The sequence below is a fragment of the Budorcas taxicolor genome, chromosome 10, assembly GCF_023091745.1.
Source record: "Budorcas taxicolor isolate Tak-1 chromosome 10, Takin1.1, whole genome shotgun sequence".
NCBI classification, from domain to species: Eukaryota; Metazoa; Chordata; class Mammalia; order Artiodactyla; family Bovidae; genus Budorcas; species Budorcas taxicolor.
In genome coordinates, this window is record NC_068919.1 from 11,629,433 (window position 1) to 11,773,611 (window position 144,179).

Here is a 144,179-nt window from a genome sequence, read left to right on the forward strand (position 1 = left end):
AACGGTGTACTTTTAACAATACTTGGGAATATGACAATTGGAAAATATCAAGAAAAAATCTTAAATAAAAAAATTGATAGCTGATTTGTACATAATACTGAAGGTCTCTTCAATTTTAAGCTTATTACACTTCAACGTATTAGTAAACTATAAACTATATGGCTTTCAATATCTTTTTAAAAGGAGTTTGAATCAGTTAATACGATATTGTTAATAAAGTTCAGGTATATAACACTTTCTCTGGGCCTAGGGAGATAATGGTATCTTTTCTGTTTTTAAACAGATGAAGAAAATTAAGATTAGTGGAGGAACCCACACTTAAACATTCAAGATTTGTACACCAAACTTACTCTTAAAAACGACCCCCCGCCCCCCAACAACTGCAAATTACAATGGAAAGAATAAAAAAGATCACATTGATATTCGACCTAAACCTGACATCCTATTACTTTTTATAGTCATATTTATGAAACACACTAAATATACAGAGAAATAGAACTGTTTAATAATTTTAAGTATTAAATTGGCTAGTTTGAGGGCTCCATTTTCTTTACCACTATCTGTAAACGGTTCTTTTAGTCATAAAAAGGCACATATTACTCTGCTAGCAAGTTTTTTATTAGAAGAATGATTTTATAATTACCTGAGTCATATTCATTTCTTCAGTGTTTACTAAACTGAAGACAGTTTCTTTTTTTTAACTGCACCTTTAATAACAATCTTAATTGATGCCCAATGATGATTTCCTGTTGTAATTTGTTAAAGCTTTAATTCCCACATAATATGAGAAAGAATTGTGCATAGGTAACAGAACTTTTGTTTTGAACACTTCTGACATCAACATCCCCTACATCAGACACTCTGAGCCTGGTATCCATAGATACCTATGGAGTCCATGGGTGAGCTTGGGAAATAATACATCTCGCAAGTTTTAATATATGCAAAATTGTGTGTACATATGTGTAAGTTTTTCTGAGAAGAGTGTACAAACCTCAAAAGGAAATTATCATCTTACAAAAATCAAGAAAACCAAGTCACATTTAATAGCAAACATTACTTTTAATCATAATCTTAAAAAAAAGGTATGGATGTGCATGTACTGTATCAATCAACTATCACACAGCCTAATCATAGAAGGCAAAAAATAAAGACTTTCTGGAAGGAGGGATATACAGATATAGACTCTCTCTCTCGCTCTCACACACACACACACACACACACACATCTATGTTACATATAGTAAAATGGTCTTGAACACTGAGTGTAGGTACTGTTTTCAAGTTCAAAAATCTACGATCTAAATACAACTTCATCTTGGCTATTAGTTTATTATACTTACTAAAGAACCTAATAGACCATTGTAAATGTAGTCTTATAAAAGACAAGAATATTTGTAGGAGAACTAAATTAAACAGATTTTATTAAACTTTTTAGGATGAGGAAAACAAGTGATATAAAATAAGTCATAAGAAATGCTCCCTGGTACTACTATCTCAAACCATTTTCAAGGTTTTACAAAATACTCACACAGCAAATACAAAAAGCTTCAACATACTCTTCTGACTTCTGCTGCAATAAATGCAACATTAACAAACATACAAATTTCCTCTGTACTTCTTAAAAGCAGAATTACTGAATTACTAATTTTTACAATGTTATTCATACACATTTTTATTCATATGCTATTAATGAGATCATTGCCAATACATACATTATTTTAACTTTTTAAAAATTAAGCCAATAGATGTCATGCAGCGATCAAAAACCTTACAGTAAATTACACAGGTTTGTAGTCCAATTTAGACTCTAGCTTCTTAGAATCAGCCACTTTTCTGACTGCTTTCATGAAGTCTTCCTGTACTACAAAATCATGATCGGCACGAATTGCAAACATACCTGTGGAGAAGAAAACAACACGACTGCTATATTTAATATGTGATTATTTATTATAAAATAATGAAGAAGGGTAAGTGAAATGGGTGAAGGTGGTCAAAAGGTACAAACTTCCACTTAAAAAAGTAAGTCCTGGGGATGTAATGTACAGCATGGTGACTGTACTTATTAACACTGCATTTTATATTTGAAAGTTGCTAAGAGTAGATCACAAGAAAAATATTTTTCTATGTGTGATGATGGAATGTTAACTAGACTTTCTGTGGTAGTCATTTCATAATATATACAAATACTTAATCATTATGTTGCACACATGAGACTAAATGTCAATTTAGTTTATATATCAATTAAAACTATATCTCAATTAAAAAAACTTTAAAGTAAATAATGTAATATTATTCTATGGAATAAATGTGAAGGAACCCAGATGTACTACTTCTCAGCAAGCAGTTCCAATTTGTTAAAAACCACTATCATTGTTCAACTAATTTCCATAGCTATAGGGAGCATTATTTTCCAAACCAAAAATTAGGAAACAATGAAACAATTATCTGGATACTTAACTCCAGCTCACACAGTCCCTGTATCCAAAGGCATCTTGAAAAAACAAAAGTGAAAGTAAAAGAGAAGTCACTCAGTCCTGTCCTACTCTTTGCAACCCCATGGACTGTAGCCTACCAGGCTCCTCCATCCATGGGATCTTCCAGGCAAGAGTATGGAGTGGGATGCCATTTCCTTCTCCAGGGGATCTTCCCAACCCAGGGATCGAACCCAGGTCTCCTGCATTGCAGACAGATGCTTTACTGTCTGAGCCACCAGGGAAACCAACGAACAAAACCCAACTATCAACAATACATAAACATTTTAGGCAGCTCTTTCCTAACTCTACATGCAGCAATCCCCTGAAAGGAGGGAGCGCACGTATGGTTTGCTGCTGCTGCTGCTAGGTCGAGTCAGTCGTGTCTGACTGTGTGACCCCATGGACTGCAGCCTACCAGGCTCCTCCGTCCATGGGATTTTCCAGGTAAGAGTACTGGAGTGGGTTGCCATTTGCCTTCTCCAATCTATGGTTTGGGAAAACACAAAACAACTCCAGTAATTTTGATACCTTTTCCTTGTTAATAATCAAAAACTTAGAGAATAAGAATTAAATAAAGTCAACAGTGGGCTTTAACAAAAACCAATGGCATTATTCATGTAAGAAAATTTACCTTTTTCATGTACAAATTGATAATATGACTTTCATATTCAAATAACACAATTCAATTTTTGCTTTCAATTTTTGATAAGTTACTTGTCCAATACTACTTGACAAGGAGGTAAAGGTTTGTAGGTGTTTTTAAAAAACATTGTGTCATAGATGTAGGTCCCAGAGTTTTAGACAAACCTAACTTCCTGATAAGTTAAAACTGGTAAAATAAAGTAATCTACTAAATAAATGAATCCTACCACTATTTTCACTGAGGATCTGCTTATACTGAATTTTCACTAAGATTAAATGACTGGATTGCAATAGAAAATTTCAAGGGTTGCTTCCTGTCTTCAAGATTTCTATATAAGAAATCTTGGCAATAGTTATTCTGTGCTATCCTCAGAAATTAGGTGAATGGAAATGACTAGTTTTTTTAATAGTGAAGTTTTAAAACCTGTTTAGAAGGCTGTAATTTAATTAGGCAAGCTATTTTTCCAAACCTTGTGCATATTAGTTTCCAAATAATTTTTAGTGAATGAGTGAATCTGAGATACATTCTAATCAAAAAAAAAAGATAATCTCAGGATTTGAATGAGAAAAGACAACTATAATTGAATTAAATATATTTTAACTCACAGAAAGCTATGTTAACAAAAAAAAAATTGAAGCTGAATAAAAAGAAAACCAAATTCAGTCTCCAGATGAGAAGCATAAAAAGCTTAAATTTTAATCCACACCAAGTTACAATTCTTTATTGGGAAATAGCTAAAAATAAACTTTAAAAAATGTGGGAAAAAGAATATAACTTAATGGTATCAGCTTTTAAGATTATGATACTGCTTTCGTTTGGAATTCAGTTTCACCAAAAAATCTTCTAATAAGTTGGTCCAATGTAGATTTTGAAAGGAGAATGTCATAATTTAAGTTGTGGGCTTCCCTGGTGGCTCAGTCGGTAAAGCATCTGCCTGCAATGTGGGAGACCCAGGTTCAATCCCTGGGTTGGGAAGATACCCTGGAGAAGGAAATGGCAACCCACTCCAGTACTCTTACCTGGAAAATTCCATGGACAGAGAAGCCTGGTAGGCTAGAGTCCATGGGGTTCCAAAGAGTCCAACACGACTGAGCAACTTCACTTTGCTTTGCTTTTAGTGTATGTTACTGAGTTTACCTCAATATTTTTGCTTATTAGTAAGTCTTTGTGAGCATGATTTACTGTGACTTCTACTGAGAGTTTCTGGACCTGCAGATTTTGATCCAGATACTGACTCACAGTATACCCATGAAGATACTCCTATGGAGAAGCATGTCTGAGCAGCCTCTTTAAACACTGGTGAATTTACGAGAAACGGTAAAAATAAGGCTAAAGGTAAAATGAAAATGAGGAAATCACATATTGTAATACTTAAAAACTGTTCATATGCAACCTACGAAAGTCTAAAATCTACTATAGATATTAATTTTTTTAATTTAAAAATTTTGTGTGGAGGACAAATCTAAGTGACTCTATAGGGTTTTAAAGCCACTTGTTAACCAGAAATAAAAATCATACAATTCACAGAGAAAATCATACTAAAAAACTACTACATTTCCACAAATTGCATGAACACAAAATTCATAAATCCATCTTTCAAATTGAACTACTGGCTGACTAGTGTCAGAAGGCCTGTCAACCATTTTGCAGCAGACGGAGTGACCCCCAGTGCTAGCTTGGCTGGGTTTCTAGCACAGGCGTGGCAGTTCTGTACGGTCTCAGACTTACTCCAGGGGGACAGCATGCTATCACATGCATGTTTTTCCAAACCCTACCCAGAGGCATCTGTAAATGCCAAGAAGTTAACTTTCCCAAGAAGATCTCGTCCCATGGAGGAATAGAGGATAAGAGCTGGTAAATAAATGCTCTGGTCTCCCATATTTCAGCCAGACAATCCTGGAAAGAATTCTGTATGTTTCTGTGAAGCTTCATCAGAATCAAACACCTTCTGCCTACAACAGTTACTTTAGCTATATATCCTTGTAACAGCCTTCCCTCTTTGCATCTCACTTGCCCTGTTCTCTCCTACTTCTTGGACTCAATTTCCCAGAAAATAACAAGCACTCAAAACCTTGCAAAGTCCAGGCTCTGCATTTGGACAAACCCAAGCACATTTTTAGCAAATTAAACAACTCAAAATCAAGAGTAGAAACTGTACTTTAAAGCCTTACCTGCTTCAGTACAAACATTCCTTAGGTCTGCTCCATTAAAGCCATCTGAAAGCTTCACAATTGCTTCATAATCTGTTTTAGAAAAATACTAGAAATTAGTTGTAAAAAAAAGTAGTTACAGAAGACCTTTACTTGATTTATGACCATATAGAAAATTTAAGAGCTTGCTTTGAAATAAGTCAGCTAGGCATCATCTGTGTCAATATTCCACAATATCAACAACTAAAAGCAATATTTCTGTTAAGTAAACCAGCACCAAGCAGAAATAAACGTACTTCTAAAACTCTAAAACCAAGAAACAATCGAGATCTGAAAGCATCTTAACCTGTTTCTACACAGAGACACAATTAAACACATGTGAACCTCATGTATCTGTCATGTTATGACTCTAAAACTGTAACCAAGTTTATAAACTATAACCAAGTTTATAAATTACAAACCAAGTTTGTAATTTGAACAAATCTAGAACATTCAAAACCAACTGTAACCACAATGGAATTTAATCATTAAAACAAATAAAACTACATCAAAAATAAGTCATCAGACATCATTTTACCACACACAATTTTAAATGCTAGCGTAACTATTGGCTAGGTTTTCAGATTTCTGTGAAAGCTCCAAGTGGTGAGATCCATGATAACAGTAATAGCTACATGACCTTTCTGTCCACATGACAGACTTGAAGATCTGCTGTCAATTATAGACTTGATGAAGGATAGGAAAAAGAGAGGCAACAAAGGCTACTACAATGTGAAAGTCTGTGATAAGATACCCTTGTCAGGCAATCTAGAATATGTGAATATCTATTTGAAATCACAGACAATTCATCAATTAGTCTTCACTTATCTCTCTCTCCTAGATCATTATCATCAGCAAAAAAAAAAAAAAGTAAATCCCTCCATCTTAAAGAAAACTCCCCCAATTCCTAATCTCCATTTCTGCTGCACCTCCACATCTTCTCCCCTTTGCCAAAGAACTCCTAAAAGTGCCTAAACTCAATGCCTCATGTCCTCATCTCTCTGACATGCATCTGCATAAGGCTCTCACTCCTACCACTCCAAAGAAATTTCTTTTCATGAGATCACCAATGATCCTCACCTAGTAAATCCAATCTCAGAACTCTTCTTATCAGGCCCACTGTCAGCATTTGACAGGAAATTAGTCCCTCCTTAAAATAATTTCTTCATTTATTTCCAGGATACCACCAGCTCCTGGTTAATTCCTACCTCTGTGACTACCCTTTCTCAGTCTCCTTTGATGGTTTTTCCTCTCAACTTCTTAATGCTGGAATTAGCTCAGTTTTTAAAACCCTTTTCTAACCATGGTCACTTCCTTAGAACCATTTTTATGCTGATATTACCCATATTTCTGGCTCCAGCACAGACCTCTCTAATGAACTATTGATGCACCAAGAATCACTAATCAACATCTTCATTTGGCTATCTAACTGGCATCTCAAATTAAATACTGCCAGAATCAAATTCTTCATTCTCCCTCTAACACTTAATCTTTCCCGTCTTACCTCAAATTTAATTGATGGCAATTCCATTTGTCCAGTTGCATGAGTCAAAAACCTATGTCATTCCTGGTTCTTTAGCTCACACCCTACATCTGATTCATTAGCAAGTCCTATGACCTCTATCTTAAAAACACGTCCAGAATCACATTAGTACAAAAGATGCTGCTACCTCCTTAGACCAAGCCACCACCATCTGCCTGCATTACTGAAATAACCTCCTCATCGATCCTCTTGTTTATATCCTTGTCCCTCTAGTTGCAGCCAGAATGATCTTAAGGTGAGTAAATTTTGAAAAATTTACAAATGATATAATGCCTGCAATTTAAAAAGCCAGAGGGAAGAGGTAGAAGAAATTACAGATGAAACAAGATTGGCCAAGAGTTAATTACTGAAGCTGGGGAATTAATACTTGATAAGATTATACTCATCTCTACTTTTATGTATTTCCAATTTTCTGCAATAGAAGGTTAAATAATAAAAAGGTCATATCATTCCTCTGCTCACAGTCCTCCAATGGCATGCATACCACTAAAAACAAAAGCCAAAGTTTCTACTCAGTGGCCTCAATAAGGTTTTACAAAACCTGATTCCCATTACTTCTAAGATTTATTTCACTTGCTGCTGCTGCAAAGTCACTTCAGTTGTGTCCAACTCTTTGCAACCCTAAGGACTGTAGCCTCCCAGGCTCCTCTGTCCATGGGATTTCCCAGGCAAGAACACTAGAGTGCATTGCCATGTCCTCCTCCAGGGGAATCTCCCCAACCCAGGGATCAGACCCACCTCTACTGCATAGTAGGCAGATTCTTTACTGCTGAGCCACCAGGGAAGCCCACTTCACTTGCTACTGTCCCACTGACTCTGCCACAGACACTTTGATCTCAATGCTGGCCCTAGAATGTTCCAGGAATGCTTCTACTTCAAGGTCTTCTTACTTGCTGATCCTTCTGCATGATCTTTCCCCAAATATTCTTCTAGGTCACTACTTAAAAATCACTTTGGTAAGGCCTTCCCTGTGCTTCCCCCTCCCTACCTCCATTCAAAACTGTATACATGTTCATACCTGCTCCTGGCATACCTATTCCCCTTTTCTTGTTTTATTTTTCTCCATAGTACTTATCATCATCCAGTAACTATGTATTAGGCAAGTCAAGATAGCAGAGTAGAAGGACATGCGCTCATCTTCTGCAAGAACTCCAAAATTACAACTCACTGCTGAACAACTGTTGACAGGAGAATGCTGGTTCCCACCAAAAAGACACCCCACACCCAAGGACAAAGGAGAAGCCCCAGCAAGATGGTAGGAGAGGCAAAATCGCGTTTACAATCAAATTGCATACAACCAGAGACGCCTGGAGGGCTCAAACACACCTTGTGTGCACCAGGACCCAGAGATCCCACAGAGACTGAGCCAGAACAGTGTCTGTGTCTCTTGTGGAGGTACAGGTCAGCAGTGGCCTGCCAGAGACAGGGGCTCTGAGTGCAGCAGATCTGAGTATGGCATAAGCATTCTTGGAGGAGGTCGCCATTAAACCCACCATAAAGCCACCAGAACTTAACACACTAGGGAAACAGACTCTTGGAGGGCACAAACAAAACCTTGTGTGCACCAGGACCCAAGAGAAAGGAGCAGTGACCCAACAAGAAACTGCCCCAGACCTGCCCATGAGTATGCAGAAGTCTCTCGCGGAAGCGTGGGTCAGTGGTGGCCGCTGTGGGGTCAGGGACACTGGGTGCAGCAGTATGCGCAGGGGACCTTTTAAAGGAAGTCGCCACTACCATCATCACCTCCACCATATTTTGGTCTCAGGTCAAACAACAGGGAGGGTACACAGCCCATCAACCGAAAATTGGATTAAAGATTTACTGAGCATTGTCCCAGGGCTTGTCCCACCCATCAGAACAAGAACCAGTTTCCCCCTCAGTCAGTCTCTGCCATCAGGAAGTTTCCATAAGCCTTTTGCCCTTATCCAGCAGAGGGAAACAGAATGAAAACCACAATCACAGAAAACTAATCAAACTGATCTGGACCACAGCCTTGTCTAAATAAAAGAACTATGACCCATGAGTGTAGGGCCACCTAAGATGGACGGGTCATGGGGGAGAGTTCTGACAAAAAGTGGTCCACTGGAGAAGGGAACCCTATGAACAGTATGAAAAGGCAAAAAGATAGGACACTGAAAGATGAACTCCCCAGGTCGGTAGGTGCTCAATATGCTACCGGAGATCACTAGAGAAATAACTCCAAAAAGAATGAAGAGATAGAGCCAAAGCAAAAACAACACACCCAGTTGTGGATGTGACTGGTGATGGAAGCCAAGTCCAAAGCTGTAAAGAGCAATACTGCATAGGAACCTGGAATGTTAGGTCTACGAATCAAGGCAAATTGGAAGTGGTCAAACAGGAGATGGCAAAAGTGAACATCAACGTTTTAGGAATCACTGATCTAAAATGGACTGGAATGGGTGAATTTAACTCAGATGACCATTGTATCTACTACTATGGGCAGGAATCCCTGAGAAGAAATGGAGTAGCCATCACGGTCAACAAAAGAGTGCAAAACGCAGTACTTGGGTACAATCCCAAAGACGACAGAATGATCTCTGTTCGTTTCCAAGGCAAACCATTCAATATCACAGTAATCCAAGTCTCTGCCCTGACCAATAAAGCTGAAGAAGTTGAAGCTGAATGGTTCCATGAAGACATACAAGACCTTCTAGAACTAACATCAAAAAAGATATCCTTTTCATTATAGGGGACTGGAAAGCAAAAGTAGGAAGTCAAAAGATACCCAGAATAATAGGCAAATTTGGCCTTGGAGTACAAAATGAAGCAGGGCAAAGGCTAACAGAGTTTTGCCAAGAGAAAACCCTCTAAGAGAGGGTCTTGGAAAACCCTCTTCCAACAACACAAGAGACTTAACACAGGGACATCACCAGATGGTCAACATCAAAATCAAACTGATTATATTCTTTGCAGCGAAAGATGGAGAAGCTCTATACAGTTGGCAAAAACAAGACCGGGAGCTGACTGTGGCCCAGGTCATGAACTGCTTATTGCCAAATTCAGACTTAAACTGAAGAAAGTAGAGAAAGACACCAGGCCATTCAGGTATGACCTAAATAAAATCCCTTACAAATATACAGTGGAAGTGACAAATAGATTTAAAGGATTATATCTAATAAACAGAGTGCCTGAAGAACTACGGACGGAGTTCAAGACATTGTACAGGAGGCAGTGATCATGACCATCCCCAAGAAAAAGAAATGCAAAAAGGCAAAATGGTTGTCTGAGGAGGCCTTACAAATAGCCGAGAAAAGAAGAAAAGCTAAAGGCAAAGGAGAAAAGGAAAGATACACCCATTTGAATGCAGAGTTCCAAAGAAAAGGAAGGAGAGATAAGAAAGCCTTCCTCAGCGATCAATGCAAAGAAACAGGGGAAAACAACAGAATCAGAAATACTAGAGATCTCTTCAAGAAAATCAGAGAAAATCAGGGAACATTTTCACGCAAAGATGAGCACAATAAAGGACAGAAATAGTATGGACCTAACAGAAGCAGAAGATACTATGAGGAGGAGGCAAGAATACACAGAAGAACCATACAAAAAAGATCTTCATGACCCAGATAACCACGATGGTGTGATCACGCACCTAAAGCCAGACACCCTAGAATGCAAAGTCAAGTGGGCCTTAGGAAGCATCACTACGAACAAAGCTAGTGGAGGTGATGGAATTCCAGTTGAGCTATTTCAAATCCTAAAAGATGATGCTGTGAAAGTGCTGCACTCAATATGCCAGCAAATCTGGAAAACGATATGCCAGCAAGTCTGGAAAATGCAGCAGTGGCCACAAGACTGGAAAAAGTCAGTTTTCATTCCAATCACAAAGAAAGGCAATGCCAAAGAATGTTCAAACTACCACACAATTGCACTCATCTCACATTCTAGTAAAGTAATGCTCAAAATCCTCCAAGCCAGGCTTCAACAGTACGTGACCCAAGAACTTCCAGATATTCAAGCTGGATTTAGAAAAGACAAAGGAATCAGAGATCAAATTCCTAACATCTATTGGATCGAGAAAGCAAGAGAGTTCCAGAAAGACATCTACTTCTGCTTTATTGGCTATGCCAAAGTCTTTGACTCTGTGGATCACAACAAACTGTAGCAAATTCTGAAAGAGATGGGAATACCAGACCACCGGACCTGCCTCTGGAGAATCTGTATGCAGGTCAACAAGCAAAAGTTAAAACTGGACACAGAACAACAGACTGCTTCCAAATCAGGAAAGGAGTACGTCAAGGCTGTATACTGTCACCCTGCTTATTTAACTTTTATGCAGAGTGCATCATGTAAACGCCGGGCCAGATAAAGCACAAGCTGGAATCAAGATTGCTAGGAGAAATGTCAATAACCTCAGATATGCAGATGGCACCACCCTTACAGCAGAAAGCGAAGAAAAACTAAACAGCCTCTTGATGAAAGTGAAAGAAACTGGCTTAAAACTCAACATTCAGAAAACTAAAATTATGGCATCCAGTCCCATCACTTCATGGCAAATGGATGTGGGAACAATGGAAACCTTGAAAGACTTTATTTTTTTGGGCTCCAGAATCACTGCAGATGGTGACTGCAGCCATCAAATTAAGACACTTGCTCCTTGGAAGAAAAGCTGTGAACAACCTAAACAGCCTGTTAAAAAGCAGAGACATTACTTTACCAACAAAGGTCCGTCTGTTCAAAGCTATGATTTTTCTAGTAGTCATGTATGGATGGATGTGAGAGTTGGACTATAAAGAAAGCTGAGTGCAAAAGAATTGATGTTTTTGAACTGTGGTGTTGGAGAAGACTCTTGAGAGTCCCTTGGACTGCAAGGAGATCCAACCAGTCCATCCTAAAAGAAATCAGTCCTGAATATTCATTGGAAGGACTGATGCTGAAGCTGAGACTCCAATACTTTGGCCACCTGATGAAGAACTGACTCACTGGAAAAGATCCTGATGCTGGCAAAGACTGAAGGAGGGAGGAGAAGGGGACAACAGAGGATGAGATGGTTAGATGGCTTCACTGACTTGATGGACATGAGTTTGAGTAAGCTCCAGGATAGACAGGGATAGACAGGGAAGCCTGGTGTGCTACAGTCCATTGGCTCACAAAGAGTCAGACATGACTGATCGACTGAACTGAACTGAATATACTAGACTGTTGACTCTGAAAAACATAAAGGGTATAGGCATCAGCTCTCTCCATAATCGAAAATCTGTGCATAACTTATAGTCAGCCTTCCATATCCATGATTCTGCATCTGTTTATTCAACCAAAGCCAGTCAGGTAGTACTACAGCATTTGCTAGAGAAAAAGGTCCACATATAAGCCAATCCACACAGTTCAATCCCACGTTGCTCAAGAGTCAACTGAATATTTTACTCACTTCACCTGTCTCTCCTGACAAGTTATATGAAGGCACGAACTTGTCTGTTTTGTTCATTGCTATATCCTAGGCACTTAGAACAACTCAGCACAGAGCAGATGCTCAACAACTATTAGCTGAATTCAAGACCACCATGTTTCCTGAATCTAAAACTCAATTTGGTAGACTATCGGTAATATCCAGTAGTATTTTGCTTACACAGTTACCAAATGTGAATATATAAAAAATAAGCTATTTCCTTACCTATTTCACCATGCTTTGTAATGGGACCTGCATGGATTTTCAATATATCTAACCTTGCTTGTTCGTTCGGTAAATCAATATCTGAAAATAAGAAAATTATAAAAAATTCTATTACAGTCAGGTTTTTTCTTTGTTAACTAGAGTAGGGGGTGAGGAGGAGGTTTGGGATACAGAAATAGACATAGACAAAGAGAAATGGACAGCAGGCAAAGAAATTTAACTCACGTATTTTTCTATCTAATCTGCCTGGACGAAGCAAAGCAGGATCCAGTGTATCTGGTCTGTTGGTAGCCATGATCATTTTAACTCTATGCAGAGTATCAAATCCATCCATTTGATTCAGTAGCTAAGAATGTATTTGTGAATATAAATCAAAGGTACATTTTATAAAATATCCCAACCATTAAAAAACTTCAGACACAACTTTTATATGCCTACAGCCATGAAATATATTGCTTACAGATAAGATATGAGGTACAGAATGATCATCTGATGGAATATTTTTTTCTTACATAAAGGGATATATTTTTCACGCTAAAAGTTCCAAGGTAGATTATTTAACTATATGACTTTCTACAGCTTTCAGACTAGGTCTAATAAATCTGAAGGCATCCATCTAATCAAAAATTATGAAACTAAACTATGTGGATCTGATTTCCAATGTTCAAATTTTTTGATAGAATTAGTTTTAAAACAAAAATAATAACTAATGTTTCAAGTGCTTATGGTATGCCAGATATAAAATTTACATTAGCATAACTGGACACAATGATTTTCTACAAACCTGATAATAAATCCATTAAACATCTTTTCAAATAATTCTATTATACACAGAAATACTGAGACATATTTCCTTTAATTTCTAAAGTTTTCTTGAGTAAATGCTGGAAAATCTAACTGCATTCAATCACATCTTTAAAACAAAGCTAATCTAACAATATGTCTATTTCTTTATGTCAATATGTCTAACATTCCCAAAATGTTAGCTAATAACATATCAGCTACATGAATAAAACTAGCATGTGTTGCTTTAAAAGTAATTCAATTTAAGGCTTCTAAAAGACTCTTCAACTAATTTTGAAATACTGTGTATATTCTGAGCAGACCAGAAACATTTATAAAAAACAATTTTCCAATACCCCTACTGAGACAGAAACTGACAATGTATTACCAATGCTACCTATCTATTTATAGAAGTTGGAAAATGTGTTTAAAATCTTGCCATCACTTTCACAGAACTTAAGAGTGGGAAATAGCTTTAATATACATTTCAATACCCCAGCATCCATCTTCAATAATCAAAACAATTTTATCTTTCTTTCATTGTCAACAATAGAGGAAAGTATTAGTAATTTTCAGAATAGCCTAATACATAATGACAACTCATTTACTGTTACCAGTTTTAATATATTTGTCACTTGTAAAATATCTATAAAACTAATACAAGATCACATTCACAATGTAAGTACAATATACAATTTAAATATTTAAATAGCTAGTCTGCTCAAACAACAGAAGAGTACAGCAGTAAATCAAATGAAAATTTTTGGATATCCCTATTGTTTTCTAGGACTCATTTTCTTACTAGAGACTGTGCCAGAGAAAAGTGCTCATTCCTGGCAATATTTTCAAATTTCATATGTAAGTGCATTCTTCATTTAAACCATTGTACATATTTTGACTTTCAAATACCCAACGTATACTTATTCATTTTATAAATACTGATTTTCTTCTAAACCACTTCCACCAAATATTACCTCCATTAAAGTTCTCTGAATCTCTCTATCGGCTGAAGTACCCTCAGAAAACCGACGACCACCTAGAATAACGATATGGAAACTTATGTGTTACTCCTCCTCTTTAAGCATCATTTAAGAAAACAATACAAAAATGATAGTTCTAGGGTTTAAAGTATTAAGATGAAAATTAATTAACAAAAATTATACTGATAAAATTAGAATTGATTTTGGTATGTTTCTCATTTTCTCAATGTTGAAGTTTATTTATTAAGATTGGTTAAACTTTAAGAATTAAAAAATAATTCATCTTGCTACTTCACAGAAATTGCAATTAGAGGTGAAAAGAGATGGAAAAGTTTCTTTTAGATTAAAAAGTTTTCCTAACTTTCAAGAAAAGTTTAAAATAAATTTTAAAAACTGTTGTTCTTACCAATAGCATCTATTTCATCCATAAAAATGATGCATGGCTGATGGTCCCTGGCATAGTTAAACATTTCTCTGATCAAACGAGCACTTTCACCAATGTATTTGTCTACTATAGAACTAGATACAACCTGATTAAAGGAAAAACATTAAGGTAAACATAAGACAATTCAAATTTAATTTCAACAACTACACAAAGAATCTTCCCTTTACCTTTAAGAAATTGCAATCCAGCTGGCTAGCCACAGCTCGTGCCAAGAGTGTTTTTCCTGTACCTGGGAATGAAAAAAGAAGTAATTTTTGAAAAGTAATATAAATTTGAGGGAAAATAAGATAAAATTTCAAAAGCTTTTAAGAATGTAATCCTTTGAATAGTAAATTTTGCAAAAGGAGGCCAAGTCCTGAACAGAATTTCCATTTTATTCAAAATATCCTTTCTCATTTTATTTTAAGCCAACCAAATACATAACTCTAGAAATATACCAAACCCTACTTAGTAACAAACTATGATGGAAACTTGCATATTAAAATCCATTGGTCTATACTGCACACTGAGTGGATCTTTACTTAGGTATGATATTATAATATTAAGTATTGGCTATTTGAAAACTACTGATTCAGTGGATTATTAAAATCTTCCCAATACTGGCATTTTCCATTATACAATATTTAAAAAAATCATATTTGCTAATACCATCACCAATCTCATCCTGTCCTGTATTAACACAGTGGAAAAGCTGTCAAGCTCATAGTACCAGATATAAAGTTTTCAAAAACAAATTTTCATGTGCAAAGTTCCAATTTTATCAACAGTTACAGATGGGGTCAGTTGTTTAATAGGATTGGCTAACTTCATTTTAAAAAAAAAATATGTGCAAGGTTACCAGTAACCAGTCTGATAACTAACTGTAAATTTTTCTTTCAAGTAAAATGGCACTATGTGAAAAGCAGCGAATTCAGCAGGCAACTGAATAACAGCACAAATGGTTTTCTTGGAGATATCTACCCTATTAAGAATGCAACAGAAATACTTTAAAGTATTTTCCATTTCCTCACAAAATACATTATTCAAGGATCAAAAGTTCATATTTTTACCAGTTTATCAAGGACATTTTAAAGTGAAACTGGCCTCTTTTCATACTGCACATGTTGAGTGGCCACAAAGACAATGACTATTGTAACATTTTGTGCCATTGACTTAATTAATTCATGCTACATCATGAGCACCCTTGCACCATCAACACAGATGTTAGCTGCCTTTTTCACGGTGTTGACATCTTAGTATTACAAGAGTAAGTTCTGACCTTGCAGATACCCTGAAAGTATCTCTGGGATACCCATGGGTCTGTGAACCACACGGGACAACTGGCTAGAATCACAACATGTTAAGATATATGCTTATGAAACATAAGACTAAGCAAGGCTAAGAAAATTATAGACACACATCTCCAGTTGCTTCCTTACTCTGAACAGAATGAAGGCTGAAATGGCGACATTAAATATTTATATCTTATTGTTTTATTCATTGATTCATACTGAGACAGACGTAGCTTAACACCAACCTGGTGGTCCATATAACAAACACCCTTTGGGAGGTATTATTCCCACACGCTGGAATAATTCAGGGTTTGTAAGAGGTAATTCTATTACCTAGAAAAGAAGTTGCAGGTTTCTTAAACAGTTAGTTAACATTTTAACGTACTTTCAAATATTTTAAGTACAATATGAGCTGTTAACGTACACACATAATTCATAATAGATCTAGAAGTCGTGCTATGTAAAACCATTTATACTAGAGGTCTTTATCCGGCAAATGTAAGATATCTCTTAAATCTAAAGAGCTTAAAATATTTTAAAAATTAAAAAAGCATGTGGCAGAACTTCCCTGGTGGTCCAGTACCTAAGACTCCACACTCCCAATGCAGAAGGCTGGGCTGGGGAACTAGATCTTGCATGCTACAATTTTAAGATGAGGACAGTCAAATAAATACATAAAAATACTCATTTTTTTAAACAAGCATGTGGTAATTTGTACTACTTATTTAACACACTTGTTAAAATAACCACACACTTGGCATAAGTGATGGTTACACAGGCATATAACCTGTCAAAACATACTTCAACTGTACATTTAAAAACTCGTACGTTTAAAATTTCACTGAATATAACCTATGCATCAACAAAAAAACTATACTAAAAGAAATCAGTTAGGCTAAAAAACCCAAAAAGATCCACACTATTTTGCGTTTGAATACAACAAAAATAATTATAAAACTGTCACTGAAAGAAATGTTATTTAAAATTTTCGTAGGTTGGCATTTTGTCATAGTAGTCTTAATAAAACCATAAATTCTGCTCTTAATGTTCTAGTTCAGTTCAGTTGCTCAGTTGTGACCGACTTTTTGTGACCCCATGGACTGCTGCATGCTGGGCTTCCCTGTCCATCACCAACTCCTGGAGCTTGCTCAAACTCATATCCATCGCATTGTTGATGCCATCCAACCATCTCATGCTCTGTCGTCCCCTTCTCCTCCTGCCTTCAATCTTTCCCAGCATCAGGGTCTTTTCCAATAAGTCAGTTCTCCACATCAGGCGGCTGAAGTACTGGAGTTTCACCTTCAGCTTCAGTCCTTCCCATGAACACCCAGGACTGACTTCCTTTAGGATGGACTGGTTGGATCTCCTTGCAGTCCAAGGGACTCTCAAGAGTCTTCTCCACCACAGTTCAAAAACATCAATTCTTCGGCACTCAGCTTTCTTTACAGTCCACTTCTCACATCCATACATAACTACTGGAAAAACCATAGCTTTGAACAGACGGACCTTTGTTGGTAACGTCTCTGCTTTTTAACAGGCTGTTTAAGTAGGTCATACATAGCTTTTCTTTCAAGGAGCAAACATCTTTTAATTTCATGGCTGCGGTCACCATCTGCAGTGATTTTGGAGCCCCCCAAAATAAACTCTCTCACTGTTCCCACATCCATTTGCCATGAAGTGATGGGACCGGATGCCATAATCTTAGTTTTCTGAATGTTGAGTTTTAAGCCAACTTTTTCACTCTCCTCTTTCTCTTTCATCAAGAGGCTCTTTAGTTTTTCTTTGCTTTCTGCCATAAGGGTGGTGCCATCTGCATATCTAAGGTTATTGATATTTCTCCTAGCAATCTTGATTCCAGCTTGTGCTTCATCCAGCCCAGCATTTACATGATGTACCCTGCATATAAATTACATAAGCAGGGTCACAATATTCAACCTTGACGTCCTTCTTTCCTGATTTGGAAGCAGTCTGTCGTTCCATGTCCAGTTCTAACTGTTGCTTCTTGACCTGCATACAGATTTCTTAGGAGGCAGGTCAGGTGGTCTGGTATTCCCATCTCTTTCAGAATTTTCCACAGTTTGTTGCGATCCACAGAGTCAAAGGCTTTGGCATAGTCAATAAAGCAGAAGTAGATGTCTTTCTGGAACTCTCTTGCTTTCTCGATGATCCAATGGATGTTAACAATTTGAACTCTGGTTCCTCTGCCTTTTCTAAATCCAGCTTGAACATCTGGAAGTTCTTGGGTCATGTACTGTTGAAGCCTGGCATGGAAAATTTTTAGCATTATTTTGCTAGTGTGTGAGATGACTGCAATTGTGCAGTAGTTTGAACATTCTCTGGCATTCCCTTTCTTTGGGATTGGAATGAAAACTGACCTTTTCCAGTCCTGTGGCCACTGCTGAGTTTTCCAGATTTGCTGGCATACTGAGTCCAGCACTTTCACAGCATCATCTTTTAGGATTTGAAATAGCTCAACTGGAATTCCATCACCTCCACTAGCTTTGTTCATAGTGATGCTTCCTAAGGCCCACTTGACTTCGCATTCTAGGATGTCTGGCTCGAAGTGAGTGATCATCACACCATCGTGGTTATCTGGGTCATGAAGGTCTTTTTTGTACAGATCTTCTGTGTATTTTTGCCACCTCTTCCTAGTATCTTCTACTTCTGTTAGGTCCATACCATTTCTGTCCTTTATTGTGCTCATCTTTGCATGAAATGTTCCTTGGCATCTCTAATTTTCTTGAAGAGATCTCTAGTCTTTCCCATTCTATTGTTTTCCTCTATTTCTTTGCATTGATAAGGCTTTCCCTTATCCCTCCTTGCTATTGAGCCACAGTCAGCTCAATGCCCTAAGACTGATTCAAAGAAAGCAAAGTGAGGGACCAAAAAGGTGAGCATTTGACTGTCCAATTTAAACTCTTCAGTCCCAGTAACTTGTTCAGTTCAGTTCAGTCGCTCAGTCATGTCCAGCTCTTTGCGACCCCACGGACTGCAGCATGCCAGGCCTCCCGGTCCATAACCAACTCATGGAGTTTACTCAAACTCATGCCCGTTGAGTCGGTGATGCCATTCGACCATCTCATCCTCTGTCATCCCCTTCTCCTCCCGCCTTCAATCTTTCCCAGCATCAGGGTCTTTTCCAACGAGTTAGCTCGTCACATCAGGTAGCCGAAGTATTGGGAGTTTCAGCTTCAATATCAGTCCTTCCAATGAACATTCAGGACTGATTTCCTTTAGGATGGACTGGTTGGATCTCCTTGAAGTCCAAGGGACTCTCAACAGTCTTCTCCAACACCACAGTTCAAAAGCATCAATTCTTCGGCTTTCAGCTTTCTTTATAGTCCAACTCTCACATCCATACATGACTACTGGAAAAACCATAGCCTTGACTAGACGGACCTTTGCTGGCAAAGTAATGTCTCTGTTTTTTAATAGGCTGTCTAGGTTGGTCATAACTTTTCTTCCAAAGAGCAAGCGTCTCTCCATTTCATGGCTGCAATCACCATTTGCAGTGATTTTGGAGCCCCAAAATATGAAGTCTGCCACTGTTTACCAGTAACTTGAGAGAGAAACTTTTATTGAATAGTTTTGCACATAAGGTATGATTAAGACATACCAAAATTGTGGGCAATTAATATTCTCAACTGTCTCCAGATGGAAAAGGGGACTGCATATTCATGGTGTGCGTGTGTGTTTTAATATTCTCAACTGTTTGCAGATGTCCTTGGTGTGTGTGTGTAATTAATATTCTCAACTGTCTGCAGATGGAAAAGGGATTGCATGTCTGTAGTGTATGTGTGTGAGAGGGAGAAAAAGAGAGAGAGATTCTGCTCCTATGGCTGATGCAGCAAACCACTGTAAAAGATTTCACTGTTTCATGAAGCCCCAGTTCTCTCTCTGCCCTTTCATTAACTACTAAGTGAAAATAACATGCTTTTATCTATGCTTAAGCCAGTGCTTCCTCAAGATGGTTTTAAAAAAATTAAAAAGCTTGGTTTCATAATCATCTGGAATGCGTGCTTATTTTTGCTTTTTAGGCCACACCATGAGGCATACAGGATTTTAGTTTCCCAACCAGGGCTGGAACCCAGGGTCCCAGCACTGGGAGTACAGAGTCTTAACCATTGGACATTAACGCAACTCCCCCAGAATGCTTGTTTAAATGTTAATTCCTGTTGATTCTACCCCTAATCCATTACATCAAAACCATGCAGAGAGCTTAAGAATCTGTACCTTTAATAAGAGTTCCAGAAAATTTAAAGTGCTGAAATCAGATAATGCAAGCCCTTTTCTAATTAACCAAATTCATTCCTGAGTATCTCCATCCTAAATTAGGATGAAATCAATAGGACAATGTAATCTGCTTAAAAGAGAATTGTTAAGAAGCTATCTGTGCTGTGAAGCAAGGCAATCCTGATTTGATTGTTCACCTAAGAACTTAATTGTTTCTGTTGTCCAGTCGCTAAGCTGTGCCCCACTCTTTGCGACCCCATGGAATGCAGCACACCATTTAAGCCACCCAAAGCCAGTATTTCTCTTAAATGACAGTAAACAGCTTTAACAAAATAAAATATGTAAGACACAGATAACTTACTCTATTATAAGGGTAATACCATAACGAGGTTATGGGAAAAAACTACATCACACACACTATCCAAATGTGCTCCAACCCAAGTAAATTACAAGATAATCAAACTAACAGATGGCACGAGCATTGGATTATATCCATTATTCAATATATCAGTATATGTCAATTATTCTTAGTTGTTTTCCCCTTCTTTGTCATAAAAAAAGAGTAAGATTTTTCTAACACCAAATTTGGCCACCTCATGCGAAGAGTTGACTCGTTGGAAAAGACTCTGATGCTGGGAGGGATTGGGGGCAGGAGGAGAAGGGGACGACAGAGGATGAGATGGCTGGATGGCATCACTGAGTCAATAGACGTGAGTGAGTGAACTCCATGAGTTGGTGATGGACAAGGGAGCCTGGCGTGCTGCGATTCATGGGGTTGCAAAGAGTCGGACACGACTGAGTGACTGAACTGAACTGAACACCAGATTATCTCCAAATTACAAAAACCTGTCATTTTGATAGCTAGAGCTTCAGAGCTATTTTTCTCTCAGCAAAAATACTATTTATATAATATTCAGTCAACATTATTTGGACAAAGTAATTTTACATCCTCTCTCTTCCTTCAGGCATTTCTTTTTCATGGTTACTTATTTTTGATACAAATGTACATGACACATCTTAACAGACAGCCCACCTACCACCACACAGATAGAGCGTGGCCCCTAGGACAGAGGTGGGGCAGGGAGAAGAGCTGGTAGCGCTGCCATCTGCCTCTCAGCCTCCCCAGACTGCAGCCCAGGCTCCAGAGACCCCGACACCACAGGCGCTGGCCTTTAGGCACTTTAAAACCAGTACCATTTCTTGGTAAGTTCAGAGAACAAAGCATACACTACCAACCTCTCTTAATTCACGAATCTGTTCTGATAGCCCTCCAATCTCAGAATAAGAAACATTCCCAGGGTCCTCATGAGACATGTTGTAAACCAATGGATCCACTTCTCTTGGCAAATACCTGTAATGATAAAGTGTACTTTTCTTTTAAAAGATGTATTTTGTCTCAGCCTACAAAGAGTATAAATGACTGCTTATACAAGAACCTGTAGGAGATCTTATAAAATCATGTTTAAGTTAATCTGAAATTAGTAAAAGCAGAAAAGTGGCAAAATATTCAGTGATCTCAGGAAGCACTGACTTTGGATAAAATACTCCCTTCATGACAATAAAAGGTTAACTAAATAGTATAAGACACCTACCTCATGATAGTTAGTGTAGTCATATCCAAAGCAACTCTTGTTCCTGGCTTCAGCTTACTTTTGTCAAGCTAATTTTATAAAACAGGAAGTGTTACATAAACACTTGAAAGGGGGTATAACAGTATAACAAGAGCATAGTTAGAAGCCAAATAATCATTTTTATCCTTTAGAGAGAACACCAATATTAGATTATAAACAACATGCAGAGCTGCCTCTTAAAAAAGTGCCCTTTCGCGCAATCTCACTGTGAAACGTGAAACCCCTAATACACAAAATTTGAGGAGGCAATGACTGTTTTTGAAGCAGGAACTGACTGCAGTATTTTACTTTCAAAGGCTCACTATTTAATAGTTTTGCTCATCATTCTGATTTAGGCACTGTAGTACAGTGACTTTGGAAACTGGTAGCAAAGTATACATACAGAAATCCCTTAGTGAACATTTGTGAAGAAAGGAAAGCATCTTACAAGTATGCCCATTAAATTTATTTTAAAAACTATGGTTTTGAGAAGAATATACTCCATGATCACAGCAGATAGGGGAGAAATGCACTGTTTCCCTCTAGAGATTTTTTTTTAAATTCTAAAGAATTAAAAAAATCCCAGCAACCTTCATTCATTCCTTTGCTACCTGTCAGACACTATGGTAAACATATTTCATGTTAAGTTGAATCATACTAAACAATTTATTGGCATATTTAGGCAGTGTAACTTATTTGGGTAGAACTGGATAGAATCTATCCAAAGAGATTCAATCACGCTCAGGCTGTTTCTCAAAAAAAAGTTACTTTTCAATAGTTTAGAAAACTGCTTGTTAATACAACTTCAGAATCACACAAATTACTGAACACTTTTCACAGAATTTTGCAAAGAGTGCTTGGTTTAGGATTTAGTGCCAGTTAAAATGAAGTGGGAAGCTTCCCTGGTGGCTCAGTGGTAAAGAATCTGCCTGCCAATGCAGGAGACAAATGCAGGAGACATGGACTCAATGCCTGGGTCAGAAGATCCCCTGGAGGAGGAAATGGCACCTCACTCCAGTGTTCTCGCCTAGAAATTTTCATGGGCAGAGGAGCCTGGAGGGCAACAGTCCACGAAGTAGCGAAGAGTTGGACAGGATAGAGCAACCTGAAGTGGAAGCAAGCTAAAAACTAGGTTTAATATAATGGATTAAACTAAAAATATTTCCCAGATACAGTAGTTCCCCCTCCCTTATTTATAAATGGAAACTTTATCATAATAAGTATGTATGTATAGGAAAAAACACAGCACATATAGGTTTGGTATATGCCTAGGTTTCAGGCATCCACTGGGAGTCTCGGAACATATCCCCCACGGATGAAGGACTACTGTACTTGAAACAAGAGCTTAAACAGAGATCAATAAGAAGTTATTTCATTTATATCTATAGGCGATATATACTCCGGCCTAATATTTTTCAGCTTTCAAATGCTCTATTGCCCTCATACAGTCATATCTTTAAATGCCAACTTTTGGCATCCAAAGGGTCCTAAAAGGGACATAAATATCCTTTATAGGATTAGGCATCTAAAATTTTGATTTAGAAAATATCATCCCACTTATATGTAAGTAAAATCTTAAGACTGAACTTAGTCCCTGGGTAAAATTCCATTCTATAGCCATGTCGGATCAATGTTTTAAAACCTGAACCTGATATAACAAATACTCAGAGAGAACTCTTCCAATGAGTTTTTTAAAATCTGCTAAAGGCATTTCCTAAAGAACAGAGCAGTACATAAATTGGCATCAGTGGTTACTAAATAATTCAAATCTGTTTGTCAGTTTTTGACTGCAAAATAAAACTTGGAGTTATCTCAGTTTGCTTATTCTAATCTAAACCAATTCATACAAAATCAATTTAACCTATAGGAAAGTTGTTAAGTAATATTTCTGAATGTTTAAAGTGCAATTTATAAGGTTTAATCTTTTAAGTCTTCTTCAAAAAGAGACATTAAAATAAAATAACCTGAGTTATTTTTCAGTTCTAAGATTCTCTGATTTCTCTGTGTGTAGAGTTGACTGAGCTAATGCAATCAAACAGAAAAATAGACTACCAGGAGGGCTCAGCTGGTAAGAATCCGCTTGCAATGTGGAAGACCTGGGTTCAATCCCTGGGTTGGGAAGATCCCCTGGAGAAAGGAAAGGCTACCCACTCGAGTATTCTGACCTGGAGAATTCCATAGCCAGTATAGTCCATGGGGTTGCAAACAGTCGGACACGACTGAGCTTTCATCAGGAGTCAAATCCATGGTTTGAGTTTAGGCTTTATTAATAATTAGCTGTATCTGAACAAGTCACCTTTGGGACCTGGAAAAGTAAATAACTTACTTGAAAGCACTTTTGTCAATTATAAAGCACTATACAAATATAAAATGTTACCTGTCGACGACAACCCACAACATATCTCGGTCCATTTGTAGCTTTAACAATGACTAAAGGGGAAAAAAGAAATGAAAAAACAAATTGAAACATAGAAAGTAAAAACTAAATATATCCACAATGATGGCAGGTTGCATTTTATTTCTGTTCTCCAAAAGACAAGAGTTGAAAGAAAACTCAGTCTATGCAAGAATATCATCTATCTTCATTATACTCATTTAAGCAATAAGCATTCAAAGCTGGTGACAGAAAGGAGGTAACCCTGCTCTTTTTCTCTCTACTAACAATCTAATACACTTACATTTTTCTTCAGTTAACTGCTTAAGTACTTCACCCACAATCTAATAAAGAAAAAAGAGAGCATTATTTTTTTGCCAAGAGCTTAAAAAAATAAATCACCATCACCCTCTACATCCCAAACTCCATTACCTACCTGCCCAACACTTTGTAGAGCCTTCAGATCATTTTCAGATTTTTCATACTGCTTGGTAAGTTCTTTTAATTGTTCCCTTACTGAAATAATATAATTTGAACATTTTGAATTAAGTAATCTTCGCGAGTTTAAGGCACCAAATCTTAACTTCTGTCTGTTTCACTTTACATATATTTTATATCCACTGTATCAGACCACACAAAAGTAACAATGCTGTTTGTAGATGACATGTTTCAAAACGAAATATTACAGAGAAAGCACGTATTTTTATTTTCTTGATGGGCGATACTTACTTCTTTGAGCACATTTTAGGTAACATTCTTAACAGATATTGACCTTCTGACATTTCCAGATCTGAGATTACAAATCCAAATAATAAGAGTTAGACCCTCCTCACTTCATCTATCTACATGCACTGTTACCCTCTGGCTTTTTAACCTAAATAAAGCTCCACAGAATTATGGTTAAGGTTTTCATTCATTACGTCGGTGACGGTGCATTAAGAAAAAAATACAAAACTCTTTTATTTAGTTCAGGAGGTAAGGGAAACTTGTGTAATTAATGCAGTACAATTCAAACCACGAGTAAAGATGAAAAGGGCTATTACTGACCGATACGCCTTATCCCTTAAACCCCATGTTCGGCTTTCTTCTCCACTAACAAGCCAACCCCCCTAGAATCTCATCTCGTGCTTGAGCTTCTTTGACTCAAGTCTTTTACCCGCTCCGGGTCCCCGGGCTCCACCAACACTGCACTCCTTGCACCTCAATCTGGGAAACATCTCTGACCAACTTCTTCCTCACTCTTTGTCGGGTCATTTCCCACTTTCATCTCAGAACTGGGGATGTTCTGTCTGTCACCTGGACCAGACTAGATCACTTCCACGCCCGAAAAGGCTCGGCTTCCCAAATACTGGGCGGAATGACAAAGCGCCTTGTCCCTGGACTGAGGCCTTCTCATCCCCGGGACTCGGTTGCCGAACTCGGCAAAAGGCCTCCACTTCGGCAGAGACAGAAGCGGGTCCAGGTACGAGATTACGTGGAAAGAAAGGTGCACTCACACTCCTTGAGACGGCCGTCAATCTCTTTGTGCTCCAGCAGTTTCTTGCGGTAGTCCTGAAGCGCCTTATCTCTAGGGTCCGCCATGATGAGAAGCCGTCGCTCATAGGGGATGCCGGGAATGGCCATGGCCGCCGGGGCGGGGGACGGGGCGGGGCGAGGGAGAAGAGCCTCCCTGGAAGGGCAGGTTCGCAGGTGACCCCGCCCCTTCCGGTTGGCTCCGCCTCTGCGCTGCCCTTCTCCAACTTCTGCGTCTAGGGCGCCGGAGCCCGTGGAAGGAGACCTCCACCTACACCGTCCCCTGCTGGTCTGCCTGGGTAAAGCAGGGCGCTGTCCCCTGAGAAGCATTGGTGTTTTTAAGTCATGCTGTCCTGGAACCACTAAAGACTGTAATAAACTAATATGAGAGTAAAATAGAGAATATACATATTTCTTTAAGTAGCGCTGATGGCTTATCCATGTATACCTGTTGGTATAACACAATACTATCTAGGATCTCCAGGTACAGAAGGAGTACGCTATTGATTCATTTCTTCACTCAGTGAATGAGGTACTAAAGATTTGATCTGGCGGTAAAAAAAAAAAAAAACGATTTCAAATTGTAATAAATGCTGTTCAGTTCAGTTCAGTCGCTCAGTCATGTCTGACTCTTTGCGACCCCAGGAACCGCAGCACACCAGGCCACCCTGTCCATCACCAATTCCTGGAGTCCACCCAAACCCATGTCCATTGAGTTGGTGATGCCATCCAACCATCTCATCCTCTGTCGTCCCCTTCTCTTCCTGCCCTCAATCTTTCCCAGCATAAGGGTCTTTTCCAATAAGTAAGCTCTTCACATCAGGTGGCCAAAGAATTGGAGTTTCAGCTTCAACATCAGTCCTTCCAATGAACATTCAGGACTGATTTCCTTTAGGATGGACTGGTTGGGTCTCCTTGAAGTCCAAGGGACTCTCAAGAGTCTTCTCCAACACCACAGTTCAAAAGCATCAATTCTTCGGGGCTCAGCTTTCTTCACAGTCCAACTCTCACATCCATACATGACTACTGGAAAAACCATAGCCTTGACTAGACGGACCTTTGTTGGCAAAGTAATGTCTCTGCTTTTCAATATGCTATCTAGGTTGGTCATAACTTTCCTTCCAAGGAGTAAGCGTCTTTTAATTTCGTGGCTGCAATCACCATCTGCAGCAATTTTGGAGCCCAGAAAAATAAAGTCAGCCATTGTTTCCACTGTTTCCCCATCTATTTGCCATGAAGTGATGGGACCAGATGCCATGATCTTCGTTTTCTGAATGTTGAGCTTTAGGCCAACTTTTTCACTCTTCTCTTTCACTTTCATCAAGAAGCCCTTTAGTTCTTCTTCACTTTCTGCCATAAGGGTGGTGTTATCTGCATATCTGAGATTATTGATATTTTTCCTGGCAATCTTGATTCCAGCTTGTGCTTCCTCCAGCCCAGTATTTCTCATGATGTACTCTGCATAGAAGTTAAATAAGCAGGGTGACAATATACAGCCTTGACGTACTCCTTTTCCCATTTGGAACCAGTCTGTTGTTCCATGTCAAGCTCTAACTGTTGCTTCCTGACCTGCATACAGATTTCTCAAGAGGCAGGTCAGGTGGTCTGATACTCCCATCTCTTTCAGAATTTTCCACAGTTTATTATGATCCACCCAGTCAAAGGCTTTGGCATAGTCCATAAATGCTCTGAAAGTGAAATGAAAGTGAAGTCACTCAGTCGTGTCCAACTCTTTGTGACCCCATGGACTGTAGCCTATCAGGCTCCTCCGTCCATGGGATTTTCCAGGCAAGAGTGCTGGAGTGGATTGCCATTTCCTTCTCCAAGGGATCTTCCCGACGCAGGAATCGAACCCAGGTCACCGTCTGAGCCACCAGGGAAGCCCAATAAATGCTGTACTCTAATGTAAATAAAACAGGATAATGTTACAGAGTAAGGTGAAGAGAAGTATCTGAGACAAGGAACCAACCATGCAAGAAACTGATGAAAAACCTTCCAAACAGAGGAAACAGCTAATGCAAAGATCTGAAGGTGAAAGGAAAGTGAAAGTAAAAGTCGCTCAGGCATGTCCGACTCTTTGCGACCCCGTGGACTATACTGTCCGTGGAATTCTCCAGCCCAGAATACTGTAGTGGGTAGCCTTTGCCTTCTCCAGGGGATCTTCGCAACCCAGGGATGGAACCCAGGTCTCCGGCATTGCAGGTGGATTCTTCACCAACTGAGCTGTCAGGGAAGCCCTAATGGTGAAAGGGGCTTAGCTCATTTCTTGGAACAGAGAGAAGGCCAATGAGACCGGAAGGGATGGGTTGTGGAGATGAGGGGCACAAGATAAAGATGCTGAAGTAGACTGAGTAAGGAACGTGAAACCTGATAGACCTGTCTTTAAGATTTCTGTGCTTTTGGACAAATTAATCTTTCAAAAATCTCTGTAAGATGAGTAGAATGTTTTACCTATCTCATAGGGATGTCATGAGTATTAAACAGCACAGTGTGCCTCTAAGCTATTAATACATGTGTGCATGCTCAATCGTATCTCACTCTGGCAAGAATACTGGACTGGGTTTCCATTTCCTCCTCCAGGGGCCTTTCCAAACTCTGGGTTCAAACCCATGTCTCTTGCATCTCCTGCACTAGCAGGCAGAATCTTTACCACTGAGCCACCAGGGAAGCCCCAAGTATTCAATAGTGCTATTTTAAGTTATTTATTTTAAGAGTGGTAATGACCTCAAATTTTGTGGTACAGGTCCACATTGCTGTACCTCTTCTCAGCATTACTCCTGGGGAGAATTTAGAGTTGTTTCAACAGAATCAGTCACATTCCCCACTCCATTTGCTGTCATCTCATCCAGCGGCTCTGATGTTTGAATTTAAATAGGTATAGCTTATGTATGCATATAAAGTTCAAATTTAAGTAAATTTAACTACCAAAAATTTTGTTAGGAAATTAAGCTATTAGAAAATATAAAAGATGTCTTTGAATATACTGGGAAAAAATCTTATGGACATTGTGTGAATATTCTATTCTGTTTTTTCCGAATATAACTGGAAATTTCAATCAGGCAATAAACAAGGGAGGTGGATTGAGCAGGGTTAGTCCCTTCTCCCACTCAGGTACAATTATTCTGGTCAAACTAGTCTATCCATACCAGAGTATTTCACCTCTGACATCAAGAAGTAACGAAGAGAAGAAGAGGCAAAGAAGAAAAAAAGCACCTCAGTTTGATTCCATTCAATAAATATTTATAGGTACTGGTCTGTTAGTTCAACACACACCAACATTTTAAACTCTTTTGACTCTTGTTCATCCATCTGGCAAAATTCCACTTCAGCCGAACTTCCTATCTATTTTCTCTATGCCTACAACAGAACAGTCCTGTTCCTTTTTTATACACACCTCTAAGACTGTATCCCTGTCCATCAGAAAACGCAACTTAGTTGGTAAGTGTACATTCATAAGTGTGCTCAAATGTTTAAATGCAATTAAATGTGTCTTTTCCCCCAGTAGACTATAAACTCGAAGAGAACAAGAACTATGACTATTTCTTCTTCATTATTGTATCCTCAGAAGATGGTTTTACACACACACACACACACACACACACACGTGTATATGGACTGTATATCCTTTGTCTTCCACTATCTCCCAGAGTTTGCTCAGATTGATATCTATTGAGTTGATGATGCTATCTAACCATCTCATCCTCTGCCACACCCTTCTCCTTTTGCCTTCAATCTTTCCCAACATCAGGGTCTTTTCCAATGAGTCAGGTCTTCACATCTGGCGGCCAAAGAATTGGAGCCTCAACTTTAGCTTAAGTCCTTTCAATGGATATTCAGGGTTGATTTCCTTTAGGACTGGCTGGTTTGATCTCCTTGCAGTCTCAAGAGTCTTTTCTAGCACCACAATTTGAAAGCATCTATACACACGCACACACATATATATACTATTGAATAAATTTGTGAATATTTTAAACACTGTGATAGATATACAGGGATACAAAAAGACTAAGAAATGTCATCAGTTCTCAAGGCACTTAAAATATTGCAGAGCAGAGAAGAAGTGAGGTGAGAAGTTAGGTCATATCTTAGTTATTGAGGAAAGGATCATTACAAGTGATTCCATAATGAACAGTGATGAGATGTATTTAGATCCTCAATAAATCATTTACAGATAGTCTCCTAACCTAATGTAGCATTGATAGGTGTTGTGGTTTTAAAATATGTACGCAAATGCTTTGATACTTCCCACTTCAAGAAGTGGAGCCTAATCTCCTTCCCCTGGGTCTAGGATGAAGCGAAAGTGACAGTCCGCAGCCATTGAGACGAGGCCATAAAAGGCACTCGGGCTTCCTCCTTACTCTGACTTGAATCACTCCCTCTGGGGGAAGCCATCTGTCACACTAAGAAGACACATCAGCAGATCTGTGGAGAGACTCACATGGAAAGGAGCAGCCATCGGGGAACTGACACCTTCTGCCAATAGCCATGTGAGTGAGCCGTCTTGGAAGCAGAGCCTCCAGGCCTAGGCAAGCCTTCAGATGACTGAAGCTCTAGGCTTAATTGAAACATGAGAGATTAAGTCATGCACCCCAGTTCAGCTGTTCCTGAGCTGCTGACCCAAAAAACTGAAGATAATGTGTTTGTTGTTTAAGCCACTAAGTTTTGTGATCATTTGTTACATGGTGATGGACCACTAACACGATAGAAACTAGTATTTTTCTAGACAGAAATTGGGAAACAGTACCAGATGGGCAAGTAACAGTGCCTACAAAAACTGAAGATAATAAATGCTTGTTGTTTTAAGCCACTAAGTTTTGTGATCATTTGTTACACAGTGAAGGATAACTAATACAATAAGAACTAATATTTTCTAGAGAGAAACCGGGGAACAGTACCAGATAGGCAGGTGCAACTACTTTTTCTTGTTTACACATCAGCTGCAACACTAGAATTTTCAGAAATTTGCCATCTCAAGTATCTACCCTGAAATACTTATCAGAATGCACTTAATTGAATGCCTCTATGGTTGAGCAGTAATATGTTGAGGTAGAACAAGAAGTTGGAATTCCTAGACTTGTGGGAAATACCTTTTTTTGATCAAGGTAATACATAAACATTTTTTAAGTACTATGAGGCTTAGATTGAAAAAGAGTTCATTGCCCCATTCTATTCTACCCCTGAGATCCATTCTTTAATTCCTTAACATTTTTGGGGGGGGGGGAATTTACCACCACATTTTTAAGTAATATGCTTATGCTGTTATTTCTTGTTAGATCAATTTTAGGATTTATCTTTGACTTCCTAATAAGATGAAGACTCAGCACCTTTTTATTATTCCAGATTCCCACTTTCCCTACCTCCACTTCCCCTATACAATATATACAAATTTTGGTTAAATTGCTGTCCAGTATTTATCTTATTGTGAGGCCACCCAAGTCAAGCAATATGCTATAGTTACATTAGGTTTATTGTAAAACTGTTTTGAACTTCCTGTGATTAAAAGCTGCCTCATTTTAAAAAGTGTTTAGTTAGGATTTTTTTTTTAATCACTTTTTCTCTAAATAGTGTTTTTTAGAAAGTCACATTGGGTATCCCTCCTGTCCTGATTTTCTTAGAGGAACCCCCACCCCACCCCCCGCTGGAGGCCACTGTCCTCTTGCTCTAATCTGGGCTCTGTAGGGATGCTGTGTAACTCTCTTCTAGAACTTCCCTAACCCCTCTCTTGTGTACTATCTTCTCTTTCCCGATACCCAGGTCTCCTCATTTTGGGCTTATTCTCTTTTTCGGTTGGATCATATCTTCTCAGTGATTTTATGAGAAAGGAGTAAAAATGTACATTATCCTTCGTCTCTAACAATATCTTAATTCTGCTCTGCTACTTAATTAGCAGTTTAACTGGCTATAAAATTCTTAGAATATTGAAGGCCTTGCTCCGTTGTCCTGTAGCTTCCAGGCTTCTGCAGTGCCTTGCTGAGTCTCAATCTTTTGTCAGAAACTAGGGTTTCTTTTTTCTTTCTGAACTTTTTGTCTCTGTTAGGAGAATTTTCTATCTACTGACTGGGTATTCAGTGTGCCCCGTGAATCTAGATAACCGTTCTTCCATTTTGGTTATTTCATTGAATTACTTCTATGATTATCCCCTCTGTTTGTATGTTCTCCCTTCGTGGTACTCTTATTAGTCACACTGTCTCCTTGAATTAATTCTCTATTTTTTCCCCATCTCTTATTTATTTCTACATCTTTGTCTTTTTATTTCACTATCTAGAAGATTTCATCAATATTTCTTCTAGTGTTTCTGTTGAAACTTCTTATTTTAGCTGCCATATATTTAGTTTCCAAGAACTCTTCCTTGTTCCCTGCTTGTTCTTTGTAATGTAATCCTGTTCTTATGACTTTGATGATTCTGGTATAACTTTTTGATTGTCTTCCTTTCTTCCCTCTCTGTTTCTTCAGAGTTCCTTTTTTCCTATTTATTTTGGTCTATTTTACTTTGGAGGCTTTCCTTAATCTGGTGAGCTTTAATTTTCTGATCATAGAATGAATGAGATACTAAAGGAAAAAAAAAAAAACAGTAGTGTGAGTGGGGGGGACCAGCTGTTTTGTTGTTTTTGATGCCATTGTTTATTCCTAGAAAATTCTCCAATCCCCTTTCATTTTTCTCATTTTAGGCTGTTCTGGGTCTTCACTGGGGTACACAAGCTGTTTGTCTCAGCCTGCTAGTTACCCTACTAGGGATCAAACCCGCATCCCATGCTTTGGAAGACAGATTCTTAATCACTGGACCAGCAGGGACTCCAATCACCTTTCAGAATGGAAGAGAAAAGGATTAGGAGCGATGAGGTGAGTGGAAAGAAGTGTATAAAGTCTGCAGTTTTGAAACTGAGCATTACAGGTGTTCTGCTGAAGGTGGGGGAGGAGTTTTAACATTCAGCATGGAGGGATTTCACTTAATCTACACTTTTTCATTTTAGAATTTCCTCTCTCTTTGGAATCATGCTGAGTCTAGAGTCCCTGGGTTTGTAGCCACCCTTGTTTCTTGACTGGAGAGTCCTGATCTTGAAATGTTTTCTAAATGAATTTTAAATAACTTTCTTTTCTTTTTTCTAATGAATCAATTAGTAGTTGAGACTCTCTTGTCATCAGTTTTCCCACATCCATACCTTTTGTTAATTTTCTACTGTCAATTCCAATTCTGCTCTGTCCTCTCCCTGATCCAAAATTACTTCTGCCCAAATTGATCGCTTTGTTTCTAAGTTTATAGTGGTTGTTTGAATTGTAATCATACACTGCCCTGTGACATCTCATGCTGTTAGTATCTTTCTACGTTCGTTAGTTAATTTGTTTGTAAGTTGACTAACTCACTCAGAGGTCATCTTGTGAAGCACAAACATAATGCTGAGTGCTGGGAAAACTGAGACTACCAAAGGCAAATTCCCTACTTGCCTGTTGAACATGGAAAACCTATACATAAGTTATATTTAATTCCATGTGGTAAGCACAATTATATGCTCTTATAAGACCAAAGAAGAGGAATCTATACAACCACAGAGGAAGGGATGGGGGGATTTCCTGGAGGTAGCAGTTGCCTGAGCTGAATCTTAAAGCAGCTGAAAGTGAAAGTGAAAGTTGCTCAGTCGTGCCCGACTGTATAGTCCATGGATTTCTCCAGGCCAGAATACTGGAGTGGGTAGCCTTTCCCTTCTCCAGGGAATCTTCCCAACCCAGGGATCAAACCCAGATCTCCCACATTCCAGGCAGATTCTTTACCAGCTGAGCCACAAGGGAAGCCCCTTAAAGGAGTTAGCCAGGTGTATTAAGTTGATGGGTGTGGGACAGGGGAGAAAACATTTCAGGGGTGGAAATAGGGGGAGCAAAGATGTGGCATCTGGAAACATGGTCTCTGTGCATGCGTGCTAAGTCTCTTCAGTTATGTCTGACTCTTTGCAACCCTGTGGACTGTAGCCTGCCAGTCTCCTCTGTCTATTCTCCAGGCAGGAATATTGGAGTGGGTAGCCACTTCCTCCTCTAGGAGATCTTCCCAACCCAGGGCTCGAACCCAACGCCTCTTAAGTCTCCTGCCTTGGCAGGCAGATTCTTTACCACCAGCACCACCTGGGAAGCCCAGCAAGGTCTCTATAGGGATAATAGCAGTTCACTAGCTATAAGGCAGAGAGGTGTTGGAGATGAAGCTGGAGAAATAGTGGGGACCTTAAATGTTGTGCTGCAAATCTTGAATTTAATTCTTCAGAAGCACCAGCTCAAGAGCTTGCAGATTTTAGAGATGTAATTTACATTTTTGAGAAATCAGGTTAGCTGGGAAGACTGTTTTTTGAGGAGTACAAGCCTAGAAGCTGGGTGATCAGTTAAGGAAATATTGTAATAAATCAGGTGAGCAACAATCAGGGCTGAAACTAGTCCTAGGTCATGAGGATGGTGAGGAGGAAATAAACTGATGACAAAACTGGTGGGATTTGATTCATCAGTAGATCACGGGAGATGAAAGAGAGGGGGAAACTGAGACTGACTTTCTGATTTCTTGCTGTCTACATATGTATGTGGTAATGTAATCAAACGTGAGAAATCCAGATGGCTGCGTCCCATAGAAGCTTAAGGGAGAGATCTGAACTGGAAAAACAGATTTGGGAATTATTAGCATAAAGGAAATATTTAAAACCATGAGATTGGGCAAGTTTCTCCAAAAGCACTGAGGAAAGGATAGAATCCTGGGGAAGACTCACACCTTAAAGGAGGGCTCAGGGACAGCCCATGAAGGAGGAAGTTACATAATATCAGACGACTATAAGGAGGATCTGGCGTGTTTGCCACTTAGAAAATTGAATCTAAGGAAGAAGGAATCAGCTTTGTCAAAGCAATGAAGATGTTATGATTTCAATGAAAATGGTGATTGGATTTGGTGATAAGAAGGTCAGGTAAAGACGAGTAGGAAGGTGGAGTTGGCAACCAGCCCGCACAATGGGCTAAGGTGTGAACGGGAAATTAAGAAGTGAAGTCAGTTACTATATATAGTTTGCTCTCTCAGAAACCCGAGGTAAAGAAGATGATGACAGAACTTAGGTGGCTGCTCGCCCCAACTTGGGCTTCCCTGGTGGCTCAGTGGTAAAGAATCTGCCTGCCAATGCGAGAGACGCAGGTTTGATCACTAGGTCAGGAAGATCCTCTGAAGAAGGAAATGGCAAGCCACTCCAGTATTCTTGCCTGAGAAGTCCCATGAACAAGGAGCCTGGCAGGCCACAGTCCATGGGGTCACAAAGAGATGTGACTTAGCGACTGAGCAAAACAACTCTCCAATTTAGATGATCTCAAGCAGCTCAACAGAAAGTCTACTGATATGGCGTGTGCACACACATTCAGTAAATATTCACTCACTACATAAATAGATCTAACCAAATATCAGCACAGACATTTTAGGTTTTTACTTAGCCTTTCTTCCTCTTGTGTGTCATAAGAATCTTTTTCCTTGACCACATTTTTTTCCTCAATCATTTCCTTCTGTCAGAAATTGTTTTATGTAGTGAGAAGCTTCTCACAAAAATCTCTATGTCCCATTTTGAGAAATTGGCCTCAAGCCATTTCCTGCTTTGGTCATTAAAAAAATAATAATAGCTGTTATTTGCAGAGTAATCAGAATTCCAACAAGAAATGCTGTGTACATTAAATCTAAGTCGTGTTATTGTTATGATTGCTAGTATTAGAATAACAAGGTAGTAACCTTGTTCATCTCTAAAACATTTGATATTGTTTAGTGAAGTTATAATAGATGAGAGGCTGGACTTTCAGAGATCCAAGGTTGAACTATGTACCCTGTGGATGCTCCTTAAATAGTTATTTGATGACTAATCAGTTATTTCATGGGCCTTAACATAGACAAGATGATGCCAGAGCAGGCAGAGTTGAAGAAGTGAGCTCACACAAAGGACCAACCCAAAGAATTCTCAGGGAAATGTCAGTCATCTTTGTAATATGTATAAAACATTCAAATATGTAAAAACATTTATACAATCTAAAATCCCTTACAAATGTGAAAGGAATAATTATAATTATCAAGACAATAAAGTAAGATCCAGCAATCTCACTGCTGGCTTTATACCTGGATATCTATACTTCCTTTTGTTTGTTTTTGACACCACACAGCATGTAGGATCTTACTTTCCCAATCAAGAATCAAACCCGTGCCCCCTGCTTTGGAAGCATAGTGTCTTAACCACTGGGCAAATAGGGGATTCCCTAGATATCTGTACTTCCCCATTCACTCAGCATTATTCACAATTGCCAAAGTACGGAAACAACCTAGTGTCTGCCAATGGATAAGTGAATTAAGAAGATGTGGTATACATATACAGCAGACTATTACTTAGCATGAGAAAGGAAATCCTGCCATTTGCTACAACATGCATGGGCCTTGAGAGTTCTGTGTTAAGTGAAATAACTAGACAAAGGCAACTACCGCATGGCATCACTCATATATAGAATAATAATAGGTCAGACTCATAGAAACAGAGAGTAGAAAAGTGGTTGGCAGGGGCAAGGGGGTGGCGAAAGCAGGAAGAGGTTGGTAAAAGTGTTCATTCTTTTAGCTATAAGATGAATAAAGTCAGGGGATCTACTGTGTAACACGGTAGCCATAGTTGATAACACTCTAATGTATCACTGATATTCTCTGAGAGTTGAACTTAAATACTCTCACCAAGGGAGGGAAGAAGGATAAATATGTAAGATGATAAATGTGTTAACTCGATGGCGGAAATCCTTTCACAATGTCGCTGTATGTCAAATCACCAAGATACACACTTTAATTATCTTACAATTTTATTTGTCAATTATACTTCAATAAGGCGGGAGGGGGGAGACAATAAAGTAAAAAAGATTATCTTAAATGGTGATTGTTTCTGATATGTTTGCTAGAAATCTGTTCTGGGCAAGAGTTTTAAGTCATGGAATAGAGCCTTTTTCATGGGAATATTGATGTTTTTAAACTCTTCCAAATTTCAGGCTATTACATCACCATGAAATTCAGAGCTGATTGATGTTGAGATTGCTTCTTTCTGCAATTTTAGGCTTTATTCATTTAGTTTCCTCTTTTTCATATGGTGTCTCTCATTTTGATAGCTTAATCTTCAGACATTAATACTCTGAAAATGAAAGTCGCTCAATTGCGTGTAATTCCTTGCGACCCCATGGACTGTAAACTGCCAGGCTCCTCTGTCCATGGAATTCTCTAGGCAAGAATACTGGAGTGGGTTGCCATTCCCTTCTCCAGAGGATCTTCCTGACCCAGAGATCAAACCAGGGTGTCCTGCATTGCAGGCAGATTCTTTACCAGCTGAGCCACCATGGAAGCCCGTTAATACTCTAGCCATATGAAATATATTCATTTATTTTTACAAATGCATGCAAATATTTTTGGGAGTCACAGGCATAATCCCTGTTTAGGGAGTTAAAAGAGATCACAATTCAGTGATAGAGACATAAAGTAAAGCTGTCATAAAGATGACATACTAACGTCCATGGGGTGTCCATCCACGTGCAGGGACTGGGTTTCATACATCTTTGTATCTCTGATGTCAGGCTCATTCTGGCAGAGTGTAAGTTTATTGAATTGAAATTAATTTAAACATTGGAACCAGGTGAAGAGGAAACCAGGAAGACCCATGATGAGGGATCTAATAAGTTAGGTCTGTCCCTAGAGGGATATGAGAACCCATACACAGTATAATGAAAAGACAACTTTCCAGGTAAAAAGAGAGTGATTGTATTAACTTGTAGAGGAGAAGGCAATGGCACCCTACTCCAGTACTCTTGCCTGGAAAATCCCACGGACGGAGGAGCCTGGTAGGCTGCAGTCCATGGGGTCGCTAAGAGTCGGACAAGACTGAGTGACTTCACTTTCACTTTTCACTTTCATGCATTGGAGAAGGAAATGGCAACCCACTCCAGTGTTCTTGCCTGGAGAATCCCAGGGACCGGGGAGCCTGGTGGGCTGCCGTCTATGGGGTTGCACAGAGTCGGACAGGACTGAAGAGACTTAACAGCAGCAGCAGCAGCATGTTGTAGATACTAAGATCAGAGCTACTTCGGCCCACTAGGATAACAGATGACTAGTGACTTTTTAATTACATGTTCACTGGCATTGATGTACAGAGCAGAGGGTATTAGTCTCACCTCTACGACACTGATTTTTAATAATGTATATAAATTCTATGCCTATTTTTCTCAGTTAGAAAAATAGGAGTATAAAATCTATTTTAGGTCTACCATATCCTAGAGTTAAGTCAATAAGTGATGACTTTCTAAGAAAAAACAAAAAACGGTTTACAAAAAAGAAATAAATTGAAATATTTTAACTTTTAATGCAATGTGTAAGACATTGGAGAGCTTCCCAGTTTCACCTTGAAAAATGTATCATTTAAGAAACAAACAAACAAACAAAGCTGACGGACCAGTCCCGGGGCTGGTCTCAGAGGACCTGGCTCTCTCACGCCAGCTCCCAGGCCTAGGTCATATCCCCTCACCTCTCTGGGCCTTGTTTCCTCCTATAAAATTGAGTGATTTCCCACCTCGGCCCACACTTGACTATGAAATGTGGCTAGTTCGTATAAAATATATGACAGATTTCAAAGTTAAAAATGTAAAGTATATTATGAATCGTTGAATACTGAGTATATTTTGAAATATTTTTCATATATTGGTTCAATCAATTATTAAAATTAATTTCACCTGCTTGTTTTTGCTCTTTTGATGTGACTACTAGAAAATCAACATATACAGCTCTGGTATTGATGATCACAAGTATCCTTTTCAGCTTTATGACTCAGCCAGGGCCACCGTGGACACGTAATTCACGGTTTGATTTCCTCGCATTGAGATAGCGAAGGATTGGCCGGAATGAGGAGGCTGGGGCGGGGCCCTGCCGGGAGACACAGACCCCTCCAGCTTTGGCTCGGGCTCTCGGAGCGGGGAGGACCCCGACTCCCGCGCGGGGCTGGTGGCGGCAGCCTGGTCGAGTACCCAAGCCCGGGGCGTTCAGGGGACTCGGGGCGGGGGCGGGCGCGGCTCTCCGGGCTAGGCGGAGTCGGGAAGAGGGTTGGTGCGTCAGCCACACGCGCGGGGAGGAAGCGGGCCTCAGGTCCCAGGCGGCCCGCGCGGGCGCCCCGGCACGTCCGCAGGCTGCAACGAGAGGTGGCGGCTTCTGAGAGGAAGGAGAGACGAGGGCGGGCCTGGGAGGCGGCCGGGGGGTGGGGCGCGGCCGGGGGCTGGCCCGCGCGGGCTTCATCTGCGGACGCACGGCCTGCTCCCGAGCGCTGGGGATTCCGAGGCGCGGCACGACGAGCGGCTGGAGCGGCTATGGGCCGCCGCTGGGGCTTCCTGATCGGCTTCTTGGTCGCCGTGGGGTTGCTGGGCTCGGGCCACGGCGAGCAGCAGCCCCCAGAGACGGCGGCGCAGAGGTGCTTCTGCCAGGTAAGGGGTACGCGCGGCGGGGCTGCGGGTCCCGGGACCCCTGCCTGCGCCTTGCGCTGCGTGCCGCGCGCCCGGGCAGGTGGGGCGCTGGAGGTGTGTCTTTATTTCTCCACCCTTCCGGAAGAAGCCCCCTGTGCTTTTGCTCCCTGGCCGGGGCTGGGTCCTCTGCAGCTCGCCTGGGTTGATGTGAGCAGGTCCCCCACCCGAAGACCCTGAACCGATGTCAGGGCGCCCTCCCGCGCTTCTGATCAGGCTTGGGGCGAGAGGTATGGGTACACCGCTGTCTGTTTCTACCTAGCTGGTTTGTTATTTTCACAGAATACACACACACACACACACACACACACACACACACACACACACAATTTGTTATTTTCACAGAACCTGGGTCTTTTAAACTTCCAGTTTGGCTTGGAACAGCGTGGGTTGTGCTTCTGCTGGGTCCCTTCTCCACCCTTTCTGGTCAGGACAGACTTTTGAAGGGGCTGCCCTCAGATCTTCCTGTCAGGCAGGAGAATGGCTTCGTGTGGCTTTTCAGTGTCTTAAGCTCAACTGCCTGGTGTCTTTGGGGCCGCGGTTGCCCTGTGTCCTTTCTTTTTCCTGAGTGTAGTGGAACTCTTTAACCGCGGCATCCGTATTGCTGGTCCCGACTGGGAGACCGGTCCTCAGTGTGCAAGTTTGATTACAAGCTTATAATTATTTCCTTCGGTTAGTAAGAAATGTGGATTCCTTGAGCAAAATATTCAAAGAAACATACAGGTTTTTGGTATCCACGAGATGTGATATTTTAATGTCATTATTATTAAAAGTCACCTTTTGGTTGATTTCTGTTATAAAAACGACGTTTTATACAACATTGAGGGATGGGTATCCAAATTGTTCCTTTTAAGTAGATTTTACTGTTAACTTATTTAGTTCCATTATGGTCAGTAATGGAAGGGATGGGGGTGAGAAGAGGAGGAAGAGGATGGTAACAAATAAACATGAAGAGAAAAATGGAGACAAACATATCGACACGTATGTATCAACCAAATCAGAAGGAGAAATAAAATTTTAAAAATGGAGAAAGAAAAGGGAAGGGGCAAATGATCCATTCAGCAAACACTTATAAACACTATGTAAATTGATCTGAGAATTTGTAATACAGAAATACAGTGGCATAATTCCTGCCCTGAAGAGCTCACAGTTTAGTAAATCATGTTCTTTGGGGCTTGAGGAGAGGCGGGGATCCTCGGTGTTTTGTTTTTTTTTTTAGTTAATAAATATTGCTGCTGCTGCTGCTGCTAAGTCGCTTCAGTCACGTCCGACTCTGTGCGACCCCATAGATGGCAGCCCACCAGGCTCCTCTGTCCATGCTGGAAACTAAAAAAGCAAATTGTCACCTAAGGTTTGGCAATAAAAGTTCAGATCTTCTCTGGTTCTATTAGCACTGGCCACAAAGTCCTTTTGATTCTCTTTTTTTGCCAGTTGTAGCCCTATCTTCCTTCCTGTTGCCTGTCTTTACCACTTCTGCCTTGAGTTACCACACATCACTCCTCACCACTGCTGCATGGGCGCCTGGCTTGTTGTACATGAGGGTTCTGATTTGGACCAGGGCAGCATGTGTTTAGGGCTTCTGTGGTGGTTCAGGGGTGAAAGAATCCTCCTGCAATGCAGGAGGTGCAGGTTCGATCCCTGGGTTGGGAAAAGCCCCTGAAGGAGGGCATGGCTACCCACTCTAGTATTCTTGCCTGGAGAATCCTGTGGATGAAGGAGCCTGGCAGGTTACAATCATAGGGCTGCAAAGAATCAGACACACTAAAGCAACTTAGCAGCAGCATGTAGTTATCGGACCTCAGAAAGCCACTGAAGTATGTGCAGAGCTCTACAAATAATTGGACTAAATTCAACAGGCATTTATTGAGGCCTAATGTGAACAGACTTTGAGAGATCAAAAAGTAAATTAGAAAATTACAATTTACAATTCTTGCCACTCCAGAGTACACAGACTGGTACATATTTGATGCTTATCAAATACGTGAACGCTACACTAGCTGAAGTATATTCTTAATTAAAAATGGGTCGATAGCTCCCAAAGCATTTTTTTTTCCCCCAGTGAATCTGTAAACTTAGTTATTGCATATGCCTGTTAGTTGACGTCACATCCTAGTAAAACCATTTTCGCTGTATGTTGTAAGTTCTTTTGAGAATAGTGCTTCAGTTTAGTTGCCCACAATAAGTGACCAGTTGTCTGAGTTATGAGTCTCCCTTGTACATTCCTCATCCCCCTCCTAACTGCCACTCGTATCATTGTTAAAAAATGTTAAAAAAAAATCTTACACAGAAAATTGCCTTTTTTTAAAACCTTTTGGTATACAAGTCAGTGAAGTCTAACACATGAATAGTTTCGTATAAAAATCCTATAAATAAGGATTTCTTATTTAAATTCCTTTAAATTAAAATAATATTGTAGCAGATATGGGCTTGAAGTAAGTGAAGATTTTTCAGAGTTTATTTCTTTTCGACAATTATTTTCTCATTATGCACCATTCAAGAGAATAAATATAACTGAACTTTAGTCCCAATTCACAGAATCCCAGGATGCATTTTAAAGAAATCATCTCAAGAAGAGATATTGAAGCCAGGTGTGGAGGCAGTATGGACACCTTTTTCAGTGAAATTAATTAGAAATGCGTTTGTAAACTTTTATATTCAGAATGTTTTGTCACTCAATATAGTTAGTGCTAATAAACACTCAGGTCCACTTCTTTGAATCCAGTAAATCTCCATCAGCCTAATGAAAGGGGAATAGTTTGGATAATCCAAAATGGCTACATCAGAAGTGGATTATTTCTTGCTTGGAATGCATTGTAGATAGACTCTATGTACATGTACTTTACCTGTCTGGGTGTCTTGTTCAGGTCAATTTAAAAAAGTTTGTGTTAGTCAGAGTGGCAGGACAATGGAAAAGACAGTTTTAATATGTTGGGTGGTGGGTGGAAATAAGCCCAGGATTAAAGCTTAGTCAGAGGGATCTTTGAAACAGGTTATATTGGAGAGATGTCATTGTCTCTGAATGCCACCTGCATTCCAGCGTTTTCTGAATGAAGCGTGTGGACCAAAGTGTGTTTCATGTTGGTTGCTATGCTTTGGGTCATTTAACAATGATTCTAGTTATAGCAAGACCAAGACTTTAAAGCAGAAACTGCTCTTAGTGTTTTACGTCCTTAGAAAGTTGCCTGCTACCCAGGATAGAGTCTTTTTGGTGCATCTATGCTTTCTTTTGACAGAGTTGTTCCAGTCTGTCAACAAATGAATGCCTCGTGTGTGTGTGTGTATTTGTGTGTTTGTTTTAATGGTCACAAAACTCAGTAAAATTAAATGCAACTAAAGTTCTTTGCCACTTTAAAAGCTTTCTTTGAGCACTTTAAAAGCTATTTCATTCAAGTATGAGGAGTATACTCTTACAGTGCTTTGCAAACAAATAATAGTCTACCGTAGGACTGGAAGTTTTTAGGACACAAGAAAACTATTTAGAGGAAAAAAAAAACTATTTTGATAGTGTTTTTTATTTTGTCTTTTGTTGCAAAGTAAAGGATCAGTCAATTCAGTTCAGTTGCTCAGTCATGTCTGACTCTTTGCAACCCCATGAATCGCATCATGCGAGGCCTCCCTGTCCATCACCAACTCCCAGAGTTCACTCAAACCCACGTCCATCGAGTCGGTGATGCCATCCAGCCATCTCATCCTCTGTCGTCCCCTTCTCCTCCAACCCCCAATCCCCCCCAGCATCAGAGTCTTTTCCAATGAGTCAACTCTTTGTATGAGGTGGCCAAAGTACTGGAGTTCCAGCTTTAGCATCATTTCTTCCAAAGAAATCCCAGGGCTGATCTCCTACAGAATGGACTGGTTGGATCTCCTTGCAGTCCAAGGGACTCTCAAGATAAGGATACCTGTATCCAAAAACTTGAGAACAAGCAGACCAGTGTTATTTTCTTTTCCCTTGCCTTTTGTATTTTGGAATTTGGTTCAAACCAATCAGAGTCAATGGAGAAAGTAGTGGAGTTAACTTTTGATTGTCAGTTCTGTGTTCCCTTGGAGCTACAGATGTAAAATTTAGGGAGAATTTTAACTGCAAACTTGGCCTTTAAAAAAAAAATCTTGTTCATTAAAAAAAGAATGTTGTAGGGTGCTTTGGGGGAATAGTTAAGATCCCTGTCACTGTAAACATTTAAGCAGTGGTAGGGTAATAATAATGATCAACACTTACTGGGCTTTACCCTAGGTCATTTTATCCTGATAAGAACTCTTTGAGATGAGAGCTACTATTCTGTTGGGTTCGCCAAAAAGTTCATTCAGGTTTTTCCATAATATCTTATGGAAAAATTCCAACAAACTTTTTGACTACCTCGATATTTTTGTATTCAGATGGGAAATTGAAAGTGTTAGTCACTCAGTCGTGTCCAACTCTTTGCTACCCCATGGACTGTAGTTCGCCAGGCTCCTCTGTCCATGAGATTGTCCTGGCAAGAAAATTGGAATGGGCTGCCATTTCCTCCTCCAGCAGATCTTCCCAACCCAGGAATCAAACCCTGGTCTCCTGAGTATCCTGCATTGCAGGTGAACTCTTTACTGCTGAGCCATTAGGTTGAAAAGCATGGGGAATGTCAACAACTAAGAAGTATCAGGGATGAGACTCAACCCTAGGAAGTCTAACTCCAGAGCCTGCCTGCTAACCCTGTTGTTACACACTGCCTCCTCTCGAGGGTGGGAGAAGGGGATTGCTGGGTTGCTTGGAAGAAAGCAATATAAGGCCTGCAAAGACTTCCCTACTCTTAAAGAGACCAGGATTGAATAGTGTTAGGCCTACTTTGGTCCATATATCTGCCACCCCTCAGCAAGGGCCTTTCCATTGCTCCCTATTTGTTTGGCCTCCTGCCCCGCCAAGGCTGATTATTACCTGAAGCCCGGAGCAGTGGGCTGCACATTTTGGCATTCATCAGTCACTTTGTGTATGTGTTGTGGGAGCAGGTAGGGGAGTGCATTTTTTTAAAAATTCAAATTCCTGTGGTAGGGCCACAGTTCTGTTTCACTTTGGGAGATAGTATAGTGGTTACTTATGCCCCCATAGCACATTCTGAAGTACAGCATCAAGCCGTCCTTCTTATATATCAGCACCTATCTTTTGGTCTTAGTTTAGGTAATAGGACTTTGCTTCATTTCCAAGGTTCTGCCCTGGGTCCATTAACTGGAATTCTACCTTAGACTTTTCCTGAGACTGTTCTGATAACATACATGGTTCTTTAATTTCTAGAACTGGGTCTAGTATCATACCTGCTAGACTTCCTTCCAGGGATCAGGTTCTGCTGCCTGTTGGCAAGCTTTTCTGAACAGTCAGATGGTTTGGATTTCCGAGTATCTTCCTGCCTCTCCTTTGCTGGACTCTTTCCATCCAGTGAAGCTCCTGTCACCCCTGTTCCACCACCTTAGCTGCCCTTCGAGCTGAATTGTAGTTGGTAATACCTCCCGCTTAATATCTAAGGTAAGAGGCAGAAGATATCTAAATCTACTGTTGTCCTGCTTTCTCTTCTCGGTGGCCTCTAGGCTATAAGCCACCTCTGCTTTGGAGGTATCATGTATTTCTTTCTGGTTTGGAGCTTCTTATCTCTCTCTTTGTAATTAGGATGTCAATCAGCAGAATATTGGACCCAGAGATTTGTTTGTCTTTGCTGCTTGCTTTCACTCCCCTGTGAGTGCCTTTCTGCCCTTTGACCTGGCATGGTCTGGGGCACTCACCTCCATTATAGGTGACGTGAAAGTGCCTAGTTACAGTTAGGCAGCGCAGTGCTGGGCTCCAGTGAATGCGAGTGACAGTGGACAGCTTTCATTCACTTATTCACCAATCCAAACCAAAAATAATCGTTGAGCATCTACTGTGTGCTTTCTAGAAGTACAGTGCTCAGTCCCAGGAATACAAAAATGAACAAACACGAATTTGCTCTCAGGGTTCTTAAGTTTAGTGAGAGGGAGTGAAATATGGATACATTCAGTACAGTGAGGTCATTCTTGTGTAGGAGTCTGTGGAGTGTGGTGGGAGCTCTTGGGAGAGACAGTTAACCCAGCTGGGGGTGAGTGGTACCTTAGGGGAGCTTCCCAAAAGAGAGGAGGATAGGTTTTTACCTTAAAAATGAATTCCTCAGGGGGAGAAATGGATTGCCTCAAACCCTTCTTCTTCAGTCTTTTTGTGTTTTTTTCTTTTGTGATTTAATGTGACTCTCTGGCCTATATCCCTTTGGCCTTTGCAGCTTTTGTGCCTATTATTCTTTGTGTAATAATTTGTATCCAACGGGAGAAACAGTAGCTTATTTTATGTTCTTAGAAGTTTTGCCTTGAAAGCACAAAAAGAAAGAGGCATGAAAAATCAAATTATCTATGTTAGAAGGACTTTGGACTTCCTTTGTGGTGGTAAAAAATCTGTCTGCAATGCAGGAGACCCAGGTTCAATCCCTGGGTCCGGAAGAGTCTCTGGAGAAGGGAATGGCAACCCACTCCAGTATTCTTGCCTGGAGAATTCCATGGATAGAGGAGCCTGGCAGTCTACAGTCCATGGAGCCGCAAAGAGTTAGACACGACTGAGCAACTTATACACACAGGCACAGAAGCACTTTTGTTTTGTTGGTACCCAGAATTAGGACTCTAAGATTATTGTATACTGAGAAAGTTTTTAGCAGGAAACAAGAACACATTTGCATATGAAATGAAAATAGTTATTACAGTGACAAAATATGTAACTCAGATTTCTAGAAACTGAATTCTTTAGTCCAAAACAAATAAGACTAGGCAAGCTGGATAAAAAACAAACAAACAAACAAACAAAACTTATCTCTTGAATATTGCTGTCATCATTCCAAGTATTCTTATTTTTTAGGTGAAAAATTTCCATTACTGTTTTGTGATGTTCTACAATTAAAAGATGGTGTAGGATTTTACATATTCCAAAAGGAGAACACCTAAATTCAGTATTTCAATGAATTATTCTTTATTTGTTTCCTTACCAATAGATTTTTAAGTTATTATTTTATTGGCAATACATCTCCCAAAAATATAATCCAGAGTAGTTTATAATGCAGATATTCAGGCCAAAGTCTAAGGATCTCTTTTCTGCAGCATGCTATATATTAAAAAAAGTTAAAAAGTTACTTAAAAATCATAATGTGTTTTTTACTTATTTAAGGCAATGCTTAATTAATTCTGTTAGATGTTTGCCTAATCCCAAATAAATATCTCAGAATTTTACCTTCACAATTGATAACATTATCTGATTATAATATGTTTTCCCACTGCATATGATTATAATATGATTTAATAATTTGATTTCTTAAATACAGTTAAGACATTGGTTTTAAGCATTTGAAAATCAGGATTGGCTTTGTGGTTAATTTGCCATCTCAGTGTTGCTGATGATAAGTAATTTTTAGCATCATTTCAAATCTATAAAATTTATCAAGGCCAATATTTGAGGGTTGTTATATCCTTAAAACAAATTATTGTTTCACTTATAAATTCAGTATCACTTCTTACATTCACCAACCTTGTCTGTGACCTACACATCCTGTTGGAAACTAAAAGGAAAGACAGACAACTGAATTATAGGAATACTGGGTCTCAAAGAATTCAAAGGTGGTAATGCCTTCAGGTGGAGAAGGCACTGGCTACCCAATCCAGTACTCTTGCCTGGAAACTCCCATGGACAGAGGAGCCTGGTAGGCTGCAGTCCATGGGGCCTTGAAGACTCGGACACGACTGAGCGACTTCACTTTCACTTTTATGCATTGGAGAAGGAAATGGCAACCCACTCCAGTGTTCTTGCCTGGAAAATCCCAGGGACAGGCGAGCCTGGCGGGCTGCCGTCTATGGTGTCATACAGAGTCGGACACGACTGAAGCGACTTAGCAGCAGCAGCAGCAGCAGCAATGCCTTCAGGAAAGATGGTAGAAGAGGGAGCAGGCAAACTCTAGGGAATTCAGCTAACATATGTTCTCCATCTTCTATTTCTGCTTCTTTGTGTGTCTTGTAGAATCTTTCCTCTCTCTGCCAGCTAGCTGGTTTACGTGTTCCTCAGTTCACATGATGGAATATGATCTGAGTTTACTTCTTTAGTGACAGGGGGAGACATTGCTCCTTCTTAGCCTCAATTCCAGAGTCCTGGAGTGGAGTCAGTGACTTGTTTTGGATTAGAAGTCCACCCCCGGTCATTCTGGAGGGTGGGATGGGAATACTGAATGGCTGCAGGGAACCAACCAACTCTTTGCGGGTATGTGTATCATTTTGAGCTCAGTACACCCTCCCTACAAATGATGTCCACTGCATTCCTATAGGTAATAGTAAGAGCAATAGCATTACTCAGTTATAGCCATCTCCTAGCTCAGAAAACTATATGGAGGCAAGAGGCTAGGGGCTGGTTGAGTAAAGGGCTCTTTTATCGTAACCATGTGAGGAAAAAACTGTTGCGTCTATGATATTTTAATATAATATTCCATTTTCTTTGTAACAGGTTAGTGGTTACTTGGATGATTGTACCTGTGATGTTGAAACCATTGATAAATTTAATAACTACAGGCTTTTCCCAAGACTTCAAAAACTCCTGGAAAGTGACTACTTTAGATATTACAAGGTATTTAAAAATTTGTGGGGTGGTATAGGAATACTTAAAGCTTAAATGGATAATTACATTTTCTTAGGGATCACTGAGCTGCAAAATTGTGTTTATTATTTAAAATTGAGTAAGGCTATATTAGGAAAATACAGTTCATAAGAATGAACCATATGGTTCTGAAATGACCCATTGAATACTTTTAATTTCAAAAGTTGAGTTTTGAACTCTAGTGTTGGAATCTAGCTGGTTAAATTGAAGTCTGAACAGAAGCTATTATATTGTTATCAAAGTCATGAGTTGTTCATAACATTCCAAAACATCAGATTTGCTCCAATTAATTTAAAAAAAGAAGTATTTTTAAGAAGCATGACTTTATTCTGACCAGTATTATTTTAACAAGTAATTTGTGATGTTTTATCTTGAGTTATCTGTTGAAAGAGTATAGAAAATCTGATCATTGTACTATGCAGTACACTCTGTGTTCACAATTGTCTGTTAGCTATTACTTTCATTGAAAGGCTGTGAGTTGGAAAAAAAAAAAACACTGTAAGTTGAGCAGTGATGACATGAACTACTTTGGCTTCCAGTTGCTATCTGTTCACAAACTGTTTAGTAGCCTGTTTTGTCTTTATGACCAAGTCTACCGATTTGCTTAGACCAGCTACATGTTTACACTATCACTGAAACTTGACAATTGGTAAATGGATGAAGTGGAATAATTGCAACTGATAACACGACCAGGTTATAGTATCATAATTCAACATCTGTCTGTTACAATCTTGAGATTCTTATTTTTATAACTTTTCTCTAATTTTATTTTGCAGGTAAACCTGAAAAGGCCATGTCCTTTCTGGAATGATATCAGCCAGTGTGGAAGAAGGGATTGTGCTGTCAAGCCTTGTCACTCGGTAAGAACAGTCTATACATTTAAGAACTGTCACGTTTTTTGGAATAATTGCAATTTTGAAAGGGTCCAATATAATTAAAATAATATTTGAATCCTTAGGTTAAATATCAGTTCAGTTCAGTTCAGTCACTCAGTCGTGTCCGACTCTTTGCGACCCCATGAATTGCAGCATGCCAGGCCTCCCTGTCCATCACCAACTCCCAGAGTTCACTCAGACTTATGTCCATTGAGTCAGTGATGCCATCCAGCCATCTCATCCTCGGTCATCCCCTTCTCCTCTTGCCCCCAATCCCTCCCAGCATCAGAGTCTTTTCCAATGAGTCAACTCTTCGCATGAGGTGGCCAAAGTACTGGAGCTTCAGCTTTAGCATCAGTCCTTCCAAAGAAATCCCAGGGCTGATCTCCTTCAGAATGGACTGGTTGGATCTCCTTGCAGTCCAAGGGACTCTCAAGAGTCTTCTCCAACACCACAGTTCAAAAGCATCAATTCTTCAGTGCTCAGCTTTCTTCACAGTCCAACTCTCACATCCATACATGATCACTGGAAAATCAATAGCCTTGACTAGATGGACCTTTGTTGGCAAAGTAATGTCCCTGCTTTTGAATATGCTATCTAGGTTGGTCATAACTTTTCTTCCAAGGAGTAAGCATCTTTTAATTTCATGGCTGCAATCACCATATAACGTTGTTTAAAGTCAACATATTAAAACTCTAAGCTTATGACTGTAAAGCCTATTTTGTATTATTCTGTCTTCATAATAGTAGAATTAAGATTTTGTGGTTAATATAATCTGTTGATTTATTACTGAGAGTAATAAAAGCTATTGTTCCTTTGACTTGATATTTTTATGTATTTTTTACTGGCCGTACTGGGCCTTCGTTGCTGTGCGGGCTTTCTCTAGTTGCAGCGGGTGGAGGCCATTTTCACTGTGGCGCACAGGCCTCTCATTGTGGTGGCTTCTCATTGTGGAGCACAGGCTCTCAGTGCACTGACTTCAGTAGTCGCAGAGCGCAGGCTCAGTAGTTGAGACTCGTGGGCTCTAGAGCACAAGCTTAGTAGTTGGAGTGCACAGGTTAGCTGCTCCATGCCATGTGGGATCTGCCCAGACCAAGAATCGAACCCCTGTCTCCTGTGTTAGCAGCTAGATTCTTAACTAGTGGACTACCAGGGAAGTCCTTTTTGGTTTATTATTTGTTTTTCTTATGTCTTAACTAAGGCTATGTATGTAGTATTAAAAAAGTGAAATTTATTAAGGTACAAATGCAGTCTTTCCCCTTTTCTGAGGATGTATTCATTTTCCTCCTTGGCAGGGATTTGAACAAAACCACTGGCCTTGCTTAGGAGTTCTGAGATCATTAAAATGTGAAATATTCCACCCTGAAAGCAGAGAATTTTACCCTTTTCAATGAAAGCATTTTTTTCCCTTTAAAAGTACATATTTTTATTTTACTTTCTTTTATTGAGATAAAATATATATAACATAAAATTTGCCATTTTATTTTAGCCAGTTCTAAGTGCACAGTTCATTGGCATTAAATACATTCACACTGTTATACAGCCATCACCACCATCCATCTCTAGAACTTTTTCATCTTTCTAAACTGAAACTTCATGCTCATTAAACAATAAATTCCTATTCCTCCCTCCTTTCAGCCATGGGAAGTCACTATTTTGCTTTCCTTTTTTGTGAATTTGACTACTCTAGGTACTTCATGTATAAGGGGAATCTTTATAATATTTGTTCTTTTATGTCTGGTTTGTTTCACTTAGCATATTTTCCAGGTTATCTATATTGGAGCATGTACTAGATTTTTATCTCTTTTAAATACTGAATAACATTCCACTGTGTGTGTGTACTACATTTGGTTTATTCATTCACCTGTTGATTGACTTTTGGGTTATTTTCACCTTCTGGCTCTTGTGAATAATACTGCTATGAACATGGATGTACAAATTATATGTTTGAATCTCTACTTTCAGTTCTTTGAGGTATATACCTAGAAACAGAATTGCTGGATCATCAGTAATTCTTAGTTCAATTTTTTGAGCAACACCACACTATCTTCTGAATTTGGCAATAAGGAGTTCATGATCTGAGCCACAGTCAGTTCCTGGTTTTGTTTTTGTTGACTGTATAGAGCTTCTCCATTTTTCCCTGCAAAGAATATAAACAATCTGATTTTGGTATTGACCCTCTGGTAATGTCCATGTGTAGAGTATTCTCTCATGTTGTTGGAAGAGGGTGTTTGCTATGACCAGTGTGTTCTCTTGGCAAAATTCTGTTAGCCTTTGCCCCGCTTTATTTTGTACTCCAAGGCCAAATTTGCCTGTTACTCCAGGTACCCGTTGACTTCCTATTTTTGCATTCCAGTCCCCTAGAATAAAAAGGACATCTTTTGGGGGTGTTAGGTCTAGAAGGTCCTATAGGTCTTCATAGAACTATCAGCTTCAGCTTCTTCAGCATTACTGGTTGGGGCAGAGACTTGGATTACTGTGATATTGAATGGTTTGCCTTGAAAACGAACAGATTATTCTGTCTCTTTTGATATTGCATCCAAGTACTGCATTTCAAACTCTTGTTGACTGAGGGCTACTCCATTTCTTCTAAGGGATTCTTGCCCACAGTAGTAGATATAACAAAGGTCCGTCTAGTCAAAGCTATGGTTTTCCTGGTAGTTACATCTGGATGTGTGAGTTGGACTGTAAAGAAAGCTGAGTGCTGAAGAATTGATGCTTTTGAACTGTGGTGTTGGAGAAGACTCTTGAGAGTCCTTTGGACTGCAAGGAGGTCCAACCAGTCAATCCTAAAGGAAATCAGTGCTGAATATTCATTAGAAGAACTGATGCTGAAGCTGAAACTCCAATATTTTGACCACCTGATGCAAAGAACTGACTCATTGGAAAAGACCCTGATGCTGGGAAAGATTGAAGGCGGGAGGAGAAGGGGTTGACAGAGGATGAGATGGTTGGATGGCATCACCGATGTGTTGAACATGAGTTTGAGTGCGCTCTGGGAGTTGGTGATGGACAGGGAACCCTGGTGTGCTTTAGTCCAGGGATGGCAAAGAGTCAGACACAACTGAGTGAACTGAACTGATGCTGTCTTCTACAGTGACTGTACCATTTTACTTTCTCACTTGCAGTGTACAAGGCTTCCAGTTTCTCCACATCTTTCCTAACACAGAGGCTTCCCTGATGGCTCAGACATTAAAGAGTCTGCCTGCAGTGCAGGAGACCCAGGTTTGATCCCTGGGTCGGGAAGATCTGGAGAAGGAAATGGCAGCCCACTCCCGTATTCTTGCCTGGAAAATCCCATGGACAGAAGAGCCTGGCAGGCTATAGTCCATAGGGTCACAAAGAGTCAGACATGACTGAGTGACTTCACTAAAATTGCTAACACTTGCTATTATCTGTGTTTTGTTTGTTTGTTTTTTTTGATAGTGAAAGTAAAGTTGCTCAGTCGTGTCCGATTCTTTGCGAACCTGTGGACTGTAGCCCACCAGGCTCCTCTGTCCATGGGATTCTCCAGGCAAGAATACTGGAGTGGGTTGCCATTTCCTCCTCCAGGGGATCTTCCCAACCCAGGGGTCGAACCCAGGTCTCCTGCATTGCAGGCAGACACTTTAACCTCTGAGCCACCTGGGTGTGAAGTGATAGTGTCATTTTAAGCAGCTTATTTGTATACATGTAAATATTGCTACATATACGTGTCTAGTATGAGGAAAAAGGCAAATGTAATATGAGTATTTTATCATTAGCTGAACAAAAAGCAAGTTTTTAGTTATTTTAATCCTCATAGACACAGCATTTTGAAAAGTCAGGGGTTAACTTAGGAAATACCTTATGTTGCTATGATTTAAAACATGAGCATATCATTAAAATGATATCAATTTAAATATTTCATTTTATTTCATTAATTCTAGTATTTATATTTAGTAATAGGAAAAGTATTTGAGGAAATTCAAATTTACCAAGGACTTTTTTTATATGGCTTTTTAAAATGCTAAAACTATGGTGGATTCTTGTTAAAGACATTTAATTGCACTTGCACATTAAATGGGCTATTATTAACATTAGTCAGAACAAGCAGTTTGGCAATTATTGCAAATTTGAATCTCATCTTGCAACAGCATTATTTGTAATTATTTTAACACAGTGTAGAACTAAGGGTTGCCACCTTCAGAAGAAGATTGGAGAGGGCAGAACAACCTGAGAGACGCATCGCATAAAGTGATCCCTAGGTTGACGGACTGACAGATGAAATCCATTTCACTGTAAATCCTAGAGAAAACAGCCAAGTTTAGCATTTAAGAAGCTAAAACTTAAGATGTTTATGATCTGACTTGAGGCCACAGAAATGCTAGAATAAAATAATTCAATGAAAGCTAGCAATTTGTACTGAGAAACTGAGAGAACCTACTTATTGCACCTTCTGTAGAACTGGAGTCAAGTGCCTTTCATGCCAATACCTTCCCCCACTCTTTTTTTTTCTTGAACTGGGTTCTTGATGGAGAGAAGTCTTTTTTTAAAAAAAAGATATTTGGGCTTCCTTGGTGGTGCAGTGGTAAAGAGTCTGCCTGCCAATGCAGGAGATGTAGGTTCTCTCCCTGGCTTGGGAAGTTCCCCTTGAGAAGGAAATGGCAACCCACTCCAGTATTCTTGCCTGGGACATCCCATGGACAGAAGAGCCTGGCGGGCTACAGTCCATGGGGTCGCAAAAGAGTCGGATGTGACTTAGTGACTAAACAACAACAACAACAGAAGGTATTTATTCACCCCCAAAATATTCTTATATTTTAGTGTAGCAGAGGAGGGCCATAATTAGACTGAAGACTCAGAAAGGTTATTGGTAGCATTGCGGAGAGTAGGGAGTGGAAGATGAGATGGAGTGGAGACTGGTGAAGGACTAGCGATTAGCAATTGAATGTAATTTTATTCAATAGTGAATATTTTTGAGGGTCTGCTGTGTACCTGGACCTGGGCATGTAAGATGAGCACTTGTCATTTCTGCAAGAGAAACACTAAGTGATCATTTCAATACAAATGTGATAAGCCAATAATAGATAGGCTGAAGGTGTACACACAAGGAGTAGAGGAAAGGGTGGGCAGAGAAGAGAGACACCAAGAAGCTCCATTCCAAATGACAACATGGGAATGAGCCTTTTTAATTCCTCTTAGGACAAGCCTGGTCTCAGTTCTAGTAGTTCCTGAGTAGCGCAGTCTATCACAACTAGGTGATTAGAGATAATTTCAAATACTTTGAAATACTTGCTTCAGCCTAAACAATCAGCTGTCCCATCTAGCATTTATATTGTACATTACTGAAATCTTGACATCTCACTATTATATTCTTCATTATGTATCTTAAAAAGACATTACAGGAATTCCCTGGCTGTCCAATGGTTAGGACTCTATACTTTCACTGCTAAGGGTCTGGGTTCAATCCCTGGTTAGGTAACTAACATCCCACAGGCCACATGGTGTGGCCAAAAGAAGAAAAAAAAATTGACATTGCATCATGAGTACAGTGCAGTTATCACACGTGCAATACACGTACAAGGTTAAACACAATGAACTCACTACTACAGAAGGTCTGCTGATGTTTTGTTAATACCTTTTGTTAATACCTTCTGCTAAATGAGGAACCAAGACCAGTTTCTTTTTGTCAACACTTTGATTTCTTTTTTCAGTTCATGTATATACTTGGTTCAGGTTATACGTTGGGACACAGTGGAGATAGAAAAATAATAAAAAATTAAAATTCTGTTCTTCATACGGGGCTTCAATGGAGAAGGCAATGGCAACCCATTCCAATATTCTTGCCTAAAGAATTCCATGGACAGACCTTGGGGTCGCAAAGAGTTGGACACGACTGAGGGACTAACGCAACACAACAATGGGACTTTAAAATGCACATCTTTTGATTTGCACCCGATTCCAGAGAATATTTGAATGAGGCAGATTGTGTGCCTATGGAGGCTGGACTATCTCTAAGAGTTATTTATTACCTTTACAGTTAATCAGAACAATGTTCTTTCACTTCCATTATTAATTGGCCAATGTGAAAAAGAAAAACAATATTCAGCATTAGTTCGGGAGTAAGAAATGAACACTCTGGTGGTTAAGTCTTTTGGAGATTAATTAGAAAGATGTAGCCAATAAAAATAGTACATATCCTTTGACCTAGCAATTCTACAAAGATTTTCGCTTATAATTGGACAGATGTCCAAAGATGACCATAAAGCAGTACTGAATATTGTAAAAATGTCAGTTCTGCTGAAGTCAACCTATACATTTGACCTGGTTTATTATATGAAAAAATTAGAAACCATCTAAATTATCAGGTCATAGGAAAAGACTATACATTGATCTAGTTCAAACTCTAGACGAGTGCACAATAAATTGTTCATCTCTGTGTGGGTCTTTCCCTTTGGAATCTATTTCAGGACTGCACTGAATATATTTAGCATTAGAATAGGACCCTGCAATTTACAGCACTTTCTCACATACATCATTATCTCTACTCACAGCATTACTTTGAGGACAGGCAGATAGATCCTGTGTTATACAGTGGTCAACACAGAACTAAAAACTAGTACCATTTTCCTCTGAAAAGAACTAGAGTTCCTTAAAAAATGGTTGATTCCTAGACTGGGACAAGAAGTATATGAGCCTGGAGCATATTGTCATAACAGAAACAAAAAGTGCTGTTAAAGATTACTGGGGTAGGGACTTCCCCGTGCTCCAGTGGCTGAGATTTCTTGCTCCCAGTGCAGGGGACCCGCGTTTGGTTCTCTGGTTGGGGAACTGGATCCTGCATGTGGCAACTAAGGTTCCTGCATGCTGAAACAAAGATCCAGCGTGCCAGCAACGGACACCCGGCACAGCCAAATAAACAGAAATATTTTTTTAAAAAAAGATTACTGGGGGAACATATAATAGACACCAGGGCAGCTAAAGACACAGGCCACATGAAAAAGACACAGGCCAGCACTTAGTCTCCTAGTGGTCAAATGTGGGACAGTTTGAGCATTAAAAAGAATAATGGCTAAGATTCTGTTTTTATATTTCCATTCTCTAATATGTGTAATCAATCCACAGCATAACTTACTGAATTTTTTGTTTATTAAGAAATAATATGAAGACTGCCTAACTGTTCTCAGTTAAATATTAGCCTGTTAACTTCAGTCATTTGTTCTGTGAATTCTTCTTATAAATCATAGAAGTATAAAATATTTTTTCAGAAGATAGAATAACTGTCATCTAAAAGCATTTGAAAATTTTTTTCAGGATGAAGTTCCTGATGGAATTAAGTCTGCCAGCTACAAGGTTTGTATATATACTTATTAATGTGTCTAGTATTGGGCAAAACTAAAAAAACTCACTTTCTCTACCAACTAATACCTCACTTCTCTGCTCCTCTGTACAGTGATACTCCTTGAAAGTTATTTGTACTCAGCGGCTCTAATTCTCTTCCCTCCATTTTCTTTACCTTTTTTTAAAAAAATTAAAGCTTAAAAGAAAAATAAAAGTAGGGGGAACCCCAAATTGTGTACGCATCACCCAGCTTAAGGCATTACCAGTATATGTGGTCAATCTTGTTTCATCTATCCCTTCCACTCCATTCTCCCAATTATTTTAAAGCCAATCTGAGATAAATCATTTTGTTTACAAATACTTTGTATGCATCTCTAAGACAGATGATACTGTAAAAACCCCACATAACCAAAGTCAGGGTTGCAGTCTCTCTTGTTGTTTTGTAAATGCCTTAATGTATGTGCATGCGTGGTCAGTCGCTTCAGTCCAACTCTTTGCGACTCTAGGGACTGTAGCCTGCTAGGCTCCCCTGTCCGTTGGCTTTTCTGGCATGGTTTGCTGTGCCCTCTTCCAGGGGATCTTCCTGACCCAGGGATCAAACCTGCATATCCTGCGTCTCCTGCATTGCAGGCAGATTCTTTACCCGCTGAGACACCTGGAAGCTCTTAATAGTCGATTTCAAATAGGATTCACACATATTCCGCGCATTTCACTTGGTATGCGTCATACCTGTTATATGTCCTAAGCTCCTAAGGTGCTATTTGCCTGGTCAGTGAAAAACCTGGGAAATTATAGATTAGGTTTATGAGAAATATGTATGAGAAGCAGAGGATGAGTAGTCCTGCATAGAGAGAGTAGTCCTGTTTTACAGTGGCTTTATCCTTCATTGCATGGTGCAAATCAACCACTTACTACTATTTAGTACTTTTAAAATTTTACAGTGAATCCTTTTGGCTGAAAGAACTAAAAGAGGAAAAAGAAAGTACATGTTTAATGAAAAATGAAGTACTGAATTTCCACTTCTTACAGCAGTTGATGATGATATATAACTCACACAAGGGTTATTGTTTACCGTCCATAAGAACCATGGAAGTATCACTGATCATATGAAAATCAAAACACACAGATCTGCTGACAAAGCCTGAGCATCTACTTTGTAACTTAGTGGTTGTTTTAAGAAGACTGTGTCTAAGATAGCTTTACATGTGCAGCTGCAGATGATACATTTACATATCATTTTGGGATGTGTGATTTTCCATTTAGACTAAATAACTGTTCTAAATTAAAATTTTCTGATATTTTATTATGAAAATTTTCATACATACAGCCTAGTTGAAGGAATTTTCCTGTCAACACTGGATCATACTAATCGTACTAATCACCTAGATTCTACTATTAACATTTTCATAAACTCACTTTACTACATGTCTGTCTATCTGCTCATCCTTCTAGCCATCCATTAAACCATTTTATTTGTTGGATGTATTTTGAATAAGTTTTAAGCATCAGTATACATTGCCCTCACTATATGTCATTAACTAAATATATATATAACTAGAAGTATATCATTGAGTAGAGTCTAATATTTGCTTACATGTACATTTAGTAAAATTGATATACAATGAAGTGCACACATCTTAAGTGTGCATTTGTTAAATGCATGCACCTTTATAACTTAGACTTCTGTAACAGCATTGCTGTTACCCTAGAAAGTTGTTTCATACCCCATCCTAGTCAATCCATACTCCTTCCATAGAGGCAATGACTGTTCTGCACTTTTTCCGTGTTAGATTTAAACTAATTTTGATCATTTTTGATTCTGCATTTTTTTTATTCATATACAAAGAATGAAGTCATAGCTATTAATGTGTTGGCTCTAGTGCAGAGCTTTGCATGTAATTAAATGATGCCATCATCAGCTGTTTCAAATAATCATTTTAATTCCAGAATTTTTAAAAAATGATTTATTTTTGGTTGTGCTGGGTCTTTGTTGCTTTGCACGGGCTTCTCTAGAGTGCGGGCTCAGCAGTTGTGGCATATAGGCTTTAGTTGCTCTGAGGCATGTGGGATCTTCCCAGACGAGAGAGTGAACCTGTGTCCTCTGTATTGGCAGGTAGATTCTTATCCAATGCACCACCAGGGAAGTCCCAGAAATTGTTTGATTTTTTTTCATTCAGTTGATGCTCAAAGTAAAATTTTCAGAAGTTCATTCTGTTGAAGAAAAGCATTTGTCACTGAATGTTAGTATAAATTCATTTAAAGTTCAAAACTGAAGATGAAGTATTTGTGTTTTGGGGATGATACACCTATTCAATTTTGATGAAACAGTGTCCTGCTTCCCTGGTGGTCCAGTGGCTAAGACTCCATGCTCCCAATGCAGGGGCCTGGGTTCGATCCCTAGTCAGGGAACTAGATCCCACACCCTGCAACTAAGAGTTTGCAAGCCACAACTAAAGATCCCACACGTTGCAACTAAGACCTGGCACAGCCAAATAATAAAATATTAAGGACAAAGAAACAATGTCCTGGTAAATCAGGAAATGTCCTTACTAAATCAAGAAATCTTAACTAAATCAGAATTATAATTGGTTGAGGTACATACATAATTCATAATTGTATCCTGACATGCTGTGATATATTACTACTTAAGATAGAAGTTACTACTTCTATCTATTTGACAATTACTATTGTCAGAATGTATATATTTGTCAAAATATATAGGAGATGCTGAAGGGCAGGGAAGCCTAGTGTGCTGCAGTCCATGGGGTTGCAGAGTCGGACATGACTGAGCAGCTGAACAGCAAAATAAAATTTTGTATTTATATATATACTAAGTAAAGACTATGAAGTTTTGGGGATGACGCTTATGCTGAATAAAATATTACTTTAGCATGGTAGTGGACTTTCTTTGCTGTCCATCATCAATCCAATTTTATAAATGGTTGAGCCTTTGAAGAACTATTTTGTTAAATAGTCTAAGAATCCTTCATTGGTATTGATCATTTTTAAAGAAACGAGCCCTCTAAATGTTGATTGCATTTTCAAAATCAGTAGAGAATCATTATTCAAAGTATCTATTGATGGACTGCTTAAAGAAAAGAACAAAACAAATTTCAGCTTTTGAAGCTTTAGCAAGTTGTACTTATTATAACAAAACTTGTAAACAAAGACCTGGATATTCATTGATATGAAAAGTAGGAAAGAACTTTACATGTTAAGTGAAGAAAGCTTTAATGGTATACTAAATTAAATTCTGAAATTTTACAATTGTGTTTTGGAGACTCTCCCCTTGTGGGAAGAGTCTCCTCTTAATGAACTCTTGCTTTCAACTGGATAAATTTATATTCTGAGCTATGAGGGAATCCCAAATTATGACCCGAAATCGATTTAAATTAGGAAAGCTTACAATTTCATTTCTATTTGCAAAACATTTAATTTAAAACTGAAGATAATTTATTTAATGATTTTTGTCTTATTTATTAAAGAGATGTACTTAGAGGCAAAGAATAAAACTGTGAAAATATGTAGGCTAAAATATTTTCATATATTTACCTGTAGAAGTAATATTTTTCTCAGTTAAAGTGAAAGTGGCTCAGTTGTGTCCAACTCTTTGAAACCCCACGAACTGTAGCCTGCCAGACTCCTCTGTCCATGGGGATTTTCCAGGCAAGAATACTGGAGTGGAATTCCTTCTCCAGGGGATCTTCTCAGCTTAAGGATGGAACCTGGGTCTCCTGCATTGCAAGCAGACTCCTCACCAGCTGAGCCAGGAGGGAAGTCTTCTCAATTAAAAACTGTATCTTTAGAGAAGAGTCAGTTGAAAGTAGGGATGATTTCAAATTAACCTTAAAACCAACTTTGAAGAAGATTGTGGGCAATTTTGTAAAACATTGAAAATAATAAGCATTTTTGAAAAATTTTTCTTCAGAAAAAATGCCACTGACATAGTTTTGAGACAGATGTGACTTACAAAGCTAACTAAGTTATTAAATAAGAGCTAGGAATAGTTATTATCTTTAACTTACATTTTAATATTCAGGTAATCACAATAATCAACAACTTTTGCTTAAATATAGATTGGTATATTAAAATACATAAGTGTGTGTTATCTTTTGAACAAATTTTGTTTACTTTTTGATAAGTATTTTTAACTTTTTTATTTTGAAGTAATTTTTAACTTATTGGAAAGTTGCAAGATTAATATAAAGACATTTTATACACTTTTTATAAACATTCACTAATTTTTAATATTTTGCCTGAACTGTCTTAGCATGATTAAATACATAGAGTTTTAAAAACCATGTAAGAGTTATACATCATACGCCTTTACCCATTTATACTTAATTATGTATGTGTGAGCACATGCTCAGTTGTGTCGGACTGTTTGCAACACCAAGTACTGCAGCCCTCCAGACTCCTCTGTCCGTGGTATTGCCTGGGCAAGAATACTGGAGTGGGTTGCCATTTCCTTCTCCAGGGGATCTTCCCAACCCAGGGATCGAACCCTGCGTTGCAGGCAAATGCTTTACCACTGAGCCCCCAGAGAAGTCCTAATTATGTATAAAAAATAATTTTATTTTTGATAGTAGTTTTTGAGTTGAATTGTCTTTAGGTCGACCAATGTGATGAAACAAATCATTTCAAATAGTTATGTCATTTCAGTTATTTCAGTGTTCACTTTTATCCTCAAAAGAGTCCTTGTCTGGACACTCATTTGTACGATCATCCTTACAATAAGGACATAATAGGCACTCAGTTTATATTTGTTGAGTGATTGAATCTGTGGTCTCCTGCTTCCAATGTCATCTTTTAGCTGTATGGTAGTGATGCCTGGTGTGTTGTAAAGTCTCATGATCCATACTTACTTCCCTTGTACACAGCAAGCAGAATTCATATCGTGGCTTTGACTTTCCAAAGAAATACAATTGTTACAGAATGTATTTTAAGCACCTAAAGATATTGGAGTACTTTTTATAAGACTTGGTAGCCTCCAGGGCATTTTTAGAATCATAGTATTTAGAGTTGAAATAGATTGTAGACACACATGATCTAGCCCAAACACTTATTTTATGAAAAAGAAAACTGATGCTCACAATTAGGTCATCAGAAAAGTGGAACACTGCCCCATGACTCCTTGCCAACTGATTTCTTTAACCTCAAAGATTTTCTTAGTGGACGTTTTGATAGTTCTTGGACTATAAATTATTCTTTATTTTGTAAACATAATAGTAAATTGTGCTCTCCAACAAAACAAAGAGCAAAGCCTTTTACTTATATTTTAGCTTCAGGAGGAATGTGAGGCTTATTATTTTTTTTTCTTATAAAGTTTTGAAACCAAGGGGATGATGCTAGTTCTAAAAGAACCTCAAATTCCTTTGACAGTCTTCTTAAAAGTTTTAAAAATACAATTAATTGGATTCTATTTCTTTCCCTTTTGTTGTAGTATTCTGAAGAAGCCAATAGTCTCATTGAAGAATGTGAGCAAGCTGAACGACTTGGGGCTGTGGATGAATCTCTGAGGTTTGGTGTTTTATTTGCAGTAGTATTTTATGCTTTTTCAGGTGAAATGTTAACTTAAAAAGAGTAACTCCATTTTCTTTGTTTAAAGTGAGGAAACGCAGAAGGCTGTTCTTCAGTGGACCAAGCATGATGATTCCTCAGACAACTTCTGTGAAGTTGATGGTATAACATTTTTTATACTATGCATGTTAAGATTGTACCTAAAGAAAAATATTCTTTTGAAATAATTCAAAGAAAATAAATCCTCAGTTTCTAATCCTCAGTTTCTTTTTGAGGGAGTTCCTCAAAAAGCTAAACACAGAATTACCATGTGACATAACAGTCAACTCCTCAGCATTTACCCCCAAAGATTGAAAACAGTAAAGCAGATACTTGTACAACGTGTTCACAGCAGCCTTATTCGCAACAGCCAAAAGGTGGAAACAACCCAAGTATCCATCAGCAGATGACTGTATAAACACAGTGTAGTATACCCATACAATGGAATGCTGCTGCTGCAGCTAAGTCACTTCAGTCATGTCCGACTCTGGCAACCCCATAGAGGGCAGCCCACCAGACTTCCCCGTCCCTGGGATTCTCCAGGCAAGAACGCTGGAGTGGGGTGCCATTGCCTTCTCTACAGTGGAATGCTATTTAGCCATAAAAAGAAAGGAAGTTCTGATTCACGCTGCAATATGGATAACACTGAAAACATTAGGCTAAATGAAATAAGCCAAGTGCAAAAGGCAAATGTCCTATGACCCCACTTACATGATATATCTAGAATAGGCAAACTGATACAGGTAGGAAGTGGTTTTAAGTTACCTAGAGTTAGGAGGAAGGAGAGTGGGAGTTATTGCTTAATGGTTACAATCTCTGTTTGAAATCATAGGAAAGTTTGGAAACAGTGATGATGGTTGCACAACACTGTGAATATAATTAATGCCACTGAATTGTAGTCTTAAACATGGTTAAAATGGCAAATTTCATGTTGCGTATATTTTACCACAATAAAACAATTTAAAAAGAAAACCCAGTTTCTGGAGAAAAAATCACCTCCTGAGTTTGCAGTTCTGTGTACTTAGTAATATATATATTTAACTTTTGTAATATATACAGGTACTTTGTGTAACTTGCTTTGTTATACTGACCTTGGATTGTTAAATATTTTCCTTAATGATGATTTGTGTTGTTTTGTGGAAAGAAAATAATGAACCATGAGTTATGTCTGTGACATTTAAATAAAACCAAGCCAGAGCTTTGGTACGATTAAAATCTAGGAGTCCTAGAATGCATTAGAACCGTTTGGTTTATGGATTTTTAAATTAGATTTATAGATTCTCCCAGTCTTCCATTGTTTTTTTCCAGTATCTCCTTTTTCGTAAGTTTACTTGTTAGCATTTTAATTGGCTAAACAAAATTAAATTAAATTATCCTTCTTTGCTTCTTTTGGAACAGACTGATTTTTTTTTAAAAAAATCAGTGAAAAGAATGATATAGATCATTTTAATTGTAAGCAAAAGATGAATCTGAAACACTCCCCTCCCCAAAAAAGGGAAAAGAAAAAGGGAAAGTACTCATATTTAATTTGTGGCTTTATTTTGGGGGAAAAAAGTACATAAACTTTACTTAATGAAAACCATGACCATATTTTAGCAGATACATATCTGTAATCCATTGTTTCTAATTCCCAAATCTGAAACTTTGAAAAATGACTATTTTTCTCCTTAAATTTAGTGCAGATTCACTCAGTATGAATTTTCATGTTTTTTACTACAGAAATATTTATGTGTTTGTTTAAAGGTTGCTGCCCCAATCTCTGCTGGAATAATATTCAACATATGTTGCGTGTACTATATTACTCTTCTAAAATCTGAAAAGTTCTGAATTTCAAATCACATTTGGGCCCAGGGGTGTTGGGTAAAGAACTGTGGACTTATACCTAGTGTTAGGCCAGTAAGGAAAGGATGATAAAATGCTCTCCCACCCCACTCCAGTACTCTTGCCTGGAGGGTCCCATGGATGGAGGAGCCTGGTGGGCTTCAGTCCATGGGGTAGCTAGGAGTCGGACACGACTGAGAGACTTCACTTTCGCTTTTCACTTTCATGCATTGGAGAAGGAAATGGCAACCCACTCCAGTATTCTTGCCTGGAGAATCCCAGGGACGGGGGAGCCTGGTGGGCTGCCGTCTATGGGGTCGCACAGAGTCGGACATGACTGAAGCAACTTAGCAGCAGCAGCAGCAGCAGCAGCAACCCTAATTTTGCCATCTTTTCTGCAAGGATTCTTTGGCCTAAACATAGCTATGTGAGATAAAATTCGCCTTGTAACATGGCAACTTATATTTTTATTAGGCCTGCAGTATTAGAGAAAGAATGGAAATACCTTTACCAAAGCGTCCTTTTAAAGCTACATGCTTACTTTTGTGTCACAAATCAGTAATTCACTCCGTATATGATGGAGTTCTGTTATCTTGGCTGAATAATTTGTCCACATATTTTTGTTTCTTCTCTTACAGAAGGGTGAATATTTTTTTCAAAAAGGAGAGCTTTATAAGAAATAAATAATGTATGTAATGGTAGGTAGAGGATAGGTATTTTGTAAATCTTTTTTTTCGTATATTATTTTTATTTTTCTTATAACAAGTCTATAAGGTAAGCATTTGTCTTACTTAGGACTTGTTTTTTTTTTTTGTTTATAGCCTTTTAGTATTTTATTTTTTTAATTAATTAATTTATTTTAATTGGAGGCTAATTACTTTACAATATTGTACTGGTTTTTGCCATACGTTGACATGAATCAGCCATGGGTGTACATGTGTTCCCCATCCCTAATCCCCCTCCCACCTCCCTCCCTGTCCCATCCCTCAGGGTCATCCCAGTGCACCAGCCTGAGCACCCTGTCTCATGCATTGAACCTGGACTGGCAATCTGTTTCACATATGACAATATACATGTTTCAATGCTACTCTCTCAAATCATCCCACCCTTACCTTCTCCCACAGAGTTCAAAAGACTGTTCTATACATCTGTGTCTCTTTTGCTGTCTTGCATATAGGGTCATTGTTACCATCTTCTAAATTCTATATATATGCCTTAGTATACTTGCATTGGTGTTTTTCTTTCTGACTTCACTCTGCATAATAGGCTCCAGTTTCATCCACCTCATTAGTACTGATTCAAATGCATTCTTTTTAATGGCTGAGTACAAAATCACTGCAAATGGTGACTGCAGCCATGAAATTAAAAGACGCTTACTCCTTGGAAGAAAAGTTATGACCACCCTAGATAGCGTATTCAAAAGCAGAGACATTACTTTGCCAACTAAGGTCCGTCTAGTCAAGGCTATGGTTTTTCCAGTAGTCATGTATGGATGTGAGAGTTGGACTGTGAAGAAGGCTGAACGCCAAAGAATTGATGCTTTTGAACTGTGGTGTTGGAGAAGACTCTTGAGGGTCGCTTGGACTGCAGGGAGATCCAACCAGTCCATTCTGAAGGAGATCAACCCTGGGATGTCTTTGGAAGGAATGATGCTAAAGCTGAAGCTCCAGTACTTTGGCCGCCTCATGTGAAGAGTTGACTCATTGAAAAAGACTCTGATGCTGGGAGGGATTGGGGGCAGGAGGAGAAGGGGACGACAGAGGATGAGATGGCTGGATGGCATCACTGACTCGATGGACATGAGTCTGAGTGGACTCCAGGGGATGGTGATGGACAGGGAGGCCTGGCGTGCTGCGATTCATGGGGTCGCAAGGAGTCGGACACGACTGAGCGACTGAACTGAACTGAACTGAATATTCCATTATGTATATGTACCACAGCTTTCTTATCCATTCTTCTGCTGATGGACCTCTAGGTTGCTTCCATGTCCTGGCTATTGTAAACAGTGCTGTGATGAACATTGGGATACACATGTCTCTTTTAACTCTGGTTTCCTCAGTGTATATGCCCAGCAGTGGGATTGCTGGATTGTATGGCAGTTCTATTTCCAGTCTTTTAAGGGAATTGCCACACTGTTCTCCATAGTGGCTGTACTAGTTTGCATTCCCACCAACAGTGTAAGAGGATTCCTTTTTCTCTGCACCCTCTCCAGCATTTATTGTTTGTAGACTTTCTGATAGCAGCCATTCTGACTGGCATGAGATGGTACCTCATTATAGTTTTGATTTGCATTTCTCTGATAGTGAGTGGTGTCGAGCATCTTTTCATGTGTTTCTTAGCCATCTGTATGTCTTCTTTGGAGAAATGTCTGTTTAATTCTTTGGCCCATTTTTTGATTGGGTCACTTATTTTTCTGGAATTGAGCTGCAGGAGCTGCTTGTATATTTTTGAGATTAATTCTTTGTCAGTTGCTTTGTTTGCTGTTATTTTCTCCCATTCTGAAGGCTGTCTTTTCACCTTGCTTATAGTTTCCTTCATTGTGCAAAAGCTTTTAAGTTTAATTAGGTCCCATTTGTTTATTTTTGCTTTTATTTCCATTACTCTGGGAGGTGGTTCATAGAGGATCCTGCTGTGATTTATGTCAGAGAATGTTTTGCTATGTTTTCCTCTAGGAGTTTTATAATTGCTGGTCTTACATTTAGATCTTTAATCCATTTTGAGTTTATTTTTGTGTATGGCATTAGAAAGTGTTCTAGTTTCATTCTTTTACAAGTGGTTGACCAGTTTTCCCAGCACCACTTGTTAAAGAGATTGTCTTTTCTCCATTGTATATTCTTTCCTCCTTTGTCAAAGATAAGGTGCCCATAGGTGCATGGATTTATCTCTGGGCTTTCTATTTTGTTCCATCAATCTATATTTCTGTTTGTGCCAGTACCATACTGTCTTGATAGTATTGTCTTTGTAGTATAGTCTGAAGTCATGCAGCTTGATTTCTCCAGTTCCATTCTTCTTTCTGAAGATTGCTTTGGCTAATTTGAGGTTTTTTGTATTTCCATACAAATTGTGAAATTATTTGTTCTAGTTCTCTGAAAAGTACCGTTGGTAGCTTGATAGATTGCATTGAATCTATAGATTGCTTTGGGTAGTATACTCATTTTCACTATATTGGTTGATTCTTGATTCATGAATCAAGGTTGATTCTTGATTCTTCCAATCATGAACATGGTATATTTCTCCATCTATTTGTGTCATCTTTAATTTCTTTCATCAGTGTTTTATATTTTTCTATATATACGTCTTTTGTTTCTTTAGGTAGATTTATTCCTAAGTATTTTATTCTTTCCGTTGCAATGGTGAATGGAATTGTTTCCTTAGTTTCTCTTTCTTTTTTTTCATTGTTAATGTATAGGAATGCAAGGGATTTCTGGGTGTTAATTTTATATCCTGAAACTTCACTATATTCATTGATTAGCTCTAGTAATTTTCTGGTGGAATCTTTAGGGTTTTCTATGTAGAGGATCATGTCATCTGCACAGTGAGAGTTTTACTTCTTTTCCAGTCTGGATTCCTTTTATTTTTTTTCTGCTCTGATTGCTATGGCTAGAACTTCCAAAACAATGTTGAATAGTAGTGGTGAGAGTGGGCACCCTTGTCTTGTTCTTGACTTTAGGGGAAATGCTTTCAGTTTTTCACCATTGAGGATAATGTTTGCTGTGGGTTTATCATATATGGCTTTTATTATGTTGAGGTATGGCAAACCACTTCAGTATTCTTGCCTTGAGAACCCCATGAACAGTATGAGAAGGCAAAATGGTAGGATACTGAAAGAGGTACTCCCCAGGTCAGTAGGTGCCCAATATGCTACTGGAGGTCAGTGGAGAAATAACTCCAGAAAGAATGAAGGGATGGAGCCAAAGCAAAAACAATACCCAGCTGTGGATGTGACTGGTGATAGAAGCAAGATCTGATGCTATAAAGAGCAATATTGCATAGGACCCTGGAATGTCAGGTCCATGAATCAAAGCAAATTGGAAGTGGTCAAACAGGAGATAGCAAGAGTGAACATCGACATTCTAGGAAACAGCAAACTAAAATGTACTGGAATGGGTGAATTTAACTCAGATGACCATTACATCTACTACTGAGGGCAGGAATCCCTCAGAAGAAATGGAGTAGCCATCATGATCAACAAAAAAGTCCAAAATGCAGTACTTGGATGCAATCTCAAAAATGACAGAATGATCTCTGTTCGTTTCCAAGGCAAACCATTCAGTATCACAGTAATCCAAGTCTATGCCCCAACCAGTAATGCTGAAGAAGCTGAAGTTGAACGGTTCTATGAAGACCTACAAGACCTTTTAGAATTACACCCAAATAAGATGTCCTTTTCTTATAGGGGACTGGAATGCAAAAGTAGGAAGTCAGGAAACACCTGGAGTAACAGGCAAATTTGGCCTTGGAATGCGGAATGAAGCAGGGCAAAGACTAATAGAGTTTTGCCGAGAAAATGCACTAGTCAGAGCAAACACCCTCTTCCAACAACACAAGAGAAGACTCTAAACATGGACACCACCAGATGGTCAACACCGAAAGCAGATTGATTATATTCTTTGCAGCAAAAGTTGGAGAAGCTCTATACAGTCAACAAAAACAGCTGACTGTGGCTCAGATCATGAACTCCTCATTACCAAATTCAGACTGAAATTGAAGAAAGCAGGGAAAACTGCTAGACCATTCAGGTATGACCTAAATCAAATCCCTTCTGATTATACAGTGGAAGTGAGAAATAGATTTAAGAGCCTAGATCTGATAGAGTGCCTGATGAACTATGGAATGAGATTCGTAACAGGAGACAGGGATCAAGACCATGCCCATGGAAAAGAAATGCAAAAAAGCAAAATGGCTGTCTGGGGAGGCCTTACAAATAGCTGTGAAAAGAAGAGAGGTGAAAAGCAAAGGAGAAAAGGAAAGATATAAGCATCTGAATGCAGAGTTCCAAAGAATAGCAAGAAGAGATAAGAAAGCCTACTTCAGCGATCAATGCAAAGAAATAGAGGAAAACAACAGAATGGGAAAGACTAGAGATCTCTTCAAGAAAATTAGAGATACCAAGGGAACATTTCATGCAAGATCGGCTCGATAAAGGACAGAAATGGTATGGACCTAACAGAAGCAGAAGATATTAAGAAGAGATGGCGAGAATACACAGAAGAACTGTACAAAAAAGATCTTCACCACCCAGATAATCATGATGATGTGATCACTCATCTAGAGCCAGACATCCTGGAATGTGAAGTCAAGTGGGCCTTAGAAAGTATCACTATGAACAAAGCTAGTGGAGGTGATGGAATTCCAGTAGAGCTATTTCAAATCCTGAAAGATGATGCTGTGAAAGTGCTGCACTCAATATGCCAGCAAATTTGGAAAACTCAGCAGTGGCCACAGGACTAGAAAAGGTCAGTTTTCATTCCAATCCCAAAGAAAGGCAATGCCAAAGAATGCTCAAACTACCGAACAATTGCACTCATCTCACACACTAGTAAAGTAACGCTCAAAATTCTCCAAGCCAGGCTTCAACAGTATGTGAACCATGAATTTCCTGATGTTCAAGTTGGATTTAGAAAATGCAGAGGAACCAGAGATCATGGAAAAAGCAAGAGAGTTCCAGAAAAACATCTATTTCTGCTTTATTGACTATGCCAAAGCCTTTGACTGTGTGGATCACAAGAAACTGTGGAAAATTCTGAAAGAGATGGGAATACCAGACCACCTAACCTGCCTCTTGAGAAATCTGTATGCAGGTCAGGAAGCAACAGTTAGAACTGGACATGGAACAACAGACTGGTTCCAAATAGGAAAAGGAGTATGTCAAGGCTGTGTATTGTCACCCTGCTTATTTAACTTATATACAGAGTATATCATGAGAAACGCTGGGCTGGAAGAAACACAAGCTGGAATCAAGATTGCCGGGAGAAATATCAATAACCTCAGATATGCAGATGACACCACCCTTATGGCAGAGAGTGAAGAGGAGCTAAAAAGCCTCTTGAAGAAAGTGAAAGAGGAGAGTGAAAAAGTTGGCTTAATGCTCAACATTCAGAAAACTAAGATCATGGCATCCGGTCCCATCACTTCATGGGAAATAGATGGGGAAACAGTGGAAACAGTGTCAGACTGTATTTTGGGGGGCTCCAAAATCACTGCAGATGGTGATTGCAGCCATGAAATTAAAAGACGCTTACTCCTTGGAAGGAAAGTTATGACCCACCTAGATAGCATATTCAAAAGCAGAGACAGTACTTTGCCGACTAAGGTCTCTCTAGTCAAGGCTATGATTTTTCAAGTAGTCATGTATGGATGTGAGAGTTGGTCTGTGAAGAAGGCTGAGCACCGGAGAATTGATGCGTTTGAACTGTGGTGTTGGAGAAGACTCTTGAGAGTCCCTTGGACTGCAAGGAGATCCAACCAGTCCATTCTGAAGGAGATCAGCCCTGGGATTTCTTTGGAAGGAATGATGCTAAAGCTGAAACTCCAGTACTTTGGCCACCTCATGCGAAGTGTTGACTCATTGGAAAACACTTTGATGCTGGGAGGGATTGGGGGCAGGAGGAGAAGGGGATGACAGAGGATGAGATGGCTGGATAGCATCACTGACTCGATGAATGCGAGTCTGAGTGAACTCCGGGAGATGGTGATGGACAGGGAGGCCTGGCGTGCTGCGATTCATGGGGTCGCAAAGAGTCGAACACGACTGAGCGACTGAACTGAACTGAACTGATGTTCCTTTTATTCCTGCTTTCTGGAGGGTTTTTTTTTTTTTATCATAAATGGATTTTGAATTTTGTCAGAGGCTTTCTCTGCATCTTTTGAGATAACCATATGGTTTTTATCTTTCAATTTGTTGACATGGTATATCACATTGATTGATCTGCAGATATTAAAGAAACCTTGCATCCCTGGGATAAAGCCCGCTTGGTCATGATGTATAATCTTTTAATATGTTGTTGAATTCTGTTTGCTAGAATTTTGTTAAGGATTTTTGTGTCTATGTTCTTCAGTGTTATTGGCCTGTAGTTTCCTTTTTTTGTGGTATCTTTGTCTGGTTTTGGTATTAGGGTGATGGTGGCCTCATAGAATGAGTTTGGATGTTTACCTTCTGCAATTTTCTGGAAGAGTTTGAGTAGGATAGGTGTTAGCTCTTCTCTAAATTTTTGGTAGAATTCAGCTGTGAAGGCATCTGGTCCTGGGCTTTTGTTTGCTGGAAGATTTCTGATTATGGTTTAGATTTCCGTGCTTGTGATGGGTCTGTTAAGATTTTCTATTTCTTCCTGGTTCAGTTTTGGAAAGTTGTACTTTTCTAAGAATTTTTCCATTTCTTCCAAGTTGTCCATTTTATTGGCATATAATTGCTGATAATAGTCCCTTATGATCATTTGTATTTCTGTGTCTGTTGTGATTTCTCCATTTTCATTTCTAATTTTGTTGATTTGATTCTTCTCCCTTTTTTTCTTGATGAGTCTGGCTAATGGTTTGTCTATTTTATTAATCTTCTCAAAGAACCAGCTTTTAGTTTTGTTGATTTTTGCTGTGGTCTCCTTTGTTTCTTTTTCATTTATTTCTGCCCTAATTTTTATGATTTCTTTCCTTCTACTAACCCTGGGGTTCTTAATGTCTTCTTTTTCTAGTTACTTTAGGTGTAGAGTAAGGTTATTTATTTTATTTTTCTCTTGTTTCTTGAAGTAAGCTTGTATTACTATGAACCTTCCCCTTAGCACTGCTTTTACTGAGTCCCATAGGTTTTGGGTTGTTGTGTTTTCATTTTCATTCGTTTCTTTGCATATTTTGATTTCTTTTTTAATTTCTTCTGTGATTTGTTGGTTATTCAGAAGCTTATTGTTTAGCCTCCATGTGTTTGTATTTTTAATAGTTTTTTTCCTGTAGTTGACATCTAATCTGAATTATAAATTTGAGCTTTTGTCATCTGGAAAAATATGGTTATATTAACTTTTTAAAATGAAGTTGGAGAGAGATGAAGTTATGTCATAAGTAAAATTATGAGTCAGCTAGTGTTTATCTATAATGAAGCAGAATATTAAGAATTTAATCATTCCTTGGTGGTTTGTTTTCTGTCTTAAAATACTAAATGCTGAGTATTATTTATATGTTTTGAAAGTCAGTGTTATTTTTTATAAATTTATCATAATTTGCTATACTGAAGTAATCTCTATAGTACTATTAATAATTGAGATGAACAGAGTTATCTGTTCCTAAACTAGGGTATTCCATGCAGATTTGTTTTTAAAGTTTTTATTTTTATTTCTAGTTATTTTAATTGCTACTTTTACCTTGAATTCTCAGTTATTTCTAGGTGCTATCACTGTGCTTTTTCCAGAAGCAAATTTCCTTCTAATTTATGACTCTAATGAACTGTGAATTGGGTTAAAAATAACCAAGCTTAGTTTATCTTTATTTTTTAAACGAGAAGTAGATACTGTAGAGAGCTTGATGGACTGTCACGTAAGCACCTTTCAGCTCAGATTTTTGTCATCCACTTTGGTTGCTTTGAGGCCATTTTCACTCGCTCCCTCCTTCTTTGTTAGTTCATGCTGTTAAACTTTATAGATAAATTAGGTTATTACTGTATTGTTAACTAATTCCATAAGGCAACTGGAGGACTGCTGCTGCTGCTGCTAAGTCACTTCAGTCATGTCCGACTCTGTGCGACCCCATAGATAGCAGCCTACCAGGCTCCCCCATCCCTGGGATTCTCCAGGCAAGAACAATGGAGGGGGTTGCACTAGGGGTCTTATTTCTTTTGTTTCATTTTAAAGTTTTAATACATTATACAAATTCATAGAACATATGAGAAACCAATATCCCACCAATTTTGGAGTGGTTTTCACATGTATCTATAATTATCTTTTCTATAGTGCTTATCTTTTCATTTTAGTAGGTTGCCTTTGTACTTAATAGTTCTCTTGATTGTAAAGTGGTCTATTATATATCATAATACCAGTGGAAATGGAAATGGAAGTGTTAGTTGCTCAGTTGCGTCCAACTGTTTGTGACCCCATGGACTATAGCCCACCAGGCTCCTCTGTCTATGTAATTCTCCAGGTAAGAATACTGCAGTGGGTTGCCATTTCCTTCTCCAGAGGATCTTCTAATACCACTAGTTAGTATTTATTTTACTCTTATTATTGTTCTAAGCACTCTGCACCTTTAAACTTCTTTAAGTCTCACAGTAACACTATGAGTATTATCCCCATTTTACAAATGAGGACACCGAGGCATAGAGAATTTACATGACTTGCTCAGGGTTTCAAAGTCAATAAGTAGTAGGTTGTTTGTTGTTCTGCCACTCAGTTGTGTCCAACTCTTTGTGATCCCATGGACTACATCATGCCAAACTTCCCTGTCCCTGGCTCCTAGAGTTTGCCCAAACTCACATCCATTGGGTCGATGATGCCATCCAGTCATCTCATCCAGGTACTCTGGCTCCAGAGCCTGTGCTCTGCTCTGTTGGACATTTAGGATGCTTCTAATTTTCTCTTTTATAAATAATACTGGTACAGATATCTTGTTTATAATGTTTTGCATATTTAGGATTATGCCTTTGGGACAGCTTTGTAGTGGTCATGTAAAAAGGAAGTATTTGGTAACAAACTGTGTGGCACCAATATGTCTTCATTTACCTCAGTTACTTATGAACTGCTTGTGGTTAATGTGATGGGAAATGTACATATATTCTTTGCCTGGATAGCTTACCTGAATCGAATTATTATGTTCCTTCAATTCTGTAATTCACATATTCCTTTTTTTTTTTTAACCTTTATAAAACCAGGATGCTTTTGCCACTGGTGTGTAATTTAATGTGGATGTTTTTGTTCCTTCTACTTTTCCCTTGTATTTTTCTTCCTAAAAGGTGTTTTTAAGTCCCAAATGCATTGTTAACATTTGTAGTGCCTTAGAATCGATGGAATACAGTGTGTCATACTAGCTTTTTAAGGTAACTGAAAAAAAAAGAAAGATTATTATAAAACATTTTATTTTACAGATATACAGTCTCCTGATGCTGAGTATGTCGATTTGCTCCTTAATCCCGAGCGCTACACGGGTTACAAGGGACCAGATGCTTGGAAGATATGGAATGTCATCTATGAAGAAAACTGTTTTAAGTATGTGTCATTTTCCTTAAAAAATTCCTGAAAGATGTGCTCATTTCTCTTTATAAACAAACAGTATCATAATGACTTAAAATTACAAATCAAATTCACTTTATTAAAGGATGTATTTGGACACAGTAACATATTCATTCATTAATCCAGTTTCCCTCTAGGGAAACATGTAGACATGCATGTCAACAAATACTTCTTTCTTTTTTAAAAGACTTAGGATAGTATTGGACGTTTTGGGGAGTGTTGTAGGCATTTCTCAAATGTTCCTTAAGTGGGTTATAGAATCTCAGGTGAGCTAACCTAGAGCCAGAGAGATGATATAGTTAGTGCAGGGAATAAATTAGGGTATATAGCTGCATATTCTTTTCGGTGCTCTATACGCCTCTTTTTTTGTTGCTGTGGTTATTTTATCTGCTTTCAAATTAAAGTTAAGTTCTTTTCAGAGAAAAATATTACTTATTATAAACAAGTAATATTTGGGCACTCGTGTTGTGCCAGTTGTTGTGTTAAATATGTTACAAACATTTCCTCCTTAGTCCTTGTAACAACTCTGTGTTGTAGTCATCACTGTTTACAGATGGAGAAACTGACACTTGGAAAGGTTCAGTGATTTGTCTAGTGTCGAAGACATAGTAAGTGGAAGAACCCTCTTTGTCCTCCTACTGACTGCAATGGAAGCTGTCACTTTGAACAGTGGGGGACTAAGACGTGCTTCACGTTTACCCACTTGTAAGCCTCTAGGCTGTAAACAGGGTACTTATTGGGTTTTGGAAGGGATGTGTGTGTGCACATGGGTGTGATGCTATCTCAGAGGTGGGGATAATTCTGGGAAGATTTCTGGAGTTCCCAAGTGTGGCAAAAATACTTTTTACTTTTCGTGTCAAATATAAGCATTTGAGATCAGCAGTTTCTTTAACTTGCAGAATTTCTGCAGTTTAGAAAGTGGAGAGTTTTCATTATTTACTCATTTCTGCCATGTGTTTCGTTTAAATTCTCTTGACTCTTATTAGGAATGTTTGATTTATAGAATTTATTGACTTACTTTAGAGGTTTTTTTCCTAATTTTTAATATAAATGAAAATAGAGCCCAACTAAAGCATTTGTTAGATTTTGTATTAGTTATTAGTTAGTTATTGTTCCCTAATTGATTTATATCATTGTCTGCATAATATTTCTAAAATATAAACAATGTAGGGGGCATTAAAATTGAGTATGTTAAAATATAGCTTACGTGTTCTGTTCTCAAAGTGTCTCAAGTTGTGCAATTGTAAAATAAATAAAGTACATTAAAATGATCCCTATACTCTATTAGTGATACTAGATTTAATTTGGGATTTAAAAACATTTTAGTGACATTACTCTCTTTTTTCTTATTAAATACTTATTTTAAACTTATTAAAAACCATCTTGATTGAAATTATAACAAACTTGATGGCCACAGAGCAAATTGATAGACTTAAAATTATCAAAGTGGAAAATAATCTAACCACAACTGTTTTTATCCCTTTTTATTTTAGTGCTTGTGTTGAGTATTTGCCTTTTTTTTCCTGCTTGTCTTTGAAACGAGTTTATTTTATGACATACACATGTATATAACAAATATAAAAATATGTTAGTAACTAAGAGAAGAGCTTGACTGGTGTTTTTTTATCTTGCTTTGTTTGAAGAAATGATTATGAAATGACTTTTTGGCTGCTACAGTGGGAAGAGATCAGAAACTTTATCACTAAAACAAATAACCATCCTCCCGTATAGCAGTTAGAAAAAATAAATATTTTATAAAATCAGTAAAGCCGCTTGATTTTAGATATAGTTATTAACCAATGCAGGAGACACAAGAGATGCAGTTCAGTCTCTGGGTTGGGAAGATGCCCTGGATGGAGGAGGACATGGCACCCCACTGCAGTATTCTTGCCTGGAGAATCCCATGGGCAGAGGAGCCTGGCCATGGGGTTGCAAAGATTCAGACACGACTGAAGTGACTAAGCACGCATGCACGCACATAATTATTAAAAAACTTTCTGAGGGAATTTCACGTTTACTTAACTAATTATAGCATGATGGGTAACATATTTATACTTTATACTTTAATTTTTTGTTTCTAGGCCACAGACAATTAAAAGACCTTTAAATCCTTTGGCTTCTGGTCAAGGTGAGTTATTTATTTGCACTGTTATTTATCAGCTAGTCAACTTCGGTTAGAAGGAAGGAGGAGGCAAGATAAGGATTGGCAAGAGCATTTGAGATCATATATTCCTGTTTTCATAAAAGTTATGCCTCATTCTTGCAGAGAAATTGGTGTTGAAAATATTTACACTTTAGTAAGGAATATTTTCATAATGAATTTACACTATCATAGGATGAAGTTTAAATCATACATTTTTAATATATTTTTGCAGAATGTGTGCGTTCAGGCTTTCAGTTGTTTTTACTCATCTTTTAGTTCAATGAATATCCAAAAAACTTCTGCGTTACATTTTCCTAAAACTTGAAATTATATTGTTTATCTGGGGAGTCTGATTTCAAATTCAGTTGACTTTATATCTCATTAACATTTTTCATTTTCTGCTTATACTCAGGGTCTGGCTTAAATGCTTCCTTGCCCACTCCATCAATTTCTCTGATCTCCCCTAACTGGCAGTAATCTCTCTCCTCATAAAATGATCTTATGTATTATTTTGTTCCTCTTTCAGCTCTTTCCACTTGCTAGCATTATTTTACTACTATTTATGTGTCTATTGGCTTCCCAGGTGGTTCAGTGGTAAAGAATCCACCTGCCCAGCAGGAGACTCAGGTTCAGTCCCTGGGTCGAAAGATGCCCTGGAGAAGGAAATGGCTACCCACTCCAGTATTCTTGCCTGGGAAATCCAATGGACAGAGGAGCCTGGTGGGCTACAGTCCATGGGGTCGCACAGAGTCAGGCTTGACTGAGTGACTAAACCACCACCACCACCACTGTAACGATTGATTTCCCCTAGTACTTTGGACTTATGAGTAGCATTTCTTGGTTTCATCCCTTAGTAAAGAGCCTGAAACATAATAGATGGTATAATTAAATGATCAATGAAAATCGCCCTCCTCATTTAATGGTCTTGTCTACAGTAGTGAAAATCACTTGTTCCTTCAACAAATGATTATCCACTATTTACTATGTGTTAGGCACTGGATAGGTGCAGAGGGGACGTAAAATTGAAAGTCACAAACCTTGCCCAGTCTATAACAGGCAGAACAGTTTGTTGAATAAACCATTTTAAGTGTATGATTTCAGGCTTTTTCCCTAGGAAATACATATCCATGTTTTCTGAAGATATGCTTACTGATGAATTCTTTGATGTACTTTTAGAAAATGTGGAATAGTTTTCATTTTTTAAATTTATTTGAAAAACTGCTGATCTTATAAAGTCAACAAACGGAAATTTACTTCTGGAAAGCAGTGAGATTGCATCATTCCATAAAGGCTGGCAGACTAGTCATTCTAAGGTTAGAATGAAAGGATGTCTTTAAACACAGCTTTTGATTTATATGAAGTCACATATGGTACTCAGTGGAAACTGTTGATTTAATATCAGATGAGATGCAAATTCCTAGGCAAGAGATGATCTTCACTCTTATGTGAAGTCAGTCACATTATGATCTGATAAGTTTATTAACCACCTTTGCTTATTTTAAAGATAAATGGGAACAGTGTCAGTCTTTATCATCAGGGAACTGGTTAAATGAGTTATGGTATTTTTATATAGTGGAATATAGCCATTCTAAATGTTGCTGAAAATTTTGTATTCATTTATATCAGTGGTGATCAATAGCACATTTAGGCGAAGAAGTAGGTATTAGACAGTATGTATTAATATATTTTTTATAAAAACATAATTAGTATAATATCTCACTATCCTGTACACAAAGAAAAAAAGACACTTGCCAAAATGTAAATGGTGTTTATCTTTGGGCACAGGGCATTATGAATGATATTTTTCATTTTGTCTTTGTCTTATCTTTATAACATATATTTGCAATGAGCATCTGGTACTTTAATAAATGATGGCATTAAATAAAAGTGGCAAAATGAAGAGTTTTTCAGTACTTAATGAGCAGCTGCATACAAACTGCTGGATTGTGCATATTTGGATCTTACACATAGTCTTTAAAAATATTGCTGAATAAGGTAAATTTTTATAATGCAGTTCTGGGAGTTTTGAAGCAAAAACACAGATCCTTAGCAGATACTGTCTTATAGCTGTAGGATAAATAAATAGGTAAAAAGGCTCTGACAGCCGAATAACTGTGAGTCCTTGAGATATTAAGAGTACTCTTAGATGATAGATTACATTTCTCTTTCCTGTCAGCCCACATTAAATCTTGAACAAGCTGAAACTACTCTTTATCCAGGCTCTTGGAAATGAGGCCATTTAGTTAAATTAGGCATAATTCCTTTTATGACCAGAAAGAGTTGCATTCACAAGCATATCACTCTCAGATGCTATCTGTGTGGGTCAACTGATGGACTAAAAGTAATGGAAGTGTAGCATTTTAAAGGGGCCTCTGGAAGGAGTTTTCAATAATGAAACTTTTTTTTTTCTTTTTTCAGGTAAAAGTGAAGGTAAGTATAATTTCTTTATCATACATGACCGATATGAATTTGCTTATATTCAGAGGTTTGTGGGCAAACTTGTTTTTTCTTCCCACACGTGAGACTTGAGAAGTTACTTTTTATTTGTTTATCTAAGATGCTGACAGGGACAGCATAGGTTAAGGAAAAATGACTCTTTGTGCCTGGGATCAGACAGTAGAGACAGGCTGCCTCAGACTCTGATAATTCACTCATACATTTTATGTGTGTGAAAGTGAGGCATTTCCCGGCCTCTGTCAGGGAAAATTTCTTCTTTATTGACTGAATCTGGGATGCGCTGGGTCACCCATAGGAAGGTTCTAGGCATGATCACTGAGGAAAACAACAGAATGGGGAAGACTAGAGATCTCTTCAAGAAAATTAGAGATACCAAGGGAACATTTCATGCAAAGTTGGGCTCAATAAATGACAGAAATGGTATGGACCTAACAGAAGCAGAAGATATTAAGAAGTGGCAAGAATACACAAAAGAACTATACAAAAAAGATCTTCATGACCCAGATAATCACGATGGTGTGATCACTCATCTAGAGCCAGACATCCTGGAATGTGAAGTCAAGTGGGCCTTAGGAAGCATCACTACGAACAAAGCTAGTGGAGGTGATAGAATTCCAACTGAGCTATTTCAAATCCTGAAAGATAATGCTGTGAAAGTACGGCATTCAATATGCCAGCAAATCTGGAAAACTCAGCAGTGGCCACAGGACTGGAAAAGGTCAGTTTTCATTCCAATCCCAAAGAAAGGCAATGCCAAAGAATGCTCAAACTGCCACACAGCTGTACTCATCTCACACACTAGTAAAATAATGCTCAAAATTCTCCAACCCAGGCTTCAGCAATACGTGAACCATGAGCTTCCAGGTGTTCAAGTTGGATTTAGAAAAGGCAGAGGAACCAGAGATCAAATTGCCAACATCTGCTGGATCATCGAAAAAGCAAGAGAGTTCCAGAAAAACATGTATTTCTGCTTTATTGACTATGCCAAAGCCTTTGACTGTGTGGATCACAATAAACTGTGAAAAATTCTGAAAGAGATGGGAATATCAGACCACGTGACCTGCCTCTTGAGAAATCTGTATGCAGGTCAGGAAGCAACAGTTAGAACTGGACATGGAACAACACACTGGTTCCAAATAGGAAAAGGAGTCCATCAAGGCTGTATATTGTCACCCTGCTTATTTAACTTCTATGCAGGGTACATCATGAGAAACGCTGGGCTGGAAGAAGCACAAGCTGGAATAAAGATTGCCGGGAGAAATACCAATAACCTCAGATATGCAGATGACACCACCCTTATGTTGAAAGTGTAGAAGAACTAAAGAGCCTCTTGAAGAAAGTGAAAGAGGAGAGTGAAAAAGTTGGCTTAAAGCTCAACATTCAGAAAACGAAGATCATGGCATCTGGTCCCATCTCTTCATGGGAAATAGATGGGGAAACAGTGGAAACAGTGGCTGACTTTATTTTTTTGGCCTCCAAAATCACTGCAGATGGTGACTGTAGCCATGAAATTAAAAGACGCTTACTCCTTGGAAGGAAAGTTATGACCAACCTAGACAGTATATTCAAAAGCAGAGACATTACTTTGCCAACAGAAGTCCATCTAGTCAAGGCTATGGTTTTTCCTGTGGTTATGTATGGATGTAAGAATTGGACTATAAAGAAAGCTGAGTGCTGAAGAATTGATGCTTTTGAACTGTGGTGTTGGAGAAGACTCTTGAGAGTCCCTTGGACTGCAAGGAGATCCAACTAGTCCATCCTAAAGGAGAACAGTCCTGAGTGTTCATTGGAAGAACTGATGTTGAAGCTGAAACTCCAATACTTCGGCCACCTGATGTGAAGAGCTGACTCATTTGAAAAGACCCCAATGCTGGGAAAGACTGAAGGCAGGAGGAAAAGTGGACGACAGGATGAGATGGTTGCATGGTATCACCAACTCAATGGACATGAGTTTGGGTAAACTCGGGAGTTGGTGATGGACAGGGAGGCCTGGTGTGCTGCAGTCCATGGGGTCGCAAAGAGTTGGATATGACTGAGCGACTGAACGGAACTGAAGAGGCATGATCAGAGCATTGATCTACTGGCTTCCAAGCCTGTGCTAATTCTTGGGTGTAGATATCATTGCCACCTCTTTAAGTTATTGTAATGCCCCAAATTTTAACATATTTTAGGTTTACTGTGTCTTTTTGAGAATATTTTTGCTTTATGAATAAGATTGGAATGATATTTGTTATTCTTAAGGCCATGTGTTTAGCAATATGAGAAGACTCAGCAGTATGTAGCTTTACTCTCGCTAGATGAGATTATTAAAATGTAAAGGATCACTTTTCTCTCACTCTAAATTCACTTCTCTTTTTAAAAAAAATTTTATTTATTTATTTTTGGCTGTGCTGGATCTTTGTGCCGTGCAGGGTTTTCTCAAGTTGCAGGAAGCAGGGCCTACTCTAAAATTGTGGTGCATGGGCTCATTGCCGTGGCTTCTCTTGTGGCACTTGGGCTCAGTAGTTGTGGCTCCTGGGCTCTAGGACGTGGGCTCAGTAGTTTGGCGCATGGGCTTAGGTGCTCTGTGGCATATGGGATCTTCCCCTACCAGGGATCCAACCCATGTCTCCTGCATTGGCAGGTGGGTTCTTTACCATTGAGCCAGGGAAGCCCACCATATTCTCTGTCTTCTGAGCATTATTTTTACGGGTTGCTTTAGATAACAGAATCCGAAAGTCTTATAACTTTGTTCTTTTATTATTATACTTTATTTTATAGTAATGGTAGCAGCTAAATAAAATACTAAATCATAACTAGACTATTTGGAAGAGAAATTCTTTAGTAGTATGATTATTTTTGCAAAGGTGTCTCATATTTTGTTACTGTTAGTGGTGATCCTATCATTTCCAGTTATGAATAACTTTATTCCACCTTGGGTGTTCCCAGTTCTATGCTATATTCTGGCTACATTAAAAGAAGCTATTTTACCAGTGTGGAGAGCCCTTCCTCCTGGGCCATGGGGCGTGGCCAGAAAGGCGGCCACCCCCTCACCCATCATGCACCACACATTCGTGGGGAACCTGGTGCTGAACCATTGGCAGATGACCTGCTTCTGGGTCAGGGTTTCGTATGTAGCAGAGCAGCTCCCTCACTGCTGTGTACTGAGAAGTCAGCCCTCAGCACAAGGGTTTATAAAAAAAAATTTAATAAACAAATTTTAAAAGAGAAAAAAGAAGCTATTTCAGTTTTTTAATACCATTTCAAGATCTTAACCTGTCTCATTATCAAAGTAAAGATGGTTAACCTGTAGAGGCTATCCTTAGAGAAAACATCTTATTTATGAGTGTAATTTTAAGTGTTCATTCTGGTAAAATATGAAAGCTGGCATATTAGGTGATTATCTAATTGGATCATATTCACAGACAATCTACTTCAGGACTATAAAACTAAATGAAAATTTCTTTGGAAGACTAGGTCCTAACTTAAAAAAAATAATAAACCCCAAACATAGAGGTTCCCAATAAGGAAACAAATTACTTGTAATCCCACAACCCCAAAATAATTGACGTTAATAATGGCTAAGAAGACATGCCAGTACTTTTCAAAATAATTTGCAAATATGAGTTTATTTAATCCTTCCAACAATCCTAGGACATTTTGTTAGGATTTTTATTTCCATTTTTATAGACAGAGAATGAATCCCAGAAAGGTTCAGCAAATCAGCTAAAACCATGTGATTTGTAAGTAGCAGCGTTTGGGATTCAAATCAGGCAGTTTGATTTCAGGGTCTATAATTTAACTACTTCATACTGCTTCTCTGCTAAAATTTTGATAATTATCATTATTTTCATGTTTATACTAATATGTTTGTAATATATACATTATGATTTTATATATTATTATTACCATGTCAACTTGCTTCCTCAGCCTGTGTCCTCATCAGCTCAGGCTGCTCTAACAAAATACCATAAACTAGGTGGCTAAAATAAAAGACATTTATTTTCTCAGAGTTCTGGAGGCTGGGAAGTCCATGATCAAGGTGCCAGCAGATTTGGTTCTTGGGGAGGGCCCTCTTCCAGGCTTACAGATAGCTGTAAAGATACTGATTCCATCATGGTGACCCCACCCCCATGACCTCATCTTAGCCTAGTTATCTCCCAAAGACCCACCTCCAAATACAGTCATATGGTGGAGGGAGGAAAGGGGAGTTTAGGGTTTCTACATATGAATTTTAGTGGGGGGACACAAACATTCATCCGTAACAACTTAGATTTCTAGAAATGGATTTACTGGATCAAAGGATAAGGACATTTTAGGCTCTTGATACATACGACCAGATTCTTTTTGTCATTGAAAGGGTGTGCTAATAATTTACACCCCCTCCAGTCATTGTGCCACCTAGTTTTACCTGACTCTTGTCTAAATTAAGTATCATATTTTTTCTTTACTCTTTAAAGTTCTGTCTTTACAGTTTTAATTTGCATTTTAATTAATTTTTTTATCGAGGTATAGTTGATGTCTAATATTATATGTTTCAGGTGTACAACATAGTGAGTCAGAATTTTTAAAGGTTGTATTATAGTTATAGTTATTTAAAAATATTTGCTTTGTTCCCTATGTTGTACAAGATATGCTTAATTTGCATTTTTATTATTGATGTGACAGAACAATTTTTATCTGTTATTACCATTTGTGTTTTTGCTTTATGGATTCTCTGTTCATATTATTCACCCTTTTTAATGGGCACTTTAGCATTTTTATTTGGTGTATGAACTTTTTATACACTTAAGATATTATCCTTTGTTGCGTTTGCAACATACATTTTACTCTGTTTGCATTTTGCTTATGTTTATAAAGTTTTCTGACACAAATGTTTTAAGTTTTTATGTAATCTGTAAATATATAAATGTATGTTTATTCTATTTGTCATTTCTTCCATTACTTTTATGCTTGTTTGGTTCATTATTAATATTAGTATAAACAACTTTGGTGAAAAGGGCCATATAGTACAATGTTTGTCATCTCTAGTGGATATAGACATAGAATGTTCACATAGGTATAATATTTCTTATGCCTTTTTACATATTATTTCAAACAAACATTTTCATGCATTGTCTGTGTTCCACACGCTTGTCATTTTAAGTTTTGTATTATTCAGTCATGTTAACTGATACATAGTATTCTATCATGTTAGCTCAGGCCTTGTGCATTTTAGTTATTTCAGGTTTTAAAAATTATGTAGAACATAATCATCTTTCAACGTATTATCCCCCCACCTCCATTTTGAGTTATTTCTTTAGAGCACAATTCTAAGAGCAGTTATCAGGTCGAAGTATATGAACAGTGATTGCTGTACGTCACAGAATATAAGTGATATTTGGTTTTTGTAACATTTCCTTAAATTGTTCTTTTGAAGTATTGCATGGCATAAAATACTATCAGCCATAGACTAATAATACACTTCCAATAATACTATTTTATAATTTTGACTTCTCTCATTTTAAAAAGTGTATAATGTGTTCTTAATTTTTAGAACATGAATTGTTATTAAGGCTAAGTATTTTTCTATGTATAGATTTACTGTTTAACTTCTGTGTTTTGACCTCACATAAAACACTTTACCCAGGAAGTTATAAGGCTGGGGCCACCTAAGGCAACGCTAAGCCTCCTGAAGATTGAGCAACTGAATGGCGCTTAAAGTGAATCCATACCAGGAACCTTTCTTCTTCGCAAACAAGACTGGGACCTTTAAATTGCTGTTTGGCACAAATTTGCTATAATATTTTAAAACTTTTGAAAAATATATATTTTGGCATTTTTATAATCTTGTGACTTATTTTTCTTTTAATTTCAGAGAATACTTTTTACAGTTGGCTAGAAGGTAATTGGACACTTTTAAACAAATTTAATTCTTTTTCATTTTAAAATACACATGAAATTAATTTTATATCTTGCAAGTTTCACATATGAAATTTCTATTTCCAAATTACCTTTTGTAGGTCTCTGCGTAGAGAAAAGAGCATTCTACAGACTTATATCTGGCCTCCATGCAAGCATTAATGTGCATTTGAGTGCACGGTATCTTCTACAAGGTATATAATAGTCACTTTTATTCACTTTACCGCACGTAACTTCGGGTATTCTTAAAATGTTCTTGGTATTTCCTGGATGGGAAAAGATTGGCCCTGTTGAATATCAGGCAGGAAAGATTTATTCCCAAGTGGCAGTAATCAGGAATGTGGGAACTGTGGACATTATCAGGAAAAGTTCAGCCTATTCTTAGCAGTCTTCACTTTCTTTTAAGAAGCTGCTCCAAATCATACACATCACTTTGGAAATGTTCTTTTGTTTTGTTGTGGGAATTGAAATAGCTCCCAAGAGCAAAGTTGTTTTCATTAGATACTACTGTATCTGAATCCTTCTGTTTGGATGTCAGCTTCGGGCCTGCAGTTTAATGGGTAAAAGCTTTTTTTTTTTTGCTGTTGAAAAATGAGACCATGTTGGATTTTCATCAGTAACATGTTTATTCTAGAATTAAAGTATCTCTTACTTCTTAGAAACAAAATCATATTAACTTTAGTTAGGACTTCAAACTCATTAGTAATTTCAGATAGTCATCTTTGACTTCTGTATCTTGGTTTTATGAATATATTTATATTCAGAAATTTGATTGGATTAGCCCTGGTTTCTCAGTAAAGCAACTGAGTTTATTTTCCTTTTAAGTATGGGTTCTAGAAGATAAAATATTAATATGAAACTGTTAAAGCCTCAATTATGTAAAGCAGTTTTCATGGTTGTATTGATTATACATTTTAAAATATAAAATAAAATTAGCTTCTGTAGCATAAATAACCTAATATAAGTACAATGAAACTTAATTTTAAAATTCACTTTTTAATATTTCTTTCTTTCTTCTCAGATACGTGGTTGGAAAAAAAATGGGGACACAACATTACAGAATTTCAACAGCGATTTGATGGAATATTAACTGAAGGAGAAGGTCCACGAAGACTTAAGAACTTGTATTTTCTCTACTTAATAGAATTAAGGGCTTTATCTAAAGTGGTTCCATTCTTTGAGCGCCCAGATTTTCAACTCTTCACTGGAAATAAAGATCAGGATGCAGAAAACAAAATGTTACTTCTGGAAATACTTCATGAAATCAAGTAAATTGTGTATTACAACTCATACAACCTATATGTTAATAAGAAGAGTGACAAGTGATATCCAAAATTAAATTCTTAAGTAATCAACTTAAAGGAAAATTATCTAAAAAATAATTAAAAGCTAATTTTGCTCATAGGTCTTTTAAAATTGAGTTTTGGTTTTATTTTCATTTGACTTATGTACTAAGAGGTGCATATTTTTAGTTTTAAGAACCATTCTTTTGGTATTTGATACTTTCATTATTTTTATATTTAGTTGAACAGGTTGGGTTTGGACCCTAATTCTACTATGTTATACAGTTAGCTTGTATATTTGAGGATAAGAATTTGTTGGGGGCATCAGAATTTTGATTTTTACTATCTGTTCTACTCTGTTGTACTTGTATTATTCATCAGTGACCAGCAAAATGTTGCATTAGCAGGACTTTTAATATTTTATAATACATGAAAATGATTATTTCTTTTGTTTTATTCAGAGAATATGTTTTATTTAATGCAGGTCATTTCCTTTGCATTTTGATGAGAATTCATTTTTTGCTGGGAATAAAAAAGAAGCAAACAAACTAAAGGTAATAATTTTACACTTTAATTTTTAAATGTAAACTCACATGCAGATATGACTATAAGGCCATGTTTTTATTTTTAACAGTAAATCCGAATATACTTCTTGAAATTATAAGAAAAAATCAGAGTCATAATCTTTCTTTTCCTCAAGAAAAAGAGGAAGTCCAAAAGCAGATCCAACTTAAGATTTAGTTTGTGTTGTTTTCAACATAACGGAAATGTGTGTGTGAATGTACTCTTTACAGAAGGGTTTCATTTCACACTGATTCTCTTGTGTAGCAAATAGAGCTTATGAATGAAAGGAAAGGGATCTAGAGCTGGAGAAGCAGAAACTGCCTTCTACTGGAGAGAATTCTGAAAATAGTTTTGGCTAAATTATACAGTGCTCTTTAGGGGGAGAGGGCATAGTGTTGTTTTGTCATTCATATCATTCCCTGGGAACTAAAGGCATTTAGGGCTTCTTAGGTGGCATAGTGGTAAAGAATCTGCCTGACAGTTCAGGAGACACAGGTTCGATTCCTGGGTTGGGAAGATCCCCTGGAGAAGGAAATGGCGACCCACTCCAGTATTCTTGCCTGGAAAATTCCATGGACAGAGGAGCCTGGTGGGCTACCGTCCATGGAGTCACGACGAGTCAGACATAAGTGAGTGACTGCACACACAAAGGCATTTAGGTACGTCAGCATGCAGTCCTGGAAAGAACAGAAGACCTGAGATTGCACAGGATGGGTCTGGTCTTTGTCTTGCCTCTTAATGGAGGTATGACTCCAGGCAAGACCATCTTTGTATCTATTTACCTCAAAATACAACAAATAAGAAATTTCACTGAAAAGATTTTTTAAACACTCATTGTGTGTAGAGTGTGATTTTTGTCATTAAAGGGAGAGATGGCTTCCATCCTCAAGGGATTTATAAGTCTTTTTGAAGACTTAGAAGGGCTTCCCTTGTGGCTCAGCTGGTAAAAAATTTGCCTGCAATGTGGGAGACCTGGGTTCGATCCGTGGGTTGGGAAGATCCCCTGGAGAAGGGAAAGGCTACCCACTCCAGTGTTCTGGCCTGGAGTATTCCATGGACTGGGGTCACAAAGAGTTGGACACGACTGAGCAACTTTCACTTTCACTTTGAAGACTTAAGTAAAATTATATTATTGTTCTCAATTATAAAGGTATAGGTAAGTAAAGCAGGTGGTCCTCAGTAGAAGTGGGCTTGATCTGGTTTCATCAGAATATTTATGACAGTATCCCTTTGTTTCTAATTTTTTGTTTCTTTCGATATTGAAAGAACCTTATTTTTCATAGCTTGCAAACAAAATACTTTTTGCACTCTTGCTTTTTTTGCTGTTAGATAATAGTTATTTTTGACTGCCCATCTACCTCCTACTTAAAGCATTCTTGCTAGAAATACATACCTCAGTGCTTATATAACCTCCCAAACAGCTTCCAGGAACTTAGAAGTGAGGGGGAAGATGCTGTGATGACTTTTTTCCCCCTACTATTTTTGATATCTGTCTTATTTTTAGTACACTTGCAGGTTTATGGAGAGAATGTTTTGACATCTACTTGTTTTATATTGTGCAGATTAGAAATATTTCTCACATTGTTTTAATTTTATCGAAACTCCGAAATACTCAGCTTTGATATCCTATGAAATTTAACACATAATTTTTCTGAGTCCTTTTACAAGAAGAGAATAAAACACCAAGGAAACTTGTTGATATTGGTATTAACTTTTTTTGAAATTGTAGTTTATAGTGAACATCACGGATTTGAACAGTCACATAAGCTTATTTTAATATCTCTTCTTGTCTCCTTTACACTCTATCAGTGTATGGTTATAAGTAGAGGACTTGTATGAAAGAGAAGTGTTCAGTGTTCACTTCAACACAGAATAGGATCTCACTTGAAGGCTTATAAAACATCTGAGAATTGGGTGAGAATTGTGTTTTAGCCAATTGGTTTCTTTGAATATAGATCACGGTGTTTAACCACAGAATGTTTGATCATTCTCACTGACTGTAATTTTTAGTATTGATCTTAAAACTATGTGTATGAAGAAGGAGAATTTGTAAGTGACTTAGGGTCTGTTTATTTTAAGGATAATACATTTTTCTAATCTGAGTTAATTTTAGAATATACTCAGGTTATTGGACATTGATTGTTATTTGTGGAAGTCATAAGGATTTTCTCTTTGTTCTGGTCTAGTAACTTTCTAGCTTATTAATTTGGTTCTTTTATATTACATTCATTTAAACATTTGTGCTTGGTTTTAATTTTACAGTGTTAGTTTGACTCTTGTTAGGCAACCACATTTATTCTCCATATATGTCATACAAAGACTCAAGAGCTGCCACATTCAAGTATTTGAATTAGTGAACATAGATTCAGATACTGAGTTTAGACACTGTACAAAAGCATTATCATTGTTTAGAGGCTTCCAAGCTTTTAAAGTATGTCTAAGTCAAGAGCTTTCACGCCTTTCCACATGATAATAGTGTTTTATTAGTGGAAATATAACTCCCAAAATCCACCATGCATTTATTGACACTTGTAAAGTAAAAGCTGTGTTTTATTGACCATAACATTTATATCCATTTGAAAATTTATAGTGTGTACATGTGAGCTATTTGTTCTGTCTATATACAAATACTTGTCTACTCAGGGATTTTATAGACTTTTATACCAACTATAAATCCTCCAGAGGTCAGCACCTCATAGGATGGGAACATCAACTGCAGAGTAATTTTAGCGCTGTTTCTGTTGTTAAAAGTGTGAGTTTTCTTTAATTTGAGGTTGAAATACAAGTTTAAAGGAAACCTCAAATCACCAAAAATCTACTTAGAGTAATATTGCTGGGTAAATATTTTTTAAAAGTAAGTTGAAAATTAGAATTACTTCTTACTTATTCTAAAGGGTATAGAAACACATGATATAGAATATTGCTAACATATGGTAACATTTAATATTAATAATTTGGGTTTTGTATTAAATTAATAAGATATAAGACCTGGGACCTTATTATAAATCTTCTACATGGTACAGCTGTTGACTGTTTCAAAGTCTCAGGCTGAATGATGCATCTGGGGAAAGACTTGTCTCCAGAGTGAACTGAGGTCTGCTTTGAATAGTCGGTTCCAGTCTTTGCTGATTTATTCCCATTTTTAGATCTTTGCTTATGTTCTCTTCTGATTGAGCTCAGTGTGTAGTTTAGCACAATAAAAACAAGCAAACAAAATATTATATACTTACCAAATTATAGGCCATTTGATATAATGAATGTTTCATCTGAAATGTATGTCAGATTTCCTGCTTCAAGTACTGTAAGCTTGGGATTCCACTATAAATTCAGGACAGGGGAGTCATTGGAGAATTAATTAGTACTTTCCACTGGTGTGAAAGAAGGATATGTTCTTGGCTTCCTTTCTTTCCTCCTTACCCCTTAAAGACATACTGCTTTTGGATGAGTTTAATGAGTTTCTCTCTGAAACTTGGTGGAGGGTACATGGATTTCACCATATTCTGTAGATTTTTGTATGATAATAAAGTATGTATGATAATAATAAATGGTAAAAGATCTGGTTGTTTTTCCTAATACCAGAGAGAAGGGCTTTCCTTTAACTATTATGAAACCAAAGATTTTTACTTATTGCTCCTTCCATTATTTATTCCTTTCTCCCTTCCTTTTTTTCTTTTTTGGTAAATGATGTCATACAACTTCTGCCCCCTCTCCTGATATTGACATGTGGTTAATAATCACATACAATAGAACATCTCATTTACTTTCTGTATATTTACAGATAGTCTAGTTGTGGAGGCAGGCAGTCCTGGGGTTTAGATTTGCTATTTACTAGATATGGGAATTTGGGCAAGTTACCTAGCTGCTCTGGACCTTATGTTTTTAATTCATTAGGTATAGATTGTAATAATACCTTGGGCTTCCCTGGTGGCTTAGCTGTTAAAGAATCTGCCCGCAACGCGAGAGACCTGGGTTCGATGCCTGGGTTGGAAGGATCCCCTGGAGAAGGGAAAGGCTACCCATTCCAGTATTCTGGCCTGGAGAATTCCATGCACTGTATAGTTGATGGAGTTGCAAAGAGTCGGACACAACTGAGTCACTTTCATTTTTGCATTTGTGGTGAAGGTGAAATACAATTGTAAATGTAAAGATTCTGGTGTGCAGGAGGTGTTCTGTGTACACTGATTTCAGTTTTCTTCCCTTTGGTGCTCTCCAGTGTTTTGCACACAGTGAGACACATAGAAGGTACTCAGAGATACTTAGTATTTGACCATATACTACATCTTAATAACATTTTAAATTATTTTTAGGAGGATTTTCGACTGCATTTTAGAAATATTTCAAGAATCATGGATTGTGTTGGTTGTTTGAAATGTCGACTGTGGGGAAAGCTTCAGGTAAGCATATCAAGCTCAATCCTGTTTTCTTTCTTTGCACAAGGAATTTTCTGATTTTTCTTTTTTTCTTATTTCTATTATAGACTCAGGGTTTGGGCACTGCTCTGAAGATCTTGTTTTCTGAGAAACTGATTGCAAATATGCCAGAAAGTGGACCCAGTTATGAATTCCATCTAACCAGACAAGAAATAGTATCATTATTTAATGCATTTGGAAGGTTAGTTTGCACCAAAATTTTTTTTGCAAGCCAAGTAAGTCTAATGTAACACATATACTCTCAGGTAAAACTGGGTAAGAAATATCCTGTTTAGTGAAATTATCTCCCTACAGAATTCTGTGATCTTATGAAATACTTTAACTTTGTAGATACATGCAATCATTATATCACCTCTTGACTCTTGTAATCATTATTAATTCACTGAGTGCTTCAGTATTCATCTTACAGAATTTTTAAACTTTTTCTAATCTATGTGCTATCCAAATGTTTTTTTGAAGGTCCTAGAAAAAATCATGTTGTGTAATGTAGGTGTACATCTAAAATTTGTGAATTTGCCATTGTGTAAAAAGGCTAATCATGCTTTTAAAAATAATTTTCATCAAAATGATTAGAAAATAAGCTTAACATTAGGAACTTACATTATAAAATTTAAGCACAGATGCATTTCCTCCTGGCCTATCAAATCTAAAGAATGCAGAGATTTATATTTAAAAAGACTAACATATTTCTAAGGGCTATATTTCTTCACTTAAAAATTTGATTTAATAAATTATTCTTTAGTACACAGAAGCTTGACAGTTATATTTGAGTATTTTGCTACTTTTTTTCATGGTGGAGAACAGAACTAAAGTATACTTAAAATAACAAACTTTTTATAAGTTAGTGAAAACAATTTGGTCACACGTTTAATGTTCTCACTCTTTGTAGTCCAAAAGCTTTGATTCTTTGTATATTTAATAAATATGGTAAATTGATTATTTTAAGTGTTCATATACTTATGCATATTTTAAATACATATTTTAATGCTATGTACTTTATAAAGTATATACCTATACTTTATATCCAGGTATAAAGTATATACTTATGTACTTTAAAAAGCATATGAATATACTTATGAATACTTAAAAATATAATATGCACTTTATAATTTTGTACTTTGAAACTTTAATACTTAGTTGTGACTAATTAAAAATAACTGATTTCTGGGGAATGTTATCTTAGTTTTAATATGTCAAATTAAGAACAAAAATGCATCAAAACAGATTAAATGTTTTATGCACCTTTATGTTTGCTGAAATAAATTAACATTTTTTTCTGTGTTCTGAAAATGCAAAGTGAATAACTTGTAGAGAAAAGTTATCTAAAATAGTTTCTGAGTGAAATTTATTTTGTTTACAGAATTTCAACAAGTGTGAAAGAATTAGAAAACTTCAGGAACTTGTTACAAAATATTCATTAAAGAAAGCAAGTTGAAAAGTGCCTGTTTCTGGACAGTGGAGGCCAAAGAGTGGAATTTCATTCAAAGGCATAAATAGCAATGACAGTCTTAAGTCAAATGTTTTATATAAAGCTGCTTTTGTAAAAGGGAATTATGTTGTTTTAAATAACAATTTTTTAAATTGTGTTAAATCTATGTGTAATATTGTTGTGAGTAAAAGTAAACCTTTGATAATGTGGTACATCTTTAATGTTTAATATTAAGTAAAATCATCAGGATTATCAGATTCACAAATGGTAAATCTAAGTAAATGATGTTTTAAGTCTCTCAAACTAGAATTTTGTGTAAGAAGACATAATATAAACTATGGCCAATGTGAAAAGTGTTTATAAGAGAATGTTATGTTCCATTATTAACAGCCTAAATTACTAACAGCCTAAATGTTCAACATTTAGGGTGAACAGATTTAGCAAATAAAAATACAGAATGCCTAGTTAAATTTGAATTTCAGATAAACAACAGTTTTTTAATATAAGTATATTGCATGTAATATGGGACAAACTTATACCAAAAACTTATTCCTCCTTTAAAATTCAGATTTACCTGGGAGTCCTGTGTTTTATTTGGCAACCCTACAATACACTGGTATGAAACAAATCACTTTTAGAGTTATTTTGCTATTTTGATTGGCTTATTTTGGTGTGTAGAAAGATACAATGATAATTCAAGGGTGTAAGGGATTTCTAAACAGTGTGAAAAGTTGAATAGATTTATATATTTATTCTCATAGTACTTTCCCTGATTCTGAATAAAAATTTGGGGAAACTTTTTATTTTTATATAATTTCAAATTTATAGAAATGTTTCCAGGATAGGATCAATACAAAGAATTCTTTTACCAGATTCCTTAATCATATTTGCTTTCTTGCTCATGCTATCTCTGTATATATACATGCATATACTATTTTTTTCTCTTGAAGAGTCAGTTATAGGCATCATGTCCTTTGAACCATGTGTAATATGAATAATGTTTCAATGACTTTTTTTTCAGGAAAAATATCTGCAACTATATACTACTATAAGCCTTGGGAATAAGGAATCATTTTGAGTTCCAATCTAAAATTCTTTTTTTGAATTTTGTTACCCTTTTAATGCTGTATAGTCATAGGCATAAAATTTTGGGGTTTTGCACGTGCTATTCATTTCTTTCTTTTCCCCATAACTAAACTGTAATGTTTAGAAGTCTTCATTAAGGGAAGATCGTCAATGATAAAAATGTTTGAAGGGGTTTAGGAATTTATAGCACACAGTAATTGTAGGAAAAAAGGAAGTGTATACCTCAAAGTTATGGGCTCTTTCTGTATGTCTTAGCAGGTATATCAGGTTGAGATGTAACATTATTAATAAAGCAGGGCTTATTTATATAATGGCTTAGAAATGCTACTTAACACTACTGTATACTTTTTCTTCTTTATGTCCCTACGGCCTGATACAGTGTCAAGCACATAGTAGGTGTCCAATAAATATTTTTTGAGTGAATGTATGAAAATGTATTCAATATATTTAAATTAATTATCACAGAACTAAGTTCAATAATATATGTTCTATTTCTTTTCCCCCCTAATTTGAATAGGGCAGGAAAAGAAAGATGTTAGCCTACTATGAAGTCAGTATTCTTAGAGACTCAAAAGACTATGAAGTGAGCACCAAATATAGGAGTGTAAGGACATGTGTGGTACTCTGAAAATTTGGTAGATGGGTTTAAATGGTTATTTTGCCTGTGTAACTCTCTAACTCTCATCTTATGGAAGAATATTCCTGTCTTCACTTTGTCCCCCTCCACTTGCTCCTTTAACTGAAATTTGGCTTTTTTTTCTTAGTAGCTAACAATCTTGTCTTTTGAAGTCTAAATCCCAATTCTAAATCTATGGTTTGGTTCACAAGCCGTTTCTTTTTTTTCTGCATTTGACACTGTTGACAGCCCCTTCTTTAAATATCTGTTTTCCACTAGGTTTCTTGTATTTCCCTCTCTTCTGAGTGCCTCTTTTCATGTATTCTTTAAGTTATTCCTTAGGCTTTTATTCCTGCTGTCTTCAGCACCACTTCTCACTCTTGAGTCCTTCCAATTCAGTGATCTCTTAAATCCTTATCTTTAGCCCAAACTTCTCAGACCATCTTCCTTCTATGCATCTTCACTTGGTTGTCCCACAGACACCTTTGTGTATCTTAAAAAGTTATTCTGCCCCAAACCTACTCTTATGCCTATGCTCCTTCCTTTGGTTAATTTTAGAACTGTCATCATCTAAATTCTCTCGGCTAACCCTTCCACTCCCCTGTCCAGTGTCTAATCTCTTTGGATTTTATTTCCATATCTCTGATATATCACTGTCTTTGCATTTTCATTGCTCTTCCCTAAAGTACAAACCTTTTCCTTGCACTCAACCTGTCTCCTCTCTTTTGCTTCACAATGTTACCAAAGTGGGCTTCCTGGAAGCACTCTCACAATGTTACTCCCTGCTTAACACACAGTGAATTCATGAACCTTTAGGAGGAAACCAGACCTCTTTCCTTGGTGAACAAAGTACTCTGATAGGGGTCTTTCTGTTTCCCCCAACCTCATGTTCTGCTAAAACAGACTTACAGTTCTTCAGATGCAGCATCGTCAGGCCTCCACACCTTGGTGCCTGCTCTTCTCTATCAAGTGCCCTAGCCATCCTTCCCCACCTGGGAAATTTCTATGTATCCTTGCAGGTCCAGCTTAGCAATCACTTCTGTGAATTCGCCCTTGCTCCATCCAAGGAGGATCATCTAAGTTCTTCTTTTGTGTCACCACTGTAATTACAACCTACCTCTACTGTGTCACTTATTGTACTGTATTTTTTTTTTTTTAAGTCTCCTTTACTAGAATGTGAGCTCCTTAAGAGCAGGAAAAGGAACTTTATCCATGTTTGCATCTCCACAGCATAGTTTTTGGCATATGAACACTTAATAAATGTTTGTTGAATAAACTGCTTTTAAAATGACAACTTTATTATTGCTAGTGATCATACCTTCACTCCAAATATTCTTCACAGTAAGTCAGTAGGCGCCCAAGGATTTCTGGACTTTAGGTGATCAATAAAGCTTCTGAAACTATATTAGAAATTTGGTGTGGTTTTGGCAAGTTATGAAAGGGGCCTATTATGGAAAAAATGGGGCCTATTATGGAAAAAAGGGGCCTATTATGGAAAAAATACTCCAGTATTCTTGCCTGGAGAATCCCATGGACAGAGGAGACTGGCAGGCTGTAGTCCATAGGGTCACAGAGTCAGACATAACTGAAGCAACTTAGCACGTACGCACATACTATCTAATAACTGGTATTTTAAAGTATGGCATTTCTTATCAAATTAGTGTGTAATACTAATTAGTGTACAGCTAAGGTACATAGTTATCTCAACGTTCAGTACATACAGTTATCCACGTATACAATAGTTCAACTTTAGATTTTTCAACTTGACAACAGTGCAAAAGCGGAACACATTTGATAGAAACTGTACTTCCACTTTTGAATTTTGGTCTCTTCCCCCCAGGCTAGTGATATGCCGTGCGGACCTCTCTCATGATTTGGGGCAGTGGCAGCACCACAGCACCCACTCAGCCACGCAGTCACAAGGGTAAACAACCCACACACAACCATTCTGTACCGAATACATCCATTTTGTTTTTCACTTTCAGTACAGTGTTCAATAAATTCTACATGATATTCAATACTCTGTTACAAAACAGGTTTTGTGTTAGATGGTTTTGCCCAACTGTAGTTTAATACAAGTGTTTTGAGCAGGAAATGGCAACCCACTCCAATTTTCTTGCCTGGATAATCCCATGGACGGAGGAGCCTGGTGGGCTACAGCCCACCTGGTTGCAAAGAGCCAGACACGACTGAGTTACTTCACTTTCACTTTCAGTCTAAGCTGTAATGTTCTAGGCCAGCTGTATTCGATGCATTTTTGCTTAGGACAAGCCGAGGAATATCTGTAATGACAATCTCACTGAAAGTAAACTGTCATTTGGAACTGTAGGTATCCTTTTCTTTCCTATGGTAGGCGTCTTATCCTTACATGACAGAAACTCAATGGGTGTAGTCTGTTAAAAGAAATTAAGAAAACCAGACCTCCAAATAAAAGCACAAACACTTTTATTTTTAACAGTAGTGTTTTGTTACAATTTAGTGAAACAAATAAATACATTCATTGGCCACAGCTATACTTTTATAACCAGTTTGACACTGATTTTATAGCTGAGAAACACTGTTAAACAATAAAAAAGGCAGCTATGCTTTAAAAAAGCCACTTTAGCTATAAATTACATCTTTCATAAAACTACTACCAGCTATAATGAGTGGCAAGAGTTTCAAAATTAATGACCATCCAAATGAAACAATAAAAACAAGTACTGCTAATCACTGTAGAATTACACACTTAAGCAGTGAAATTCTTTTCTAGTTAGTGAACCAAAAAGAAGGTTTGAAATTGTCATCATGTGCTTCAGTGCAGGATGAACAGGGGATCGATAGCCCTTTGATTTGATAAACAAATCCTTCTTTCAAGACCAGACTTAAAGTGCTCTTAGTGCTTTGAAATTTTTAAGCAAAAAATGGTCCAGAAGTTTATCTTTCTTTGTCTTTGGTGATTTATTGTGGGAGATGTCTTTAAGGAGACAAATGCAAGAATTTAGGTTCCCTGGTCAGGGATAAGAAATTTACAAATCTCAGATTTGGAAGAATCAGCTAATGCAACTGAAAAAACCAGGTTATTTTATCTGAAATATTTTTAAAAAGTAATCCTCACTTATCTGGTCAAATAGGAGCATTATGTAGGGAAGTCTGGGGAAGCTTTCCTAGAAAAAATGTATCACTTTGAACCCCAAGGATTAACAAAGGCAACACATCTTCTTAGACAGCTCTAGATAATTAAACACCTAACATTATTAAGACAATAAATAGTCGGCATTCTGAAAAGAAACCCAGTAACTGAAGTTGCAGTAAAAATATGCTCAGGTAAGTGCATGGTATGTTGTCCTGTTATGACCTATAAATTCTATACTATAAATTTTATAAATCCAAAGTGACATGTATAAGTTTATGCTTTGGACTGAATTCAGAATTATTTTGTACGATAAAAAGATGAAATTTCTTTGTCTGTGTACCAGCTTCCCAAGAGATCAAAAGCATTAAAAATTTCATTTTTTTCTTAGGGTTTCACTTACTGTTATACTTCTGTGAAGTTACTGAATCAATCAAAAAGTTAAAAGATGTTTTATGTAAGAGCAGAAAAAGAACATAACTTTCTAATCAAAGTAAAGACAGAAAAGGACAGTTATATTAGTTCCAGTTCTGAAGAAATAGATTACCAAATAACTGGATATAGTCATCTTTAAGCATGTTGTGACAACTTCCCAATGTTGCCTGTTACCTTGGGCTCTTGAGGTATTTAGCATCTACTTTTTTCCATATAGACACTGGTAGAAAGTGCATTTTAAAATTCTCTATCACTTTAGCCTATCATATATATATATATTTTAGATCTAAGGACGTTCAAGACAGTTTTAATGTAATTCTAAAAGTACTCCAATATTGTTAACCACTGATTTTTATACTTACCTAGTTAGTACCTTCACATAAGTTGTTCATTTAGTCTAGTGCTGGAATTAACTTGAATTAAATTTAATTTGGCTTTGCCCATATGCAAGATATAAAAATGAAAACTAAAGGAAGAATTATATGTATTACAAAGTATTGCACTTGAGTTCACTGCAATAACACATCATGATTTAATTTACCTGAGGATAATCCTGATTCATAGGAATAATAGGTAAGATTTGCTCTATTTTATTTCAGCTAATTGAATGCCTTTGAAAATGTATTCATGTTTTAACTTAGAATTGTATATTTTCTGAATAATTCTTAAATGCATCTGTAAACTTCAGTCCTAAGAAGTTTCTATCAATATCTCCCTACACAAAAATTGCTGTTGTTTTCTTGAAGAATCATGCTTAAACTACTGCATTATCTTAACCATACAGAATAATCACTTGACCAATTCTCAAAGTAGCCACATAATTTTGATTAGTATTCTTTGCTTTTGAAAAAATGACTGTGGCTTTCCAAAGAACACTGCTGGTCCTCCCTGTAAAGGATTACTAGTATAATTTCTTTAAAATGATTGTTTGAATAATTCAGTTAGTACTGTACAATCATGCTTAAAAGAACTATCTTCAATGATTACATATTTTCAATAGATCTTTCAAAAGAATGATACATTTTTATGCCTTCATTCTGTGCACTGTTCACACTATAAACTTTATTGGGTAAGAATTCCACATGGAGTACACTGCTGAATATACAGGCTTTGATTTTTGTAGGGAAACTGCCTCCTGATTTGATGTACAACATAACATCCCAGTGTGAACACTGGGTATGACTTTGGGGACTGCAGTGTACTCTTTCAGAACAAAGATAAAAGGGACTGCAGTGTACTCTTTCAGAACAAAGATAAAAGTGCAAATATGCGTTTGATATTCCACAGTCAGGATGTTTGGAGGCCATCAAGTCCCTTAAGATCTAATCCTTCTTTTCTCTGGCTCCAAATTTTCCATTGTACTTCATTTTACCAGGACGAGGTCAAAAGTAACAGCTGTGTCCTCCACTGGACTCAGCCACATTTCCAGGCTTTGTTTTCAGTTGTAACGGATAATGGAATGTTTATGCAGATGGAATTTAAACACACTGAATATACACATTCATGAAAAATGATTGAAGAATCACAACTTGGTAATGCCATCAGTTTTGTGGTGTTACATATAAGCTATGGTGACTGTTCATATCTAAGTTACTACAAGTAAAGAGCAAAGGAGCAGTGTCTGTCAGAGGTCCATTCAGGTGGGGAGAGACTGTGTAACTGCTGCTGCCACAGCCAGTCATGGTGCCGTACCAGCCCAAACCTTGTGAATTTGATAAACTGCAAAAAAGGGGCAAAAAAGGACTGTGATCAGGATATAATAACTCATGTTGGCACTTCTAGTTTTGAATGAATTGTGTTCTTCACCAAATAATGGCTTTCTACAAAATTCAATAACATATCTAATATCCTTGATTCTGTATCACATATTAGAAAAGAATGAATAAATACCATTCAAAATTAGAAGAACTGAATTATCAGATAATAATAGTAACATAGTGCTTATTATGTCCTGGGCTTTATTCTACGACATACATATGTATGTTTACACACATATGCACTCAGCCTTCACAGCAATCCTATCAGATAGGTTCTATTATTTTCCCTGTTTTACAGATGAAAAACAGACAAAAAGTTGAGGTTAAGTAACTTGTCCAGATGAAGTGAGGATTATAGAAAATGCTGTATCAAACTCAAAGCATTATTTAGTGTGCATTAAGGCTTTCTCTGCACTGATACCAAAGCTAATGGGATGGACTTGTAATGATTTTGGAACAAGGAGGGCACTGAAGATTTCTTTTGGAAGCTAACCTTCCCAAGTTTTATTTAGGGTTTCCCTGTGCATTTTGAACAGCACAGTAGATATGGAAACACATATAATAGTATTTCTTCTCTGCTCACCAACCCCCATCAGCTTTGAACAAGGGATCCTGAAATGAAAGGGTGCCATTTTACCCCCAAAGGCATTTCTCAAATAAAGGTAATATATGGACTTAGGAGCAGATGATAATTCTTTATAAGACAGGTCTCATCATGGGTTTAACATCTACTGTTCTATGTGCCAATGTTAAATGATCTTATTTACTGATATATATCAGCAAACCACCCTTTTCATACTTGGGTTAAAGCTTTTCTTTTTTTTTTTAAATCTATGTTGGTACTAATTCAGTGCAACTACCTTCCTTCTCTTGAACTTCCCAGTCTTGGCAAGTCATCATCACTATCATATCGTCTCGGATTGTCGAAGAAGTATGCTCTGGAACTATAACTGTGACTGTTTATCATGCCAGCAGGTGCCTGTGAACAGAGTAGTAGATAGAATATGAAGATTTACTTTTCAACTAAGAAAGGAGGCTGAGTCCATAATCCTTTTTAGTCTTTGCCAAAAATAGAAAATCAATATAAATGTTCTGTTATTTTTTAAAATAAGGAGAATAGGCATTAGGTAATGTTATGATATCATACCAAATTCTGGTTTAATCTCTGTGCCCGGAAAAACAGTACCACTGACCACGCTGGCACATGTTCCCACAGAAAGAGGACCATTCCAAATACAATATACTCTTCTCCACTTATGTCTTTTACATGAGCCTGTGAATAGAATATGGTCGAGCAGTTTTAAAATCAGTCTTACATGTAAGGAATCACCCTCCACAAACAACTTGCTTCAGGTAGGGTAAGTTAAAAGATCAACTTAAAGCACATAGAACTCTTAAATTAATTTTCCATATTTTATGGCTTCTCATGTAATGATATTTACCCTTTAAAGATCATAAAATGCTTTGATGTTAAGTAGAATAAAGAGGTATTAACTTTATCAACACATCAATTTATGAAAATATTTTTAATACATGCGTAGTGGTATGGGTGGTTTAGGTCCCATAGTCTGAGGAGGGTTATAAATGAGACTACAGGTTCCAGCTGCTCCAAAGGCAAAATAATCGCACTTACCCTGAGTTACACCTGTAGAGAAATGTAACATGCAAGTCGCTCAGCTCTGTTACTATTTAAAAACATGCTTTTGGGCTTAAATTCCATGTTGAATTTGTTTCTATTCTAATAGATGTGGGGAAAGAGAAATGGGAAAAGGAGTGAAGGGAATCTGCCACATGGAACCAAATGTGAAAATTCCTTCTTTGAAAGATAATTAAAATCCTGATAAAATAGCATTCCAGGATGCTTAAATTCTGTCAAAGTTAAATTAATATAAATAAAGATATGACATGCACCTAGGTCAGACTACTTCTAGCAGAAGGATGGAGAATGCTGGGAGGTCAAATATGCATAGCAAGGGTCCCAGGAGTCACTACAGAAAACACCTAGATACCCAAGGAACTATGAATGTGCACCGATTTTCAAGACTGATAATGCCAAATTTTCATAAAAGTCATACATCTAAAACTGAACCAAATATTTAGGTTATATGTAGTTCTTGGGTAAAAGAGAATTCATTTCATCGTAGCAAATTAAAGACATAACCACATTTACTAGCTAATGACAGAATATCAACTTATGAAGAGATACTTAAACACTATCCTTTACAAATTAGTAAAACAGATTTATGACCAATAGATTTAATATACTGTTGATATTATTCACAAAAAGAAAAGAAAATACTACTTTGGGAGAAATTCTCTCTGAAGAATGATTTCAATTGCTACATATGAATGAGAATTTTTAAACATAGAACTTTGAAGTATGATTACTGATAGTGGCTAGAGATTCCATAAAAGTGTTTGTAAGTCAAACACTTAAAACATTCTCCTAGTCAGGCTAATTTCATTATCATACACTTAGATTCGCAATACATGCTAGGTTCTTACCTTATCTGAAAGATTATCCCAGCCATAATTAAATGGACTTTCTAATGTATCCTGAGAAATGATGATCACCACCAAATTATAACATGCTCTTGAAGAGTACAGAAGAATGACCACAGAGCCTACGACAACAGTCTGGCATAGAGACATACCCTAAAAGAAATAAAAGTCATCATCACAACAGCCTGCACATTTATCACGGTATATATTGTCCATATACAATATAGTCACCTCTTGCAATGCACCCCTAGAAAACACTGAGTGAGTGCCAGTTGAAATCAACTCTTGATTATCATGCTTTACAATTCCTATTTTTAGAACCACTTGTGTTTCAACTACCCTGTTAATACATATAAGTTCTTTGTCAACTTGCCCAGCAGCAGCTGGAGGAAGATTTTGTTTGGCCAAGGTTACCTTACTCCCTTAAGTAATATATGAATAAAGAAGTTGGCCAATGATCGATGTTAATCAGAGAGGTAGTTAAGGCCCAATGAGAAAAGAATGGGAAATAGAAACATTAGTCCATTTGATACACTTAATTTCCAATAAGAAGCAAAATTAGAATAGAAATACAATTTCTGTACTATTTGCTTTGTTCTATTAGAGTTGATGTTAATCCTCTGTTGATATTGTTATGTTGATGACAAAATGATGCAGGCACCCAAATGCACTTTCAAATCCAAAATATTTTAACGCTAAAGCTTTCACCATTTCCTGAAATATAGAAAGAAAGCCTTATATAACAATGGTTATAACACTGGTTATAATAGTGGTTGTCAACTGGAGTGTGTATATTGGAGAAGGGTGTGGTGTCCACTTTTGCAGAGATTCTTAACCTAAAATATTTGAATACAGTTGGTTTCCTTTGTAATCCTATTTATTTTAAAGACATTATTCTGAAAAGTGACACAATTGCCAAACATATGTTGTGAAAAACACCTAATACGGTATTTTAGAAGTTTGTGTTTTAATGTCACAATGATTAAGCGGAAATGATGGCATTCACCACACAAGGGCCAGAGCTGCTGGAAGACTGACAATTTATAGGAGAGTTCTCCACATAAGAGAATTATCTGACCTTCATAACCTCCCCATGTCCTCTTGGACATTTATGAAGATGAAAAACTTATCCATAATGATCTGAGCCAGAACCTACATCTGTTTTATAAACAAAGATTATGCTTGTATAGTTTTAAATAGGGGCCAACATATCCAGAAACACACATAACATGTAAATTTAGGGAAATTTGTCCTTTGTTTTTTTGTTCAGACCTTTATCAAGAACAGTCAAATATTTCAGAAAGGTATGAAAGTGACAGCAATACTGCTTGTGGTATACAGTGCAAAAGCAGCACACCTGTAACAGTCTGCATTTATAGTCTCATTCACAATTTATATGTGTAGATACAAGCATCCGACCACTGTAGCATACCCTCAAATCTACACATTCAAATATTTATTAATTACTTTCCTTTTATTTTCTCATTATATTATAATTAGGGCAATTGCACTGAATTTTTGAAGTTATGTGTGTATGTGTGTTAAACAATCTATTAATTTCAGCATAGAAATAGGTTATTAAAATTTATGAGACGGTTTCAATGAGTTTTGTAGGATTGAGAAATATTATTATAACTGACATCTTCATAAGAACAACACATTTTTAGAGGTGAATGAGAAGAAAGCAAATTTAAAGGTGAAATATATCTTGAAAGAGTTTGGGATAGCAACAGCATATCTTCTCTGAGCTAACTCACTATTACAGCAAAAAGTATGTGTGAAAATAAAATCCTAGCAAGATTAAATTTTTTAATCAAGACTAAGCTTTTCTACAATGTGCATTTTTACTGTGCATATTTATTATGAATCATAAAAATGTTGCTAATAAAAAGCTAATCTGAATGCAATCCAGTTTCCATTTTAAAAGTACTATATTATTACAGAAAAGTTAAGTAACAAGAAAAGTTGGAATGCTGTAAGCATTATCATCCTTTAATATAACCATAAGTAAATTTATAGTCGCTGCTTTAAGAAATACTATGACTGCTAAAAGTAATAGCATCTTATAATATGGAGTTTCTCTACTTACACTTGTAAATATTACAAAAAACTGCAAAGAAGTATGAGCAAAGAATAGTATCAGAGCAATTAACAAAGCAAAATTGCAGGCAAATTACATACATATAATAGAGAAAGAAGTCCACCAATTTAGAAAACAAATTAAGATTCTTCCCACAAAATATAGGGTCATAAAATAAAAGATAAGGATTCAGCCATATGGAAAGTGCTGTTGGAAAGCTACAGAAAAATTTTCTAAATTGAATAGTCATGACAAACAATTCCACTCAGGAGCAATCCTCAAAGAATGATTCTCCCTTCCTCTACCTCGGACACCTACATACCACTGTTTTAGAAATTCCACACTTGACAAGTAAAGAAGAGTTAGATCTCACTCCAGTATACTTACCATTAACTAGAGTTCAGTATTTGTTTATAGGTACTTTCAGGACACAGATATGTAGAAACCTGAACTTACCATTCATTGAGTTTTGACAACTGGTGTATACAAATAAAGAACATTACCATCACTCTCGAATGCTCTCTGACATCCGTTCCCCACCAGCCAGCCCCTCAGACACAATATTCCCCTGCTTTTGTTTTTACCACAACTTAGTTCTGCTCACTCTAGAACTTCACATAAATGGAATTATAGAATATGAACTCTTGTGTAGGTATCACTCACTCAGCATAATGTGAGATTCATCCATGTTGTTGGATGTATCAGTAGTTAGGTCTTCGCACTGCTGAGGTGAACAATTAGGGTGACCAACTCCTGGTTTGCTCAAAAGTTTCCTAGTTAAAAAAAACTTTCCTAGTTTTAGCACTGAAAGTCTGTATTCCAGAAATCCTTTGAGTCCCTGGCAAACCAGGGCAGTTAACCCCACTAATTCCACTGTATAATTACATGAATTTGTTTATATGAGAATTTGTTTATTCACTTTTCCTGTTGATAGACTGTTTCTGTGAATGTTCTTACTCAGATCTTTTCGTGGACATATTCTTTCGCTTTTCTTGGGTAAATACCTCAGAATGGAATTGCTGGGTCATGTGGTAGGTTTAAGTTCAGCTGTATAAGAAACTGCGAGATCTTTCCCCAAAATGGATATATAATTTTATATTTCCAACAAAATATGAGTTCCAGTTATTCCAATTCCTAGATAACATTTGGAGTTGTCAATCTCTTTAATTTTAACCACGCTGTGGATATTTTGGTTTTAATTTGCATTTCCTCAGATGACTAACGATACTTTGTTGGCCATTTGTACATCTTCTTTGTGAAAAGTCTGTTCATATCTTTGACCATTTTTAAATTTGTCTGTCTTTTTAAAAATTATTGAGTTGTAGACAATCCCTCCATCTACTGGAAATGATTCCTTGTCAGATGTATACATTGCAAATATTTTCTTAAAAGTCTGTGGTTTGCCTTCGCATTTTCTTAGTCTTGCCTTTTGATGGGAAAATTTAATTTTAATTAAGTCTAATTTATTATTATTATTTTGTGATTACTTTCAATGACCTGCTTAAGAGATCTTCTAAAGGAAATTAGTCCTGAATATTCATTGGAAGGACTGATGCTGAAGCTGAAACTCCAATACTTTGGCCACCCGATGCGAAAACTGACTCATTGCAAAAGACCCTGATACTGGGAAAGATTGAAGGCAGGAGGAGAAGGGGATGATAGGGAATGAGATGGTTGGATAGTATCACTGACTCAATGGACATGAGTTTGAGCAAGCTCCAGGAGTTGGTGATGGACAGGATAGCCCAGCGTGCTGCAGTCCATGGGGTCGCAGAGTCAGACATGACTGAATGACTGAACTGAACTGAAGAGATCTTTGCCTGTATCCAAATTGTAAAGATAATCACTTATGTTTAGTTTTAAAAGCTTTAGACTTTTTTGAATTATATTTAAATTTGTGACCCATTTTGAATTTTTGTGTGTACATGAGATGCAGCTAGAGGTTCATTTTATTTCGTGTGGATATCCAGTTGTTCCAGCACCACTAGCTTTCCCTTTGAATTGTTTTAGCACCTTTGTCAAAAATCCAGACTATTTCAGTGTGGATTGTTTCCAGGCTCTCTATTATGTTTGTCTTTGTCTTAATTACTATGGTTTTACACTAAGTTTCAAAGTCATGTGGTCTAACTCTTCTTCTTCAGAACTACCTTCTGCATTGTTCACTACAATAACCATTTTACTGATAGATCTTTTTTGCAGAAATGTCATCTTAAAAACTGTTTCTTCTAGTCCATAAATAATGGTCTTCAATGATTTAGATCTTTAATTTCTCTCAGCAATATGTAGTCATTTTCAGTATAGAGGTACTGCTTGGTTTTTGCAAAATTGATTCCTAAGTATTTTGGGTTTTATGCTATAGAACTGCTGTTTGAATTTAATTTTCAAACTGATTATACCTTGTATATATGAAAATCATGTGATTTTGCATTTTGACTTTGTATCCTGAGCACTTGCTATATTCATGATTCCTTGGGATGCTCTACTTAAACAACCATGTTATCTGCAATTAGAGACAGTTGTGGTTTTTTTTTTTTGATGTGCTAGGTGGTTTTTTAAAAAATATTAATTTAATTGGAGTATAATTAGTTTACAATATTGTGATGGTGTTTGCCATACATCAACATGAATTGGCCACAGGTATACTTGTGTCCCCCCATCCTGAATCCCCTTCCCGCCTCCCTCCCCACCCTATCCCTCTGGGTTGTCCTATTATACAGAGTGAATTAAGTCAGAAAAAGAAAGTTAAATACTGCATACTAATGCATGCATATATATGGAATTTATAAAGATGGAACCGAAGATCCTATATGCAGGGCAGCAAAGGAGTCACAGACGTAAAAAACAGTTTTACTTCTTAATTTCTAATTTTATACCTTGTTTTTGTTTTATTGGACTGTTGAATAGAAATGGTGAGAACAGACTTCCTTGCTTTGTTACCAACCTTAAGGGTAAAACATTCAATACTTCCAGTGTGACACAGATTGCAGGTTTTTTAGAGATGTCTTTTATCAGATTGAGGAACATTCCTTCTATTACCTATTGGCTTAAAGTTTCATTGTGGTTATTTTTAAATCATGATGGGTGCTGAATTTTGCCAGATGTTTTTGCTACATCTATTCAAATGATTATTTATCTTTTCTCCTTTGTTCTCTCAATGTAGTGAATTACATTGACTGACTGATTTTCAAATGTTAAACCAATGTTGCTAGATTCTGTATCTCTAAGAGATTACGTGTGTGTGCTCAGTCACTTCAGTCGTGTCCAACTCTGTGTGACCCTATGGACTGTAGCCTGCCATGCTCCTCTATCCATGGGGTTTTCTTGGCATGAATATTGCAGTGGGTTGCCTTGCCCTCTTCCAGGGGATCTTCCTAACCCAGGGATTGAACGTACATCTCCTGAAGCTCATTAATTGGGACTGAGCATAGGGCGCTAAAAGCTCCAAATGTGATTGTGGGGACTTTTATCCCTTTGTTTCTTACTACCTGGTAAGTTCCTCCTCTTTATTCCTACTATTTGGCTTTATATACACATCTATTATTTTTATGTGTTTGATGAACTGTACCTCTTTATATTTGGTAATATTCTTTGCTTAACTTTTATATCTGGTAATACCCTTTGTCTTGACAATTCTTTTGCTTAATATTAAAGTGCCTTCTTACACTTATTGAATGAATAGTATATTAGCTTTCTTGTTCAACTTCTTGCATATTTATTTGTTGTTCCTCTATCCATTATTTTCTGCACCTTTTTGGTTAATTGAATATCTTTTAGAACTCCATTTTATCTATTGAACTTTTAACTATATTTTTCTATTCCTTATTGTTTTCTTTTTGCCTTAAGTGGTTGCTCTAGGGCAGCAGTCCTTAAAGTGTGGTCCCGGGATTTTAAAAATCAAAATCAAGATGATTAAAAACAGGAGTACTAAGATGTTACTTGCCTAATATATTTTCATTCTCTTTTGTATATACAGCAGAGTTTTCCAGAGGCTTTATGATATGTGATGGTGTCAACACTGTATATGCATGTGTGTTCTTGTGTTTCCTATTAATAGATTCCTGATATAATAGATTTAGGGTATAAATACATTCATTTTCAGAGATTAAGTCAGCTTGTTCTCTGTATCTTTATTGGGTTCTTGTTAATTTTCTTTAGTTATACCTGATATATCTGCTAGAACCTCCCTATTATCAAAGGTTTATATTCTTTTTTGGCAATGCCCATAACATGGCATGTGGGTTCCTAGTTACCAACCAGGGATCAAACCCATACCCCCTGCAGTGGAAGCATGGAGTTTTAACCACCAGACCATCAGGGAAATCTCCAAACAAGTAGTTATTCTGAAATCCTAGAAGAAAAGAAGAGAAAGGGGGACTTCCCTGGTAATCCAGTGGTTAGGACTTGATGTTTTCACTGCTGTGGCCTGGGTTCAATCTCAGGTAGGGGAACTAAGATCCAGCAAGCCACAGGGTGTAGCCAAAAGAAAAAAAAATGGAATGAAATCCTAAATATTTCCTTGTATCTACATGGCAGCACAACAAGAATAGGTACAATTAATATGTTTGTTTCATAATATTAAAGCATTTAAATAAAAGCTTAAAATATTAAACATTAAACTCATTTTAGAAATTAATCACACTTTACTCTAAAATGAAAAATTATAATTCTTTTCATATTTAAAAATGGATTATTGGCTTAGGAATGGGGAGTTATCTTTTTATTGGTACAAAGTTTCAGTATGGAATGATAAAGATGATCTGGAGATGGACAGTGGTGATGGTTACACAACAATGTAAATGTACTTTATGTCCCGAACTGTACATTTAAAAATGGTTAAAATGGTAAATTTTATGTTATGTATATTCATTAGAATAACAAATATTTTTCTCTACACACAGCTCCTCTGTTTACTTCTAAGATACTGAGAAAGTTGAAAGTGTTAGAATTCTATGACTCAGTGAAGAAAGAAATCTATATAAAGTAACTGGGTGAAACTGATTTCCTGTTTTATCAAATGAAATGCAATGAAAACTACCTTTCAATAAGTTTTATAAATGTTAATAATTTACCGTATTGTCTTTTGTGACAGAACATTATGTCCAAGTTAAGCTGCAGCATCATTTTGAGATCAATCATTCAGAGATTAAAGCAAAACAATTGTAACTGTAAATGAAGGTGTGGTGAGCATTTAAATACCACAAATTGTTTTTATAGCTTTGCAAACTAGAAATTAAAAAACCATTTAGGCATTTTATAGGCTAAGTTGTTATACTGCATTGGGTGGCAAACCAATCTTAATAGCTGAGAGACTAGTAAAGCCTTGAAAAGTTAACATTGCTGAATGCCTCCTGGATGAAACATGCATTACCATTTTCCAAGATTGAAATTCACTGATTCAAAGATTTAACTAAAAACACAGTGATTTAATGTCTTATCAATAGATGTGTTACTATTTTTGCCTTAAAAATAAATAAATCTGATATAGCAGGACTAATTTTGTTTGTATTCATCTGGTGTCAGCACCAACATATCATATAAGAAGATACTCTTATGTCAATGCCTGAGAAGTAGTATTGAAACATTCAAAGTGTTGAAAATTCTTCTGACTGTTTATCCTGGGCCAATTGCACTGATAATCTCACTAATGGTACAGAAACAGTCGAGGGTATATTTATCCTGGGCCAATTGCACTGATAATCTCACTAATGGTACAGAAACAGTCGAGGCTGTAGCACAAATCAATGCAGTGGTACCAAACAGTATTGTGTTCTTTACTACTATGCACTCCCAGTTAAAAAAGAAAGTTCATTTAAGAATATCCCTAATGAAATAGTGAAAATATTTATTAAGTATTGACCCCACAGTACCTATCTATTTAATATTCTGCGTGATGAGATAAGATATGCACTGAAGTAATTCTGCTGTATACTGAAGCACAGTAGTTGTCTTGAGGAGAAGCACTTATGTGGTGGTTGTTTGACTTGTGAGCTGAACTTGTGAGCTGAACTTGCGAGCCACTTTTTTCAGGCAACCCCATTTTCTACTTAACAGACAGCTATGGCAGACAAACAATGGTCGTTTAGACGGTTAATAAGCATACTTCTTTTTTCAAAAATAAATGAAACGAGCCTGTCATGTCAAAGAAAACATCTAATAATATTTATTGCCAATGATGAAATATGATCTTTCAAGTGAAAATTAGAATTTTTGAAAACTTGTAAGTACCTGTATCCACTGTAAGACTGGCAGTTTCCCAAACTTAAATACTTTCTTTGATGAGATTGGTGGTGGTATTAACAAAAGTGATTCTGGATATTATCTAATGAAATGTATCAACATTTTGAAGATCTGTGACCATTTTTCCTATGATCAATGCATGATGTTATAACTCATTCAAAGTGTAAGACAGACCAATGGAGAGTACAAAAAGTTCACTGATATGGCTTTAGATTCTATATGGCAACTAACCTTTAAGAAACCTCCACTTCAGAGTTTTGGTGTAGTATTAAAGAAGAATATCCACAATTATCTGAAAAGGCTATTTAAATTCTCCTCCATTTTCCAACTACATATATGTGTGAGGATGGATTTTCTTCATATACTTCAACCTAAACAACATATCACAACAGATTGAATGCAGAAGCAGACATGAAAATCCAGATGTCTTCTATTAAGTCAGACATTAAAGAGATCTGCAAAATGTATAACAATGTCAATCTTTTCACTAACTTACTTTTGTTTTGGAAAATATAATTATTTAGCATAAAAAATTTTATTCATGTTAACATAGATTTATTATTGGTATTTTAATGAATAAATGAATATTTTTAATTTCTCATTTTTTCTAAAATGTATATATAGGTAGATATAAGTTATATAAACAAAATCTCTTTGGGGTCCTCAGTAATTCTTAGTATTGTAATGGGATCTCGACACCAAAACGTTTGAGAATCACTGCTCTAGGGATTATAAAATATACCCTTAACTTTTCATAGTCTAAATAATTGTTAATATTTTACCACTTGATGTAAAATATAAGAACTGCGACAATATAAGCCCTGTCCTTTATGCTACAGTGCTATAGTTGTTCTATATATTATACCGAGAATTATGCATTATATCTACACACCTAAGCCTCACATTATCATTTTTGCTTTGCACAGTCATATTTATTTTCAAGAAATTAAGAAATTATATTTACCCACACATTTTTTGTTTCTTGTGTTCTTCATTCCTTCCTGAAGAGCTAAAATTCAAGCCAATTTTATTCCTCTTCAGTCTGTAAAATTTTCTTAGCATTTCTTATAGTGTAGGTCTGTTGGTAGTGAATCTTTTTTGTTTTCTTTTTATCTGAAGATGTTTTTACTTCTTCATGATTCTCTAAGAATATTTTTGCATGATATAGATTTCAGAATTGACAATATTTTTCTTTCAGCATTTCAAAGATATTGTTCCCATGTCTTCAGGCTCTATTACATCTGATGAGAAGTGACTGATCCTTTGAATCAATGTTCCTTTATGTATGTGTCATTCTTCTCTATTTGAAAAATTTTCTTTTTTTAGGTTTTAAGTACTTCAGAGCTTCCTGATGGCTCAGTGGGTAAAGAATTCGCCTGCAATGCAGGAGACACAGGAAACGTGGGTTCGATTCCTGGGTCAGGAAGATTCCCTGGAGGAGAAAATAGTAACCCACTCCAGTATTCTTGCCTGGGAAATCCCATGGACAGAGGATCCTGGCAGGCTACAGTCCATGGGGCCACGAAGAATTGGACATGACTGAGCAAATAACACTTTCACTCTCACTTTAAACACCTTGACTGAAATGAACCTAGGTGAGATTTTCTTTATAGTTATCCTGATTGGGATTGCTGAGCTTCATGAAATTGCAAATTTATGTCTGTCATCAAAATTGGAAAATTTAGGTCATATGTCTTCACACTTTTTTTCCCAATCTCATTTTCTTCCTCTTTTCCTTTGGGAATTCCAATTATATGTAATTTGACCCTGAGACTCTGTTCATTTCATTGTCGTCTCCCCTCCCTGTCCCCTATCATCCTCTGGTCTTCAGATTGGATAATTTCTGATTGATTTAAGTTCCCTGACTCTTCTTTCATCTCCAATCTGCTGCTAAGCCCAAGTAGTGACTATTTAATTTTAAATACTGTATTTTTAAATTCTAAACTTTCTGGTAGTTTAAAAAAATAGTTTCTATTTCTCTTAAGATTTCTTATTTATTCACTCATTCAAGTATTAATGTATATTTACTTCACATCCTTGAGCATATTATGAATCATTAATAAATTCAACATCTGGGTCAACATCTGGGACTGCCACCAATGATTGCGTTTTGAGTTTTTCTTTTTGCTCTTGAGTATGAGTTATAGTTTTCCTGTTTCTTCATATATCTAGTGACCTTGGATTCTGTCCTGGACATTCTGAGTGCCATGTTTTAGAGTTTGGATGCTGTTATAGTTTTCTAAAATGTATTGGGTTTTTTTTTTCTTTTCCCTTAAAATTTTTTTTATTTTTAGCAAATGATTAAGCTGGCTAGACTCAAATCTCAAACTGTCTCTCATGCATGAATAGCAGCTGAAATCTCAGTTCAATTTCTTTAACCTTCACTGTGCTGCTGCTTAGAGTATGTCCTGAACACGTCTAGTTCAGGTATCAGATAAAAATTTGGCAGAGTTTAAAATCAGAATTTGGACCTTCCTCAACTTGGCTGTCTTCTTCCTGAGATTTTCCACTGACTTTCCATCTGGAATAGTTTCTTGAATTTTGCCCTATGATTCTTCAAGCAAGTAAAACAGCAGGTTTCTCTTCAAGTTTTGGCTGTCCCATGGACAGGACTTTTCCTCAGGCTAGAAGCTGTAAAAAACAGGAAACTCACGCAGTGTCAGTTCCTTCTTCTAAGAGGCTGCTCTCCAGTGTTGTCAGTGCTTTTTATATTTTTTCCAGGATTTATCTTTTGTTTTCTGCAGAAGGTTGAGTCCAATAGAAGCTACTTGGCCAATAGCAGAAGTAGAACCCTGCACATGTTTCTGAATCCATCTCATAAATGCTATTTCCATTTTGAAATTAGAATGCCAAACTAAGCATCAAAAATAAGAAAACAAAGTAATCTCAATTAGTAAGTTTAAAATGTATTTTGATAACTATAAGGCCTAAACAGTTTAAAAATAGTTTCATGGTGCTAAGACATAATGGAATTAGATCTCTGGCTTTAATGACTCTACTGTTACAGATAAGATGGCTTTAAGGTGATGGTCTTTATGTCCATGGAAAAATAAAAAAAATTCTGAAAATGCTGGCTTTTAGAAGTATAAAGGAAAGGTACTTGAGCTTAGGAAGAGATAAAAGATTAAAGACCCAGTGTTATAAGCAGGGATTTTTCAAATGGGACAAGTGTGTGGTGCTATGGAATAGGAAATAAGACTTGCAGTATAAGAACTGGAATAATGAAGGCAGTAAATTAAAGAAGCACCACAGCTCAAGATGAATGAAAAAAATTCCAGTGACTCAAGAGAGAAATCAGAATACTGGGAAGGTAGCAATCATATCTATTATAGAGGATGATGCAGCCTCTGGTTTTTGTTTTTTTTTTAAACCATCATCCTCAACAAATTCTGGTGAAGTCATATTTCAGGGTGGTGGATGACCACCATTAATGGTATTTTAGCCTGTTACTTTAATGTGGCCTAAGTAATCATAAACTACTTCTTTAGTCTTATAGGATCAGCTGGTCTCCATGAATGATCAAAAATATAGTTTAGTTGAATGTTACTGTGTCTCTGCAAGATGCTGATGATGACTTCCATCCCAATATAGTAATTAATATGGATCAAGAGTTGAGTGAACATGGGACAGAAAGGTTTGCATAGTAATTAAAACTGTTAGACATTCAGGAGAGAGAGACAGAAAATGCATTATTTGCAAACAGCTAACTAGGCAGGGAGACAAGCCAACCTTGAGTCAGACAATGATTTGTTTTACACTCTTATCCAGATATAAAATTGTACATGTCCTTGATTAGAGATGTAAGGCTAAAAGCTCAACTTTTGTACTCACCCTAACTTTGAGTGGTCTTTCATACAGATAATCCCAACTTGCCATTATTTTGGCTCCTATAATGGCAAGTTGGGATTATCTGTATGAAAGACCACTCAAAGATAAGGTGAGTACAAAAGTTGAGCTTTTAAATTAAATTAACTAATTTGAAGTCTTTTTTGTGCCACTATTTTATCCATTAAAAATAACATGTCTCTTATATTCTTATAAATATGCTTATTTTTCCTAAAATGGAAATTAATATTAGAATAAAAATTATTTTATTGTATGTATTTTAATGTTAAAAGTTATATTATAATTCTGATTAAAAGTAAATAAATTCAAATATACCACAGAAAACAAACAAAGAAAGGCAAATCAAAGAGCAATTCAAAAAACTTAATTGGAGAAAAGGACTAATACTGACAAATGATCATATTAATAAATATAAAGTATTTGTTTACCCTATAAAGAGTTTGTCAAAAAGAAACATTTTATCTAAAGTTAATGAGACACACTTGAAATGTCAGCAATATACAAAAAGTTTAAAAATAATATTAGGAAAATAATTTAAAAACAAATAAAAAAGGTCATTATATACTCCCAACAATACATGTTCCAAAAATTTCTAAGAAAAATGACTCATTTATTAGATAAAATGTCGGAGACTTCAACCCTTACAAAATCTGTGCAGAAAGGAATATAAAGAGTCAAAATTAAAATATTTAAAAGAGAAATCCTATTCTCTAGTAATTCTTATTTTTTTCACTGTTCCTTTGAAGAATTTGATTATATATAGAGGACCTGTCTCCAGACACATTTTGCCAACAATTTTAGGTATTCAAGAACTTTTTGAAGCTACATTACCATCCTTTTGTATACATTAGGATCATAATAGCTAACATTTATAAGGCTGTCCTAAGTGCTAGGAATTATACTAAACACTTTATATGCATTTTAATTTAATTTTTATAACAACATTATAAGGTAGGTACTACTCTTATCCTCAAACAACCTATGAGATCAACATTATCATTATTTTCATTCTACAGACCAGGAGAGTGACCATTAGAGATGCTGTTACTGAAACAGGAGGGAAGGTGGCAGGGAACAACTTTTAAAAGAATGATATAGTCATGCTGCTGCTGATAAGTTGCTTCAGTTGTGTCTGACTCTGTGCGACCCTAGAGACAGCAGCCCATTACGCTCCCCCGTCCCTGGGAGTCTCCAGGCAAGAACACTGGAGTGGGTTGCCATTTCCTTCTCCAATGCATGAAGGTGAAAAGTGAAAGTGAAGTTGCTCAGTTGTGTCCAACTCCTAATGACCCCATGGACTGCAGCCTACCAGGCTCCTCCATCCACGGGATTTTCCAGGCAAGAGTACTGGAATGGGGTGCCATTGCCTTCTCCTGATATAGCCATAGGACATGACAAAAACTAGTTAGAACCAACTAGGTCCAATGTGGCAGAAGATCTGACTTCCAGTGGACCTCGTTATATGCCCATCATAACACATTAGCAAAAGCTAAGTGACACACCCACCAGTGCCATGACAATTTCAAGCTGGACTGTCAAAAACCAAAAGGTTGACAATAGTCCAATTCCTGGAAATCTCTGTCCCTTCCTCAAAATATTTGGAATAATCCTCCCACTCATTAGCCTATGAAATTATCCAATACATAGTGAAAGTGAAGTCGCTCAGTCGTGTCCAACTCTTTGCGACCCCATGGACTGTAGCCTACCAGGCTCCTTTGTCCATGGGATTTTCCAGGCAATAGTACTGGAGTGGACTGCCATTTCATTCTCCAACATAAAAACTAACCACCCCATATTTCAGGGCCTCTTGCCTTCTGAGATGGCCCACACTCCATCTGTAGAATGTGTTTCTCTCTAAATAAATCCACTTCTTACCTATCACTTTGTCTCTCACTGAATTCTTTCTTCGATGAGACATCAAGAATCTGTGCTTCATTAAGGGCTGAGACCAGGTGTGTGATAGCAAAACCATGGGTTCAAATCCCAATCTGAACAATCTGCACAGTTTCATTACTTGTCCAATTGCTCAATTGGTCATACAGCCAATGAACAAGAGAGATAGGATTTATTTATATCCTTATCTCTCTGATCCCAGGGTTTTTTTCTTGTTTTTTTTAGCTCTTAATCACTATGATACACTGTCTCTCATTAAGGTCATTTCAAATTAATTAAAAAATCAATATATATGAAAAAGAGATATAAACATATTTCAAAGTATATCCAACCACATTTTTAAATTTATGTCATCCTCATTGCAGAAGAGAATTTGAAGTAGTTACAGAGATACATACAGAATAAAAAACAAATATAGGAATGTGTGGGGATGGGGTAAGAATGTGAAATGAAATGAGAGGTAGACCCGGAACACAACTGGGTATCATGAGATCACCTGTGACTGATATAAAGATGAGCCACAGATTTGCCTCTGCACAACACAGGAGCCAGGGAAAAGAACTTTAATATTTTTCTTGGTACTGAACTGGAGAAAAAGATCTTTTCTAGGGAACAACAACATAACACGATAAGACTTTAAGACAAATGTTTCTCACAAGAAATTTCTTACACATTTCCTGATGTAGACCAAAGCATGATGTGCCAGTCTATGTCAGGAAAGACAGTTCTATCCAGGGTATAATGCAGTCTCAGAATACAACTCTATAATGAACTGAATTGGGCAGAGGATAGATATGGAACAGATGAGGAAACGGATAGACTGTATATCCTTCAGGTAATGTTTCTGGAAATTAAGCTTTTGAGTTTAACAACTAATATTTTCTCCAACAAGAATCTGGAGTACAGAAATTCTACATTGTTCAGGAGGCCAGAGTCATATGCACGGACAATCACGCAGAGGGTAAAACTGATAACTTCCTGTGGAAGTTAGGGGGCCCAAAGAGAACATATATCTGAATTTTAGACTTTTCACCAAAGTGAAAGTAGAATAGTATCTATCTATATGTAGAGATAATATTTAATTCACACCAATTTGTAAGACATGGCTGAAATCCAAAGGATGTTGCTATAATATACAGTAATGATATTATGGAAAGTTGCCAAGGCAGTACTGAGAAAACATATTGCTCTAAATGCCTTTATTAGTTTAATTTAAAATAATAAATTAAGTATCTATATAGGAACATATCTATGGAACAAAGTAACAACCTTACATATGTAAGAAAATTAGAAACTGAAAGAGAAGAAATAAACTATTCAAAGTCATAATAACGAATATTTAAAAAGCAAGTCAGAGTTGCTACTTTGAAAAAGAACCAAGTCACAGCACTGATCTAGTAGCTAAAAGAATAAAATTAAGAGAATTCAAACAGAAAGTTATTTCTAAATTTTATTTTGGAGATGAAGAAGAAGGGACAAAATTAAGGTCATAAAAAGGAGAAACATTAAAGTTACGCCTTAAAGTTGGGTAAGATAAGGACAAACCACGGAATAGAGCACTGGGAGTGGAAAGACATTTCAGGAAGATGAAACAGCCTAAAGGTATGGAGACAGGGACGCATACCTGTACTACTTAGAAATAAGGTTGGTAAGACTGAGACAAATCATGGAGGATCTCATTATCCTGAATAGGTAGAAGAAGGAGGGAAGAATAAAGAGAAAAACAGAAGATCAAAGTCTGAATTTTAAGGAAACCCTCTTAGGGATAGCAAGAAACAAGGTCAGTTTGAAAGTGGAGGAGACAGATGCTCAACAAACATTTGCTGACTGAATAAAAGAAATGGCCATTACTATATATTGTTATAGAAGTCAAAAAACAAAAATGAGTCTAGAGATTTTACAAAGAAAATGTGAAAGCAAGATGACGTACTATTTGAACAAACCTAATTAGGAAAACCAAGAACTACAGAACAGTATAATACAAATAATTTACTATCTCATATTATATTTACCTTTATAGGTATGTATTTGAACATGTTTCTCTGTAGTGTTCCGAGAGAATTCTGAATCAGTGCACTTTTTAAATTTAAGTGAATATCTTTCATATGATAGTAACGGAAAGGTATTTAAAATAATTCTGGAGGAATTATCAGATTAACTTCCCTCCTCACATTGGTAACTTCACTACATCCAGAGAATTCTGTATATCACAGTGAGCAAAACCAAACTTAAAAAGTTTCTAAGTATTCAGAAAACAAGCCTTCAAATTCAGCCTCATTTATTTATGTTTCATCACTAGACCAAAGAGGCAAGGAATTTATCCTGGTGATGTCCCACTATGAAAAGATGCTGTTGCTACATCTAAAGATGATGCACCACAACAACGGTAATTGTATTCTTCTTAACACTTTTATGGAAGCCAGAATTAACTAAAATATTTGACTTTTGGGAAGTAAACTGTTAGAAGTTGAATTTAAAAATTTCCAGGCAAGATTAATGGATTTGAAAGTAAGTCTATATCTCTCTCTCTCTTTCTCTCCTCTATTTCTATTCTTGTTTCTATATTTATATTTCTATTGATATAAGTTTAAAAAATAAAATTAAAATCTTCACCTAAACTTAGGGGACAAGTTGATTTCCATGCTTTAGTAGGATTATATTAAGGGTACTAATAATACAGAAGTCTAAAAAATATTTCAGAGAACTGTTTAAGAAACTATCTTGCTTATTGTCAGTGAATAGGCAGTGATGCCAAATTAAAGCAAGCTCATATGTACATATAAACCCCCACCCCAATATCCATACACATATACCCCACACCCAATGCCACATATACACTGTGATACCGATTCACCACTCAACCACACTGTCAATCAGCAACAGCAGAAACATTCATGGGTCTCTGTTAACAGGTTAACATTGGCTTTTGTTTCCTGACCCAAAAGTATACGGAAAGGGAGAAGCAAGGCATTTATAAATTCAGTTACGTGACTAGCTGTTTCAAATACCATAGGGACTTCATATTATGGAGTGAAGTAACATTTTCTAAAACTTTATACAAATAAACAACACTAGACCAGTATGACATCTTGACGTTGCGAACCCAAATATATATAGCCATAAAGTGGTAAATCTGTTAAATGGCAATACTGCCACCTTTACTGATGACACCTAAGTTGTTAGTATGGCCTTGAATATTAGACTATTTGTAATACATTTGTATACATTCTGGCTTATGTAGTTAAATTATAGCCTCCAATGCAGAGGATATGTCATAGAAAATACAGTATGTTCAAGGTAAGTGTCTTTGTTTAAAAAACCATTGTTTAGTGAGCACCAAGTTTTGAATACTTTTTAATTTCTTGTGACCATTCTTTCATGCTCAGAAATGTAGCTGACATTCAGAATGCTTTTTATTTTTTTCAGAATGCTTTTTAAAGAAATATAAAATTTCCATTAAAATATGATTCATAAGATGAGGATTTGAAGTTAGACTGTCAAGTATAAATTTAAGAAACACACTTACCTTTGATTCGAGGTAGACATTTGCTGATGACATTTTTGTAATTTTGCATATGTAACTAACTAAAGAGATGGCACAAAGAATAAACAGGCTATCATTAATTAATGCTCGAACAAACACAGTCCATTTCAACTGATTTTCTGGGACATCTCCATGGACTAACATTGCGCAAGTCAAGTTCACCACTAAAAAGAGAAGGCTTGCCAATATAAAGCCCAAATGCAACAGAATTCTGAAAGAAAAAATGAATTTATTAGATTTTTATAAAACTAATGAGAAACTAAATTTAATACTGAGTTAGTTTGTTACTTTAAGTACAATAATTCCTTCAGTTTAAACTGTTTGTAATTTCATTAAATACAAATTTAATAATTACACAGAGTTACTTAGGATATTTTTGCAATTATGACATTAGTAACTAAGCCATTTAAAACTGGCATCAGATTTTAAACCGTGAGTTTAAAAAATAATCTCATGTGGACTTGAATTCCGTTGCCTCTATCAGGAAGAGTAATATAGGATTATCTTAACTAATTAAAGTAAGCCTGAATTTTTCATTTTGTAACTGCTGAGCATATTTTCATTGACCTTTCCTTTCTAAGAATTAGCAGGCTTCTAAAATTTGCTTGGAAAATTAATGTACCATATATAAATTTAAATTGATCACTAATATTAACTTTAGAAGGTAAGGGAGATGTGTTTTAAACAATTCTCCCCTTTATGAACATCTGATTATAGCAAACATTTATTTCAAACAAGACTAAAGAGGAACACAGGGACAATATAGATAAGAGTTTCATATGCCCATCAGTATCTCATCTTCTTATAAAGTGGCATATTTATTATGCATTCAGAACTACTCCCAAAGTAGAATGCTTAACTACTTCCCCTTAAGAAAAATTAGACTACCTCATAAAAACTCTTCAGGTAAGGTGTGGCTCTCTGTATCAAGTAGCTGGAATAGCTATCTATATGAAAGTAACTCAATTCAAATACATTTATACTCCAAATTAACACGATCCAGAAATTTACTTGCCATTCTAGTAGCCTTTACTTTGGGTCACTTTCAATAGTGGAAATCATAAAATGTTGATTGCCTTTGTAAGTAATTTACACAAGGAAAATGGAAGGCAATGTGTAATCTGTAACAATCAATCTTTATACATGCCAAATACAAGGGTTCTAGTTTGAGAAGTTTAGATCTTAATATTCTCCCAGGTTAAATAATAAAAATAATAATTATATAGCTTGAAACCTAAAATGAACCTTGAAATTATCCATACATCCAGAGAATTATAGTAGTTTAAGAAAAAAAGCATCAGGAGGTTAGATGAGGAGCATTGCTCGCAAGTTTATAGAAGAATTGGTCTGAAACCCAAGGCTCCTGACTCCCCAGTTTAGCAATCTCAGTTTTGAGGTGAATCAGTAGAGAAACATTATTTATTTCATGGAATGACACTATACATTCTCACTTCAAACGGCATAATCTGTTTGATTATGAGAGTATAATTGATCTTGAGAATTTGAGGAACCCTATGGAGCTACATCTGACATCTGAAGTGGGACAGCGGCAGAGCACCAGAAAAGGTACGTGGCAGCAATACTGCTGAAGGGAGACCAGATTATTCCATTCACTTTCTATGAACTAATCTAAATGCATGATCTTCCACAAAACTGCTAAAGCACCCTCAACTACCAAGCCCTTCTACCTTGAGAATACTGTAAACAAAATTTACATATGCTACTCATGAAACTTACTTGTGTTTGTCAAGTTCAGTTGCACATCTGACTTTACATATAACCTATAAGAAGAGTATAGAAAAAAGGTTTTGAAAACATGTGTAATATAGTATTCTTAAATTTGCTTTGAATATGTGTTTCAAAGTGATACAACAAGTAATGATAGCAAGTAAACCTCAAATGTTAGCAGTTGAACCACTGAAGCAAAAATAGGCAGGTTTTCAAAGGCTTAATATAATAAATTAATAACTTTCTTTGGTATAATTTTAAACTTAAATTTCTATCTTTAAATTTTAAAATTAAAATTTTAAACTGAAATAATTCAGTTTCAATATGTAATATTTTAAACTGAAATAAATATACATTTATTGAACTTTTATTTTGAGCCAAACATTGTGCTGGATGGCTTGTTACCTATTTTAAACTTATCTTAAGATGGAACAACTTACTTAAATATGAATATGGCTGAGTGTTCTCCAAATATTATTTCCCCTTAAGATGAAATCATTAAAGGAAACAAAGGACCAAAAAATGAACACAAAGATGAAAAACATATATTTAGTAAACTTACTTCTTTCATAAAGTCTTGCAAAAGGCAGGTCCTCAAATACTTGATGAATCAAGATAAGTGTAGATAAGGTAAATTTGAAATAAAGATGGCAACTTCTGAGAACATGGGCGGAAGGTCTAAATTCCTGACTGGTGAATTTGGACTTTACTTTTTATATAATGGGAAGATAATGAAGGTTTTTATGTCAGCACTCCAAAATACTTCATTAATCTGGCATCAATGTACAGGCAGCCACAGAGAAACTAGGCTAAAAGTAGAAAGACTAGGGACATCCCTGGCAGTCCAGTAGTTAAGACTCGGCACATCAACTGCAGGGAGCGCATGTTTAATCCCTGCTTGGGGAACTAAAATCGCATATGTCCATATGAGGCTCAGCCAAAATAAATAAATAAACATAGAAAGACTAGTTACAAGACTGTTGAAATAGATAAGAACTTTGAGTGGGGGTGGGAGTGGGGTGGGGGAATCTAGAAAGAGGCAAGTACAGAAGGTTATAAAGAAACCTAGTGTAAAACCTAGTGATTTCAAACAATTACTGAGCACACACTATGAAAGGTACCATGGATTCATAAACCTAGTAACTGTTTCTGCCCTCAAGGAGCTCAGTGTATGAAAGAAAGAGATAAACCACCTATTTTGAAACATGGTGATATCAATGCAAAAGATACTGTCACAACATCTAAGAATGGAGAAAGACTAATTCAGTCCAGGAATGCATTGGAGAAGGAAATGGCAACCCACTCCAGTGTTCTTGCCTGGGGAATCCCAGGGATGGCAGAGCCTGGTGGGTTGCCGTCTATGGGGTCGCACAGAGTCGGACACGACTGAAGCGACTTAGCAGCAGCAGCAGCAGCAGCAGCAGCAAGACGAAAGAGGAGAGATTGTGTAGAGTCAGTGAATGTGAAAGTCACTCAGTCGAGTCCAGCTCTTTGCGACCCTATGGACTATGCAGTCCATGGAATTCTCCAGGCCAGAATACTGGAGTGGGTAGCCTTTCCTTTCTCCAGGGGATCTTCCCAACCCAGGGATCGAACCCAGGTCTCCTGTGTTGCAGGTGGATTCTTCACCAGCTGAGCCACAAGGGAAGCCCAAGAATATTGGAGTGGGTAGCCTATCCTTTCTCCAGCGGATCTTCCCAACTCAGGAATCGAACACAGGTCTCCTGCATTGCAGGTGGATTTTTTACAAAATGAGCTATCAGGAAAGCCTGTAAAGAGTCAGGGAGGGCTTTGGAAGCTACATTTGAGTCAAGTTATGATGGAGAAATGAGTATTAGGTAAATGTTCAGGCAAAGATAGTAGCTTGTGAGTTTACTTGTATCTATTACATTTTGGTTAACAGTGCCACCATCTACCAGAAGCTAGATGTGATAAAGGATTCTCAAATATCACCTTATTAATCTCTAAATTGTACCACTAAATCATTCTCAGATGTATCTATTTTGTCACTAATACTATACTGAATTATTACTACAGCCTTTTAATTGGTCTCTCTGCTTCCATTCTTAACTCCAGCTATATCTTTAGAACATAACTGGGCATTTTGCCATTTTCACCTCTCTACATGTTTTATTTTTATTCAAAATTGTACTAAAATATATATAACATAAAACTACAACTTAACTATTTTCAAATGTACAGTTCAGTTGCATTGAGTACCTTCACACTGTTATGCAACCATCACCATCATCATCCACCTCTGGGATTTCTTCATCCTCCTGAATTGAAACTCTGGATCCATCTAACAATATCTCCCTGTTCCTCTCCCCTCTAGACTTTGGCAATCACCATTCTAATCTCTGTCTCTATGAATTTGGCTATTCCAGGTACCTCATATAAAAGAAATTATACAATATTTGTCTTCTTGTGATTGGCTTGTTTCACTCAGCACAATATCGTCAAGGTTTATCCATGTACATCACACATGAGCATGTGTCAGAATTATCTTCCATTTTAAGCCTGAATAATATTCCATTTATGTATATACTATATTTTGTTTTTATATTCACCCACTGATGGACACCGGAGTAGCTTCTGCCTCTTGGATGCCGTGAATAATGCTGCTGTGGGTACTGTGGATAATGCTGCTTGGATACTGTGAATAATTCTGTACATGAGTATGTTTTGTTGTTGCTCAGTCGCTAAGTCGTGTTCAAATTTTTGTGACCCCATGGGCTGTAGCTCACCAGGCTTCCCTGTCCTTCACTCTCTCTGAGAGTTTGTTCAAACTCAAGTCCATTGATTCAGTGATGCCATCTAATCATCTCATTCTCTGTCGCCTCCTTCTCCTCCTGCCCTCAATCTTTCCCAGCATCAGGGGCTTTTCCAATGAGTTGTTTCTTTGCACCAGATGACCAACGTATTGGAGCTTCAGCTTTAGCATCAGTCCTTCCAATGAATATTCAGGATTTGATTTCCTTTAGGATTGACTGGTTTGATCTTCTTGCTGTCCAAGGGAATCTCAAGAGTCTTCTCTAGCACCACAATTCCAAAGTATCAATTCTTCAGCGCTCAGCCTTCTTCATGGTCCAACTCTCACATCCATACTATATATGACTTAAATCATTTAAGAGTAAGTTGTATATGCAATGCCCCTTTACCTTTAAATATTTCAGTGTATATAATACTTCCTTTATAAAGGAAATTCTCTTATATAACCTGTACAATTATAAAAATAATAAAATTGATAAGGTATCATTATCTAGTCTGCAGACCTTATTCAGATTTTGCCATTTGCTCCCCAAAGTGCCATTCACAGGGTGGGGGAGGGAATCCAAGATTATACATTGCACATAGGTTTGTTGTATACTTAGTTCCTTGATATTTTTTCCCTTTGTCTTTTATGATACTCAGTTTTAAAGAGTTCAGACCAGTGATTCTGTAGAATGCTTCTCACTGGGTTTATCAGATAGTTCCTCATGATTAGATTCAGAATATTTTCAGAATATTCCTATTTTGATAGGAAAACCACAGAAATGATCACACTGCATTCTTCTAGTGCATTATATTATGAAGCTCAAGATGCTGATTCGCCCCATTACTGTGATGTTAACTTGGATCATTGGTTTGATCAGATGGTATCCACCAGGTTTCTCCAGGTTTAAGTCACTATTTTCCCCACTGTAATGAATATCATGTGGAGAGCTATTTAGATTCTTTTTTATTATGTTTATTTTTAATTGAAGGAAAATTGCTTTACAACGTTGTGTTGGTTTCCGTAGTACAACAACGGGAATCAGTCATAATTATATATACGTTTGCCCCCTGTTGAGTCTCTCTTCTCTTCCCCTCACCCTGCCACTCAAGGTTGTCACAGAGTACTAGGCTGGACTCCCTGTCTTATACAGCAGCTTCCTGAGATATTCAACTTCTAGTAAATATCTTTTATTCTTCAAACTTTCATACACTAGTTTTAGCATCTATCAATCATTCTTGCCAGAATAAATTATTACTATTTGGAACACCTTATTAAAAAAATGAATCTGATCATACCATTCCAGGAAAAAGCCCACACGCCTTTGACACAGCAAAGGCCTTTTACCACCTAGCTCCACCTTCCCATCATTGTATCCTTTTATCCCTGTCTTCAGTCTTACGGTCTGCTTATTCTGAGTTACAACTTCCCTGGTGGCTTAGATGGTAAAGCGTCTGTCTACAATGCGGGAGACCTGGGTTCGATCCCTGGGTCGGGAAGATCCCCTGGAGAAGGAAATGGCAATCCACTCCGGTACTATTGCTTGGAAAATCCCATAGACAGAGGAGCCTGGTAGGCTACAGTCCATGGGGCCACGAAGAGTTGGACACGACTGAGCGACTTCACTTTCACTTTCACATAAGGGGTTTCATTTCACATCTCTATGCCTTTGTACATGTTTTTACTTTACCTGAAATATGATTTCATGGTCATATAACAAATTCTAATTTATCCTTCAACACCTTATTCGAGTGTCATTCTTTGTTCACCATAAGTGCCTCAGGAAGAAGGAAACCACCCTGTATCCTTGCGTTACAAACCACACTCTATGGCACTTATTCACATTTTTATCCCCCTCTTAAGACAGACTGTAACTTACTCATATTTATAGTCCCAGTGCCCAGCATAATGCCTGGTTCATTGTATGTTCAGAAACTGTTTGAATAAGTGAATTTAGGTCAAAGCAAGTACTTTGGTATTTTGTTGTGGTGTAAGTGAGTATAAGAAATATGGCACAAGTAGAAACTGAAGGGAAAAGCAGTTGTCCAATAATGGAAGACTTGTATAAAAATGTAAAAGGATTAGACCTTAATTCTCACAAACTGTACAATAGTTTTTATGCTTGAGTAATTTATTAGGTGTCAGTATAGACAATGGATCAGAATGCCAAAAAGAATTTCACTTAAGGCTGTTGCGTTTGAGCAAATTGACAGTGTTAGTAACTCAGTCCAGGCTCCTCTGTCCATGGGATTCTCCAGGCAAGAATACTGGAGTGGGATGCCATTCCCTTCTCCAGGGGATCTTCTTAACCCAGGGATCGAACCTGAATCTCCTGCACTGCAGCCAGATTCTTAACAGTATGAGCCACCAGGGAGGGAGTCTACTTTTCCTCATTCTCAAGTTTTGAATCTAAAGAACTATTAGAATCAAAGTCCTACTGACAAAATTTTTAAAGGCAGGTCCTGTAATTGATTTTTAGTTTTAAAATTTATTACATATAGGCAGAGATAGTTCTTGCCTGGAGAATCCCAGGGACAGGGGAGCCTGGTGGGCTGCCGTCTATGGGGTCGCACAGTCGGACATGACTGAAGCGACTTTGCAGCAGCAGCAGCAGAGATAGAGATAACAGGTGAGTTTTGGAATACAAGAAATAAATCATAACCACCTAGAGAGGTGATAGCTGCAACTCAAAGTAGAAGATACTTGGAAAAACAAATGTAGAATGAGAAATCAACCTGTGATATGTTCACATTTTACAGTAAAAGTGAAAAAGCCCAAAAAGTGAAGAAAAGAGAGATGAGCAAGGGAGAGAGCCTTAAGAATCAGACTAGTCATAGAAAGCAGTGGAGTAGTTTAGAGGTAAAAGGAAGAAAGTATAGCCTTTGTTCAATTCTGCAAAAAGTCAAGAATAATTAAGAATGAACATTTGACTGGGATAACTTGAAGAGAATAGTTTTCAGTGGAATTGCAGAAGAAAAAGCAAGGAAGTAAGACAACAAAGGCAGTGAGCACAGACTGTATGAGATACTTCTTAAGATAGGAGATAAGAGAAACCTGCGTATTTTTTTGACTGGAAGTCATGTATTGGAATATTGCATGTTTCTGCACGGTCCAGGGTTTCTGCTATGCAAGGGATTTACACAGTGAACTTCCTTGAAAACTAGAAATGGTGTCTATCCCAGTGGCAGAGGGAAGATCTGTCTCTTGATTGGTATAACAGAGAGAACATCTCTCTCCCTGAAGACATTCCAGGGGAGTAAAGTTTTCATCTCCCTCCTTGGTGAAGATTTGCTTACATTTCAGAATAAAGACAAGGTCTGCCTGTCTTCTTTATTTGGGGTTATCTCTCCTGTAACATACCTTGCTGCACACACAGTTAACATCTGGCCCTCACTGGTTGCCTTATGGGAACTGGGCTTGGGGAACTGGTTCAAAACACTACTTTGATTGCTTCTTGTTTTTTCCCATGAGCAATAAATGGCCTTTTTCTCTGACTTATGGGTCTTCTGCTTTCTTTTGGTATATGTCTACAAAACTGTGGGAGGCTAACCTATCAACTTTCAAATAGAATAAAATCTCAGACAGTCACAATTTCTGATTTAATGATCTGTTGATCAGAAATGAACTAGAGAGGGTGAAATGGTAAATGGAGGAGAGTGGGAGAAAGGAAAGGAGAGCTCAATTGTTAAAGAAGGCTCTAGGTGAGGCAGTTCAGCTCTGAAAAGGAAAACACATACTTTTGAGATAAGAGAGAGGAAAAGATAGCTGAGTAAAAACTTGGAGATCTGTACAGAAAATGTAAAATAATCTACAAACCACTTTGTTAAAATAAGAAATTTGGATGTAGCAATTTTGACATAGAGAAAGTGGATGAGGGAATTTGGCAGATGGTTCTTTTTTATTTTTTTTAAGTAAAGCAGGAGGCAAGGTCATATCCTGAGAAGGGATGTTAGATTTAAGCACTTGAATATGGGAAACATTTGGAACACATGGATAGAGGGCTATAAAAGATTATTTTCAGAAACAGAGAGGTCCAGTTAAAGTCAGGCAGTTGACAGTGGATGTGGCCAGAAAGGGTTCCTAATTTTAAAATTGAAACAACCTAACAGGAAAAAAAAAATGGATGCCATTAAAAAGTTAGGATAACTACATTGTACTTTTCAAGTAATAATTTAGAACTGTGACATGTGGAACTACTGTAGAGAAAGAAAGAGTAGGTGAGTGAACCACAAGGGCACAACATAGTCAAGAGAAGGGAAATACTAGACAGGCCAGGTACTAAATGCAAATCACATCAGACAGAAGCTAATGGAGTGGGGAAAACAAAAAGGGTAAAGTGAGTAAAGGTTAGGATGAGGGTAAAAAATAAATAAAGGGATGAATTCAAGATGTATAAGGGGAAGAGAAGAAACTGGTTGAAAAGAATTGCTTAATTTTCAAGAACTTATCCAAGGCATGATCATGCTACTGAGCAGCTCAAATAGAAATGGAAGGTTTTAGAGCTTTGAGAAACCACTGAAGTGAGAGAATTGGATGGGTTATCAATATGGGCTTTGAAAAAGATCTATGTAACAAGAGACCAGACTAGGAGAAGGAAAGTAATGATTCATCCATGGAAGTGGAAGTTATTATGATAGCCAATGATGATCTAATCAGATGGCATGTGTTTAAGAGCGATGGTGATGGTATAACATTAGTAAAGAGTATTGGGAAACATAAAATAACCGATTATTCTTCCCACAAGTCTGCAAAAAGCTAGATTTCAGTGAAGGCATCTAAAAGGTTCAAATGAAGAAGAGAATAGGGACAGAGTAGAAAGTGTAATTCAAAAGGTCATGGAATGGGATAAATAATGGATATAAGAGGGAGTGGAGCTGAATAAGGAAAAAAATTAAAGGTCAGCAGTCCTCCCAGATTTGCAATGTTACAATGCATCATATAAACACAACCAGTTGCTTTGATCACATTTAGATTATAATAATATTAAAAATGATGACCTGATATTAGTAGATTCCAAGTATTTTATAGAATATAGCTAACAGGACATGATGCTAGGTAAAAAATTAATATCATAAAATGTCAAGCAATTATGATTTACTAAGATGTTAAGACAGTGAAGGATAGTTCAGGAAACACATTTACTTTATGTAGACTTCCAGAAGTTTATGATGGTAAATAACATGTAGCTACATGATTCGCCAATGGCAATTTATAGTCAGAGGGGCCATATCTTTTCAGGTCTTTCTTAATATCAGAAAAACTGAATAAATGGGCCATTTTATTTTTTAATCAAACATTAGGAAATTGAAGTATAGTTGATTTATAATCAGTTGTGTCTGACTCTTTGTGACCCCATGGACGACAGTCCACCAGACTCCTCTGTCCATGGAATTCTCCAGGCAAGAATATTGGAGTCGGTTGTCATTTCCTCCTCCAAGGGATCTTCCTGACCCAGGGATCAAAGCCAGTTTCCTGTGTCTCCTGCACTGGCAGGCAGATTCTTTACTTGTCACCTGGGAAGCCCTGATTTATAATATTATAATATCAGTTTTAGGTATACAACATAGAAATTTAAATTTTTTCGTAAATTATACTCCATTTAAAGCTATTATAAAGTATTTGCTATAGTCCTGTGTTATACAGTATATCCCTCTAGTTTACATACTGTATATAAAGTAGTTTGTACTCCTTAACCTCTATCCCTATCTTGCCCCTCTCATCTTCTTTCTCCCTGGTAACTGCTAGCTTGTTCTCTATATCTGTGAGTCTGTTTTTGTTTTGTTATAGTCATTCATTTATTTTTCAGATTCCATATATAAGTGATAATACACAGTACTTGTCTTTGACTTATTTTACTGTGTGTAATACCCTCCAAACAGGGTGACAATACACAGCCTTGACATACTCCTTTTCGTATTTGGAACCAGTCTGTTGTTCCATGTCCAGTTCTAACTGTTGCTTCCTGACCTGCATACAGATTTCTCAAGAGGCAGGTCAGGTGGTCTGGTATTCCCATCTCTTTCAGAATTTTCCACAGTTTATTGTGATCCACACAGTTAAAGGCTTTGGCATAGTCAATAAAACAGAAGTAGATGTTTTTCTGGAACTCTCTTCCTTTTTCCATGATCCAGCAGATGTTGGCCATTTGATCTCTGGTTCCTCTGCCTTTTCTAAATCCGACTTGAACATCTGGAAGTTCACGGTTCACGTATTGCTGAAGCCTGGCTTGGAGAATTTTGAGCATTACTTTACTAGCGTGTGAGATGAGTGCAATTGTGCGGTAATTTGAGCATTCTTTGGCATTTCCTTTCTTTGGGATCGGAATGAAAACTGACCTTTTCCAGTCCTGTGGCCACTGCTGAGTTTTCCAAATTTGCTGGCATATTGAGTGTAGCACTTTCATACAAGCTGGAATCAAGATTGCCGGGAGAAATATCAATAACCTCAGATATGCAGATAACACCACCGTTATGGCAGAAAGTGAAGAGGAACTAAAAAGCCTCTTGATGAAAGTGAAAGAGGAGAGTGAAAAAGTTGGCTTAAAACTCAACATTCAAAAAACTAAGACCATGGCCTCTGGTCCCATCACTCCATGGCAAATAGATGGGGAAACAGTGGAAACAGTGTCAGACTTTATTTTGGGGGGCTCCAAAAGCACTGCAGACGGTGATTGCAGCCATGAAATTAAAAGACGCTTACTCCTTGGAAGGAAAGTTATGATCAACCTAGATATCATCTTCAAAAGCAGGGACATTATTTTGCCAACAAAGGTCCATCTATGGTTTTTCCAGTGGTCATGTATGGATGTGAGAGTTGGAAAGTGAAGAAAGCTGAGTGCCGAAGAACTGATGCTTTTGAACTGTGGTGTTGGAGAAGACTCTTGAGAGTCTCTTGAGGAGATCCAACCAGTCCATTCTAATCTAAAGGAGATCAGTCCTAGGTGTTCATTGGAAGGACTGATGCTAAAGCTGAAACTCCAATATTTTGGCCACTTCATGCAAAGAGTTGACTCATTGGAAAAGACTCTGATGCTGGGAGGGACTGGGGGCAGGAGGAGAAGGGGACGACAGAGGATGAGATGGCTGGATGGTATCACCGACTCGATGGACGTGAGTTTGACTGAACTCTGGGAGTTGGTGATGGACAGGGAGGCCTGGCGTGCTGCAATTCATGGAGTTGCAGAGAGTCAGACACAACTGAGCGACTGAACTGAACTGAATACCCTCCAAGTCCATCCATGTTGCTGCAAATGGAAAAAGTTCATTTTTCACGGCTGAATAGTATTCCATTTGTATGTATACATCTTCATTTATTTGTTTGTGGACATTTAAGTTATTTCCATATTTTGGCTATTATAAATGATGTTGCTATGAACACTGAGGTGCCTGTATCTCTTTGAATTAGTCTGTTCTCTTTCTTCAGATATATTCCCAGAAGTGGAATTGCTGCATCATAGGGTATAGCTCTACCTTTTGGTTTTTGAGAAACCTCCATTCTGTTTTCTACAGCAGTTGTATCAATTTACATCCCCACAAACACTATACAAGAGCTCTCTTTTCTCCACATCCTCACCAACAGGTTAGTTGTGCCCTTTTTGATTGATGATAGCCATGCTGACAAGTGTGAGGTAATATTCAATGTGGTTTTGGTTTTGTATTTCTCTGATTAGTGATGGTGAGTATATTTTCATGTGCCTGTTAGCCATCTATATATTTCTCTTGGAAAAAAATATCTACTCAGGTCTCCAGCTCATTTTAAAAATCAAGTTGTTTGTTTTTTTGATATTGAGTTGAATAAGCTGTTTATATGTTCTGGATATTAACTCCTTATTAGTCATATCTGCAAATATTTTCTGTCATTCAATACATTGTCTTTTTGTTTTGTTGATGTTTTCCTTTGCTATGCAAAAGCTTTTATGTTTGATTGGGTTCCATCTGTTTGTTGTGGCTTTTGCTTCCTTTGCCTTAGGAGACAGACCCCCCAAAATATTACTATGATACATCTCAAAGAGTGTTCTGCCTATGTTTTCCTCTAGGAGATTATGGCTTCTGATCTTTAATTTTGAGTTTATTTTTGTATATGTATTTTTGTATACATTCTAATTTCATTCTTCTACATGTAGCCACTCAGTTTCCCACACCACTTTTTGAAGAGTGTCTTTTTCCCATTGTATATTCTTGTCTCTCTTGTCCTAGATTAATCAACCATAACAGTGTGGGTTTATTTCTGGGCTCTCTATGCTTTTCCATGGATCTATGAGCCTGTTTTTATGCCAGTACTACACTGTTTTTATGACTGTAGCTTTGGAGAATAGTCTGAAGTCAGGGAGCATTAATGAGTTTACTTAATACAGGTATCTCAATATTTGAGGAAGAGTTACAGTGGAAATGTGTATCATTTACTGTCTCCCAGGGCATGCAGAACAATGGTGCTTAGAAATAGTAGATACTGAAATACCTATAGAATGTATGCTTTTCTATAGAATTTCTTTTTGTCAATTTTCCTTCATTTGTTGATTTGAAATAGAAACTTTATTAGAGGACATACCTATATAAACTTTGAAATTGATGCAAAAATAAATTGTGGTGAATATAATCTCTTTCCCATGGTAAATAGAAACTGAAACTGAAAGTTGCTCAGTCGTGTCCAACTCCTTGTGATCCCATGGACTATACAGTCCATGGAATTCTCCAGGCCAGAATACTGGAGTGGGTAGCCTTTCCCTTCTCCAGGGGATCTTCCCAACCCAGGGATTGAACTCAGGTCTCCCTCATTGAAGGTGGATTCTTTACCAGCTAAGCCACAAGGGAGGCCCATGGTAAACAGAAAGGCATGTATTTCTGACTAGGTAGCTTTCTTTCATAGAAACACTTTCCTTAGTTTCCATCTCAGTTTAAGTTCCTGTGGAACACAGTGCACCATTCCCAAGTTTGCCATTGCTACTGTTGCAGATTTTAAAACTTAGACTTTTAGTTACCTTAGCTATAAATTGAGTAGTCAGACTTTTCTCACATATTCTCTTTCAGTGCCTATTTCATGTTTTAAAAACTCCTTCTAATCTTCTAAATATTTTTAAAATAAATATTAAATAAGTTTCTAGGATACATAGAATATAATATCTTTCTGTCAGTTTCTTAGGATACTAGCACCTTTTTAGATTTCTTTGCTTAGCCTGATTTTTTTCAAGTTGCTTAAAAATGGTTTTATGCAATTAAACTGAGGTGTTTTGATTTATAATTCAATAAGTTCCAGATTAATACTGAAGATACATATCTAATTTTGTTCTAACCTGAAACTCCGCTAAGACAATGCTAAAGGGATTTTCTTAAAATAGATAAACCTATAAATGTGAGTAATATGGGAAATGATAAAGTGTTAGAAGCTAGAAAGCAGATGGATATTGTGTGCAGAAAAGAGTTAACATAGTATTCCTGAGACTGTTATCCTTACCCACTTGTAAGGCTGGTAATTGGCTGGCATTGGGAACTTGGGATTTGGGGGAAGATTTTCACCATTCCCTAAATGAGAAAGGTATTTCATTGCGCCCAGGCTATCTGTACAAACAATATAGTTTGTACTCAACACTTGCTTTCCCTATGGGAGTCTGGAATTTGGGGGTTGGGCAAAGAGTGTTTATATAACTAAGCTCCAATAAAAAAACTTTGGCACTGAGTTTCTCACAAGCTTCCCTGGTAAATAACATTTCACATGTGTTGTCACAACTCATCAAGGAAGGAATTAAGCATATCCTCTAACTCTCCTCAGAATTCTTGGAAGCTTGTGCTTGGTTTCCTCTGGACCTTATGCCATATATATTGAAACCTTTACTGATTTTGCCCTATCCTTGCAACAAAATGTAACCATGGTATATAAGTCCTATTAGCAAATCACTGAGGCTGAGGGTGGTCTTAGGGATCATCAACACAATGTGATGAATCCCAAGCTAGTAGTGAGGAGGAGTGAGAACCAACTTGATAAATATTTCAGAATCTTCAAAAGTTTCAGGAACCAAGAGAACCAAGTACCACTGGAACTGAGAAGTGGAAGTGACTGGAACAGAGGTGGATAAAATCTGTTTACGAGCAGCTAAGTCCCTAAGTGCAAAGAAAGAACTAAAGAGCCTCTTGATAAAAAAGGAGAGTGAAAAAGTTGGCTTAAAGCTCAACATTCAGAAAACGAAGATTATGGCATCTGGTCCCATCACTTCATGGCAAATAGGTGAGGAAACAGTGGAAACAGTGACAGACTTCATTTTGGGGGGCTCCAGAATCACTGCAGATGGTGAATGCAGCCATGAAATTAAAAGACACTTGCTCCTTGGAAGAAAAGTTATGACCAACCTAGATAGCACATTAAAAAGCAGAGACATTACTTTGCCAATAAAGGTCTGTCTAGTCAACGCTGTGGTTTTTCCAGTAGTCATGTATGGATGTAGAAGTTGAACTATAAAGAAAGCTGAGCGGTGAAGAATTGATACTTTTGAACTTCGGTGTTGGACAAAACTCTTGAGAGTCCCTCGGACTGCAAGGAGATCAAACCAGTCCATCCTAAAGGAAATCAGTCCTGAATATTCATTGGAAGGACTGAGGCTGAAGCTCCAATACTTTGGCCACCTCATGTGAAGAGTTGACTCATTGGAAAAGACTCTGATGCCGGGAGGGATTGGGGGCAGGAGGAGAAGGTGACGACAGAGGATGAGATGGTTGGATGGCATCACTGACTTGATGGACATGAGTTTGAGTAAACTCTGGGAGTTGGTGATGGACAGGGAAGCCTGGCGTGCTGCAGTCCCTGGGGTTGCAAACAGTCAGACACAACTGAGAGACTGAACTGAAGTCCCTAAATCTCTTTCCCTAGTCCATGCCCTGAAATGCCACTTATTCATTCTGGCAGATACCTGGGTGTTTATTCTCTGTAGAGGCTACTCTGACCTAGAGTATGAGTTAGATGGCAGGCACAGTTGATAGTCTGGTACCATTCCAAAAACAAGGAGACTAGTGATAAATATCAATCAAAGGGAGTCTCCCATGCCCAAACTCTCTTCCATGACTAGATTCGCAAAGTGTTGTAAACCACAGCTTTATGCTCTGAAGGATTTTTCCTCCTGAGAAATCTGATCAGTCCAAGAGGAAAGACCCAAATGTAACAATTCCAGTATCAGGGGTTCCCTAACAAATTGTCTAGCCAATCTGTCTACTGTGTACATGCCTCACCCACATGCTGAGAGCTTCCACTCTTAATTATGAAAAGACAGCCAAGGATAACTGGATAACTCTAAAGTTTTCAATGAAAGATGGAGATCCCAACAAACTAATAGAAAAAGAAAAGTACAAACAAAAAACTAGACAAACAATCCCATAATTAGTAGACGTGGAGAGATAAGAAAATCTACTGCACTCAAGAAACAAAAACAAGATGCTATTAATAAAAAAATTCAGAGAACAAAAAAGAGCTCTTAGAAATTAAACAAGCTAATAGAAATGAAAATGTCAAGAGAGGGGCTAGAAGTTGGAGAAATCTTCCCCCCAAAACCTAGAGAATTAAGACATATTGAAAAATAGAGAAGAGGTAAGAAAAAGATCTGTCTTGGAAGTCCAACATCCAAATGTTAGGGGGTTCCAGCGAGAACAGAAACAAAGGAGGGGAGAAAGATCAATGAAAAAACTGAAGAATGTTTCTCCAAACCAAAGCATACATATGGCTAAACTGAAAGGGCATGTTCAATGCCCAGCAAAATGTATAGAAGACATGAAGAGAGATCATTTTGGAACTCTAGGGTCAAAGAAAAATCTAATAGGTTTCAAGAAAAAAAAAACAATTCACATGGAAAGGATCAAGAAACAGAATGGCTTTCAAGCTTCAATCACAACATTCAAAGTGGAACAACACCTTAAAAATCTTTAGGGAAAATTATCTCCAACTTAGAATTCAATAGCTGCTTAAACTATCAGTAAAATATAACAGTAGAACAAAAATATTTGACATAAAAAGCTCCCCCAAATTGCTTATCAAGCATATTTTCTCAAGAAGGTTCTAGAGAATTACTTCACTGAAAGGTATGCAATAAGGGATTAACTCAGCAGGCCATAATTGTATAAACTCTACACATTCCACAGAAAGATCTGGTTCTTGCCTAGCACTTGGGAGGTATTTCTGAATCCTTGGAGTATCCTGCCTGATAAGAACACCTTTGTTTACCTGGGGACTTGGGCCATACCAAATAATTTACGCTAACAATGTGATTTATGGTAGCCATGTGACCACCATAATAATTTATGCTAATATATGATTTATATGACCTAGACCATTTAATATGTTTGACCTTTGAAGAGGTGGGAGACTGAGTAATTAAAATTCGCCAGGGAGACCATGCCTATTTGACCGATTCCCAATTAAAAAAAACCCTGGACACCATGTCTTAGGTGAGTTCTCCTGGCTGGCAATACTTTATAGGTGTTGTCACATGTTGTTGCTAAGAGAATAAGCACTGTCTATAAGACTACTGGGAAAGGACAACTGGAAATCTATCCTGGTTTCTCCTGGACAAAAAGAAACCTTAGAAATTTAATTCAGTAACCTAATTTTATAAATAAAGCTATGCTTTAGAGATGAAGTGGACTAAGAACACACGAGAAATTAAAAGGATTAAAACCTTGGTGTCCTGACTCCTAATTCAAGGCTCATAGGGATCCTGGTTTTCTCTGATACATCTATACATTTAGATCTTTGATGGTACAGAGTTCAATTCCTTAATTTCCAAGGAGGCAAATACTGCTTTATTAATAATAGTCATACATATGTCACTGCAACTACTTGTTCATTGTGCAAGATATGCAGAATTAATATGCCCAAGAAAAATATACTCAGAAACCAAATAATCTGTTTAGTAAAATATAATGACCTAGAAGCAGTTTAACATCTTTATTTTGTGCTCTTTTGCAGACTATAAAGTACCTTTACTATACCCTTTACTTAACTAGAAGTAGATTTTTAAAAAAGCATAAATAACTATTTATTTCAGGAATGAAGTATTAATTTTTTAAGGAGGAAAATTTGTAAGCTGTCATTATTGAAAATCATCCCAAAATAAAACAGGTTACTATGGGCTACTATGGGCACCCCACTCCAGTACTCTTGCCTGGAAAATCCCATGGACAGAGGAGCCTGGTAGGCTGTGGTCCATGGGGTCGTGAAGAGTCGGACACGACTGAGCGACTTCACTTTCACTTTTCACTTTCATGCATTGGAGAAGGACATGGCAACCCACTCCAGTGTTCTTGCCTGGAGAATCCCAGGGACGGGGGAGCCTGGTGGGCTGCTGTCTATGGGGTCACACAGAGTTGGACATGACTGAAGTGACTTAGCAGCAGCAGTAGCAGCATGGGCTACACATTAGTTTACCATGCATAGCTTTCTTATTGAAAATTTAATATACCTTATATTAAGGAATAAACATAATTTATTTCTGAACTAAGAATTTCATACATTATAGATTTAAACTTCTTTGGAAACTAAACTGAATTTGTGATGAAACTGTGGTACCCTTTAAAAAGTTTTTCCATATACAATTCCTCATTGTATATTACTGATTTTTCATAAAACCTTTCACGCTTTTCAAATTAGGAAGATAGCAGAATTGCTTTTTGGAAATAAAGAGAGAGAGAGCCAAATTCATTGGACAATATCATTCTAACTGATAATGGTGGTCATAAAAAGAGGCAGAATGTATCAGAAGTAATAGAATATCCCAGGGGAGAAAGAAGCAGAAAGAACACTGATTATTTTCTTTCCATCTAGATATCTTAAGGACAATAACAGTTTGACCATCATCAGTGATGGTGATCATTCACATTAGCTTAAAACCTGCTAACTCCATGGTATGACAGAAAAGTTCTAGAGTACACAGTATCACCTCCAACCAGCCCAGGTGGCTTGATCAGCAACTGGGCAAAGTTCTAAATGATAGCTGTGGAAAGAACACACAAGTTTAAGAAAATACTACTTAAGCATTTTTATGTGTGTGTGTGTGTGCGCTCAGTTGTGTTCGACTATTTGTGACCCCATGAACTGTGGCCCACCAAGCTCCTCTGTCCATTTCCAGGCAAGAATACTAGAGTGGGTTGCCATTTCCCATTTCAGGGGATCTTCCCCACCCAGGACTTGAATCTGCACACCTTGCGTCTCCTGCGTTGGCAGGTGGATTCTTTACCACTGTGCCCCTTGGGAAGCCCTAAGCATTTTTTTGAAAAATTCATTTTTAATTGGAGGATAATTGCTTTACAATATTGTGTTGGCTTCTGCCATATATCAATATGAATCAGCCGTAGGTATGTCCCCTCCCTCTTGAACCTGCCTCCCACTTTCTAGCCCTCTAGGCTGTCACAGAGCACCAGATTTAAGCTCACTGTATCATATAGCAAATTTCCACTGGCTAAGTTGACATATGGTAATGTATATGTTTTAGTGCTACTCTCTCAATTTGTCCCCCCACAATCATTTTTATACTGAGAGACTAAAGCTGAAAAAAATTGTAGCACATGATCAATATGCTAATGGAAAATAGCAGCTGTAATAATTGAATTTTTGTTAAAAGTTAGAATATATATATTCGAAATACAGTTATATCTTATCATATAAAGCAGATGATTCTAAATATTTAAATATTTACATCCTAAACAAAGTAAACTTTGATTGATTTTAACAGACACTGTGAATTTTAAGTTAAATCTAATCTAATACAGACAGTGTATTTTAATCTAATACAGACAGTGTGTTTTAATGTAATACAGACACTGTATTAGATTTCGGAACTAGGTCACACAGTAAGAAGAGATTTTTTTTTAAGAAACCCTCAAATTCTAGATGCTTTATCACTGTCAGATAATGACAACTACACGTCTTAGATATCAGTGAGACTAACCACTTTACAAATTAAACAACTGGCTCGGAAAACTAGTGATTTGGAAAATATCAATTAGCCAGGTAAAACGGAATTTGGAGTAGAACTCAGACTTTTAGATGCAAAGTTCAACTTTGCTAAACCTAGAGATTCTCTGCAGATGAAAAGAATTTCTTTTAAATTCCTTTACCTTACCATGAATTTGCCCTACCATCCAAATCATTAAGCACTGATCTACATATGTAACAGTGCTAGGTGCTGAAGAGCATGCAAAACTTCCTTCAAAACAAATATACACCAGTGACCAACCTAAAGCAATGGACAGTGTCAGCGAGGCAGACACTGATGGTGCATCATGGGATGGATGGTACTTTCTTTATACTTGTTCAAACTTAGAACAAAAGCAACTTCCCATAAGTTAAGGTGTAGATTATTTAGAGTTCATTTTAACTAATGTTGTTGTTCAGTCGCTAAGTCGTGTCTGACTCTTTGTGACCCAAGGATTGCATGTCAGCCTTCCCTGTACTTCACTATCTTCTGGAGTTTGCTCACATTCATGTACATTGGGTCAGTGATGCTATCTAACCATATCATTCTCTGCCATCCCCTTCTCCTCCTGGCCTCAATCTTTCCCAGCATCAAGGTCTTCCCCAATGAGTCAGCTCTTCACATCAGGTCGACAAAGTATTGGAGCTTCAGCTTCAGCATCAGTCCTTCCAATGAATACTCAGGATTTGATTTCCTTTAGGATTGACTGGTTTGATATCCTTGCTGTCCAAGGGACTCTCAAGAGTCTTCACCAGCACTTTAATTCAAAATCATCAGTTCTTCAGCACTCAGCCTTTCTTATGGTCCAACTCTCACCTCCATATATGACTACTGGAAAAACCATAGCTTTGACAATAAGTACTTTTGTTGGACACTTTAGGTCTTACTCTCATTAAATTTCAAACAAAACTCTGCAACTTTTTCAGGAAGGATCCATTTCATTGAGGTATAATATATGTATGCAGGTGTACAATTTGATGAATTTTGTCATACTTTAACAACCTAAGAAACCACTATTTCTGTCAAAAACAGAATATTTCCACACCCTCTAAATTTCATCCTGCTTCTTTGTTGTATATCCTTCCCTTCCGGCTCAGGTCCTAAGCAATTGGTGATCTATTTTCTGTGTCTGGGTTTTCTAAAATTTAAAATAAATGTAGTGGTATAGTATGAGCTGAGCTCATTTTTTTGTTCATCTGACCTACTTTAGATTCATCCTTGTTGTGCTTATCACTAGCACGTTCCTATCTTACTGCTAAATATACTTCTTTGTATACTTGATATCATATTTTGTTTATCCCTTTGCATTTTATGGATATCTGGGTCAGTTTCAGTTTTGGCCATTGTGAATAAATCTACTTTGAACATTCACACTCAAGTTTTTGTAGAGACATAGGCTTTCCTTTCTGTTGGGCATCTAGAACTTCAGTAGCTGTTTTATGATGTGTTTCACTTTTTAAAACCTGTCCAACTGTTTTTCAAAGTGGTTATAAAATTTTACATTCCTAACATCAGGGTATACTTTCTTATTAATTCACATCTTTGCCAATATTTGGTATGATCTTTTAAATTTCAGTCTTTCCAGTCAATATTTAATGGTATCTCATTGTTGCAATTTTTGTTTTCCTGATGAGTAATCTTGAGTGTCTTTTCATGTGTTTTTTGGTCATGAATATGTATTCTTTTATCAAGTGTCTTTCAAAATATTTGCCCATATACTTTGGATTTTCCTATTGTTAAGGAAAATTAGAAAGAAAAAGGGAAATTAGAAAATATCTCAAGACATAAAATGATGTAGCTTTTTTTGTTACACTGAAGTAATTTTTTTTTCTATTCTTAAGTTTGTTGAGGTTTTATCATAAAATGGTGTTCAGTTCAGTTCAGTTGCTCAGTCATGTCTGACTCTTTACAACCGCATGGACTGCAGCATGCCAGTCTTCCCTGCCCATCACCAACTCCCAGGGCTTGCTCAAATTCATGGCCATCGAGTTGGTGATGCCATCCAACCATCTCACCCTCTGTCATCCCCTTCTCCTCCTTCCTTCAATCTTTCCCAGCATCAGGGTCTTTTCCAGTGAGTCAGTTCTTTGCAACAGGTGGGCAAAGTATGGGAGTTTCAGCTTCAAGCTGAAAGTTTATAGTCCAAGCTTTCTTTATAGTCCAGCTCTCATATCCCCATATGACTACTGGAAAAACCATAGCTTTGACTGGATGGACCTTTGTTGGCAAAGTAATGTCCCTGCTTTTTAATATGCTATCTAGGTTGGTCATAGTTTTTCTTCCAGGGAGCAAGCATCTTTTAATTTCATGACTGCAGTCACCATGGGCAGTGATTTTGGAGCTCCCCAAAATAAAGTCTCTCACGGTTTCGTTTCCTCATCTATTTGCCATGAAGTGATGGGACCGGATGCCATGATCTTAGTTTTCTCAATGTTGAGTTTTTTAAGCCCACTTTTTCACTCTCCTCTTTCACTTTCATCAAGAGGCTCTTTAGTTCCTCTTTGCTTTCCGCCATAAGGGTGGTGTCATCTGCGTATCTGAGGTTAAATTTTGTCAAATACCGTTTCTGCGATCTATTGAAAACGTGCAATCTTTTATTCTGTTAATATGGTGTATCACATCAATTGATTTTCCTATTCTGAACCATCCTTACATCTCAGGGGTGATTCCCACTTGGTCATGGTGTGCTGTTGGATATTTTTAACGTGCTGCTGGATTCAGTTTGCTAATATTTTGTTGAGGACTTTTGAATCTATGTTCATTAGGAATACTGACCTGTAGTTTTCTTTTCAGGTGATATCTTTGACTTTAGTAACAAGGTGATGATTGTCTCACTGAACTTGTTAGGAAGTGTTCTCTCCTCTTCAATTTTTTTGAAATATTTGAGAACTGACATTAATTCTTTAAATATTTGGTTGAATGGTCCAATGAAGCCATGTGTCTGGAGTTTTCTTTATTGGGAAGTTTTTGATTGTTGATTCACTCTCCATGTTAGTTATAGGTCTGTTCATACTTTCTTCCTGATTCAGTCTTGGTGTGTCTCTGGGAGTTTATCCATTTCTTCTAGGTTACTCAAGTTTTGGTACATAAATGTTTGTAGTAGTCTCTTATGATCCTGTTTATTTCTGTGGCATCAGTTGTAATGTCTCATCTTTCATTTCTACTTTTACTTATCTTTCTTATTAATTGGCTAGCTAAGAATCTGTCAATTGTTCAGCTTTTCAAAAAACTTAGTTTCATCAATTTTTCTATTATTTTTAAATTCTATTTTATTTCTGCTCTAGTCTTTCTTATCTCCTTCCATCTGCTAATTTTGGACTTAGTTGGTTCTTTGGTTCCCGAGCTCCTAGACATATAAAATTAGGCTATTCATCTGAGATCTTTCTTCTTTTTAAATACAGATGCTTATTGGTTTAGAAATCTCTCTTAATACTGCTTTTTCCACAACCCATTTGTAGTATGCTGTGTTTTCTTTTGTCATAACTTATTTTCTAATTTCCTTTTTGATTTCTTCTTTGACCCAGTGGTTGTTCAAGAGTATATGAATTTCCATATAGTTGTAAATTTTCTAGTTTTACTTCTGCTAGTGAGTTCTAGTTTCATTCCAGTGTGGTCAGAAAAGACCCTCTGCATGATTTTAATCTTCTTAAATATGCTAAGACTTGAGAAGAATATATATTTTGTTGCTGTCGTGTGAAATGTTCTATATATGTCTGCTAGTGCCATTTGGTCCATAGTATGGTTCAAATGCTCGCTTTCTTTATTGATCTTCTGTCTGGATGCTTTATCCATTATAGAATGTAGGGCATTGAAGTTTCTTACAGTTATGATATTAGTGTCTTATTTCTCCTTTCAGTTTTATCAATGTTTGTTTTATACGTTTAGGTACTCTGGTGCTGGATGCATACTCTTTCATACTTGTTACATTTTCCTGGTGGATTCACCCTTTTAACATAATATAATGTCCTTGTCCCTTATGACAGTTTTTGACTGAAGCCTATTTTGTCTAACTAAAGTAACACCTACATTCTTTGGTTATTATTTTTATAGTATCTTTTTTCATCCCTTTACTTTTACTCTATGTGTGTCCTTAAGTTGAAAGTGAGTTTCTTATATATAGCTTATTGTTGGGTCTTTAATTTTTTTAGTTCATTCAGCAACTCTTATGTCGTTTGACTTCAGAGTTTAATCAATTTACATTTAAAGTACTATTAAAAAGAAATTATTTATACTGCCATTTTGTTGATGTTTTCCTATTAGTCTGATAGTTCTGTGGTCTGTTATTTCTCTCTTGCTGTCTTCCTGTTTTGTTAATTTTTGGTATTAATACATGTTGTTTTCTTTTCCCTTTTACTTTTGTGTAACTTCTATAGCATATGTGTGCGTGTTTACCTTAAGGCTTACAAAAATATCCCACATAACAGTCTACTTAAAGCTGATAACTTAAATTCAATTGCATACAAACTCTATATTTAAACTTCTGCCCACACTCCAACCTTTTAGTGTCATCATTTATATCTATTTATCTTGTGTATCTTTTAATATCTTTAATAGTCTTTATATTTTTCTTATCTTTTATACCAGAATTGTTATTTACCCACCACCATTATAGTAATACAATTTCTGTATGTCTGTATACTTGTCTTTATCAATGAGTTTCACACTTATGCTATTGTGTTACTTTTTAGCATCATTTTCAACGTGAAGAGCTCACTTTAGCATTTCCTATAAGACAAGTCTAGTAGTGAACTCTTCTAGCTTTTGTTTATCTGGGAAAATCATTCTCTCTCCATTTTTTTGAAGGATAATTTTGCAGAGTATGTTATTCTTGCTTGGCAGTCCCACGCCCACCCCCTCCCCCTTATCCCTTTAATTAGATTATCCCGCTTGTTTTCTGACCTGTGAAATTTCTGCTGAAAAATCTCTCATAGCCTTATAGGGGTTCCCTTGTATGTGACAAGTTTTTTCCTTCTCTGCTTTCAAAATTCAAAGGTCTTTGACTTCTGATAATTTGATTATAACATGTCTTGGAGTGTGTGCATTTCTTTATATTCTTTTGACTTCTTGAATCTGGATGTCTATTTTCTACTCCACTTTTGGGAAGTTTTCAGTCATCATTACTACTGAATAACCTTTCTGGTATTTTCTTTTCTGTCTGGGATTCAATGTGTATATTGGTTTGCTGGTGTACCAGTAAGTCCCTTTAGCCTTGTTTATTCCTTTTTCTGACTGAATTATTTCCAGCGATTTGTCTTCAGATTCATTGATCCTTTCTCTTGTTTTATTATCCAGTCTGTTGACAAACCACTGAATTTTTCACTTTAGTTTTCATTTTCTTCAGCTCCATGATTTTGTACTTTTATATATATATATATATATATATATATATATATATATATATATATACACACACATTTTTGTTCACACTGTGTGGATTGTGGAATTATAGTTCCCTGACCAGTGATTGAACTTATGCCCCTTGTAGTGGAAGTGTGAAGTCCTATAACTGGATGATGAGAAATTGCCTTGATATTTTCTATCTCTTTTGAAGTTCTGCTTTGTTGAAATTGTTCATGCTTTGGTCTGTTGCCTGTGGTTAGCATCCTTATAACAGTCATTTAGAATTTTCTGTCAGGCAAATTATATAGCTCTGCTTCATTGGGGTTTCTGGATATTTATTTTGTTTTGTTTGAAACATCTTTGATTCATTTTCCTCAGCCTCAACTCTCTGCATTAGTTATACATTATACAAAATAGGTATTATACATCATAATACATTATACAAAAAATAGGTATTATACAAAATAGGTATCTCCCCCAATCTTCACGGACTGGCCATGAACAGCAGAATACTG

The 144,179-nt window shown here is 37.1% G+C and overlaps 3 protein-coding genes across 3 annotated transcripts in view; 1 reads left to right on the top strand and 2 right to left on the bottom strand.

Annotated features, from left to right (window-relative positions):
* Positions 1 to 1,088: 1,088 nt before the first annotated feature.
* On the bottom strand, positions 1,089 to 25,793 carry PSMC6 (proteasome 26S subunit, ATPase 6). The gene is made up of 14 exons (XM_052646636.1): positions 25,667 to 25,793; positions 24,607 to 24,686; positions 24,475 to 24,514; positions 24,174 to 24,226; positions 21,779 to 21,846; positions 21,423 to 21,537; positions 16,199 to 16,286; positions 14,850 to 14,911; positions 14,644 to 14,767; positions 14,232 to 14,293; positions 12,700 to 12,820; positions 12,475 to 12,555; positions 5,288 to 5,359; positions 1,089 to 1,896 (listed from the first exon to the last, which is right to left on the bottom strand). The coding sequence occupies exons 1-14, from the start codon at positions 25,791 to 25,793 to the stop codon at positions 1,778 to 1,780; spliced, it is 1,212 nt and encodes a 403-aa protein (XP_052502596.1). The 3' UTR covers positions 1,089 to 1,777.
* Positions 25,794 to 39,029: 13,236 nt separating this feature from the next.
* ERO1A (endoplasmic reticulum oxidoreductase 1 alpha) lies at positions 39,030 to 91,898 on the top strand. Its single transcript, XM_052646548.1, has 16 exons — positions 39,030 to 39,158; positions 47,692 to 47,811; positions 48,618 to 48,701; positions 55,992 to 56,030; positions 61,462 to 61,538; positions 61,627 to 61,700; positions 73,456 to 73,576; positions 75,682 to 75,728; positions 78,162 to 78,173; positions 84,037 to 84,063; positions 84,182 to 84,274; positions 85,102 to 85,348; positions 85,848 to 85,917; positions 90,235 to 90,321; positions 90,405 to 90,538; positions 91,718 to 91,898. Exons 1-16 carry the CDS (start codon positions 39,045 to 39,047, stop codon positions 91,776 to 91,778), a joined length of 1,407 nt encoding a protein of 468 aa, XP_052502508.1. The 5' UTR covers positions 39,030 to 39,044; the 3' UTR covers positions 91,779 to 91,898.
* Positions 91,899 to 98,576: 6,678 nt separating this feature from the next.
* Positions 98,577 to 144,179, bottom strand: part of GPR137C (G protein-coupled receptor 137C) — a 54,783-nt gene continuing 9,180 nt past the window's right edge. The window contains exons 2-7 of the mRNA XM_052647185.1: positions 120,632 to 120,675; positions 118,877 to 119,105; positions 101,298 to 101,447; positions 99,940 to 100,065; positions 99,653 to 99,771; positions 98,577 to 98,754 (exon numbers count right to left, since the gene is read on the bottom strand). Coding sequence (XP_052503145.1) covers positions 98,577 to 98,754; positions 99,653 to 99,771; positions 99,940 to 100,065; positions 101,298 to 101,447; positions 118,877 to 119,105; positions 120,632 to 120,675 — 846 coding nt within the window. The remainder of the gene's footprint in view (positions 98,755 to 99,652; positions 99,772 to 99,939; positions 100,066 to 101,297; positions 101,448 to 118,876; positions 119,106 to 120,631; positions 120,676 to 144,179) is intronic.

Bases quoted from the DNA above. Each gene is read 5' to 3' on its own strand.
- PSMC6 (XM_052646636.1), bottom strand. From the start codon at position 25,793: ATGGCCATTCCCGGCATCCCCTATGAGCGACGGCTTCTCATCATGGCG. The intron at 24,515-24,606 runs GTAGGTAATGGA...TTTCTTTATTAG, and splicing joins CTCTACAAAGTGTTGGGCAG to ATTGTGGGTGAAGTACTTAA. The intron at 14,912-16,198 runs GTTGGTGTTAAG...TTTCATTCCCAG, and splicing joins TTTGTTATATGGACCACCAG to GTACAGGAAAAACACTCTTG.
- ERO1A (XM_052646548.1), top strand. From the start codon at position 39,045: ATGGGCCGCCGCTGGGGCTTCCTGATCGGCTTCTTGGTCGCCGTGGGG. The intron at 39,159-47,691 runs GTAAGGGGTACG...TCTTTGTAACAG, and splicing joins CGCAGAGGTGCTTCTGCCAG to GTTAGTGGTTACTTGGATGA. The intron at 61,701-73,455 runs GTATAACATTTT...TTTATTTTACAG, and splicing joins CAACTTCTGTGAAGTTGATG to ATATACAGTCTCCTGATGCT.